We start from the raw sequence: 118737 nt of genomic DNA, 5'->3' as shown, positions 1-118737 counted from the left end.
TAAATATCTCTCTCTCTTTCTCTCTCTCTGTCTCTATCTCTTTCTCACTGCAATTCTTCCTTTCAAATGAATATAAGACAAAAAATTTAAATAAATTGCATTAAAACACCCATGTGACAGTTCTATTCTTTTGATGTTTCACCTTGTATGCTTATACTGTCAGCTATTATCACTAATTAATGTTTGCCACACTGTCATAGATGGAGAGTACATTTCTCAAAAGCATATCATCAGATGTAATTCTTTGCACCTTACAAAAAATAATATGTTGAAAGACTTCTACGTTTATCAGCTGTTTAATAAATTTGGATTATAGCCATCCTTTTCACCAAAAGGAATGGTGACAGCTTATGACTAAAGACCTTGGGGAGATTGAATCATCCATAAATGAATTTCACAAATTATTTTCTATTAAAATACCACTAGATTGTGTTGTGGTCCAACATGTTGAGAGAAAACAATATTTTTACTTAATTAACTCTTTTAAGCATATTCATAAGGATCTCCGATCTTCTAGATTTGGGTGGATATGAAGATGCAACACTTTGCCAGATAGCACCAGCAATTCACAGTTTAAAGGCATGAAAAAATAGTTAGCTGTTTCATTCCTTCACCCTGTGCGATGCTGGATGACTAAGCATAAATCAAATCGTGCTCAGAACACAGCTGTCTGTGACCTTTCCTGCAAAGTATTCTGGGTGCTAACTAGATTTCCTGGGCTCTGAAAATCAGCTTGGCAAACATGCAAGTGCCAGGAGTACATTACAAATTTAAAAACAGGGGGTGACCTCTGAATAAATGATCTGTTTTCTTACTACATCTCAACCACTGAGGATGGGAAATGGGACCTTGGTTGGTTCATGTAAAGACTCAGTCCAGCTTGAGATGGCCAAGTCCCACATTGCAGTAGCTCGTTCAAGTCCCTGTTCCTTGCTTCTGTTACAGCATCTCAGGAAGCGCTAACTGTGAAGCAGTCAATGATGACGTAAGCAGTTGGGTCCCTTCCACCCAGGTGGCAGACCTGCCTGGGGCTCCAGGCTCCTGTCTTCAGATTGGCCTACCTCTGACTGTTACAGGTGTTTGTGGAGTGAATGGCAGATCTCTCGCATTCACTTTCAAGTAAAATTAAAATAAAGACATAATTAAAGACTTAAGTAGTCTTCCTTCAATGAACCATTTGTAGAATAACTAACAGAGCAATGACCTGCTTCCCTGTTGTGATGGTTGTTCATACTCGGCTGTTAGATGTCCTGCTGCTGAGTTAGACCTTGGCCTTGTCCTCTGATCACATTAACCTGTTCAATAGTAAGAAATTCAATTTAAGAGCAATAAAAAAAAAAAAAAAACTTTGCTCTCATCTTCTCTCTCCCTCTACTTTCTCCCTACCCTTATTTTTTTCTACCTTTTGTCTTTATTGACTCAAATTCAGCTACGGAACAGAACATCAAAGTATTAAAATTTAGGGAGTGAAGCCTAACTTCAGATCTGACTTTTCTCTGTGCATGTTCAGCCACCCCTCATCCTGCTCAACCTGTCTCCCCTGAATAGTCTTTTCTATTTTAGAAAAAATATTTAAAATTAAAATGTGCCCTTTTTTTGTTGACTTGCCTAAGCTGTTGAAATGATGAATGTTGGCTATTAAATATGTGTGTGTGCGCACAAACACACACACACACACACACAGTGCCCTTTCATGCACTAGAATATATTTTAATCTAAAAAAAGTTTGATGATTCTAGCTGTGATGCAGTTTCTGAGATCTTGAATGGAAGAAATCTGCAAGCTGTAATGGGTTTGGAGAGAGAGTTCTCAGAGTTCCAGGCTAAGAACCAGAGGCTGAACATACCCACTATAAGCATTAATAAGGTTGAGTGGGTTAGGAATTATATCTGCTGGACATAAGGAGATGGGCCAGCATGCCTCCACATTGCTACCATGTGGCTGGACACTATGGCTGATCTAGAATGGGCTGAAAACATCTTTAGGTCACTAAGAACCTGAGATGTGGCTAGACTTTTTTTTTCTGCTCTTCTCTCCAAATACCATATTCTGCAATGAGATTTGCACAGTTGGGCAATCTTAGTTTCCTGTTTACTACATATGTTGGGATTCCTTCCTTGATTTTTCTTCCTGGAAAATTCCTGCGTTATAGGCCTATGCTTGATGGTCATCTTCCCTGGAAGTATTTATGATCAACCCAATCAACTACTCATAACCATGCCACAATTTTCATTTAATTGTCATCACTCTTTTAGTTACTACCCTCAAAACATTCTGAGCTCTGTTTTTAGAGCCCATCAGTGAGCCTTGTATGCACTAGCTATCCAAAACTGGCTTATTTGATCCAATCACTTCAGAAATTGTTTGAATGCCTTATTGTGCATCAAGCACATAAATGCATGTACCAGTGAGCAAAATCACAAAACCCTAGCCTTCAGACAGTTATGACTCAAGAAGAGTAAGGCAGAAAAACATAGAGCGAAGTATCTGATCTATATAGTGCCACAGATGGGGGAAAAAATCACAACAGAACAAGGAGAGGGTGAGGACTAGTCACAAGTAGGGGCCTGCGATAAGCCAGTGAATGGAATTCTGAGCATATACGAAGCTCAGATCAGAACAAGGTAATACTTGCTGTTGTACTGACAAGACCTTTACAGTCAGTTGTGAAAACAAAATGGAAGCTTATTACTCTGCTGCACAATGCCCATTATGTGCTGTGGACATTCTTAGATCTCATAAACTTCTGGGGCTTGTGCAGGCCAGGCCTCAAGGTGGTACACATCTTCACTTGGCTAGGATTCAGTCTCAGCTCAGTTGCCTGCTAGACTAACAGGCGAATGAATATAAGCTTTGTGTCCAGGCAGGAAAAGCAGGTCTGATGGACAAATGACCAAGTTAGTGGCATCAGTCATTTTGCCCAGTGTTTTTTCCTTTTTCCCTCTTGCACTTACTCTCTGCACCTTCAAAAGGCCCCACAGCAACTTCTCACTGACCAACGACAACATCCGGCACAAGAGGAGTCCAGACAAAGTCGTGGGTTTACCTAAGGCTTCCCTTTCCTCCTGACCTGAGGGATAGCAGCTGGCTCTTCCCCGCCACCACTTAGAAGTCCAGCTACTTAGAAGCCATCTCCAGGATCTTTTTCCTTGGAGAAAAACACTCTCATGGAATTTAAAACCCAATTAGAGAAGACAGGCCTCAAACATTAGTTTTCCTAAGTAGTTGGAATGGGGGAAAGAAAGCAGAGCTTAGGAAAGGGGAAGAGAAAAAGGGAAGTAAATGTAGCAAAAATGATAATATTCCTACTAGCATTAATTCAAATATTTACTATATAAATTGCTATTTTAAAAAATGATTTATTTTTATTAGAAAGGCATATTTACAGAGAAGGAGAGAAACAAAAAGATCTCTCATTTGTTGATTCACTCCCCAAATGACCACAAATACCCAGAGTTGAGCCAATCTGAAGCCAGCATCTAGGAGCTTCTTCTGGGTCTCCCACAGAGGTATAGGGTCTCAGGACTTTGGGCTCTCCTCCACTGCTTTTCTAGGCCACAAGCAGGGAGCTGGATTGGAAGTGGAGCGGCTGGAACAGGAAATGACACCGATATTGGATGACACACTTGGAGGTGGAAGATAAGCCAGGAGAGCCTTTGTACTGGCACCTGTCAATTACTATTAGTATATGTATGAACCAGGCATTATTTGAAGTAGCTGAAGGTTTTAATTCAGGCAACAAAATGTTGGCTGGAAAGTTCAAAAGAAGCCTTAATGGATGAATCAATAATGAAAAGATGAAGACAAAGCAGAACTTTATTGGTTCTATATTTGATGTATCCTGTGCACTTCTTTTGTTCTCTAGCACCATTGTCAGACAGCCCCACCACAGGTGAGAGCATATAAGAGCAGGTTTAAGGTGGGTGAGAGTACACTTCAATTTGATGTCTTTCACAAGGTGTTTAAGGAAACGGGTGTCACTTGCCAAAATTAATGTTATGAATTAAACAAAATCTGGCTTCCCAAACCCCATGCAGATGTTTAAGCCTCAAAGTCTAATGTTAACAGATAATGTGTGGGCGTAGTAACAATGATTGGATTAGGGTAGAGATTAAATTTAAGGATGGCAGTTGGCAGGTGGGGCCACAGGGAGGTCTTCAGATCATTGGGGGTTTACCCTTGGAAAGTAGTTCCAGAGAGTTGGTGCTGTAAGCCACAGTCAGTCTAGCTGCTCTCTCAGCTTGCTGGCACACCATGTGCATGATACTCTGCACACGCTCTGTCTCCATCAGATGCCTGAGTAATTGAACTCCAGACATTCAAACTGTAAGCTGAGGTATATCTTTTCTTTTCCTAGAAGCTCCTCTCAGAGATTTTAGTTAAAGTAATGTAAAGCAAGGGCCGGTGGCATGGTATAAACCTCGGTGTACAGTGACAGCATTTCATTTGAGCACTTCTTTGTGTCCCAGCAGCTCCACTTCCAGTCCAGCTCCCTGCTTGTGGCCTGGGGAAATAGTGGAGGAGGAGGATCTAAGTCCTTGAGCTTCTGTACCCACACGGGAGACCTGGAGGAAGCTCCTGAGTCGTGGCTTCAGAGCGGCTCAGCTTCAGCCATTGAGACATTTGGGGAAGTGTATCAGAAGATGACAGAGACCTCACCTTCTCTGAAACTCTGCCTTTGCAATATGAAATTTTAAAATAAGCCTTTTTAAAAAAAAGTAATTGAAAGTTGCCTAATAGAATAACTGAAGAAGAAAGAAGAGAAAGAAAAACCCTATTGGTTCTACCTTTGGCAGATTTCACTTTTTAGCATCTTCGTCACCATCCTGACTCCGGATGTGAGCTGGTAGTTATATGGTGTGAGCCTACAGAATTGCATTTCCCACTAGCACTTCCCACTAGCACACTCCTTTAATTTAGTCTTTTTTAAAGGTGTTTAAGGAAACACATGGCACTTGCAACTGTTAGGAACGTGCTAGAAACAACATGAGTGTATGAAATGCACTATTGGAGATCATATTATGAGGTGGCAGAGTTGCTTATGGGAGATGAACCTCTTAGCAGCTAAATACAGGCGCTCTCCTTCCAGGCAGATCTCCCTGAAAACCCTGCTGAACATGACCTCGACAGCTTTCACAAGTGCATGTCATACTTGCAGCAAAAGCCTGTCCCTATAAAGTGAGGGTCTGGGTGCCTGATGTGTGTTGGGGAAAAGGTACTTTACTCACATGGCACCAGCAGGATCAAAAACTGGTACAACTCTGGGAAATCAGGGGCTTCACACTGTTTTTCTTCTCTCTCTCTAAGATTTATTTTTTATTGAAAGGGCATATTTACAGAGAAGGAAAGAGATTCCATTCATTGGTTCACTCCCCGAGTTGCTGCAATGGCTGGAGTAGAGCTGATCTGAAGCCAGGAGTCAGAAGCTGCTTCTAGGTCTCCCACATAGGTGCAGGGTCCCAAGGCCCTGGGTCATTTTCTGCTGCTTTCCTAGGCCACAAGCTGGTACCTGGATGGAAAGTAGAACAGTTGGGACAAACCAGCACCCTTTTGGGATCTTGGTGAGGACTGCAAGGTGAGGATTTAGCCACTCAGCCATAGCCATTGGGGCCCCCACACAGTTCAAGTATATGACTCCGTGTCTGCCAATCAGTATTGTCTGTCAAACATATTAAAGAAACTCAGGGCAGTTTAGTGGGGGGACAGTGTGGAGTTTTTGTTTGTTTGTTTGTTTGTTTGCTGTAGTTCAGGCAAGGATGTATTTTCTTTCTATCTCACCTGCTGCTGTCAAAATAAAGAGGTGATGTTACAGAGACTCCTCTCCTGAAGGTAGGAAAAGAACTGGCTAAGGGCAGAAAATGGTAGGAGCATTTCGGCAAGAGCTCTCCAGGGACAGGGAGTAAGAGCGGGCTTTCTGAGAAATGCCAGAAGTGATGCTATTTAGTCTTCACAGGTGTAGGTTTGTAACAATTACATAGGCAGTCCTACAGCTCTGAAATATCCAGTCAAAGTATATGTTTCCAAATATGTAAGGAAATGCACAGTTGCTTGCACCAGCATACATGCATGCAATTCCCAGCTTATTGGAGACTCAGACTTTGGGTTAAAATCCTCTTTGACAACTAGCATAATTTTGTTTCTAAAGATTTATTTACTTTGATTGGAAAGTGAGATATACGAAGAGAAGGAGACAGAGAGAGAGAGAGATCTTCCATCTGCTGGTTCACTTCCCAAGAGGCCGCAATAGCTGGAGCTGAGCTGATCCAAAGCCAGGAGCTGGCTTCTCCTCTGGATCTCCCAGGCAGATGCAGGGTCCCAAAGCTTTGGGCCATCCACCACTGCTTTCCCAGGTCACAGGCAGGGAGCTGGTGGGAAGTAGAGCATCCGAGACACAGACCAGTGCCCATATCGGATCCAGCATGTGCAAGATGAGAACTTTAGCCACTAGACTACTGCACTGGGCCCTGCCAGTGTAAAATTAAGTAATAATAATAATAATACAATAAAATAAAACTTTTTCCTATTAAGAGTCTTGGTGTCCTGCCTCTCAGTCTCAGTCTCCTACGACAGTATGAATCCACTAAAGACTCTGACTTTGTTCTTTAGCCAGACAGAATCCAAACCTATCCTTCCTGGAGCTGAACTCAGACAAAGCAAAGTGACAAGCATGGGTCTCAACTGCAAGTCTTCACATTAGTAACGTCGTGAACACCTGCCACTGAAGCTCTTTCATCCCTGCCAGGCCAGTTATTAAAGAAAATTTCCTTAACATGCACTTTCCTATAGCAAAGAGCAAGTAGAGGACCTGTACAGAATAAAGAGTGAGGCTCGTCTTTGTACGGTTGTCAAGAGATGGCAGAACATTCACTTTTCGACACCATAAATAAAGCAGGCAGCTGTGTGGGTGCCTTCCTAGTAGACGCATCTAACAAGATTTCACTTATTTGGAAGGAATATGCAAGTGGAGCATGTGGGAGAAAACTGTTCTGACCGTACTATGTGGAAGCAACAACAGGGCCTCAGCCTCCTGTCCTGTAAGACCGTCCACACCCCTCACCGCAGCAGCTCACAGCCAGGCTGGGGCACCCGTCTTGGGTAATTCCCATTTCCTGGCATGTGTCGTTAGGACTCCTTTATGAAAATCCTTAACTCTTTTTCCTCACCTGACAAATTGCTGCCCTTCCAGGCTTGGATGGAACTTCCAGGGTTTGAGTGAGATTTGTTATCCACACTGAAGCTTCATGTCTCAGGCCAGTATTAACATATGTTGGAACCTTCAAAAAGCATTAATGCTTCAAAAGCATCAGTTCTTACTCTGAAGACTGACTTGGTTACCCTGAGAGAGGGGTGTTTGCAAGCTGGCCTGGCACAACCCCTTGGTTTCTCACGTTCACAGGAAAGACTATGTACCCACGTCCTCTGCCTGCACACCTGGTGCCGCCGGACTAGGCTTCTGAGCCCTGGGAGAGGGGTAATCCAGTGAGGCTTTGGGTCGCCCTCTTGGCGCTTGAGGGTGTGGGCTCTCAGGGGGCTTGGAGGATGGCACAAGTGAGGGTGTGCAGGGACCTGAAGGCTCACTCCCAGGTGAGGAATGACCTCTGAGGACTTGCATAGACAATGTTCCTGTTCCTGCATATCTGAGCCTCCTTAGTGGCTTAGACGAAGCAGAGGATGCCATTCCCAGATGCAAAAGGAAGATACAGCAGTCTGTTGGGGCCTGCAGAGAACATCCACTGCCATAGCAGAGGAGGGTTGGCAGATGGCCCAGGGAAGTGGGTAGTTTGATATGTGGGAGAGAAGACTGGTGAGGGAGTGCGTTGCAGGTGAGGAATGAATATAGAGAAGGCATTGAGAAGACAACTGCACCTGCAGGTAAACAACGGGCCTGAGACCAAGCGGTTTGGAAGGGGGTACTGGAGGGCATTTAAGGGTCAGAGTGAAGCACCAGCCCTTGGGGGACCTGGGCTGGGGTAGTTAGCACTGACCACTACCAAATACCCCTCACTGGCACACACCAAAGTTAGGTCTGGGAGACTGCCTGACATGGCTAGAACATAATACCTGACAGTGAGAGTCAGAATAGGAGACTGACAATTTTGGGATGGGTCATGCTATTGACTGGCATGCAAGGTAATTAGGTCTTGGATCTGAACCTGTGGGGATGTATGTGGGTCTATCCCTACGGAACTGCAATTTCTATTGATTTACTTAAAAACTGGGGGTGGTGATGGGCTGAGCTCCGACACTCATGGGTACTGGGGTTGGATATAAGCCAGACTGGACCAAGCTGCAAAACCCAGAGGCACACCCAAGAATAGGGTGTGAGATAGGCCAGGTTGCAACATCCACCACCTCATATATTGGCCAGGACAGAGGGGGGTAAACTATGCTGAGTAACAGCCTAGCACCCACTGGCATGTATGAGATCTGAATCTGGGAGTGGACCTGGTGTGGGAACTTGGGAAACTACCCTGGTAGGCCATAGCTCCCATTGGCAAGCATGTGATTCAGGCCTGGGTATTGTTTGGGCTGGGCAAGGTAGCTCCACCTGTTCGCAAGTGTGTGGGTTAGTTCTGAAGCAAGGGGGACCTAGCAGAGTTAAGCAAACCTTAACCCACTGGCAAATGCAGGAGCCAGGCTGGAGTATAGGTAATTCCTGGCTAGGCTATCACACCTTCCGGTTTGCAAGAGTTAAGGATGTGAGCAGATTGTGCAGGGCTAGATTGCAGAACCTGCCAGTGAGAGTTGGGATTAGGGACAGGTTGGGTCAGGCAAGGCTACAGCATCTAACAGCAAAGGCTAAGATGGGGGATGGGCTAGACCAAGCATTCTCTGGCGTGTGCAAGAGTTGTGGCTGGGATCAGGCCCAGTCAGGTAGCTAAGGGGACACCCCAGCTGGGTTGTTGTTCCCACTGGTGAATGAGAGCAAGGGATGGAATGGGGGCGGCAATCTGGGTTGGACATGGCTGCAGTGTCACTTGGTGTGGTTGTAGACTGGGTTTGGGGCACACTGGACTGGACTAGACTTCAGCACATAATGGTGCTCATGAGAGTCAGGGTAGGTGTAGAACAGGCTGGACTATATCTCAGCTTCCGCTGAACCACATGAGATCTGTGTCTCAGTGTAGACCAAGTGTGACTATACTCCCAACAGCAAGAACTGGAATGGGTGTGAGCCAGTTGGGCAAGGCCACTGTTCCTGCCGTGACAGGACTAAGCCTGAGCCAAGGACCCACTGGTGTGAGCGAAATCTGCCACTGGCAAGAGACCTAATAGAGGAGCTTGGGCAACTCTTCTGTCAGGACGCAGACCCTGTAGGTGAACACAAAACCAAGGCAAAGAGCAGCTCAGAGCAGGTCAGTTACAGTACCCATTGGTATATCTATAGATAAGGTCTGGTGGCAGGCCAGGCTGGGCTAATTCATAACAACCACTGGGCAGATCTGAGAACCAGGACAGGATGTAGGGCAGGTTGGGTGGGTTGAGCCATAGCATCAGCCAGTTCACATTAGAACAAACGCCAAAGTGAGATGGGCCTTTCCAGACTGGGCCACAGCACCCTCTAGCACATACGAGACCTGGTAGTGGTGTGAGAGGGTGTAAACTCAGTAGGGGAGCTGTGGGGACGCTCATGCTGGGCCACTGCTCCTGCTGGTGAACATGAGAACTGGAACTGGGGGCAGATCAGGTTGGGCAGGGCTACCACACCTGTTGGTCTATATGTGAACTGGATTAGGGGAAGAACTAGGCTGGGCTAACTGACTATATCCACTGGTACAGGCATGAGTAAGAGTAAGGGCAGGCTGGTTGGGCTTTGCCACAGCATCAGGCAGCAAGGGCTGGGATTGGGGGCAAGTCCTGTCAAGCTAGACTGTTGAACCACCTGGAGAGGGCAATATCTGGGGTAGGGAATAAGCTCAGTAGGGAAACTATGAGCAGGTCTCTGATGGTCTGCAACTCCCACTGGTGAGCTTGAGAGCCAGGACTAGAGGCGGGGCTGGCTAGACAAGTGGTGGCACCTACTGGCGTGAGTGTGGGCTGGAGGGTGGAGTCAGTTGGGAAGAATTAGGCTTCTATGCCCAATTATGCATATGAAAGCTAAATAGGATGTGGGACACACTGGACTAGCCCACTCTATAGGTTAGCAGGCACAGGAACCAGAGCTGGGGACCATCCCAGTGGGGCTTATTGGGAGTCTCTCTGGCTGTAGTTCCTGATGGTGTGTGTGAGGGCCGACGGTGTGAAGGGCAGTGTTGGGCTGGTTCGTAGCACCCATTGGTTTGCATAAGAAATTGAGCTGGAGATAGATTTGACCTAGCAATTGCAATTATCCGTGTGGACATAGGATGATTTGGTGACAGAATGAATGGACCTCATAAAGGTGGGTGCACACGCAAGATATAGGCCTGAGATCACCTCAGATGAAATTTCTTTCAGGGTCCTCCCAACTAAACTGCTGGACTCATAACTTTAAGCGTGGGGAGGGTGGCGGGACCTGTGATCTGACAATGGAGTGCATGTGTCAAAACTGGTCCTCCTCAGTAGCTTTGATGTTTCAGTGGACGGCATACCCAGAGACACGTGGAGGATATATCGTCAGACCATGGGAGCCTGCAGAGGACACCTGATACTATAGCAGAGGAAGGAGGGCAGAACAAATTGGCCAACTACCCCAATGAAGCATGGTAGAAAATGTCTCAGTGAATAGACTCAGAGGTGGACTGTGTCAGCCAATGGACCTTGGGAAGAATATTCTCCTCCTTGAATCTACAAGACTGACAGCATTTCAGAACCATCAAAACCAGTTGAACAGAATCCTTGGAGCAAGCTCCACATTGTAAAACTGGAGGGGAACTCATTGGGAAGGGGAGAGATACCAGGAAGGGGAGAAGAGAGCCCATTTCCTATCAAATTGTGTTATAAAACAAAATAATGAAAAAAATTTAATGTAATTGTATGAATATGAGATATTAGGTGAAGAAAGGACTCAACTCAGGTGATGTCTGTAGATCCCTCACAATGAAATGGGAAAGGTAGCAGGATTTTGAAGTGAGACTTCCTGAACTTGAACTTTAGTTCTCTGGCTCCCTATTTCTAAGAACCTTGTCAAGTCATGTGATATCCTGTGCTTCAATTTCTTCATGCACAAAATTAATTTCTTTTGTAGAAGAGAGGAAAAACTTAGGACACTGAATAGTACAGGATAAGATATCTGATTTTACACATTTATAGATGTGTATATAATATATACGTGTATAATAAGAAAGTACAATGTAATAATTATGCTATGTTTATATGTGAATATCTTTTGTTTTTAAGTTACATCTTAGCTACCTGTCTATAGGAGGACAATGGGGAACCTCAGCAGTGTAAAACTGTAACCAACTTCAATCATGCCAGAAAGCTCGGAGAACTCAGAACAAAGGTCTTGAAGCAGCTGCACTGGAATAAGGGCACAGGAACTCTCTAATCCGAAGCCTTGAGAACAGATCAAAGAGAGGTGCTTTTTTCTAGTGTAAGCTGTTTATAATTAGTAGCCTGCTGGGAAAACATACTCTTGCTCAACTGACTTCCTTTCCATGCAAACAGATAAACCACATTCCTGTTTCAGACCCTCCTTCCTTATCCTACTTACATGACCTTCAGTCTTGAAAAGTTTTTGCTAGTAATAAACGTTGGATATTGACCATCAGTCAATAGTCTGTGTGTGATTACCAGCTCCATGCACCAAGTCCCTCACTGTAGGACAGTGACACCCGTCCAAAATATATGCATCACCATTAATTTCCTGGGTCTCAAAACCTACAGGATCTATGAATTTCTTTAATTTTCCAATTCTGTTACCTTGAATGAAATGGCACAATATGGTCTGTCAACCTTTATTCCTAACCTGACTCCAAAGCTACTAAATTTAATGAAAATTTAAATGAAAAATGATAATTTAACGATCTCCTGAGGAATCACCAAAGGCGAGAGAAATGAAAGAGTGAAAACATGAAGGACGGCCATTTGACATAGTCAAGAAATCCTGTGCTGGTGTGTGCACGAGGCAGAGAACTTTTCTCCTTTTTTTCTTTAAAAAAAAAAAACAAAAACAAAAACAAAAAACCACTTCTCTACAGTCCTTTAAAGTCTCATTCTCTTTTGTTTTACAAATATTTCAAATGTTTTCCGCATTAATCCCTAGGGTTAGTGTTTGTCATTCTTGTCATTCTGAGACTCCCATCTTCTGACACTGGCCTTTTCTTAGTAACAACTGTTTATTTAATAAAACCAGAGAACACAAATGCAACAACATCACCACAACATACTCTTTCCTCGAGAATCTCCGGGGGCCCTCTGTTCTGAAAAACTGGTAAAATTTTCACCAAATCATTTTTTAAAAAAGATTTATTTATTTTTCTTGGAAAAGCACGTATAGAGAAAGAAGGAAACATAGAAAGATCTTCCGTCTGCTGATTCACTCTCCAAGTAGCTGCAATGCCCAGAGCTGAATTAATCCACAGCCAGGAGTCAGGCGCCTCCTCCAGTTCTCTCATTCTGGTAAAGGGTTCCAAGGCTTTTGGGTCGTCCTTGACTGCTTTCCCAGAACAAAAGCAGGGAGCTGGATGGGAAGTGGAGCAATCAGGATATGATCCCAGCGCATGCAAGGATTTAGCCACTAGGATATCACACCAGCCCAGATTTTCACAAAATCATTTAGGGGTATAGCTGCCAAATGGTCCTTGGGTTTTCCTCTCCTGAGAGTCTGAGCTCCAGCCACACTATATGTTTTTCCATCAGCATCTTCCAGAAAGCCCTGGCCTTCAGGATCAAGGGCCTGTCTCCAGTCCTCCCACATCGGCCAGTTCCAACAGAAGTCCAGGGAAGCATACTGGCCACTTTCCCAACAACCCCTTTCCCACATTTGCCAGACCAGGCTTGTTAGAGATACAGGTTTGTGACTTTTACCTGCCAGGATTCCCACTTCACGTTTAAGGCACTGTGTCTGTTTATCTGTGGAGAGGAGGTGTACAGAACTACCAAAACTAGAAGCAGAACTCAGTTTAGGTCACAGTCATTAGGGTAGCTCCATGGTAGCCCAGTAGGTAACATCTAAGTCACCCTCCTCGTTACTCCATCCTTGATTGTCTTCAGTAACTAGTGATCCAATCCAGGTTTGCGGCTCCGTGGGATTTTCATATGGTGCATGATGTTCTAGCTTCAAGCTTTTCTAGATAAAATCATATTCCACAGCCCTCCAACAATTTTGCAAGCATCTTCCAACTCTACACAAGGCAACAGGAGATCTGTGTTATTTCCTTCACATATATAAATAATTTGCATAAAAATAAGGATGTAGATCACTTGCTTTTTTCACCAGTTAGAAGCCATCTGCTTGGAAGAGCACTCTGAAGAGATGAGATTAGTCTCCTGCCAAAAATTATTTTTTTATTTACGAGAAAAGAAGGAAGTTTTGATCTTCTCTCTCGAGTTTGGCTAAAAATCGAGGCCTTTCTTTAATAGTTTTGAGAATTAGAGTCATTTTCCATGAAAAGGCAAAAACTAATATGAAATCTGACTCTCCACGAATCATTCGGTAGCAGAACCAAGGTTATTCCGCAGAGAAGAGTTTTAGGGGATTCAACTTTTGGGGTGACAACAAACACAAATGCTCCTCCCCCGAGGGGAGGGGCGATGCTCGGTGATGCACCAATCACAGCGCAGCCTGCCCTATAAAAGGGCCCCCGGCGCAGGGCCGGCCGCTCCCTGCTGGCATTGCCCGGAGTGTCCTGCTGCTGCTATGTCCGAGACGGCTCCCGCAGCGCCAGTCGAACCTGTGGTCGTCCCTATGGGGAAACCGTCAACCAAGCGGCGAGGGAAGAAGCCGGTTGGCTTAACGGGTGCGAGTCGCAAGCCTCCCATCCCCTCCTTGTCGCAGCTCATCACCGAGGCGGTGTCCATGTGCCAGGACAGGGCAGGCATGTCCCTGGCCGCGCTCAAGAAGGCGCTGGCGGCCGCCGGCTACGATGTGGAGAAGAACAACAGCCGCATCAAGCTGGGGCTCAAGAGCCTGGTGAGCAAGGGCACCCTGGTCCAGACCAAGGGCACCGGCGCCTCCGGCTCCTTCAGGCTCAGTAAAAAAGCCACTCCTGAACCCACCAAGAGCAAGGTCAAGAAGTCTCGGTCTCGCAAAACCAAGAAGGGGATCTTAACCCGGGACTCCAGGTCCCCGAAAAGTATCAAGACCAACAAGAAAGTGAAGAAGCAGAGGAATACAGCTAAGAAAGCTGTCCGTGGTGGCAGGCCCGTTAAGGGAGTCCAGGGCAAGAAGCAGAGTAAGAGTCCGGCCAAGGGCAGACCAGCCAAGCCCAAGCCTTCCAAAGCCAGACTGCCCCAGCAGAAGGCTGGTCAGCGGAAGCTGTCCACGAAGAAGTGAGGAACCGCTAGCGGTTAAATTCAGGAAACCCAAAGGCTCTTTTAAGAGCCACTCCCGTGGTCTGCAAAGGGTGTAACTCCGTTTCTGTAACAAGGCCAGCCAGCCTAACAGCTTTGACGGACGGGTTAGAACCAGGGTGGGTGAAAGCACGGGTCTCTGACAGTTACTGTTGCCAAATCACAGCAGGCACGTTACCAGGAACTAGTTACCTGCTGGAAGTGCTCAACCTGTACTGTGATTTCAGCGTGGGGATAAGAGTTGTGTGGTATGGTTTGATTACACCGCATAGCTGAAGTTGTGCTAGTCCCACAAGCTCAAACATTGTCTAGTAGTTATTTTGCAGTAAAATTATGCTTTCTGAGCACATTTCATAAGCCGAACAATTTTCGAATACATGGGTTGGTGCACCTTAGACTGAAAATTACAAGCCCAGCGCGGTAGCCTCGCTGCTGTCCTTGCCTTGCACATGCCAGGATCCCATGTAGGCGCTGGTTCTAATCCCGGCGGCCCCACTTCCCATCCAGCTCCCTGCCTGTGGCCCGGGAAAGCAGCAGAGGACGGCCCAAAGCTTTGGGACCTTGTACCTGCGTGGGAGACCCGGAAGAGCTCCTGGCTCCTGGCTTTGGATCAGCGCAGATGTGGCTGTTGTGGCCACCTGGGGAGTGAATTGAGTGGAAGATCTCTGTGTATCTGGCCTCTTTTCTGTGTATCTGGCTAACCTTTTAAGATTTACAATGTCACGTAGAGTACCTTTTTTGTATGCAAAGTAACTTCGACATCTGTTAGCTCAATACTACTAACTTTGCTCAATTCAGCGACTTTGTAAACAAAGCCAAGGGCAAAATAAACGCTGCTATGCAATGCATTATTAAGTATGCAAGTTACTTTCTCTGGCTTACTAGGCAAGCACATTTGATCAGGTAAATGTCATAGCCTTGAGGGTACTATGCTGCAAGACCATACTGCACCTAATAAAGTAGATCTGTTCTTTCACAAAGAATAAACTTGCATTCCTACACGAGTTAAATTAGTTTGGAGTTGGCCAGTTTCCTTCTACAAGGTTCTGCGTTAAAACAAAAAAAAAAAAAAAAAACATGGTTTACAGAGGAAACTGCAAATTGCGGAAACACATCTGATTTGCTCGGGAGTAACTGATTTTCAAATGGGATAACAGGGACCTGTCTGGCTTCTAGCATCACTTGCCACACAGCACAGCTCTCTCCAGGACCTGGTGGGCGGCCCTGAAAAGGGCCTTTGGTTGATAGTTCGGGGTTGCAGGAGCAGCTTTAGCCGCCGAAGCCGTAGAGGGTGCGTCCCTGGCGCTTGAGCGCGTAGACCACGTCCATGGCGGTGACGGTCTTGCGCTTGGCGTGCTCGGTGTAGGTGACGGCGTCGCGGATGACGTTCTCCAGGAAGACCTTGAGCACGCCGCGGGTCTCCTCGTAGATGAGGCCCGAGATGCGCTTGACGCCGCCGCGGCGCGCCAGGCGGCGGATGGCGGGCTTGGTGATGCCCTGGATGTTGTCGCGCAGCACCTTGCGGTGGCGCTTGGCGCCGCCTTTGCCAAGGCCCTTGCCTCCCTTGCCGCGACCAGACATGTCTGCCAGCACGGTGACGCCGCCGTTGGCTCAGGCCATTAAATACTGCGTCTGCGGACCTGATTGGAAACGACGGCTCCGTGGGCGGAATTGTTTTTCCGGGTTAAGTCACCAAGGGGGCGGGGCCAGGGAGTGTTTTGATTGGCTACTGAAACCCAGCTCTTCATTGGCTGCAGCGGAAGGGGCGGTACAGATTTGGGCTGAGAAGGAAGGCTTGTCTCCCGTAATGTCCTTGTTTGGGCCTGGAGCCTCTGCCAATGGTGGGTGTTACCTGCTCACTGACGCAGATCCTGCAGCCTCATTCTCCATTCCCCTCCGCCCCGCAAAGCCTTACCAGACAGCCAACTGGGTAAAGTACAAAAACTGTCAAAAAGTAGAAATATCAGTCAAGAGATTTTTTTTTTCCTCCCGTTTTAATATTTCTATTTAAACTAGCGCAGTTTGATGGGTGCTTCCGTGCTCGGTAAAATACATGCCTGACCACGGTGAGGTGCTACACCCCCTGGTTCCAAGGTTCGGACGGAAAAGAAGATAAACATACTGTAAATCACAAAATCTCTTAAATATTGGCTTCTTTCTCTTGACTCTCAATAAGTGACCCCATTTTGTACAGGTTTGTGAAAAGCAAGGAACACCCAGCTTTGTTTAAGCAACCCAAGAACCGGGCCTCTCTTGGCTTGCTGCTCCTGCCTGACCTGCTTGGAACTGCAAATATATTTTCCCTGACTCCTTTTCAAATGCCTTTTCAACCTGCGCTGGTTTTAAGGGTGAACATGGGTTTTGCAGAGTTGGGGATTAATTGTCCTGTAGGGCTAATACTTGATTAAGGTCATAACAAAGCCCAGAGTCCTCCCCTTGGACTCCTTTGTTGAGATGATTGGCTTTGCAGCAAGGGTAATCTGATTTTTTACAGAATGGCAGAATAGCATAACTGGGTCTGAATGTGGCTTGAACAGATCTCTCAAGATGTTCTTGGCTTCCTGTTGAAGCTCTCCAAGAAATCTCCAGAAAGATAGACTTTGGCTAAACACCACCTCTTGCCCATCATCCCAGTAAATAAACAGCTGCTGTGCATACTTAGACCATGACCTGAGGGAGACAAGTCAGAAACTCCCCTTTGCTCCCACCCTGGGATCCTATCTGCTCCCACCACCTTATAACAGAAGATTAAACGGAGAAAGAATGTGAAACATTACAGCGAAAGTGTCAGCTGAGTTTGTACATGGAACTCTTAGAATCTCAGAGTCTCAAGAATGATGGATTTGTGGCTGTTGATGAAGGACTATACTTATTGTTATAATACAGGGCAAATGGTAGGCTGGGTAGAGAGGAGGAGGGGAAGGTAGACAGGGACATCTCTGAGCCTAGGAAACTGTATCATGAAAAAAAATTCTTGATTTCAATGAATAAATAAAATATGCTAATTTCATGTGAAACACATGGTATGAATCCTAAATCTACAGAAACTCCTCAGATAAAGTCAATCTTTATTACCTGCTTTATTACTAGGAAACCTCACTTTTATTTTGACATTCAGTTTATTCTTGCTTTGTTTTTATTTGTTTGAAATGAAGGAAGAAAGAATCAGAGAGGGAGGGACAGATTTCCAATTTGTTCTTTGATTTTTTTTCCCAAATATCTGCTTCCACCAGGGTTGGCCCACAGGGAAGCTGAGAGCCACAGTCTCACTCTGGGTCTCCCAAGTGGGTGGCAGCGAATCAATTATTTGAATCATCATCTGTGGCCTCCCATATGAGCTGCAGCAGGAGGCAAAGATTTGAACCCAGGAAGTCTGAGACAGGTTATGGGTATCCCAAACAGAATCCTTACTGTTTTGTTAATATACACACATAAGATGTATTCATTTCTTTGAAAACTGCTTCAAAGAGAGACATAGAAAATTCCACCATACTCTGGTTCTCTCCCTAATGACTGTAACCGCCAGCACTGAGCAAGCTGAGGCCAAAAGCCAGGAAAGTGGAGTCCTTGGGTCCCTGCTGCACACACAGGAGACACAGATGTAGTTCATGGCTCCTGGATTCAGTCTGGTCCAGCCCTGGGAGTCTGCAGGCCTAGCGGAGTGAAGCATTGCTTCCACTGAAGCAACAGCTCTGCCTCTGTCACTCTGCTTCTTGAATAAAGAAATCTTTGTGTGTGTGTGTGTGGTTTTCAATGTTTTATTAAAACACAAATAAAATGTTCACCCAAGCTGGCTATTCATTTTCTTGACTGCACAGCCTGGCGTTGGAGTTAGTAATTCGGATGGCCAGCTGGGCTGCCCTTTCATTGATGGCTTTGTGGTTCTTGGGGGAGAGATTGTGAGCAATTTCTGCATTGTAAGACTTGTTGCACACCTGCAGCACCTCCAGCTTTGTGTTATGTCCAAGAACATGCAGATGCCATTGGGCAACAGGTGCCTTGTATTCTTGTTGTTCCTGTACCGATGTTGGGCACCAGGATCTGGGCCTTGAGTCTCTGCCAAGCCTTATTGTCACTGCCAATTTTGGTAGCATTTGCCAACAGGCCTGAACCTCCTGCTGTCCTTGACTTACAGAACACAGGTGATTGCCTTCTCTTCTGTTCCCAGTTCAGGCAGTTTAGCTCTCTGATTCCGACGAGTGTGGTGTCAAATATGCAGTTTCTATCTTATGTTCTCAGAATTTCAGGGCCTTTTCTGTACATAAGATGCTCTGGCCACCAGTCCATCCAGCCCTTCACCGAACTCCCACGCCCGGGGCTCAGCAGTTACATGACAAGTTTGAGTCACTGGCCTCGGCCACCAGGTGGCAGCATTCTCCTTGCTACCACGCAAGGAGATGTGTTGGAACAGAACTCACAGCCCAGGTTTTTGATTTTTCAAATGTAGTTAGCTTTAAGATTCGATGGCCAAAGTCAGAAACATTAAGTTACAAAAGTGATAGAAAATTGAGATTAATCATTCCTGTTGGCTGCCAATGTTGTTATATTTGTTTGAAATGTGACTAATGCAAACCTGTAGTACTAAACTGTAATTTATCCTTCTGCTTTAAGCATTGGATTAGAGAAAACCTGCCAAGTGCTTTCAGAATTGTCCACAGAGAGAATAATCACCATTTTACAAAGTAGACAATCATGCTCCCAGAGTGAAAAATACAACTACCTTTGAATGAGAGTATTCCATAAGACAAAAATGTAAAAGGAATTGAAAGCCATGGAAATGTCAAACATTACAAAAGGCTTAAGTGTATGTACAAGAAAGACAAGAACAGAAGTAAAATTGCATTAGTATACAATGCCATTGTACATTTATTAAAACAGATTTGTTAATTTCATATATTTCAACGTACCAATAACACTGAGAGATAACACAGTTGTTAAAAAGAATTTACACTAAGCAACTAATTAGCTTTGTTCATTTTTAACTTTTCTACAATGAAAATAATGACCTTTCCTTCACATAAGTTTCATAACATGATCCAATGACCAAACTTTTTAAGAAGTTGTGATCTCTGTGGTCAGATTCAATGCCTAGCACACGAATTTCCAAGCTGAACTGGGCTTCCTAAGACACCTGCTTCCTGAGGCAGATGGCTGTGTCACAACCAGGCAGGAAATGAACACAGTGGCATAAAACAAACGCGTGCCAAACAGGGACAGACACTAAAACTCGTCATTACAAGATCAGAGGAGCCACTTTCCCAGACCCAGTCATTCCGGAGCATCCTGGTTTGATGCATCTGTTTGGAATGTCACAACTGGAGATGAAAACCAGAATCCCAACAACCAACAACCACAGGAGGGCGCCAGGGCATCCTCTTAGCTCTTGGTAGCTTCTGACTTAGCATCTTAAAGAGACAGAGGACGCTCCAGAAGGTGGGAGGGGCAAGTGCCACCAGGTTCTGATGTGAAGAAACTGGCTTGGGATCCACTGTGCAGCCCAGAGAAGCCCCAAATGGGCCCCAAACTCCAAGCCCTTGTTGAAGAGACAGATGCCAGAGAGGGCAACCAGGCAGTATGTACAAGTACATTCCAGCTCCTTCCCTCAGCGACTTGGGAAGGAAACACTGTGTTTGAGGGATTCGTTTTCTGTTTGCCTGAGGCTCACTGAGAATCAGAGACAGAGCCGAGTGGCCCTGCAGACTCCTGCCTCCTCCACCTGCTGTACGCACCAGCAACTGCTCCCTGTCCCAGGCAGGCTGGAAGATCATCTATACTGTATAAAGAGAGACATGCAGAGATTGCACCTACTTTTCTCAGCTGTTAACTGATGCATCCCCAGGCTTAACAAGGCTTTTTGTAGAGGTGGGAACTAAGATGGCACAAGTGCAGTGGGCCTGAGGCGAGGGAGAAAACGAAATCAACCCCTGGAAGCAGCTTGAGATCCCTGAGAACAAATTCTGGGGGAGACAGCTCTCAGCTTGAGGGGTGCGGTTTGGGGTGGAGGTGCGGTGCTGAGGGTCCCTGGTGCAGAGGGTCCAAAAGGAAGTGAACAGGAAAGGTCAAGAGCGGAGTTTCTGTTTGTCAGGTCCACATCTGTGCTGAAACATGGAGAACTCTACAAGTGAGTGGGGCCCCTGCAGGAGTCTCAGCTGCTTGTCCTTGCCCCTGGTCTGCTGGCTGTGCCTCACTGGCATTCGGCTAAGACGTAGTCACCCATGACTCCTCCTGTGAAGATGAGAAGCGGTGAGATTGTCATGGAACAGACATTATCTAGCCTCTTCCTTGTCCCTTCCCATCCCCATTCACCCTTCAGTCTTAACGCCTGGCGTCCCTGGGATTTGGGACACCATTATCGCTGAGAACTGCTCCTGAGCCTTCTAAACAGTCCTTCCCCAGCGACCCATCACTGCATGGAGACTGTCGCCGACTTCTGTCACCTCAGTGACTCCTTAATGTTCCAGGGGACCCAGGACCACCAAGGCAGGCTTTCCCCTGTGTGTTTACAATCCATCACAGATGCTCAGGGTGTGGAAATGCAGAACTGGTGTTATATAGGGATAAAATGCAGCCACCCTATACTTTCCATTGTCTCTTGCTGGCATGGCTACCTGTCACTGCTGCTGCTTCTTAGCTTCAGTCTACCCTAAAGGACCACCATCCCTCCTCCCCAGCAAGCCCTCAGAAGCCCTTCTTGACCCCTGGTGAATGTAGACTGTGAATTCCCTTTCTTTGACCTACTCCCTACCCCAAAGTACTAGGTTCACACCCCTTAGCACATCAAGGCATCTCCATCTGTGTTTATGGGCATCAATTTTGTTCCAAGTGAATCTGACCTTCAGGGAGCCAGAACACCTTCCTTTCTCAGTCTCAAAGCTTTGATCCCTTTAACACTTGTCAAACAGCAGGCAGTCAAACGATATTTCTAGAATTCTAAGAAAAGTCATGAATGCCTCTCCAGTCCCCAGCAGGTGCTGGTGCTCCTCTTCAAGGAAATAAAGGGAGGTCAGGTTTCCCATGGCTTCAAAATTCCCACTGTCTCATTGCCTACAGGAGGACTATGACACGTCCCCCATGCTCCTACTCACTTGAAGCCCGCCTCTTCTTGAATTTTCGGAACAGAATTCCAAAAAAGATGCCAAGGACACAAACAAGGATCCCACTCGCAATTCCAATGACAAGGCTGCTGGAGATGGAGGGCTCTGGGACAGCAAAAGCAAGTTACAACCTTTTAATACAACCCAGAGCAGACCTCCCCACCACTGTGCAGATCTCCCTGGCTCCCTGCACCAGAGATGTGCTCTGTCCTGGGTTTCATCCTTACCCCAGGAGGCAGTGAGGGGCTGGTCCAGACTGAGGTGCTCCACCTGGCAGGTGAATCTCTGCTCTTCCCCACGGGGCACAGTCAAGGACACCAGGGCCCAGTAGGTCTCATCCCCGTTGGGAAGCACCACCTTCAACACCATATCCTTGGCTTCTAGTGGCTGCCCGTCCTTCAGCCACTGTATGGAGATGTTCTGGGGGTAGAAGTGCAGAGCCCGACACTGCAGAGTGGTTGCAGCAGAGGATATGTGGCGTGTCACCATCACTGAAGGAGGCACTTGGGGGAAAGATAAAGAAAAGGACCTTTTTATCCCATGCCAGGAAGTCTGGAACTTTCAGTTCCTCTATAGATTGGAGGAAGGACACATCCTTTCCAGGTTAAGATGGGAAGCAGAAGAGGCACCATTCTGTGGCCTAAAATTCAGTCCAAGATTGGGCTCTCCTGCCATGTCCCATTGAGGACAGTCACAGACAGGTTGGCCTTTTCTGTCCAGCATGCAGATTTGCACATCTGCTACCCACCTCCTTCATCCTGGTGACAACATGGTCCTTTTTGTGAATCGAGGATGACTATGGATATACACACTATGGATTTCATGTGGCTCACCCCCAGTAAATTTTCTTGGAAGAAGAGCCTTGTAAGATTGGGAACTTTGGGATTCTGAGAGTGGCCTTTAACTTTCAAAGGCTCCACCACATTCAGGGGTTGTCTCACTTTGGCATTCATATGCCTGGGGAGTTACGAGCCTCTCTGAATTCCTCCATGGGACTAGGCACAGGGATCTTGGCTGAATGAAAACGGGTTTCAGACACTTCTCCTTAACAACTGGCATAAAGAAGATAACCAAGACCAGGGCTGCGACTGTGACAAACAGCTCACCTGGAAGGTACAGATTGTAGGACTGGGAAAGTCAGACACACTCAGCTGCCTCTGAAGCCCCAGCCAGGGACCCTGTGCCAGCAGCCCCCTCCCGACTCCTCACTGGTGAGCTGGGCTTGGGGCGGGGAGTGGTGTAGAGGACTGGCACCTACCTGCCTGGTCCAAAGTCCCTCCCCCCACTTCCAGCCACTGTCGCAGCTGCTCAGGGCAATCCCTTTCCAGAAAGGCCTTGTTTTGCTTGGCTCGAATCTTGTGCACCTCCCACTCCAGCTTGGTGGCCTGGGCACCAGGTTCTGCTGCTGCTTTCCAATCCAGCAACTCAGGGCAGAATTCGAGGTGGTCCTGCCCATCATATCCATACTTCCAGAAGCCCCTGGTGCTGTTGTCCTCTTGTACTTCGCAGCCTAGGATCACCTGCAGGGTGTGAGACTCTGGAAACATACCCAAGCTGGTTACTGAGGTTGAAGGATCAAGTCCCCGTGCCCACCCTCATGCATAGAGCAGGAACCCCGGAAACTATCACCGTCCTCTTCCCTACTCTCCCTCCCAGCTCTGTCCCCTCAAGATGCATCCCTAAGGAGGAGCTACCCTGCCACCACCTCTCCACACACCCTGGCTGTGGTTGTTGTTGTCCATGATGGTCCACAAGTCGACGGTGAACATGTGATCCCATCCCTTCAGGCTCTGGCTCAGCTGCAGCCACAGCTGGCTTGGCGGCCCGCCTTGCAGCCATGGGGCCCGGGGTTCAGCTCGACGGCTCTCATGATTGTAGGACACGAACAGCTGGTCATCCAGGTAGCCTAATGCCTCAAACAAAGGTAGTCCAAGGTCAGGCTGTGAGGCACCCATGAAGTAGAAGAACAGAGAGTGGGAACCTGGAAAGACAGCAGCAGGCAGTTGGATGGAGCCCCACTGTTCCCCTGCCCATTGAAGTGCCAGGCAATCTTCATCCCTCCAGACTAGAATCCTGGTTAATCCCCATGCCCTCACCGCCCCAGCTGCAGCCCCAGCCCAGTTAGTAATGACTTCCTAACCCACTTTAGGAAAGTCCTGGCATCTTAGCGCAGGATGCTCAGAAGGAATAGGAACCCAAGTCCTCAGGACTTTGCCTTTGTGTCTTCACTGCTTCAGTCTCTAAGTACTCTCATATGCAAATATGTGCTGAGCAACTCTACCAGCTAATTAGCCCAGAGCCATTTTTCAGTGCTATCTAAAGCAGAAAGAGGGGAGCCCCAAGCAGCTGCCACGGCCGAGCAAGCTTGTTTCCCTCCACCTGCCCCAGCATTCTAGAAAGATGCTACTCCAGAAAGGTCCTTCCAGGGCAGGGCTGGTACAGCATCCGGCTGCTGTCATGGCAGCAGCCAGAAATACTTGTTGGATGAGCAAGTGACTTTAGGATTTTTCATCTCTGGCTCTGGACTCTACATTCTTATGCCTGCCTGCTTACCTGCCACACCAGTGGGTGACAGGATTGGCAATCTCACACTTGATCTTAGCCAAAAGGCTGAGAAATTTGAAATTTACTTTCCACAACCAAGCTTTTGGCTTTCCTCCAAACTGTTCTTCCCTCTGGCTTTATGATCTCAGAAATGGCATCACCGATTACTTCATCGCTCAAGTCAGTGAAGTAAAATGCCAGAGGAACAAAGCCACATTTGAGTCTTGCTTTCTCCCACAAAGTGCACAGACCTGGTGGTGATGTGTTTTATGATTTATCCAGACTACAACCATTTCTTGCCCCCATCCCTGCTGGGTCTGCTACAAAAGTGTCCTACCTGCTCTTCCACTTTACTCCTGCCATGCTCTGTGTCTTACACAGCAGCTGCAGTAGTATTTGAAAACGTTGGATCAGGTCACCCCATGAAGGAACACACAACTCAGCCCATCTGAGCCCAGCAGTGGCTCCTCCAAGCCACTGTCTCCCCAGACAGTGTCACCTAGGAAACATCTGGAGGTTTCTGGAGATACCTTTTGTTGTCACAACTGGAGGAATGTTACACAAAATACAATACAGGGAAGGCAGTTGTACTTTCTGTAAGGCTGCCCACAGTCCCAACACCCCGTGTTAACAAAGCAGGTCATTTGTGCTGTGCAAACATGAGTCAGCACGATTTCCCAGCCCCTCATAGGTCACCTGGGAAGTTCTGCCCCCAGTCCACATCTCCACATTAGCGTCCTTTCTTTCACATCTCCCTGGGCAGCCCAGAACGCCACTTCCCCGCCCCCTGACCTCCTGTTCCACATGCAGTCACAGCACCTGTCTCTCCCTGGCACTGCTCCTTCACTCACTGTCATCTCTTCCACAATACAGGATCTTATACAACAAGGAATTGTTTCCCAGCTTCTTTTCCCCCTCTGGGTTTGAAACACCACAACTCACAGATAGGATTTCCCATCCTATCGGACTGGCTATCAAGGTTGACTTCAGGAGAGCCATGGAAAAGTACAACTAGCTGTTTATTTTGGTGCCCCGCCCCCAAAATGAATGAAACCCTGCACAGGTTTTTCATAATATGTATTTTCTATGAATTTTGGAGAACCAGAAGGCACAGTGGAGATACCAGGTTGGGGAGTTGGCCCGTGGTCCCTCAGAATCAATAAGAACTTTGGGGAGCAGTTTGCTGTCAGCATCGACAGGTTGCAGGAGCCCCAGAGAGGGGCCCTGTTTCATCCCTCAGCCCTGGTCTGATGCTCAGGACCCTCCTGTGAGGGCAGGTGTCCATCATGGAGAAGCAGGTGGTCCACCAGATCTACAGAGGCACGACGGCCTCTGGAGTGGACAAGCTCCTTCTGCTAACGCCACCTTTTACGTTTCCAACACCATTCCGGCATGAGGTTCATTGGTCACAGCCACTCTGCAAACGCTCACTGGAAGATAAAGAAACCAACCAGTAGGCAGGACGTTGCCTCCTTGAGCTGGGTACCAGCACCTGCCCTAAAGTCCTCTTCTGAGCATCAAGTGCTAACAATGTGTATAACGTACTGAGCACAGGGCTGGACAACAAAAATCACTGCCAGGAAAGATTACAGGATCTGGCAGGACTCGGTTTAACCACACAAACCAGACTGTTTACAGTTTTTTGTAACCACAGGTTATCCTGGCCACCAGATTGGCTCACTTATTAATGGCTTCCACCATCCAATGCATCAAATAGAATGGAATATGAATGTAATGTCAAACTGACTGAACCCTTAAATGTTAATTATTGGTACTCTAATTATTGGTTAATTATTGGTCCTTTTAGAGGAAACCTGTGAGTTATATACAATTCATTACAAATTAGCAACAAGGTGAGCTGGAAAAAAAAAGCTATCAAAAAGTATCACGTTCAGTTCAGACGTTCAAAAATCACAGAAACTTATGATTTTTTTTTTTTTTTCCTCTAAGAGTTGGGAAAAGACCAAGGGTGGGCGGGCGGGACTGTCTCGGAAGCCTCTATGCCAAGTGTTCAAAAAGCCAAAAAGCGAAAAAGTGCTGGGAAAGTGGGGGTGAGTGCGGAATCCTCATTCCCTTGTGGGCGACCTCTGCTCAGCAGACCGAGTGGGAGTGAGAGTTCGGCGCTGGCCGGCTGGCACGCAGTCTGAGGGCACACCCAGGCCAAAGTTGCCCTTGGTAAAACTTCCCGTTTGGAGATGACTAGGGCAAAATGGCTCAGGCAACGCCGTAAAAAAGAGTGAAATTGAGATTCAAAACCAAGGACCCAGGCTTAGCTCAGTCGGTGTGGAGAACCCAGGAGGTTCATTTAAAAGCGTTTGCGTCGGGGGAGGCCTGGCGGGGATGGGGGTGTTCCAGGGGCCGCCCCAGGGGTCCCCCCGGGGCGCAGAGCCACGGGGGTCGGAGAAGGGCGAAGGGCGGCTCTGAGGCCAGTGACGGTAGAAAGCTCCACGGGCAGAATCCCATTTTTGTCCGCTGGAACCAGGACAAACAGGTCGCCAAACAGGGGCCCCAGCAGTTGTTTCCTGGAAGTGAGCAGATTCCGGGGCCCAGAAGCTACTTTGGCTTTTCCTCCCCGCAGAGCCCCCAGCTCGCCACAACCCAAGACTTACGCGGGGATCGCGCCTGCGGGAGCACGGCACGCACGAGCAGCAGCAGGAGGAGCGCGGGTCGCGCGCGCCGGCGCATTTCCCGACCTCCACGCGAAACCCGGAGGTGCGGACGGCCCGAGAGGTCAAGGCGGGCCGGGGCCGAGGCTCTGGGGGTGCCCGATAAAACTTCCTGGCGACTGGGATCCCTTTCCGGGCCATGGGCGAGAAGAGACGGCTCTCCTGATCTTGCAGTTTTCTGCAGCAGCCACTGGCACCAGCTGGTGAAATACGCACGGACCCCGTTCTTCTCCCGCGCTCCCTGTGCGCAGCGGGGTCGTGCTGACTGCGGGAAGCTGACGAAGCAAGTGTTGTGATCCAGATATCAAGCTTACGACATTAAGCAAACATTAAATTATGCATCTTCAAAACTTCTAGCGCCAGTTTTCTCCAATTTGTTCCTCCTACTGAATTTGTGACCATCCCTCGCAGGAAACATTTCATTTTGTTCTATTAAAATTAAATCGTAAGGTTGACAAATTAGATAACCGCGGAAACAGCTTTCACAACTTAGGTAGTGAAATAGTGTTTGCCAAGTTCAAGGCACAGCGGAACACCTGGGGAATCATTAAACACACTCAGGCCCTCCCCTGCCTGCTACGGATTTGAGTTAGTTTTGGGTGATGCTTAGGTTATGCGATTTTCAAAACTTTGCTCTCTGATCTCTTCCCCCTTCAGTGTCCCTCCCCACCAATACCACTGTATATGAGAATTCAGCTTTAAAATGTTTCAGATCATCTCAGCAAATTTCATGCATCTGTTTACCTTGATCCTTTAAATATCTAGCAAATTCAACAAGCAATGTCTTCTTAAGCAAACAGGCAAATTTTTTTGTCACTTAAAAAAAACTTGGTTATCAGGGTCTCTTAGCTGTAAGCATATAGATGAAGGAAGATTGGAAAAGTGTTGAATATTGATGAGGTTGGTTGTCTTTTTTTAAAGTAACAGCTTTATTGACATAATCTATACGCCATACGTTGTAAAATGTAAGTGTAAATGGGTTCTGGCTTACTTACAAAAGTCTGCTGCTCTTACCTCATCCATTCTGGAACTCCTCCCATCTCCCCCAAATAAATCCTCTAGTTACCACTCTCCCAATCTTTCCTTCCTGCCTGCCAATCCTAGCCATACATTTTTCTACCTAGAACTCCTACAGTATGTTGTTTTTCATGAATGACTTCTTTCATGTAACATAAGGTCTTCATACATACATCTCATGAGCCATGAGCCCCATTATATCACATCAAATTTTATATATGTTTGTCAATTGATGCACATTCGGTTGTTTCTACTTTTTCACTATTGGTAAATTATACCACTTGGAGCATTCATGCCCAAGTTTTTGAATGGACTTGGGTTATTTGAGAGGACTCGCTGGGTCACACAGTAACTCTACCCTTGGAGGTTAATGCTGCAGCTTTCTCTTCCCTTTGTCAGTTTTCCAAAGCAATGCTGCAGCTTTCTCTTCCCTTTGTCAGTTGAGAGTGTTGTCATTCTATACATTTGCCAACACTTTTTACTGTTCATTTTCAACTACAGGTATTCTTGTATGAAGTATACTATGCATCATGTGCTTTGATTTGGTTTTCCCTAAGGATCACTAATGTTGAGATTAAAAAAAAAAACTTGCTTATTGGAAATTTGTAAGTTTCTTAAGAGAAATGTCCATTCCAATTCTTCACTCATTTTTTTTTTAATTTTTATAAAATTTTATTTTGACATTCTTTACATAGTTAATTAGGGTAAGAGGGTTCAAGGGCTACATGAAAGTGGATAATACTAGTATGTTTTCCATATTGTTACCTTCATGTTTAAAGGGGGTTATTTAAGGGAGAAGGCCCACCCATTTTCCCACCCTCCCCAGATCCCGGATGTAGGGCATGCGCTGAGGTTCTTGCTCAAGTGGTTTTGATATTGCAACAGTTATGAATCGTTGTCAATCTTGCCACTCCAAGCACTATGAGGGCTTTGAAAAATCCACTGATTGACATAGTCCATCATAGCTGAGATGGTTGGTTGACCCGTTCTGTCTTCTCTCTTTTCTTCGTTAGGGTTTTGAGTCCAGCATTTAGATTAGGAAGATCTCCAAAGAAACTTCTTGTATGTGCTAACAAGTACAGGGCCCGGCACCGTCCATCGCTCCAATCAGCTGGTGGTTGCAGTTGCTGGGTTGGTTCTGTTTTCACTCCCGACTTCCACTGGAACCAATGGGTGTTACAGTCCAGCCTAGTTCTGCCCAGCACATACTTGGCCCTCACATAAACCAGCGGGAGCTGCAGCCTAGGTTGGAGCGACCCACAATAACCCCCACCAGGCCCACCCCCTACCCTGGTTTGCCAGTAAGTGTAGCAGTAATCCAGTCTGTCCCACACCCCATTCCACCCCAGCCGCTATCTTAGTTAACTTAGCTTTATGTCCTGTGGAAGTGGTAACCCAAGAGGGATGAGCCCACTATTTCCCTCCCAGGCCTCTCCCACTCCCAGATTCCAGTTGATGCTGCATCTAAGCCCAAACAACCCTCGCCCACTTTAATTTTGTTTGCACCAGTAGGAATAATCCACCCAGCCCGGCTTTTCCCTGATCTGGTCCGCACGAAGCCCACAGGTGTGGTAGCTCTGCCTAGTCTGGTCTGCCCCCATCCCAGCCCATGCTCTCCTGCGAAAGTAGCTGTCCTGCAAAGGAACCCTCCCTTATTCCCCTGCCGGCTCTGCCCACTTCCTTTCTTGTTCTCAGGCTGGTAGGGCGCTGCGGTCCCTTCCGGTACAGGCCACCTCACCTCAGCATTCCATAATGTGCACTAGTCTTTGTTGCGACCAACCCTAGGTCGACCCACACTGGTGCCTGGATTTGCCAGTGGATGATGTGGACAGATTCAGCCTGGTCTTGCCCCCACGTCAGCCAATTGTATGCCAGTGGGTAGCTTTCCATGGCCTTTTCTGGGCTGTTTCCTATCATGTTTCTTGCGTTTACCTGCCGGGTCTGTGTCCTGCCAGAGGAGTTCTTCACTCATTTTTTTTTAATTTTAGAAAGAGATGTACTAATTCATTTCTATTTGAAAAGCAGATTTACTGAGAGAAGGAGAGAGAGAGGGAGAGGTCTTCCATCTGCTAGTTCACTCGCCAAGTGGCCACAATGACCACAGCTAAGCTGGTTCACACCTGGGAGGCAGGTGCTTCTTTCAGTCTCCCACATGGATACAGGGACACAAGAACTTGAGTCATTCACCAGTGCTTTCCAGGCCATCAGCCACAGAGCTGGATCAGAAATGGAGCAATCAGGATTTACAGGATGGTAATGTTGCAATCAGAGGATTAGTGTACTAACCCCTCATTTTAAATTTTGGTTTTAAGTATCTATTTAGAGGACACCGTGACAGTGTGATCGAGATATCTTCCATCTACTAGTCAAGCTCCCAATCGCTGTAATAGTCAGTGATGGGTTAGGACAAAGCCAGGAGCCAGGCATTCCATTACAATCTCCCACACGGGTGTCACAAATGTTTGGGCACACATCTGCTGCCTACCAGGTGCATTGACAGGGAGCTGGATCGAAAATGGAGTAATTAGAATTGTAGCAGCCAGGCACTGAAATAGATATAGGATGCCAGCATCCCAAATAGCACCTTACCCAATCATGTCACAAGCACTTTACTCGTTTTTAAAACTTGGGCCATTTGTCTTTTATTATTGTTTTCTTATTACTATTTTATTTAGCATTGAAATATTTATTATGTACATAATCTAGACATATGTCATACACAATATATTATTTTCAAATATTTTCTCCAATTCAGAATGTCTTTTTGCTTTCTGGGTGCTGTGATTTAAAACACAGAAATTTTTAACTTTGATAAAATCTGATTCTTTTTTTCTTAAGCTTTTAATGTCAAATCTAAAAGTTCATTGTCAAGTCCAAGATCACAACAGTTTTTACCTGGCCTCTTTTAAGAGTTTCAGTGTTTCAATATTTACAATTAGATCTTTGATAAATTTGGGGTTAATTTCTGTGTATATATTATAGTTAATTATATGGATTTATTTAATTTTATATGCCAACTTGTCTAGGCTAAGATACCCAAATAGCAGATGAACTGTTACTTCTAGATGGATCCCTGAGAGTGTCCAAGTGAAGTTCTTAAAAACAACAACAACAACATCCCACCCCCAGATGGAAGAATTCCTATAGAACCAGCCCCCGTCAAACTGTGTGTACTCGTCCGACAGGGGGGGAGCCAGCCATTGATATCAGGTAGTGGGGTAAAGTAGGTATTGATTTATTGCAAATCACAGAATAAAGAGCCAGGAAATCATTGCAGAATTCCTCGGCTCTCTGAGCGATTACAGGTTAAAGTTCTTACAGACTAAAGTTAGGGTTAAAAGGTTCAGAGCGTGTCCAGACCCGTGGCTGATCTGAACTGCTCACAGCCTGGCTTTGGTTGGTTGGCAAAATCATGTTCTTTTTGGAATTTTGGTAACGATGAAGTGAACTCTAGTCATCCATCGACCTACAAGAATGGTGCCCACATGATCCACTTGTCACCCAAAGGCTGATCCTCCTGACACTGCTGCACTGAAGAACTCAGCCTCGGTGTGCACTCTGACAAGGTCAGGCCACAGCAAAGACTGACTGACTAGCTTCTGCACTTGCGTCTCAAGCCTTTGGACTTGACTTTCTTCCTTCCACAGCCGCTGACAGCACTCACACATGTGTGCATCAGGGATCCAATTTCACCCTTTTTTGTGGACATTCAGATGTGTCAACACCATTTGATGAGAAGACTATTATTAAATTTTTGGCACCCCTGCTAAAAAACAGTGGATTGTAATGTGAGAGTTTATTTATTTATTTTTACTCTCAATTCTAGTCATGGAGTTGTTTTCCTATCTATGTCAAGATGATGCTGTACTGATTATTGTAGGTTTTTTTTTTTAAGTGAAATTGAAGCCAAGAAGTGCAAATTCTTCAAATTTCTTTTTTTTTTTTCCACATTGCTTTGTTTTCTCTGGGTCTGTTGAATTTCATGTGAATTTTAGGCTCAATAGTCTCTGTATTTTTATATATGTTTTAAGATTTTCATTCAAAACACAGCTTTTCAAAAAATGCGATTAAAAATATAGCCAAAGTTAGACAATAATGCCAACATTTAATAGGTAGGAGGAGGATGAGAAAGTTGATATGTAAATTTAAACAGTGATCAACCACATTCTGGAAGCCATGGACTGGACTGGTTACTGATGCCAAATCCTACAGAGAAACAAAGCCAGATACAATCTGAAAATTGCCCATGATACATGCACGTTAAAAAATTTCTCATAGGAGGTAAAAAAAAAAAAATGAACTGACATTTTTCAAAAGAACAGATTCAAATGGCTAATGGAAAAGGTGCTCTGGCTCCCTAGCCATCAGGGAGGTACAAACGAAAACCACGCTAAGGTTCCACCTAACTCCAGGGAAGTTAGCCTTCATTCAAAACTCTACTAACAACACCTGCTGGCATGGATGTGGGGAGAAAGGTACCCTCCTTCACTGCTGGTAGAAGTTCAGGATAGCAAAACCACTGTAGAAATCAGTATGGAGAGTACCCAGAGAATTACAAAGAAACCTGCCATATGACCCAGCTATTCCACTCCTAGGAATACATCCAAAGGAAATGAAAACTGCATATGAGAAGGGGATCTGTAATTCTGTATTTACAGAAGCACAATTTACAATAGCAAAGACATGGAAGCAATCCAGATGCCCATTCAAACAGGAGTGGCTAAAGAAACTGTCTTACATCTACTCCATGGAATAATACTCAGCCATTAAAAAGAATGAAATTATACCATTTGCAACTAGATGTCGCAACTAGAGACCATTATGCTCAGTGAAGTAAGTCAATCCCAAAAGGATAAATACCATATGTTCTTTCTGATATAAGGCAGCCATCATGCAAATTGTAAGATCAATAACCCTTTCCATACTATCTTCACTGCATCCCATATATTTTGATGTTTTTGTTTTCATTTTCATTTATTTCAAATAGTTTCTTTTCTCTTGTTGAATTCATCGCTGGCTCATAGATCACACACTGGCATCATTTTACCCAACAGGTTTTTGTATTTTCTTCACCCTTGTGTTAGTTATTCAGTGGTGCATTTTTTGGACTCCATGATGCTGTAAATCTTTGTTTTAACTTCATACCTGTTGTTGACTTTGTTTCATGGCTTCTCATTTATGGGAATGAATAGTGATGGTGTATATGTGAAGATACAATGCAATATGTATCCCTACTTCCAAATCAAAGATGGACTCATGAAGAAACTGTTGGACATATCTAGACAATGGGATACTGGACTGTCTGACATTGTCTATGCCAGCAATGTTGAGGCACACTTAAATAACAAACTGATATGACAGTCTCCATTACACAACTACTATACCTTCCCTTAAATGAAGAGCCACAAAACAAAACCAACTTCCAGGAGAAAAAAGAAATTAACAACACCAAGAAGTTAAACAACATGCTATTAAATGTCTAACGTGTAGCTGAAGAAGTGAAAATCAAGAACCTTCTTGAAGAAAATGATGCCACTGTATGATCTACGAGTCATTGAATGATTTAGTCAGAAGAAAGTGTTTTGAAGAGATGAAACCAACAGAAAACAACAAAACCCATGTGATATAGTTTCCGCTGATCTTTGTTGGAGTGTGTCTCCTCCAGACAATAAACACTTCATGGCATTGTAAATTTCTATTTTTCTTTTTATTGTTGATTTTGTATCATGACTTTTCATTTAAGGGAATGTACAGTAGTTATGTAATGGAGACTAACAACCAGATGTGAGGATGCAGTGTGGTCGGCACCTCTGTTTCCAGACAAAGATAGACTTATAGTGAAACTGTTTATATTATATTTTGACAATAGGATTCTGGACTCTGCCATTGTCCATGCCCGCAATGATGAACATATGACTGAGTATGAAGAAGTATATGTTAGTAATGATATAAAGGAACTGGGGGGGGGAGGGAATTGGGGAGGGATAAGGGAATATGAAACTGTATCGTAAAATGATACCAATAATAATTAAATGTGAAAAAAATAACAAACTGATAGACTTATGACTGCTTATGAAGGATTATGCTATTGTGATAATATGGGGAAAATCAGTGGGGGGTAGGAATTTGGGGGAAGGTGCAGAAACCCCAAAGCCTATGGAATTGTACCATAAAATTAAAAATTTTTTTTTTTTCTCATAGGAGTCTGAAGGCAGATGGACCGAAGGTAAGGAACAAAGCATGTAGGAAGCTGTAATTCCAGCCCTGAGGAATGGGCTGAGTTTAAGAGGAAAAAACCCTTTCTGCCATCTGGAACCATCCCATTATGTTTTCATTTACTGCTGCCAGAACATAGAAACGCAGGAAGCATTCACAATGCACAGTGTGCTGGAAATGATACCCAGTGAATTCTGGGTTGTCAGAATTCAAATCAGCCCACATTGTTTAGATTTCCATGTCGGGGTAGCATGCATCCTATATGGCCTCCATACACAAAGGAAAGTGGTGGGCCCAGGTCGAACAAGAGCTGAGAGATTTTAAACTTGTGAAAAAGAATAAGGAAATATTATCCACACCTCAGATATGTGGCTGAAGAGCTATTTTTTCTTCAGATATTTAACACAGGATAGAGTGACAAATGTCATTTGGGGAAGATATGGTATAGGACTGAGTTTGCAGCCCCTGACCTAATCCACATCCCACTTGGCTGCTCTCCTTCCAAAACGTGAGTTTGACCCAGGGACCACTCTGGTGCTCAGCCAGTTCTCAGTTGTTGCCTGGTGTCTCCTGACCTGTCTTATCTGTTAGTATGGATCTATGAGAAACCTACTTACAGTCCTGGCCTCATCTGTAAGTGAAGAAAGGCTTCCAGCTCCAAGATGGTATCCTAGACCTTCACTCCAATGCAACCTCAGATTATGCAAGTCTTGCTCTTAAACAAGATTTGAAACAAAATGAAACAGACATGAAGCAAAATGTGCAGAACAACAGCTTGTGTAATGTTCATGTTGGGCAGTTTCTACCTAACAATGTGCTATCTTCTTCTTCTTTTTTTTTTTTTTTAAGATTTATGTATTTGGAAAGGCAGATATACAGAGAAAAGGAGAAACAGAGGGAAAGATGTCCTGTTCTCTTTCACTCCCCAGTTGGCCACAACGGCCAGAGCTGAGCTGATCTGAAATCAGGAACCACGAGCTTCTTTCAGGTCTACCACTCAGGTGCAGGGTCCCAAGGCTTTGGGCTGTCCTCCACTGCTTTCCCAGGCAGTAGGGAGGTAGATGGGAAGTAGAGTAGCCAGGATACAAACTGGTGCCTGTATGAGATCCCAGTGGATGCAGGGTGAGGATTTAATCACTAGGCTATGACATCGGGCCCAGGATGTGTTATTTTGAAGAACATATTATTGCTATTTAAAAATGGGGAGGTCTTATCCAAGTTCCAGAAACGAATGACTGAGAACTCACCAAGATGACTGTCTTTTGGCCAGAAGGGTTTCACTAGCATCCTCTGAAGAGAGGAAAGCTGATTTAGCAGAAGTCACCTTGGGCAGCTGCACCTTATCCCTGACTTCTTTCTGTCTTCCTTTGCAGAAAGTGGTGTAAACCTATGACATATTTCTAAGAAATTGGTTGGTCAAATGGCATTTTTTTCTTGTCTTTTCATCTACTCATGCACAGCAAAAAACATTATGCACATACAAGCATCTCTGTGATCCCTTATTCCCTCAGCTACCACTATGCCAGCCCTAGGTCCGGGCCCTGCCCTCAGGCTGGAGCCCCCTATCCCTTCACTCACCCCATGCCAGCCTTAGGTCCGGGCCCTGCCCTCAGGCTAACTCAAGACCCCAGCATTATTTTCCTCTTTCTCCAACCCTGCACTTTTGACTTTCTACTCTGGTGGGGTCCCCTCCCCTTACTCATTTCCTCCTTTTTTCAGAGATCTGACCTTGGCTCAGGTCAGCTACCTCCCAGAGAGCCTGTGTCAGGTCTCCTGAATCAGTTTCAGAGCTCCCATACTGTACTGTATTTATTGTATATGTTAAAGGGGGCACGAGAGGACCATGACAGCTGAGGCTGCACAGGGCCATGGGAGCTGGGAAGGGAGAGAACCAGGAATGTTCCCAATCACGTGCTCTTGCAGGCTTGTTGTGGAACCATCCTGTGGGGTCTGGAGAAGAAGTCAAGACTCAGCCCGCACTCGGCCCCAGAACAAAGTATGTTGACCCAGAGAATTGGATGCCTTGCACCTCAGAGGAGCAGCCTGGCAGGTGCAGCCAATTCAGCCACGAGGACAGCCTACGGATTGTGCTTTCTGGAGGTCCAGAGCTTGCACAGATCTGGGAGTTCTGGAGACTTGCAAGAGCCTAGGAATTTAATCAGCTAAAGCAACAATCCTCACATGAAACTCACACCTCACACCTGTGGAATTCACTTTCCTCCCACAGGAACTGATGATGTGCTACAGTGTCAGTTCAGATAGTACAGTCTGAGCTCAGTGCACCACTATTTTTGTTATTGCAATCCTTCAACTGTTTCATGGGTCTTGGGCACTCTATGGTAGGAGTGGCCATTTGGCTCAGTGAGTAAGAAACTGCCTGGAGGGTTCAGAATGATGGCTCCATGGATATATCCTCAATTTGCAAGCTTAGGTATTCTGGACTCGTGTTCTGCTTACTCCACTTCCCTTCCAGTTCCCAGCTTGTGGCCTGGGAAAGCAGTAGAGGATGACCAAAAGCCTTAGGACCCTGCACCTAAGTGAGAGACCCAGACCTGGCTCCTGGCTTCAGATCAGCTCAGCTCTAGTCATTGTAACCACTTGGGGAGTGAACCAGCTGATGGAAGATCTTTCTCTCTGTTTCTCCTTCTCTCCATAAATTTGATCTGCCTTTCCAATTTATAAAAAGAATAATAATAATAATAATAAAAAACTAGCTGAAACAGCTGCATCTCAGTGGCGTGCCTGAATTCAAGTCAGCTCTGCCTCCAATTCCAACTTGCTGCTAATGCCAAACCCGGGATGTAGGCAGCAGGTAACTGATTCATTAAGCAGTTCGTTCCTGCAACCTATGTGAGGCCCAGACAGAGGTTCAGGTTTCTGGCTTTAGCTCTGTCATGAGCAATCGAGGAGTGAACCAGCAGATGGGGGACATCTTTATGTCCTGTTGCTATTCATATGAAATTAATAAAAATAAACTAAATAAAAAGGAAATAATTCCCTCTTTGTCCATATATGAGTATATTATTCATTGTTATTATTTTTAAAAGATGTATTAATTTATTTGAAAATCAAGTCACAAAGAGAGACAGAGATCTTCCACCCACCAGTTTACTCAAGCACCACAACTGCCATGCCTGGAGCCAGGGGTTTTTTGAGGTCTTCGTAGGAGAGATGCGAACACTTGGGCCATCCTCTGCTGCTTTTCCGTGGCCATTAGCAGGAGCTGTATCAGAAGTGGAACAGCTGGAAAATGAACCAGAACTCATATGGGATGTCAGTGTTTCAGACACAGGATTTACCTGCTAAGCACATGATGCCAGTCCCCTATTCATTGGTATTTTATTCAAAAATTTTTTCAAAGATCTTTTTAATTTTTATTGGAAAGGCAGATACACACAGAGGAAGAGATACAGACAAAAAGATCTCCATCTGCTGGTTCACTCCCAAAGTGGCCATAATGGTTGGATTAAGCTGATCTGAAGCCAAAAGCCAGGAGCTTCTTCCGGGTCTCCCACGTGGGTGCAGAGTCTGTCCCAAGGCTTTGGGCCGTCCTCCACTGCTTTTCCAGGATACAAGCAGGATGTTGGATGGGAGGTGGAGCAAGCAGTACACGAACCGGCACCCATGTGGATCCTAGTAAGAGAAGGAGGGAGGATTAGCCAGTTGAGCCATTGCACTGGTCCCTCCTCATTGGTATTTTTAAGAGTTATTTATTTATTTGAAAGGTAGAGTTGCAGGGAGAGAGGAAGGTACAAACAGGCAGAGAAATAGATTTTCCATTTTCTGGTTCACTCTGCAGATGGCTGTAACAGGCAAGACTGAGCGCCAAACAGAAGCCAGGAGCCTAGGCCTCCATCTGCATCTCCCACCTGAGTTTAGGGGTCCAACTGCTTCTGCTGCTCTCCCAGGAACATCAGTGGAGTACATGGGACTCACACTGGCACTTACCTGCAGACAGTGGCTCAACTGGCTTCTCCGCAGCATGGGCACCATTATCCATTGTGGAGGAGAAAAAATATCAGTCTCTCCTCTTGTTGTCTTACACATAGCACATGATTAGCGTATATGTCAGTCAAAGTCATGTTGCAAAGACCACATCTTTACCAACGCCTTTTTCTGGACATAGTCTCTCTAAAATATATTTTTTTAAAGATTTATATATTTTATTACAAAGTCAGATATACAGAGAGGAGGAGAGACAGAGAGGAAGATTTTCCATCCGATGATTCATTCCCCAAGTGACCACAACGGCTGGTGCTGCGCCAATCCGAAGCCAGGATCCAGGAACTTCTTCTGGGTCTCCCACGCGGGTGCAGGGTCCAAAAGCTTTGGGTTGTCCTTGACTGCTTTCCCGGGCCACAGGCAGGGAGCTGGATGGGAAATGGAGCTGTCGGGATTAGAACCAGCACCCATATGGGATCCCGGGCGTGCAAGGCGAGGACTTTAGCCACTAGACCACGCCGCCGGGCCCTAAAATAATTTTTAAAACATAAAATAATATTTGGTCTCTGCGGGTCTCAGACCCTTATGGCTAATTTGTCACTTCCATTCAAGACCCAGTTGGCATAGCTGGTGAGGGTTACTAAGCCTTCCCTCCTCTGATCTCCATTTCACTGTCGACAAAATCAGTGACCATTCTTTCCCCATGCTTCCCTTTCAGAGCAAACGTAGGCACCCAGACGGTAGTTTCCCTTTCCCCCGGTTAATCATTAGTAGGGGAAAGTGAGTGGATTGACCCACGCAAGTTTTCTGTCTCTTCAGTAAAAAAACAAAAAACGAAAATACATAAGCAAAACTGTTTCTCTTTCAGACCAGCAAGACTTCCAAAGTTTCTTGGAGCCGGGATCTGCACCTGACTGCTTGGAGCCTTTCTCAGGCTCACGGCTTCCCGGTACTGCTGTCATTGACCATGAAGAACAGTCATTTCTGTGCAGCAAAGGACTCGTTGTGTGCTGAAGTCAGTTGGGTTCAGTGTCTACCTGAAGTTAAATATTAGGCCAATTCGCCCCGCTGCTTTCATGGCTCGCGTCCCACCGAGCCAGTTTTAATTTGGAGCGCCATCTAGTGTTTTCAACGGCAAACAGCATGCTACAAGGTAACTGCTTTGGGTAGGAAAGGATAGAAGCCAAAGAAAATCTGTATTTAATGTTATTCTTCAGCAATACTAGTAATCTTGGGAGAGCCAAACGTTAAGAACATACGTTCACTTTTCAACTTGCACGCTTTAAAATTATCGGTTGGCAAGCAGATGTTTTCAATTTAATTTGTTTTTCAGTTGAAAAAAAGTGAGGGTATCTTTCTTGCTTCACTTTTATTCAACCCGCAATCTAGCGCAATTTGCTTTTTCGGGTTTAGGATGTGTACATTTCAGGGCATGTATATTGCAATCAAGTTGCGCTGCTCTTACGCACAGTGTAAAGTCATAACCTCCTTTAAATCTTTATCCTCACGGACACACAGGATGGCAAGCATTGGTAGTAACCTCACCGTCACTGCTGGTTCTCCTCACTGTTGGATGTCCTCACTGCTTCCTAGCACACGAGAGTCGATTTGAGGCGAGTACCTGTGCTCAGCCACTGTCCACACTCCCCGCCGTGGCACTTTACCTCCGGGATGAAAACAGCTGATGTAATACCATAGACATTTTCCTCTAAAGCACCCTTCACCTCCTAGGAAAAACAGACTCTTCCTTTTCTCCCCTCCTCTGCATAAACACCATTCCTTTCCTTCTAGGTTCCTTCTCAAGGCACTATGCAAAGGACAGAGCCTAACTTACCTAAGTTCTGGTCTCCTAAGCCAGTACACTGCTCGAGTTACTGAATCTGCTTATTAATATTTTGACAAGAGAATGAATTAGCAGCGTGATTCTGCTAGACAAGACGACGGTATCTATCATTTGCCTCTATTATATTTTTTCCTGCCTATGGAATTCTTTTGGTGGTCTCATGGATACTCAGAGCCTCAGAATAATCATCTGTGAAATGGTGATAATTATTTCCATCTACTTAAAATGATGAGACTGAGTGTTTGGCAAGAGGTCGAATACCTAGAGCAGGAAAGCTTCCAAAATAAGCTTTCCTGAAGCACAGTGCCATCTAGTGTCCACAAAAACAAAAGCAAGGCACAGTGTATTCGGAGGGGTAGGGTGAGGTGGTGGCAGGTGTCTGCTGAGCCTACATCTAAAGCCACTAGAGTTGTTATTGAAGATGCAGTTCATAGGTGACAACGTATTTTAAGTGTATATACTATACGCAAAAAAACCCTTTTAATGTTTGCATTGCTATTTTGTGAGTTTGCACTTGTGTTTAGGTTACCCGAGTCAGTACACTGCCCCCTGGTGTTGTTCCAGCACCATCTTTTTTTGGTTGTTGTTGTCAATATGAGGAAAATTTAAGTGCTAAAATCAGTAAGAAATTTACTGAACCACCATTGTAAATCCTTAAGAGGGCCCTCATGATAAAGAATTTGGTCCCTGTTGTTTCTGTTTGAGGCAAGCAGAGTGAGATGAGTTCAGCAGTCAACAGCAAAGTGGTGGAGTGACAGGGGCAGGAGGCAGGTTAACCAGAGGTCAAGCCAGTCAGCTTAAAGCGTGAGTGCGGAGCGAGGAGTGTGTGCCAACACACAGCGAGGTGGGCAAAGTGGGAGGGTGATGATCCTGGATTGCCTGTTCACTTGTCACTCCCCAGGACTCACACTCCCCGCACGTCTGCCCGCCCTCCCCACACACTCACACACAAGTACACGATCACACACCTCTCTCTGATGGTCCACTTTTATCAGGCTTCTTGGGAAGAATGCTTAGGTCCTGGAAACTTTCAGACTCAGCTAACAGAACCACCCATAACTGGAAAGGATGAGCTGGCCTTGGGATGTGGTATATTCTCATCTACACTTACAAGCTAAAGACCACCCATAACTCTCTTAAGACCACTCCCAAAACATGACTGTCCTATAGGACAAGCACCTAGTATCAATAAACCTCAGATGAGGGACTATGCTCAACTCGATCCAGTAACTGCGCATATCACCTAATTTAACCGTTACTACACTCCTTTGGGAAGGTGTAATTCTTATTTTACAAATTAGGAAGTGAAATTTGGGAAAGACCCCTTAATTTGTGACTAAAGGGTTTGGTATAAAAACAACCTGCTGTGTCACAGCTGGCTTTCCACTCACCTATGCTGAGCCTGCAGGGGAACTTGTGTGTTCCAAATGAGTCTAGACCTTCTTACCTTTTCTTCATGTTTAAGTTTTTTAAAAATGTATTCAAAAGGCAGAACAATTGAGAGAGAGAGATGCAGAGACACACCCATGTACACACAGAGATAGAAAGGGAGGGAGGAAGAAGGAGAGAGAGCGAGAGAATAGATAACAAATATCTTAGAACATCCTAAAATGCCTACTATAGGATCCCAAGGCTTTGGGCCACCCCATGCTGCTTTCCCAGGGCACAAACAGGGAGCTGGATTAGAAGTGGAGCAGCCAGGACATAAACCAGTGCCAATATGGGATGTTGGCATTTGCAAGTAGAGTCAGTTGAGCTATTGTACCAGCCATCATTTATTTTTTTCAAATTTTATCTGCTATTTTGTACTTAACAAGGTTTTACAAAGTGTATAGAATGTTAATGCATAATATAGTGCTAAGCTGTTAATTTAAAAAAAAAAGTCTTAAAAGCTGTAGCAAAAGGACTGGTATGGTGGTGCAGCAAGTTAATCCTCTGCCTTGTGGCACCAGCATCCCATGTGGGTGAGGGTTTGTGTCCCAGCTGCTCCACTTCCGATCCAGCTCCTTGTTTATGCCTGGGAAAGCAGTGGAGGACTGTTCAAGTGCTTGGATACCTGCACCCACTTGGAAGACATGGAGGAAGCTCCTGGCCCCAGGCTTGAAACCAGCTCAGCTCCAGCCACTGTGGCCATTTAGAGACTGAACTAGCAGATGCAATGCTTTCTACTCCTCTCTCTGTGACAGCTGACTTTCAAACAAAAAAATCTAATAAAAATCTGTAGAAAAGCAGTATGCTCATGTTTCCCCCCGAATAGTTGTGGTGTAAGAATGCATGCACTCAGACTAGGGTTATTTTCTGATGTGCTTGCATCTCGTACTTTATAATTGCCTTCACTGTAGACCCAGACAAGAAAGGTGTGAACATGCATATGTTCTCCTGATGCAGAAATTCTCATTTTTTGAGGGAAGGTTTGACTTTTTGATGCAATGTAAAGTCACTCGAAAGCAAGCTTAAAGAATAGGACATTATTAATGAACTAATTTTCTCTTTCAGGGGACCCAATTCTAATGGCAAGTACAAAATGTTACTTAAGCATTTTCATTATTTTATTTTCCTTTTTTTTTTTTTTGCAATGCTTTGTTCCTTTGATGATGCTATGTATGTATTAAACTTTTGCTATATGTCTTACTGTTATGAATCAGCTTCTTCAATGCATTCTGTGTGGGTGTATCAAAGCGAAAAGATGCAACAACTTTGGTCTCAATCTTCATGTTGCTCAAAATGTGGTGCAAGAAATAAGGTTTACATTCCCTAATGTTGGTCATTTTCCTCCAAAGATTTAAAAAATAATGGAAGTGTTGAGTGTTATTTGATAGTGTCATGTTTTTATGAGTTAGGACGAATCAGGTGTCAATAATTCCAGATTCATCACTCCAAGTTGGGGTCATATCAAGGTGTATTAACATTCAGTTAGCTACCTTTTAAAAACTAACAGAAGTCTTTTTGCCTTGGCATGTTAACCTGCACCAACAATCTCTGAGTCTGTCTTGCTATTCCTGTCTTGCTCTCCAGGTCCATTAAGAACTTCAGGCCAGCTTGATAGCTCAACTGGCTAGTACTCTGCATTGCAGGGTCAGCATCCCATATGGTCACTAGTTTGTGTCCCAGCTGCTCCATTTCCAATCCAGCTCCCTGTTTATGACCTGGGAAAGCAGTGGAGGATGGCCCAAAGTCTTTGCCTGGTTTTGGCTGTGGCCATTGTGCCCATTTGGCGAGCGAGCCAGCCAACGGAAGCTCTTTCTCTGTCTCTCCTTCTCTGTAAATTTGCCTTTCCAATGAAAACAAATAAATCTTGAAAAAAAAAAAAAACCCTTAAGAACTTGATACTGTTCTGTTTAATTTGTCCTCCAGAGCTTGAAGAGAATGTCATGAAATAAAATTAGCCAATATCTAACATTCACGATGTGTGCAAATACAGGAATAAATGCAATGCTGCATTGCAATAATTTAAATCTGTCCTCCCTATTCATTGGTGGCTATATTGATGACCTAAATTTTGGGCATCCTTAATCTGAATTTTACCTTGGATCTCATCGTAACAGGCTTTTTGTTGCTCCCAAGCTTGTTCAAACTTAAATCAGTATGTGATTAAAACTATGATTGAAACTCAGGTTGCTTTAAAGTTAACTGCATTTTGAAAGATCCGAAGTTTTGGATCTTCTGATTTCCAGAATAGCCTCTAGCGTTTCTAACAGCCTGCATGCGAATCTAAGCAGCAAAGTCTCAAGGAGCACTATTTAAAAGGTTTAAAATGGACTTTATACAAGCAAGATGCAGTATGTTCATGTATCTGCAAATAATAATTTACCTCACAAAGAAATTTAGATCAAAAGAGTTTACCAGAAAAGAGACTATGTGTTTACTCAGGAAAACATGTTGAAAGATAGCTGAAAAATTAAACACAAAATGCTTAACGTCCTGTTTAGACAACATCAACCTAAGTTTTAGAGTTGCTTTTTTTTTTTCCTAGAAAGAATTCCTTTGTGTTTAGTGGAGAAAATTTTCTTAATTAATTTAGTAATCTTTCACAAGTGGACATCTAAGTCACACCATCTGGGCCTACTCAAAAGAGACAGTAAGTCCCTTAAGCCACCCTGGGCACGATGACTGCTACAGGTGGACCTGGAATGTACTAGTCTGAATGGAGATGTTCAGAAGCATGAAATGAACTTCAGCTTTTGAAGATTTTTAATGTTTAAAAGAATTTAAAGTATTAAAGTAAAATATGGAGCATATTCTGAAGCAATAATATTTTGGTTTTATTGAATTAAATGAGATTTTTAGAAGTAACATGTTTTTTAAAAATATTTTTTAGTTATATGTGAGTTGCATGGCATTTTATTGTCCATTGCTATTTATTGTCTATTGCTTAGAGATAACCCTTAAGTCATCATTTATGATAACTCACTAATGCATCCTGCACAGACATGCAGAAATATATTTTTTGGCCTGTTTTAAAATTTGTTTCATTTATCTCAGTACAAGTTATAATGAATTAGATGGGTTATTTGTTCCTGTCTTCTGGCTTGAACTCTGGACTTCAGATTTTTATGTAGATATAAGATTTGATCGAATTGATTGGATCTCAAGCATCCTATCAGAGAGCTGAATCTCAGTAATCAAAGTTGTGCACGAATGAACCTGGGCAACACCAATGCAGTGACGAGAGGACCAGAAGCCTGGTGTTTGGGGCTGCACACGTCTCACTGCATATGCTGTCCGAGCACAGGTCTTATTGCCCTTACTAAAGCACAGTAGTAAGATGAAAGCACTTCATCTTAGAGTTCCAGGAGCCACACAGGAGGATGGCCAGTGTGAAGTGGTTTCTATGGCTGCTAGTTCATCCATCACTAATCTCTTAGGCTGTTAATTCCCAAGAGGACATGAGGAGTAGTAGACCTTGTTGTGAATGTCAAACAAGTGTTATCTTAGGAAATCAAGGGGTCCTTCAGAGTTTCAAAGGCGCTTCATTGTTCAATCTCTACTGGACCCAACTTCTATCACTACTTCACATTCTACCACAGCCTAAGTCTGACATCTTCAACACACTCGTGTAGATATATATTTGAATAGCAGTTTTTAGTGACTAGTAGTGCCGCTCTGCCTCTAAACATAAATATACAATTATAGTAAAAATGGGAGCAGAAACTTTACCTCATGGTTACTCTCAAAGGGAAAAAGTGCAATTACTTAGAGATAAAACACGAAGCAGCAAGCCTTAAATTAGTAAGGCAAATTTTAGAAGAGAATGACCAGCTTTTTAAAAAGATGAAAAGTGGTAACCTTAAGCTGATGTACAATGGGAAGTATAAAATGTATGTATTCTAGCGCTTTTCCTAGGGCTCGATGTATAGTGTCAATTTTTACTTGTGTTTCAAATATATGGCTCATGCATCGAGGTGATTTTTATTAACGTCAATCCATCTCAATTTCCATCTCTGAATTTTCAGTTAGAATGCGTTCTTCTATACCATGGTGTATGTAAGGTATTGCTACCAGAAATTACCTCGAAATCTTCCGGCAAGAACTTCATTTTGTATTGGAGAACACCCAAACAAATAAGCACATGCTTGTTTTCTTTGAAAACATGTCACCTCAGTGTTCCTAACTACCTAGTTAACTGTGGGTTCTTTGCGGGCTTAAGGCGTCTCCCTTCATCCCTCATTATTCCTATTCTTGAGTGCCAGACCCCCTGCCTTGCACAACTCAGAGGGGGGACCTGAAAGCTTTCTAAAAACAGCCCAATTTCTCGCCTCTGGAGCAGTGAAAAGGACGCCCCGCCCCCACCTCTGACAAGAGATTTGATAGTTTCAAAGTCTTTAAGTCAAAGATTTAAGTCTCTAACCGCTCACCACCCAGGAGCCCCCCAAGGCTTAGAAGCCCCCTCCTATCCTGCCCTAACTACTTTGGACCGGTCCCGGAATCCTCGTCCCAGCCTTCAGTTCCTGTGGGTCCATACGCAGAAGTCACTCAGGACCTGTGTTACTTCCCTTGCGAAGAAACAGAATTATCGCCAAAATCTGGGTCGAAATGATTTCATTTTTGTTCCAAAAATAAGGGAAGCATGTACTTAACCATCCCTGAGAAAAAGAACTTTCAGGGATAATGGAGCGAATAGGTAATTTAGAAGAAAAACAGAAAGTGGTCTACAAGTGCCCTGGACTTCCTTGGGAGTTGGGGGAATTGGGGGCTTCTGGACAAGTTGTCTTTAGGGATACAGGAAAACTAACCGCAGAGTATGAAGCCTGAGGCTTCTCGGATCATTTTCGGACCAAACCCGAGTGATTTGGTGCAGTATATTTTAATATTTTCTTCTTTTTGTGAGGTGGAACAAACACAACTTGGGCGCAGCGCGCCGACTCCGAGCCTGCCAGGCGGCGGGCGCGCGGAGCACCAATCAGCGCGCGCCTGCGCTCTATATATACCAGGGCCCTGCCCCGCACTGCTCCATCGGTGCTGCGCCACTTGTACCCGAGTCGCAGATCTGCACCTCAGCATGTCGGAGACCGCTCCTGCTGCTCCTGCCGCCGCGCCCCCGGCGGAGAAGACCCCCGTGAAGAAGAAGGCGGCTGCCAAGAAGCCTTCCGGGGCGCGCAGAAAGGCGTCCGGGCCCCCGGTGTCCGAGCTCATCACCAAGGCTGTGGCCGCCTCCAAAGAGCGCAGCGGGGTCTCCCTGGCCGCGCTCAAGAAGGCGCTGGCGGCCGCCGGCTACGATGTGGAGAAGAACAACAGCCGCATCAAGCTGGGGCTCAAGAGCCTGGTGAGCAAGGGCACCCTGGTCCAGACCAAGGGCACCGGCGCCTCCGGCTCCTTCAAGCTCAACAAGAAGGCGGCTTCCGGGGAAGCCAAGCCCAAGCCTAAGAAGGCGGGTGCGGCCAAGGCTAAGAAACCCGCCGGGGCAGCCAAGAAGCCCAAGAAACCCGCAGGCGCGACCACTGCCAAGAAGACGGCCAAGAAGACCCCGAAGAAGGCCAAGAAGCCCGCGGCTGCTGCTGTCACCAAGAAAGTGGCCAAGAGCCCTAAGAAGGCCAAGGCTGCCAAGCCCAAGAAGGCGCCCAAGAGCGCTGCGAAGGCTGTGAAGCCCAAGGCGGCCAAGCCCAAGGCGGTCAAGCCCAAGAAGGCACCCCTCAAGAAGAAGTAGACTGTCTGCTTCGATTAAAAACCAAAAGGCTCTTTTCAGAGCCACCCCACTGATCTCAAAAGAGCTGAACACTTGGCCACCTTGGCTGCCCGGCCCTGCCCTCGCGCGCCGGGGCATCTCAGGGCGGAGACTGCGGGTGCGGAGCGGGGAGGGGTGCGCAGGGAGGCGGACTGGGAGCCCCGCGCTCCTCCCTGCCCACTAACTTCTCTCCCATGGCTGGTGCGCTTGAGGAATCCTGCCAGCCCCTCCCTGTTCCCGTGAACTGTAAAAACAACCGCAAATAATAAATTCAGCTGCTTGTTTAGCCCTGGTGTCTGGATTGGACTGAGTGGATTCAAAAGTCCCGCCCTGCTTGGGGGTTGGCGCTCTCCCTCAGCCCGTGCTGTGTGCCCGCTATGGTATTGGGTGGTGGCTGCTGTGGTGTCTATTGTTACCTCAGCTGAAGGCTTGTCCTTTGGCCAGCTGTAGAGAAAGGTGTTCAGGATGCTAGACGTTTTAAATGTCTCCGAAGATCCCGTGTCGCCGGGAGCCACGTAAGAGGCTACGCCCTTGCCCGGCCTGCCGCCGGCGAATTCCGGGCGTGGCAACAGAAAACACCCCCAAAGCGGTGGGCCGGCGGCGTCCGAGCTTTTTTTCCTCCTAGCAAACTCTGGATCGTCACACCGTAAAGGTGGGATGAGTTTCAGCCATTAAAAACATCTAGTCGGCCATTTTGTCCGATCTCGATCGTTACCGATCTGAATGCAATTTTAATAAAATTCAACTTCTAAAAATCGAAGGTGTTCGTGCGCATTGTTGGGGGATCCAGGTGTTTCCTCGAGGGAGATAAATACTGGTTATTGAAAAGGTACGTATGATTGAGGGTGGGGAGGTGGCAGGAGGCGTCTGATTCGCGTTATTAGCAACGTAGTCCGGAGTGGAGTTGTTTCACAAGTTCGGCTTTCTTTAGGATACACAAGTCCAACGTTCTGTTAAATTCTTGTGGACAGATTCTGGCCAACCAAGGTGTAGCAAGTGTTTTTGTAGATCTTAGGGCCCCTACTTGAAGAAGGGATCCATTAGTGACAGTTTTGTCCACCAGGAGAGAAAACAAGAGCGAAAAACAGGAAGGCAGAAAACACCACGTTGCTTTGTTTTCCCCAATAGTTTTTTGTTGTTGTTGCTAATTTTACATTAGCATGAACTAATTCAGCCCTCTTGAGTGAAGATTTAATATTTGCACCTATTTTATTCGAGATAATTTGTGAACTCTTGTTTATACTTTTCCTTCCTTCCTAGTTTGGATTGCATTTTTGTCACTGACTAAACTATTAGACCAAGGGTATTAAAGTGCGGGTTTGTTTTTGCGACTTTGGTGTTTTTGGTCATTGTTAGTGTAAGATAAGGATCATATTGTTCTAAGTTTGTTCACAATGTCATTTCCAGTACTTAGCAAACCTAACTCAGCAGATACCCAATGAACTCTCTAATAGAAGTTTTAATAGCTGATAGATTCCTCTGATTAGTTGCCATTTTCAGAATTTTTCTGCTTACTCTAATTTGGGGGAGGGTTGCTTTTCCCACATGAACTTTTACATGCATCCCCTTTCACTTAATCCTTGTCCTTGTAGCTGCATCAGGATTTTATGAAACTTCTTAAGTTAATTTGGGGAAGGTATTGAGTTTCCCTACTCAAAAGTTATGTTTTTTTCCACTTGTTTAAGTATTTTTGTTCTCCAGAGGAGTTTTACTTTTTTTTTTTTTTGCTAAATGAATCTTGGTGTTTTTATTACCTGTATTTCCAGGTATTTTAGCTTTGTTGCTGTCATTAATGGCAATCTACGTGGACCATCATCTCATGCACAGCATGGTGAAGTTACTTAGTTTTTGGATCAATGCACAAGTGAATTAACCTGGGAACTACAACGCATAGCCAAGTGAGCTGAATTCAAATGAAATTTTAAGCATTCTACAAGCCATGAAATCTGTTTTAATTATATGCTTTATTTTTCAGGATATGCAAAATATTACTCACCCTGTAAGTCAAGATAAAGCACTTATGAAGTATTATTACCTTTTTCTTTCTTAAACCAGTTCTTTCCAGTCTCCTTTGTACTTGTAGGGTGCAGCCTGACATGATCGTAGTCATTTTGATTGAAACCACGGTCATGTCCTTTGGATAACCCTGATAGTTATCAAGACAAAATCTCTGGCTTGCCTTACTGGCCAGACCCTGGAATGTTCTTTCATGCCTGAGGTATTAATTTTCTTTTAAAGATTTATTTGTTTTTATTGGAAAGTCAGATATGCAGAGAGGAAGAGAGAGAGGAAGATCTTCCATCTGATGGTTCACTCCCCAAGCAACTACAATGGCTGGAGCTGAGCCAACCTGAAGCCAGGAGTCAGGAGCTTCCTCTGAGTCTCCCACATGGGTGCAGGGTCCCAAAGTTTTGGGCCATCCTTGACTGCCTTTCCTGCAAGCAGGGAGCTAGATGGAAAGTGGGGTCACTGGGATTAGAACTGGCGCCCATAAGGGATCCTGGAGCATTCAAGGCAATGACTTTAACTGCTACGCTATTGCGCCAGGCCCATTAATTTTTTTGAAGTTTTTTTTTTTTTAATCTGAAATTTAGAGACACAGAAAAAAAAAGGTATTCCATCCACTTTCACCTCCCTATTGGCCACAGAGGTCTGAGCTGGACCAGGTCTAAACCTGAAGCCAGAATCTTCAGAGTCTCCCACATGGATACAGAAGCCCAAGCACAGATTCTGTTCTGCTGCTTTCCCAGGCACAGTTTAGGGAGCTGGATCACAAGCAGGTCATCCAGATTTCATACCTCTGCCCATTTGGAATGCAGCTCGTAATTTAACCCAATATGCTACAGCACCAGCACCAAAATGTATTAATTATTCAAGAGTAAGTCCAAATGCACTTAAGTTAGCTGTGGGACACTTCTGTCTATCCTAACATATAAGCCTGACTACTGAGCAAAGATGTATATGTTTCCCAGCCAGGAAAGTGAGATATACAGAGAGGAAGAGAGACAGAGAAGAAGATCTTCCAACTGATGATTCTGTCTCCAAGCAATTACAACTACTGACGCTCAGGCTATCCGAAGTCAGGAGCCAGGAACTTCTTCAGGTCTCCCACACAGGTGCGGGGTCTCAAGGTTTTGGGCAGTCCTCAACTGCTTTCCCAGGCCACAAACAGGGAACTGGATAGGGATTAGAACTGGCACCCATATGGGATCCTGGCGGATGCAAGGTGAGGACTTTAGCTACTAGGCTACCATGCCAGACCCAGTTCATCTCATTTCAAAGTATTTGCAGTGGGATTGTGGCTTTTGGGCATAATTATAACAAAGGCTTCACCCTTTCACACACACACACACACACACACACACACATGAAATTGTGAGTTAACTGTGATTAGTCTTGTGAATAATAACATTTAGGGAAGAATCTTAGGAGCCCACTGATGACAGATGATTTGGAATGGTGGGCTATTGATCCAGCTAACAAGGGAGTGTCTGTCTACCCAACCGACTCAGAGACATGCTGTTAGGAGGGACCCCTTTCCAGTTTACCGTCAGTGTCCCTTAGAGTGTGAGTATGCTGGATTTACCTGCTCACAATGGGTCCTAACAGGGAACGTCTGCTGCAATCACATTTGCATAGATGAAGGATGCTCATTTGTCAATTAAACCTGTTTCTTATATTTTCAGAGTTGAAATTGAATGTCTCCAATTTTATCTAGCATTTAGATAGCTTTCATGCCTTACTTCCTCAATATTATCCATTTTAAAAGTTTGTTTCCTCACAATTGTTCAGATAAGTGACCAATGTGGGCACAGTGAGCTGTTCCTTTGAATGTAAAAAAGGACTGTTTTAAGACAAATTTGGTTTCCTTAATGTTTATGAAACTGTTAGTGGGGGAGATCTTTTCCTTTACTAAGTTTGTTGCCTGGGATTGGTGAATTTAACTGAAGAGGAACAGGTTTGCAGCAGAAAAAAGACTGACAATTAATCCATGTTTTTATATGCAAAATGTTTGCAGTTCTTAACAAAAACTGGTTTGGGCTTCAAGGGAGATAAATGTGGAAGTTTCCAGGAAATATATGGACAGACCTAATGAAAGATAATGACTGTTTTAGTAAGGTTTGTTTTTGCAGACTCATCTTGGTGTCAACTCCTCATTTCTAGTCCTTTTCCTGGTATAATTGTCCTTTTCTTTCACAAAAGAGATTCATGCAACTTTCATAAGGGAAAGTTAATGTCCTATTTTTAGTTATTAAGAGACAAGAAATTTTTCCTGCGTCTATTCATTCTCAATTGCCTTGCACTCAAAATAATCCTTCTGTCAAAGTGGGCACAGTTAGGAGAGAAGCATAACAACAACAACAAAACAACAAAATAACAGTGATTACTTGTCACATTATTCCGTGATTTCATACAGTTCTCTCATGTTCAAAAATAATAATAAAAAAATTATTCTCATAGATGTAAGTTTTTTATTCTGACGGAAATACAGTATGAGACTTCATGGATGAAATCCATGCCCAAAGGTGAATGGGTCTAAATCAAAGATTATTACATTACTACAGGATTCCAAAAGAACAGGGATGTGAAGATTATCTCAACAGATGGTTGAGAAGAATGAAATAGAGGTAGGTGTTTGTCTTGCTGTTTGCGCTCCCCACAAGGTGCTTCTCTGGATGTCATATTCCCTGTGGTGCGCCTGGGTTCAAGTCCAACTTCTGCTTCTACTTCTACCGTCAGCTTCCTTCCTGACAACTCAGTTTGGGAGACCCACATTGATTCCAGCTGATTGATGCCTTTGGCTTGTTCAATCTTGTTTGCTGCCAGCATGTAGAGAATGAATAGCAGAGAGATGGCCAAGCGGCTAAAGTCTTCCTCTTGATCGTGCCTGGATCCCATATGGTCACCGGTTCTAATCCCAGCAGCCCTGCTTCCCATCCAACTCCCTGCTTGTGGCCTGGGAAAGCAGTCCAGGACAGCCTAAAGCCTTGGGACCCTGCACCCCGTGGGAGACTTGTAGGAAGTTCCTGACTCCTGTCTTTGGATTGGTGCAGCACTGGCTGTTGCAGCCACTTGGGGAGTGAATCATTGGACGGACTTTGTGATAAAAAAAATAAATCTTAAAAGAAAAAAAAAATTGCAGGTGCCAGATCTATCTGTAAAAACAAAGCAATAAAAACATGATAAAGGAAAACAAGGGGTACATACTATTCTATATTTCTGTAAAATGTAAAAAGATGGTGACAGCCAAAACTTCGGTTTCTCTTGCACTAGATTTCGGCTTGTGCACCCAAAGTTAACAATATTGTCTAGACCTCAGAACACTACCTCATTTAACACTAAGGCACTTAGCAATAGGAAGAGAAACAGAAACTGCTTGTACATTTGCTAAGATTTTACCTGAAAGACGCTGAACAAAAGATCTTTTGTGAGAAAATGAGATTTGCTTACAACAGTCTTAATTGCTATAGGTACATAATCTCAAAAACCTAAACAAACATTAACCCTTGTCCAACTTTTTATGTGCAAGGCAGTATTCAGAAAATAAGCCACATTTAGGGACACAACCCACCCTAGTGAGGTGATTAGCAGACGGATAAGAAAAAGCGCATTAATACTTTAATTTTGGGGGTCCATAATTACCTAGCGGCCAAATTCCTCCCTTGGGTTCAGCCGGGATCCCACTTCCCTTCCAGCCCCCGCTTGCGCTGGAAAAGCCCTAGATGACAGCCCCCACAAGACCTGTGGCCCCGGAGAAATGCTTCTACAAACCAAGATCCTGGCTCCATATCAACTGAGCCCTACGACTTTCCAACACACTTTAAAAATTTTGGGCTTTGTACACTGTTACAACTACTTTTAAGTGTCATTGTGGGTGGCTCTGAAAAGAGCCTTTTTATTTTCGAGGCAATTTGCCAAATTTAAGCCCGCTCCCCGCGGATGCGGCGCGCCAGCTGGATGTCCTTGGGCATGATGGTGACGCGCTTGGCGTGGATGGCGCACAGGTTGGTGTCCTCGAAGAGCCCCACCAGGTAGGCCTCGCACGCCTCCTGCAGCGCCATGACGGCCGAGCTCTGGAAGCGCAGGTCCGTCTTGAAGTCCTGCGCGATCTCGCGCACCAGCCGCTGGAACGGCAGCTTGCGGATCAGCAGCTCCGTCGACTTCTGGTAGCGCCGGATCTCGCGCAGCGCCACCGTGCCGGGCCGGTAGCGGTGCGGCTTCTTGACGCCGCCCGTGGCCGGCGCGCTCTTGCGGGCCGCCTTGGTGGCCAGCTGCTTGCGCGGGGCCTTGCCGCCGGTCGACTTGCGGGCCGTCTGCTTCGTGCGAGCCATCTCGACAGGTCGTCAGAGACTAGAACTGGAAAACTGGCGTTAAAGCTGCCTTTAAATATTGTTTGAAGTATTCCGATTGGCTTCTAGCTAGTCAAAAGATTCGCGCGCTTAGTACTGATTGGCTGAGAAAACGACTCAAATGATTGGTCGAGCAAGAGAACTTAATTGGAAGAATTGTTGCGTCATCCTGCTTGGGGTTGCAGTTCGCTAAATTCTGGTGTAGCCTAGCAAAAGGGCGGTTCCTCTTTTACTTGTCTGTAATGGGTGGAACCAGGACTGCAGTCTGTCAAAACCATCACACGTCACAGACCACAACGTCATGTTCCTCATTAACCAACAGTGAGATGCTTCAGTTTTGCATATGCTGCACTTCAGTGAATCAACGCTCTGTTCGTGGATTGACACACACCAGTCCCACCTTCTACCCATTAAAACAAAGTACAGGCTTTCGTTAAATGTTTTCCCATACGACTTAGTACTCATGGTGGTTATGAGACCAAAAGAAAATCCCCACGACATTATGTTAACAGCTTCTCTTGTGAAAGAGTGGACGGCCCTGAAAAGAGCCTTTTAGGTGTTTAAATGTGAGACTTAAGTCCTTATTGGACTTCACTTTCCCTTGGCCTTGTGGTGGCTCTCGGTCTTCTTGGGCAGCAGCACGGCCTGGATGTTGGGCAGAACACCACCCTGGGCAATAGTGACCTTGCCCAGCAGCTTGTTGAGCTCCTCGTCGTTGCGGATGGCCAGCTGCAGGTGGCGCGGGATGATGCGCGTCTTCTTGTTGTCGCGCGCCGCGTTGCCCGCCAGCTCCAGGATCTCAGCCGTCAGGTACTCGAGCACGGCCGCCAGGTACACGGGAGCGCCCGCTCCGACGCGCTCGGAGTAGTTGCCCTTGCGCAGCAGCCGGTGCACGCGGCCCACGGGGAACTGCAGCCCGGCCCGGGAGGACCGAGTCTTGGCCTTGGCGCGAGCCTTGCCTCCCTGTTTCCCGCGACCAGACATGGCAATTATAAATTATGTTACCAGGAAACAATTTCCTTTGTGGATTGGACTTTCATAGTCAGTAGCGGGATACAATAATACGTTTTCCTATTGGTCAACATGTACTCAGTGATTCTACCCAATAAGAAAAGGCAGCCTGCATACTCTATTTGCATATCCTAATCTCTTCAGTGGTTTGTTCCTATCCAATCAGAAGCAAGACTTCTCAAATCCACATTTGAATCTTGAAACTTAAGACAGGGATTCAAATCTAAATACAGTGTCAACTGTAAATGTATTATTAACTGCGCTAGGTTCTGATAGTTACCAATCCGTTTGCCTTCAAAGTCAGCTCCCTCTTCCAGAAAAGGTTCCAAAAAGGCCATTACAAAAGCGCAATAGAAACAGGGCAGGGGGTGCTGGGGTCCGTGCAGTGGATGTGGATGACAGGAAGGTGTGAAGAGAACAGCTGCCCTGCTTGGCAGGGCCCAGGGGAGCTTCTGGCAGTTTGGCAGGTGGATTTCTCTCCAACCACCTTGATGCAGTCTCATCCCCCATCTGCATGGACACTCAACCACTCCATTAAGAATTCTGTAATCTAGCGAGGCATTGTTGCTTGCCTCTGTGAGATGGTTTTTGCAATGGATGTGAGCTTGAGAGTTAATGCTATTGATAGTGTCCGGGTGAGTGGGCCTTTAACTGTGCACAGGAGTACAATTAACCCCATGCTATTTCTGGACACCTTATTGTGTGCCTACCCATTGCCCTGGAATTTGGCCCAGACATGTAGCATGCCTTCTTGGAAATGGCTTGATAAAAACCTTACAAACTAATGTAGGGATGGGATATAAAGGGTAAACTGCTATGGAAAAAAAAAATAGTTACTGCGGCCTTAAAGGTTAGCCTGTTGTTGCAACTCTTTAGAGCATAGAAAATGTACTTGTTTTAGTTGCTTTCATAATTTTTTAACTGGAGGAAATACAGGGTGATTTTATTAATGTCATAGAGATATGCTTTTGATTATTGTTTGTTTATGAGGTTTTAGAGCCTGCAGTTGTAGGGGGATTTAATGTCTGAAACTTTTTATTTGGATCTTTTGTATTTTCTGTTTTGATGTATTTCTCCCATTAAGTGATAGGTAAGTTATGAAAATAAAATTGTAGTGGGAATGTATTACTGATAGGTAGGTGACTCCATGTGCCTTGGCCTTGGAGTCCTGGCTGTTACTTAATGGCTTCTAATGACGAATGAATAACAGCTTACTTTGAATAAATGGATTTTAGTAACTTACAGAATTATCTTTAAGAGTATCCAGTTGACCAAGAAGTAAAAATTAATTGAACATCTGTTCATGCTGGCTTAGTTCTGAAGTTAAAAATAGTAAAATCAAATGTTTGTGCAGAGGTTTGCGATGTGTCTGAGTAAATAAAAAGAACAGCTTCTTGAGCTGTTACAAGAGGGCACCAAGAGTCACTGTCCCTGTCTTTAGTTATCACTGACCCCACACACCTTTCTTGAGCTCAGAACTCAGCTGGAGCTGGACTCCAGCAAGGAAGCGCAGGCGCAGCCGCAAGGAGAGCTACTCGGTGTACGTGTACAAGGTGCTGAAGCAGGTGCACCCGGACACGGGCATCTCGTCCAAGGCCATGGGCATCATGAACTCGTTCGTCAACGACATCTTCGCGGGCGAGGCATCGCGCCTGGCGCACTACAACAAGCGCTCGACCATCACGTCCCGGGAGATCCAGACGGCCGTGCGCCTGCTGCTGCCCGGCGAGCTGGCCAAGCACGCCGTGTCCGAGGGCACCAAGGCCGTCACCAAGTACACCAGCTCCAAGTAGACTGGGCATGTCAGCGTTTGTACTTGCATTTAACTTCAAAGGCTCTTTTCAGAGCCACCTATTTTTTGTTAAAACCGCTGTAAGTAGGATAATATTACTTCACTGGTATAATTCCTCTTGCTGTTACTTAAATTATAAGCAAAATGCCTAGCTAGGTAAGACAGACGACACAGGTATTCGAGCGTGTCCTTAGTTTGCCTGGCTTACATTCTTATTTTGTGTGCACCCTCAATTCTGACTAATTGGCAGACTCGCTCCTGGTTTCTGAGAGGTTACATTTCTGATGAAGACGAATTTCTGTACTGCCTCCTGAATCATTTGGGATGAAGCATACAGGTAGGACCCTAAAGTGATTTTGGAATGCCCAGAGATTTGGCTGTCAGCCTTGCGTAAGAGTAGACTGGGTTGATCTAGGTCCTTAGGCCTGGTCCATAGTTAAGTGGGCATTTGCTTTTATTATTTTTATTTATTTTGAGATTGCCTGAAACCTCCAACTTCAAAAATGAAACAAAGTGAAATAAGTTGTGCTTGTAATTACTTGCCTGTTGTCACTAACCAAGGTTGCTAAATATTTCTTGCCTTTTAGGAATCCCTGAGTCACAGATATGGTTGAATTCATGAAGACATGGACATGGATTTTGACAAGAGTCTGGGAAGGGAAGAAGATTTGAATTTCACACCTTTTTCTATCCCCTGCCATCCCCTGTCATTGGGGGGACCCTAGATGAAGGAATGAAGCTGACAGTGGGCATGGTTTCCTTTGTAATCAATTTTTCCTTTTTTGTTAAAAAAAAAAAAGATTGAGAAATAACAGTCAGTAAGAGCCTAAGACAGTTTGCGGCAGAGGCCAGGAGAGAGGCAGGATAGTTGTTCATGGGGAGAAAAATGCAACTGTTGGTCACTAAAAAAGCATGGGGGACTATTTTTCTTTCATTGATAAGCACTTTCTGTAGGTGGCATCTAAAGCAATCGCTTCAAAAACAGAAAGGTTCTCAAACAAAATGGTTCCCTTCCCATGTCAGCACTCGCTAACACCTCCTACGTACATGCAAAATATTGTGAGAAACATTTGTCCAGAAAGACTCCCCGTTCACACACACACACACACACACACACACACACACACACACACACACACGGAGAAGAAATGTACAAACCCAGGCTGCAGTTTGAGTTGTTGACCTTGCAGACCTGGAGGGTCTTGCTCTGGGAGGGGTGAGACTCATTACCATATTATTTTAATTTTCAAATTGACCTCTGGGTTCATAACTTTGCCAGCCTCCTTCCTTTCTCCCTCTCCGTGGGCAACGCCAGCGTCGCCGAGTACCCCGAGCCGAGCGGAGGGACTAGGGTTATGAGACAGACAAAACACACAACACACAGTGGGTCATTCTTGTGAGGAGAATGCCGATTTATTTGAAGTCAAGCTGCATCTTTTATAGTCTGCTTGGCCCCTCCAGGCATTTCCCAAAGCTGAAGCAACACCTAAGCTCCCCCAAGGGTATGTAAAAAGGGGGGAATCAGGGAGGAGGGAACTTGCCAGCCAAGCCGGGGGCTGAGTGCATCAGGCCAACATTGCCTGTTACACCTTAAGAAGTTAAGCTGTGGTGTTAACCCTTGGGAGACCGGGGCCTACACCTCTCCCTTTTCCTTTTTCATTTTAAATAACTAAGTCAAGAATACATGATATCACAAACCAAAACCAAAGCCACAAGCTCTCCATGTTGAATCGAGACCTTTTTACTTATACATGATGATACTTAGCCGGTCCTTAATGAATAAAAGGAATTTTTGAAGGGAAAAAAAAAATCATCTTTATACACTCCCACATTTTCTGCAGAGTTACAATCTCTGGGTTACAACAGAAATGAGCGAAAACAACCCTACTACATGCCTAGTTCTTTCTTTATAGTTTGTGGACTCCAGAAGACTCTGAAGCCCTGAATTTCTAGAGGGAGGAGGGACAGGGTGCCCTGGTTGTAGCTCTGGCTGTTGAGAAATGAATAAGTGAGTGGGTCTTGAAGGAACATTTACTTTGTAGAGGTGGAACAGAATGTTAATTTAAGAGAGGCTGGCTAAGAATTAGGAAAAGAAGATGTCTACAAAGACCCCGATGAGAAAATGTTCAGAGGGATCTCAGGATTTCGGAAAGAAAGGCTTGAGGAGATGAGGAACTCAGAGTGTGCCCTGGGTCTACAGCAGGCAACAGGATCGTTGCCTCCCAGCACAGCTTTCAGCACCCCCCGCAGGCTGGCAGCACTCCTGTGCTTTGCTTGGCTTCTCACTTCCATGAGGGAATATAAATGTTAATGAATTTTTAACTTGTTGTGATAGTAATACTTGCCTACTGTTAAAAAACATTTTAAAGTAATGTAGTTATGCGGTTCTGGATATACTATCCCCTAATACAAGGCTTTGACATTTGAGAAAACAACAGAAGCTGCGAGGAGTTTGTACTCATCTAAACCCTTCTCTTCTGAAAAAGGACATGAGATTGGAACAGAGTCCTCTGACCTGAAACGAGCCTGGCGCCATCCCCTGAATTCTCCCTTGTAGTCGCATCACAGGGATGTTGCTGCGGCTCTACGGCACACTCCTCTTACCAGTCATGTGCTCACGACAGTTCAGCTACCGTAGCAATCACGCAGATGTCCTGTTTCCTTGGCTCTTTATTCTATGGACTCCTTTCCATAGGATAAAAAAAAAATTATGCTGAATATATTTGGCTGCATTTGTCTTATGAGTCTGTTGTAGGGCTGTCACTCAATGGCCTAGTGATAGGGAAAGAAAAGAGAAAATTGTTCTTTCCTACATGCATAGAACCAGTTGTAATTCCATTATGCAGAACATTTGGTGATTTTTGTTTTCAGAAATTTTAGCTTGTCAAATCTATACTTACATGTGTCCTATCACAAAATCATTTTGCCTTTTTTTATTATCTTTTAAGATTAATAGTTTGTATTGATCATACTGATGAATGCATTTCATTGTAAAGAATTAGGTAACTTGCCTTTCTTTAATCACCATACCTTTAGCAAACATTGTAAAACCATGGTGTTTTTTGACACTTTTTAACACAATTCAAGAGATTATTTTAGGTAAATATACAGATGGAATGCATGCATTCAATGGACTTTAATGTGATTTTGTTTCTTAATACAGGTACCCAGTTGCCTTCTTGAAAAGCTGTTTACAATCTCAAAAACATGCTACATTGCCAACTTCCAAAAGTATGTTTGAATGGTGGGCGTTGTTCATCTTTAAATATTTTTGAATTGCAGAGTTGAGCAATTAAATCCAAATGTTTTATTTTTTATCTTTACAAGCCTAGGTTCCATTTTTCAAAATCAGTCTAGCCAATATGCCTTTTTAAATAGTGAGACCTTCTAGTCCTGGTGAGGTCCTGGCCACACCTTCAGGTGGACGGCACCAGCATTGCCCACCCATTTCCTAAGTGATTAAGAGACCACCGATGGTGAATATCTTACCTGTAGGTTCTCTGCTCAACTTGGAGGGGTCAGGGAATGCTTAAAACCCCAAGACCCTTCCTCAAATCTTTGGTGTCTTTCTCTCCCTCCCCTTTCCAGAGGCACCCCACCTCCCGGCGTTTTAATGAGAGGTGTTTTCACTGTCCCTCTCCCTTCCCTGCTCACCTGGTTCCTTCGCAAATAAACTTTTCTGTCTGCAACAGATTCCCAGCTTTTTATTTCTAACTAAGCTAAGGAAAGAACCCACTGGGCATTTCTGATAACAAGTAACGTGTTCAGGTCATAGAAAATTAATGTAATATTTGCTATCTTCAGCTTAATAGTGTGAAGAGTAAAACCCTTGCCAGATTGGAATCAGAAATATTTTAAGTTGTCTGTATAGGAAGAGTTCTCTGCCTTCCCCCATTTGCTGAAATGCCCCACATACTCTACCAGGACACTATATTTGTCACCAGGTAGACTTGTAAACCCTTAGGCTGGAGAAGGCCCCAGAGGGATCTATGTTACAAACTAGAGTGATTAGCCTTTTTCGTGACTTTTCCATACATTTGCCTTCCCACAAATTGTTGACCCTTTGCTCTATTTCTGGCTGCCCTGGGAATTACTTGAGTGGCATTTTTTAACAAGTTTCATTTATTTTATCTTTAGGAATTATCAATAGTCTTTGGAAACTGTCTAATTTCTTTAGTGTTTGTCATATATATTGCATGCACAAACACATATACAGATAGGCCTACTGATTGTCAACCTATCTCAGGGATGCAGGGAGCTTCAGATTCTCTTGCTTTTGTGGCTACTGGAGCTGGTGTTGTTTTGGGGAAGCAAGTACTTCTTTTCAAATTTGTTTGGGATGAGTAACTTCAAATATCTCCATTTTTGGAATTTAGCTTCCACATCTTTTTCAAAAACAGTTGCCTAGAATGTCCTTTTGTGAGACACCTACAGATGGTATTCCTGAAGCTGTTAGGTGCTTGTTGATTTCTTTCACTCCAGCTACCCTGGATAAGTGGAAAACTTTGTTCTTACTCATGCCACAGTATAGATCATTGATGTGACTATCTGCACTGCTGCGCCTGGCTTTCAGTACAGCCGTTCATCTTAGTTTCTATTGTATCTAAACCTGTGTGGACTCACTGCCCTATCCAGAAGTGACTGTAATTTTATTTTCGGAAAATAATATAGCTATGTCTTTTGATTTTAGTTCCTTGATGTTGCCCTGGCTTCAAATAGAAATGTACATTGCTGAAGTAGTTAGTGTATGGAGCTGGCTCTTTTACCTTCCTCAAGCCTAAATTCAAGGATTTTTTGTTCCCTTCTCTCATTTTGTGAGGCTTAGAATTAAAGCAAGACATAGCCCAGAAAAACTTCTTTTAGTGGTACTTTCCCTCTCTGCCCACATTTCTCTCAACTATCACTTTTCATTTAAATTTTTTTCATACCACTCATCATATATGTTTGTACATACATGCATTTATATCATTGCTTATCTCATTGTGTAGCTTCTCCCAGTGTTTGCTCACAGATACCTAGTAAGTATATAGTGAATAAATGCAGGGTGCAATTCTCCCACATCAAGTCTCTTGATCGCTGCAATTTATATTGCATTGATTAATAATCCTCTTCATGCTCCCTTATGGAATTTGTTCAGAAATTGTCCTGAGTTTGTTGTTTTCTAAATCTGTTAATTACAACACACCACCCCCCACCAAAGCATTAATAGTTGTTACCACAAGTTCAGTGTTTTAATCTTGAGGCAGGAATGAGCAGCTGCAAAAAGCCATTTGGCTGGAATATCTAAGAGCTAAATCACACTGTAGACTTTTCCTTTTCTTTTTAAAGATTTTTTTTTTTTTTTTAACCAAAAGCAGAGCACAAGATCCTGCTTCCACTGGGTTAGCATCCAGAGGGACACAGCGGCCATAGCTGGGCTAGACCAAAGGTACTAGCCAGGAGCTTCATGTAGAAATCTCACACAGGGGCAGGAGCCCAAATTCCTGGGCAAACTTTTGATGCTTTTCTCATGCCATTAACAGCGGGCTAATAAGAAGTTCAGCAGCAGAAACAGGAACCAGTACCCACAGGCAATGCCAATCTCGTGGGAGGCCACAAAACCGGAATTCAAATTTATCAGTTACACTTAAGCATCTACCTCCCTTAATTCTACGCTTAGTTTGAATTGCTTGAAGGTATTATTCTATATCAGGCTACATTATGACAAGTCAAAAAGAGGACAAATATCCCTACATCCTGTTTAACAATCCTATTTTGAGAAAAAGAAGTAGATTCAATTAGTTTGTAACACACCAACACAACACGAGACGCGATTACTGATTGGATCTAACATAATCCCCACGCACAGTAAGGATATACGCAAATGAAGGATCCAAATTCTCACATATGATTGGGTGAGGTAGACTAGCCAATGGGAGAATCGCACACAGGCTCCCTTCCGTCACTATAAATATATCTCTTGCCACTGACGTTTCTGTATTTCTCCAAGCTTTTTGTTAGCTTCTTCGTTCGGCTAAGAAATGTCGGGTCGCGGGAAGCAGGGAGGCAAGGCTCGCGCCAAGGCCAAGACTCGGTCATCCCGGGCCGGGCTGCAGTTCCCCGTGGGCCGCGTGCACCGGCTGCTGCGCAAAGGCAACTACTCCGAGCGCGTCGGAGCGGGCGCTCCCGTGTACCTGGCGGCCGTGCTCGAGTACCTGACGGCTGAGATCCTGGAGCTGGCGGGCAACGCGGCGCGCGACAACAAGAAGACGCGCATCATCCCGCGCCACCTGCAGCTGGCCATCCGCAACGACGAGGAGCTCAACAAGCTGCTGGGCAAGGTCACTATTGCCCAGGGTGGTGTTCTGCCCAACATCCAGGCCGTGCTGCTGCCCAAGAAGACCGAGAGCCACCACAAGGCCAAGGCAAAGTGAGATATCAGCATCCCTTACTTAGTCATCCTAAACACAAAGGCTCTTTTCAGAGCCACTCACAACATAAGAGAGGGGCTGCATGCTTTTAAATGTCATCAATACAAAACGTTCTTTCTCAGAAATTCTGTGCTAGTGAGCCGACATACCCAAGCGTTCTTCCTTTCCCCAATATTTAAGCTTAAGAGTTAGCCGAGTATTTTTGAAAGGCGATTGTGACAGTGAAAGCGAAGCTTGGGGTTTTTTTTTTTTTCTCAGTAAGCTTTCATTTTTGGATAGTCAGATAAATGCAGACAAGAGAGGGAGATACTCCGTTCGTTGATTTAGTCCCCAGCCGTCGGAGCTGTGCAGATCCGTAGTCAGGACCCTCTACCAGTTCTCCCATGCAGATGCAAGGTGCAAAGGCTTTGGGCTGTCCTCTACCGCGTTCCAAGACAACAAGCAGGAAACTGGATGGGAAGTAGGTCCTCCCGGATTAGAACCGGCGCCCAAATGGGATCCTGGCGTGTTCAATGCGAGGACTTAAGCCGCTGGGTTACGGCGCTGGGCCCCGAGCATTGTTTAAGCAATAATTTGTAGTGTTCAGTTTATGTAAGAATATTTTCCGTAGTTGCCTATACTTTTCAAATGAAATTCACAATGATAGCCTTTAAAAAACTGAACTGGTTATTTTTGTGTGTGTGGAGAGTATCGTCTTCCCTGAAGCTTGCACTGTAAGCATTTTTGCACAAAACAGATAAGGGATGCAAAAGGGTAAATAATGTCATGTCCGTTCACCAGATAGATAGTACCGTATAGTGAACCAACATGAAAGTGATTGGCCAGAGATAAACCAATCCAGGCAAGGCGCGCGAGATTTTGAATGATCTCGGGCCCAATAGTAGCTGGCCAGATTCTATAAAAAAGAGATGGGGTTTCCTTTTCCTCATAGGCTTATCTAGGCACACAGCAAACTTCCTCTCGCCATGGCTCGCACGAAGCAGACGGCCCGCAAGTCGACCGGCGGCAAGGCCCCGCGCAAGCAGCTGGCCACCAAGGCGGCCCGCAAGAGCGCGCCGGCCACGGGCGGCGTCAAGAAGCCGCACCGCTACCGGCCCGGCACGGTGGCGCTGCGCGAGATCCGGCGCTACCAGAAGTCGACGGAGCTGCTGATCCGCAAGCTGCCGTTCCAGCGGCTGGTGCGCGAGATCGCGCAGGACTTCAAGACGGACCTGCGCTTCCAGAGCTCGGCCGTCATGGCGCTGCAGGAGGCGTGCGAGGCCTACCTCGTGGGGCTCTTCGAGGACACCAACCTGTGCGCCATCCACGCCAAGCGCGTCACCATCATGCCCAAGGACATCCAGCTGGCGCGCCGCATCCGCGGGGAGCGGGCTTAAACGCGACCATCCTTGCTTAAGTTATAAACACAAAGGCTCTTTTCAGGGCCACCTAATTGTTTCAATGGAAGTTGCTGTAATCATTTGTAATAAGATTCTACCCTCCGACACCGGCAAGTTTAGGATTTAGTGCTAACTCCAACAGGTTTTTGGTAGGAGCCTTTTTGAGATAAAAGAACTGGATTAAGTTGAAGGACTCGCCACACCATTCAGTTTCCCGTCTATAACGTAAACGCTCTTAACTTTTTATAAAAAGTTGCTTCGCATTTTTAAAACCAATCTTGCAGGGGTAGTCTATTTCTCCCCGGAATGAAGAAAACCCGTGGTTTTAACTAAATTTGACACCAGTTTCAAATTTACGTAGCGTGTAAGCAGCACTGAAAAAAGTTGTTAATGGACGCTTTACAAATTTTTTTTTTTTTTTAAACGCGTTTCTAGAATTTGGGTGTCTGCCAGTGGAGGGGCGGGGCTGAGGCTCCCGCGCTTCATTACACAGTCCGCGCGTTCTGTTCTCAACGAGGTCCGAGAGCTGCCTATAATGCCCCTGGTCCGACTTGCAGTGCCATTCTCAAACTTGCAGGAGAAGATTCAGCATGTCTGGTCGCGGCAAGGGAGGCAAAGGCCTTGGCAAAGGCGGCGCCAAGCGCCACCGCAAGGTGCTGCGCGACAACATCCAGGGCATCACCAAGCCCGCCATCCGCCGCCTGGCGCGCCGCGGCGGCGTCAAGCGCATCTCGGGCCTCATCTACGAGGAGACCCGCGGCGTGCTCAAGGTCTTCCTGGAGAACGTCATCCGCGACGCCGTCACCTACACCGAGCACGCCAAGCGCAAGACCGTCACCGCCATGGACGTGGTCTACGCGCTCAAGCGCCAGGGACGCACCCTCTACGGCTTCGGCGGCTAAACTTTCGACTTCGTTATCCTAGCCTTTCCCACCCAAAGGCCCTTATCAGGGCCACCCAAACATTCAGAAAGAACTGTACTGTTTCTAGGCTTAAAAGTTATTTCAATGTCATGAGTTTGGGCTTAAGTCGTTGGACTGCCAAGGGCAACTAATTTTCCCCAGTCGTGTAGAATACATCATCTCTGGTGCTTCTCAGGTTGCTTCTAATTTCCTGGGACCCAGCGAGAGGTGCACCAAGTATCTTCCTATACCCATCTTACCTTTATGTAAATTTATTTGGGGATGGATGCTATGGCATATTTTCCCCAGCTTTGTAACGCACCCCTTTCTGTTTTTATTAGGCTGGTGGGATATACAGCTAAGGAGAATTTGTTTCATAAACACAGAAATTTATAAAAATGGGTTCAAACTCGGGCATGGTGGAACCGCCATAAAGGAGCTCAACAGTCTACTCAATATACACCAAGAGGCAGACATTTGTTGTAAAGCACACGCAATCCAAACTGCTCAATATTGCGAATCTCCATTTAAGCTAGACAACCGTAATGAGCTCCTTCTCCTCGCTGTTACTCATTCCAAAAACTGTGCCAAAAAGAATAACTGGGGAGGCAAGCAAACAGTGCCCTTTCGCAGACAAAGTGGTTGGCCCTGATAAGGGCCTTTGATTCAAGAGTTATGCCAAAATGAAGTCAGAAAGTTTAGCCGCCGAAGCCATAGAGGGTGCGTCCCTGGCGCTTGAGCGCGTAGACCACGTCCATGGCGGTGACGGTCTTGCGCTTGGCGTGCTCGGTGTAGGTGACGGCGTCGCGGATGACGTTCTCCAGGAAGACCTTGAGCACGCCGCGGGTCTCCTCGTAGATGAGGCCCGAGATGCGCTTGACGCCGCCGCGGCGCGCCAGGCGGCGGATGGCGGGCTTGGTGATGCCCTGGATGTTGTCGCGCAGCACCTTGCGGTGGCGCTTGGCGCCGCCTTTGCCAAGGCCTTTGCCTCCCTTGCCGCGACCAGACATGCTGAATCTTCTCCTGCAAGTTTGAGAATGGCACTGCAAGTCGGACCAGGGGCATTATAGGCAGCTCTCGGACCTCGTTGAGAACAGAACGCGCGGACTGTGTAATGAAGCGCGGGAGCCTCAGCCCCGCCCCTCCACTGGCAGACACCCAAATTCTAGAAACGCGTTTTTTTTTAAAAAAAAAAATCTTTGTAAAGCGTTCATTATTAGTAACTTTTTTCAGCGCTGCTTACACGCTATGTAAATTTGAAACTGGTGTCAAATTTACAGTTAAAACCACGAGTGTTTTTCATTCCGGGCAGAAAATAGACCACCTCTGCAAGATTGGTTTTTAAAATGTGAAGCAATTATAAAAAGTTAAGAGCGTTTACGTTATAGACGGGAAACTGAATGGTGTGGCGAGTCCTTCAACTTAATCCAGTCCTTTTATCTCAAAAAGGCTCCTACCAAAAGCCTGTTGGAGTTAGCACTAAATCCTAAACTTGCCGGTGTCGGAGGGTAGAATCTTATTACAAATGATTACAGCAACTTCCATTGAAACAATTAGGTGGCTCTGAAAAGAGCCTTTGTGTTTATAACTTAAGCAAGGATGGTCGCGTTTAAGCCCGTTCACCGCGGATGCGGCGCGCCAGCTGGATGTCCTTGGGCATGATGGTGACGCGCTTGGCGTGGATGGCGCACAGGTTGGTGTCCTCGAAGAGCCCCACCAGGTAGGCCTCGCACGCCTCCTGCAGCGCCATGACGGCCGAGCTCTGGAAGCGCAGGTCCGTCTTGAAGTCCTGCGCGATCTCGCGCACCAGCCGCTGGAACGGCAGCTTGCGGATCAGCAGCTCCGTCGACTTCTGGTAGCGCCGGATCTCGCGCAGCGCCACCGTGCCGGGCCGGTAGCGGTGCGGCTTCTTGACGCCGCCCGTGGCCGGCGCGCTCTTGCGGGCCGCCTTGGTGGCCAGCTGCTTGCGCGGGGCCTTGCCGCCGGTCGACTTGCGGGCCGTCTGCTTCGTGCGAGCCATTACTCGACTTGGAAATCTAGAAATCTGCACTGCAGAAAGCGCAGTACTACTTATAGTACGTAGCGTGTCCTGATTGGCAAAGCAAACTTTCTGTGACGTGACACGCTTTTATTGGACTACTTTCGCAGAATCCGACAAGCGAGTCAGTTCATTGGCTACTGTTTGTCTACCGTTCAGTTCTTTTCACTTTTCCCCTCAATCCGCAATTGAAAGGTTTATTTTTGGTCATCTTTTCATTACACAACATACAACATGACATTCTCATCACTGAAATGTGCTTTGAAATCTATTTTACCGAATAGTGTTCCGATTTCGAATAGGTTTCCCCAAATTACTTAGTCTAGTTAAGGTTTGAGCTCTCTGGGGGAAGTTATCCCAGGTACGCGGCCGACACGGGCGCCCGCCAGCCCGGCTGCGCCTTGTTCTCGAGTGGGATAAGCATGTGACCTATTCCAAGGAAGCCGCAGGATACACTGCAAGAATCTTATCCGCGCTCTGAACTCATTGAAAAGAAACAGCACAGTGGTTAAGTTTCACTAGTGTTGCTAAAAGATTGCAGCTTTGGATTGGCTCGCTCTGGGGTTCCTACGTAGCCATTAGGAAGGCAGCTCTAGCATCCTTCATTTGCATAGACCCTGTTCACTGTAATGGCAGCTAATTCCATTAAGATGGAAATATTGAAGAAAAAAAAAGCTAAAAACAAAGATTGCTGGCGAAACCAGCGTGGAACTGAAATCCCAATCCTCCGAAATGTTGAATTCAGTTAAATGCCACGAGTGCACTAAAGAGTTTGCTAAAGTGTTCAGCTACAACATGCTTTTTCACTTTTGTGTTACAGTTGTACTTAAAGCAATCGCGACTGTTTTCCACCTCCTTGATGGGATTTGCTTTGCAGGTTTGGCCAGAGTTCCTCCAACGTGGCGACAAAGGTCTCTGCGGACCTGTTTGAGAACCTCGGCTGCGCGCGCGGGATGATGTGGCTCCCTCCTGCGCGCCTGGGCGCCTTTAAGATGTAAACTCATCCGCGGCTTTTCGCTCTCAGGCAATCTCCATTTACCATGTGAAACCGTTTTAACTTAATGAATGCCTACACAAGTTAAAGATTTTCCTCAAATTTACCCTGGAATATTCCCTTTTCTTTGTAAAATGACTTAAAGTGGCGCAATGCTTGTCTCAGTGTTTGGCAATGTTGGGTAGGGTCATAGATGTAAGAATGAGTTGGTGACGTTAATTAATAGTGGTAAAACGCGCAACCCTGGGAACACACATTGTAAGCAGCTCATCAGAGAAACGGAGAATAAAAGGAGTTTGCAAACAGGTTTAATAAATTTCAATCAGAGATTGCACAGTTTTAATCTGAAGTTTGAGTGTTCATTGTAGTATCACTGAGTTCTGGCGCTTTGTACCACTGTTTTCACCAAAACATGAGGTTTACACAGGGAATGAAGCTCCTCGGCGAGTCCAGGAAATGCCACGGCATTGTGGAAGTTATGTCTGAAACCCCCAGTCAATGGAAAACTGGTTTCACGCTGCCATCACTACAAACACGAGCTTTCACACATCCCGAGGGCCAATCGTTGTTGCTATTATTATTTCAGGTGATTGCCTCATTCACCAGCCACGGCTACTTGCTTCCCAAGAGAAGTTGCCCCTGGCGGGATGGGGGTGAGTGGGTTAGGGTGCATTGGCGGTGTGGACCGCCCCCGGAGGCCCAGGCCGAGCGGAGCGCGGCGCGTAGGGGGCGCCAGGGCACGGCGGCTAACGCACCAATCACGGCGCAGCGGGGCCCTATAAATACGCGGTGCGCCTGCTTGGAGCGTCAATCCTGCTTTAGCAGTCATTCTGGTTGACTTCTTGCTGTAGTTGTCACAATGGCCGAGACCGCTCCGGTCACTCAGCCTGCCTCCGCTGCGCCCGAGAAACCCGCTCCTGCTAAGAAGGCGGCCAGGAAGCCCGCGAAGACGGGATCGGCCTCCAAGAAGCCGGCTGGTCCCTCCGTGTCGGAGCTGATAATCCAGGCTGTTTCCAGCTCCAACGAGCGCAGCGGGGTCTCCCTGGCCGCGCTCAAGAAGGCGCTGGCGGCCGCCGGCTACGATGTGGAGAAGAACAACAGCCGCATCAAGCTGGGGCTCAAGAGCCTGGTGAGCAAGGGCACCCTGGTCCAGACCAAGGGCACCGGCGCCTCCGGCTCCTTCAAGCTCAACAAGAAGGCGGTTTCCGGGGAAGTCAAATCTAGCTCTGGAAAGGCTACTGGAAAAGCAAAGGCCACCAGCGTGCCTAAGAAGCCGAAGAAAGCCGCGGCAGCTGTTGCGAAAAAGGTCACGAAGTCTCCAAAGAAAGCGAAGAAGCCTGCGGCAGCAAAGAAGACTTCCAAGAGTCCCAAGAAACCCAAAGTTGTGAAGCCCAAGAAAGTAGTCGCAAAAAGCCCTGCCAAGGCTAAGGCTGTGAAGCCCAAAGCCACTAAGGCAAAGGTTACTAAACCCAAGGCTGCCAAACCCAAGAAGACGGCACCCAAGAAAAAGTAAAGTTCTGGTTGGAAGCTGCTTCCAGTAACCCAACGGCTCTTTTAAGAGCCACCTATATGGTTGCAGTTGAGAGCTGTACACACTGACACCGAGATGGAGGTTGCTTAGGGGTTAGAACCTCATTCAGGTGCACCAAAGAGCTTGGGCAGATTCCATACTTCCGTGTTCTGGGGAGCTGTGGCGGTCTGGGCACTTGTTCCTCTGGTCCCCAGGGTTGGGATATTGCAGGCGTGGCTGCACGGGCAGAATCTCACCCAGGCCTTCCCCTTGGGCAGCAGAAGCCACTTTGCACCATCTGTTAGGGACTTCAGATAAGCAGGGCAGTGCTCTTAGTGGGGTGCTGAGTTAGCTCCACCCTGTATACCTTTTTTCATAACAATAGGGTGGCCCAAAACAGGTGGGGAAGAGCTTAGGAAATGAGGCAGTGGGTGGGTAGAGACAGGGCCTGCTGCTCTGCCATTCCATACTGAGGGCTTGAGGCCCTATTGCACCTGGAAAAGCGAAAGAAGGCCCACGTGTTCCGGATCAGATGCGGATTGGCAACCCTAAAAGAAGCTCCTGGTTTCAGACTGGACCAGTTCTGGCTCTGTATGTTACATGCTGGCTTTTACTAGCCGCTTTCTCGCAAGTATGTATTTATTTATTTATTTTAAAGATTTAAGTATTAATTGAAAAGGCAAAAGCAATTGAGTTCAACTGGGAGACAAGAAAAATCTTAGATCTGTTGGTTCACTCCCTAAATGGCCACAAAGGTTTGAAGCTGAGCTGATCCAAAGCCGGGTTCCTCCTCCGGGTCTCCCATGGTGGTGCAGGGTCCTAAAGACCCAGGCCAACCTCTACACTTCCCAGGCTGAATGGGAAGTGGAGCAACCAGGATATGAAGTCACACCCATGTGGGATATCCAGCACTTGCAGATAATGAATTACCCTGGGAGTTGCTGCACCAGCTCCAAATAAATCTTTAAAAATGGCCAAATGTTGCTGATGTGCTGGAAATAGCACACCTTTCCAGAAATGTCTGAGATAGTTCCTGCATTACTCATCAAAATGTGGTCTCAGTGGTTGCTACCACCCTAAAGGGTGTGGGTAAATTAACTTCACATGATTACTGCTCTGCATAGCCATGGCTGCTCCTGGCTCCTTTCTGTAGGGTTACTGGCTACTTAGAGAATAGTATGCCTCTCTCTTGGTCATTTTCTTATTAGTTTGTCCCAGTATTTTTTAAATGCATTATTAATTAGCCTTATTTATCACCTGTGTTGTAGAAATCTCCTGCTGTAGTGTCATTTTGCATTTCAACTGCTTATACTTCTGATCCAGCTCCCTCGCTGGTGCCCTCTCATGGCTTTGGGTGATGCCCAGTGCCCGTGGGAGACCCAGATGGAGTTCTGGGCTTCTGGGTTTGGCTTGGACCAGCTGCAAGGATGGGCCAACAGATGGAAAAACTCTCTCCCTGTCATTCTGGCTTTCAAATAATAAAATTTGTGTGAAAATAAACACACCAAGACATCTAATTCCCCACCACTGTGTTAATCACAGTTCTCCTTCCAGTATTTTAATATGCAAATGTAAACAAAAAACACATGCAGTTTTCCTCCTCACTGCTTTTTAGGGCAGAAGATCCGTCTCCATACCACTGTCCACTTAATTTTTCCTGGAGCAGTGTCCACAACAGAACGGAGATCTGCTTCCTCCTCCCCGTCCACAGGAACACGATTTACATATCATGAAGCAATAATGTCTTAGTAAGCATCGCAATTCCCATAAGTAAGTCCAAAAATGGAATATTAGCCAACCCTTCAGAGCCGCCTTACGCTCATTTCCAGTCACAAGCTCATTTGTCTTCGCTAGATATAGCCCCCTGTAAGTAAGCATGCCAGTTTTTGGAACTTATACAAAATGGATATCAAGCAAATGTAGACTTCTGTATGTGGAGTCTTTGACTTAAAACATCAAGTTTGAGCAGATTTGTGTTGCTGTAAATGTGATTAATTTATTTCTAAGGTTGTATGGCAGCCCAGCTTTTGAGTGAGCCATGATGTAGCCATTTCACTGTTGAAGGGCATTTGAGTTGTTTCTCTTTTTGAGCTGCAATAAGCAATGCTATGCCTATTCCTGTGTTGTGTCCTGGTTTATTATTATTATTCTGTATGTGCACGTATCCATATACCTGTGAGTGGAATCATTGGGTTAAATTGCAGCCTCTTTTTGGACATGTATCAGCTTGGGTACAATAGAATGAAAAGTGAATGACAAGTTAAACCAAAATTTTAAATAGATATGAATAACTTCACAAACGCAGCATTGACTGAAATCTATATGAGAGTTCCTGTTCTTGCACATCATACGTAATAGATTTTTAAGTTGAGATTGTTAGTCTTTCAAAATGAGCACTGGTTTCTCACTGTATTTTTATATTTTCTACCAGATTATTTATGTAATAAATAAATACAACATAATTAATGTATTATGCATTTTGAGTGCTGCATTCACTCAGCATTATTTTGTAAACATTTTTCAGTGATTTTTACATAATCATTTCTGGCAGCTGAATTATACTTCATCAGTACATAGCCATGATTACAGTCCTATGCATATTTTATTCATAATACACATTTGCCATGAGCTTTTGAAAACCTTTAGTACATATGGATTTCAAAAGTGTTACTCTAAAACAAACATTTTTTTTAAAGATTCATTTTTATTATTTTTTTTTTATTGGAAAGGCGGATATACAGAGAGGAGAGACAGAGAGGAAGATCTTCCGTCCGATGATTCACTCCCCCAGTGAGCGCAACAATCGATGCTATGCCGATCCGAAGCCAGGATCCTGCCGGGCCTGTTTTTGCTCATTGTTAAAGACTGAGCTGTGTGTTAAATGCCACAGACTGAATGGCTTTATAAAAGAAATATAGGGCCCGGCGTAGTGGCCTAGTGGCTAAAGTCTTTGCCTTGCACATGCTGGGATCCCATATGGGCGCCAGTTCTAATCCTGGCAGCTCCACTTCCCATCCAGCTCCCTGCTTGTGGCCTGGGAAAGCGGTCAAGGATGGCCTAAAGCCTTGGGACCTTGCATCCATTTGGGAGACCCAGAATAAGCTCCTGGCTCCGGATCAGCGCAGCACCAACCATTGTGGTCACTTAGTGACTGAATCATCAGATGGAAGATTTTCCCCTCTGTCTCTTCTCCTTTCTGTATATCTGCTTTTCCAAAAATAAATCAATCTTAAAAAAAAAAAAAACAACATAGCTGTGCATTCAGTAGTCTTTGATAACTTCATGGAAATGATCATTACGGATAAAAGTATGCACAGATCATGAATTATCATTGCATCAAAAAATCCTTATATATTTTAAATGATTTGTTCATTTTTATTGCAAAGTCTGATATACAGAGAGGAGAAGAGAGAGAGGAAGATCTTCCATCTGATCATTCACTCCTCAAGTGGTCGCAGTGGCCAGAGCTGAGCTGAGCCAAAGCCAGGTGCCAGGAGCCTCTTCTGTGTCTCCCACAAGGGTGCAGGGTCCCAAGGCTTTGGGCCATCCTTGACTGCTTTCCCAGGCCACAAGCAGGGAGCTGGATGGGAAGCAGGGCTGCCCGGATTAGAACCGGTGACCATATGGGATTCCGGTGCATTCAACGCAAGGACTTTAGCCACTAGGCTATCATGCTGGGCCCCTATATTTTATTTTTAAAATTTATTTAGAAGCCAGATAACAAGGAAGGGGTTGGGGAGGGAAAGAGGAAGAGAGAATGAGACAGTGATTCTCTGCCTTCTGGTTTCCTCCTCAAAATGGCACAACAACCAAAGGATGGGTGAGGCCAAAGCCTGAGCCAGGAACTCCAGCCAGGTTTACCAAATGGCTGGCTGGGACCCAAGTCCTTAGGCTATCCTCCAGTATCTTCCCAGTTCTATTAACACGAAGCTGGGGCTCAAACCAGTGCTTCTTTTTGGAAGGCCAGTGTTGCAAGTAGCAGTTTAACCTGCTGCATCAAAATATCACCCTTAAAATTTATCTTAAACATCTTATTTATTTATTCTCTAGGTAGACCTCCCATCCTCTGGTGTACTCTCCAAAGGCCAGTGTGAAGGTGGGAGCTGGAAAATCTAGAGCCGATGGCAGGGCTCCAACTGCTCCTGCCTACAGAGTGCATGAATAGCAGAAAGCTGGAGTGAGGAGTGGCTCCTGGGAACAGAACCCAGGCATTTCAGTGTGGGACATTGGTGTCTTCTCCCTTTGGCCAAACAGTGATTTTCCTCATGTAAAGAAACTAGGCAGATGCATTAGATACCACCCTGCAACCCTTTACTGTGTATTCAATCTTCTTTCTCTTAAAAAAAAAAAAAAGAAAAGATTTATTTTCTTGGAAAAGCAGATTTACAGAGAGAAGGAGCAACAGAGAGAAAGATCTTTCACCCATAGAATCACTCGACCACAATGGCCAGAGCTGAGTTGATCCTGAGCTGAGCTAAACTAAAGCCAGGAGCCTCTTCCGGATCTCCCACATGGGTGCAGGGTCCCAAGGACTTGGATCATCCTCTACTGCTTCTCAGACCAAACAGGGAGCTGGATGGGAAGTGGAGCAGCCAGGACACAAACCGATACCCATGTGGGATGCTGACACTTGTAGATGGAGGAGTAGCCAGTTGAACCATCATACTGAACTCTTTATTTAGTCTTAATTCCCTCCATACTAACCCTATGTTTAAATATAGTCGCCTAGCAAGTAGGACTTCAGCATAGAAATTTTGCTGGGAAGACAAAAATTCAGTCCCTAACAGACTGCTTTCTTGTTAATTTGCAAAAACTTTTTTTTCCCTTTGTAGTCGGGGTACAAGCTCTTTATCCAACACCTTAATGTGTTAAAAACACTAACTCTATGCCTTGCTTCTTAAATCTTTTAAATGTAACTTTGAATGAATCTAACTTAATGTAATAAACCTTTTACTATAGATCTTTTCCCTGTTTTTTTTTTTTCTTTAATTTAAAAAAATCTTTTTATTCATTACAAAGGCAGATCTACAGAGAGGAGAGAGATCTTCCATTCACTGGTTCACTCCCCAGATGGCTACAACAGCCAGGGATGGGGCAGGTTGAGGTCAGTAGCCAAGCATTTCTTCTAGGGTGATGTCAGGGGCCCATGGACTTGATCTATCTTCCACTGCTTTTGCAGGCAAATTAGCAGGGAGATGGATTAGAAGAGGGGCATATGGGATGCCAGCACAGCAGACAGTAATTTGGCCCACTGCATTACATCACTAGATCTGCCTTTTCAAATCTTAAGAAATAATTATATATGACAAGGTCATGAAAATCCTTTATTGTGTTATGAAATTAGAAGAACAATGCATGGTTCTCAAGATTCCCTTTACCATTAAGGACAATAATTTTCTAGGATCAGAACTCTCTGAAAACTGCTACACTAATGGTTATAATTCATCATAGTCAAAGGATGCAAATTTAAGTCCATGAATGAGAGGTACATCAGACATTGTCATGAATTAAATTGTTCCTGTATTCCACTCACCTCTGGAGAATATATTTATGTCCTTACTCCCAGGATGTCAGAGGGTGGTTGAATTTGGAAATAGGGAGGTTGTAGGTGCAGTTCCTTAAGATGAGACCATACTGTGGAAAGATGGCCTGTATTTGTGTCCTTATAAAAAGCTGATTATCTAGGGACCGGCACGGTGCCTTCATAGGCTAAGCCTCCATCTGTAGCATATGCATCCCATATGACCGCTGGTTCGAGTTCTGGCTCCTCCATTTATGATTTAGCTCCTTCCTCATGGTCTGGGAAAGCAGCAGAGGTTGGGCAAAATCTTTGAGCCCCTACATTCACATGAGAGAGTTGGAAGAGGGTCCTAACTTCAGATGGACTCAGCTCCAGGACATTGAGGCAGTTTGGGGAGTGAGCTACTAGATGGAGGATCTCTCTGTTTCTCCTCTGTGTGTAACTCTGCCTCGCCAATAATGACCATATATGTGTGTGTGCATATATGTGTATGTATATACATATATATGTATGTGTGTGTGTGCATGTATATATGTAAGAAATCTGGCCATGTGGAGATGTGAGGACAGAAACACAGGGAGAATGCAATGTGACAACCACAGTAGAGATGAGTAACACAGCTGCAAGTGAAGGAACACAAAGTTTGCCAGCAGTCCCAAAAATTAAGACGAGGCAGGAGGCTGGTGCTCTCTGTATCTACGGAGCTGAGGTGTGGCTGGGTCGCTGGGGCTGGATGATGGAAACACCATGGGGCAAAGTTCAGATACACAAATAGAACTGGAAATACAAAGTACGCTGGAAACTTGTTGTCAGGAAGGAAAAGCAGTGGAGATAGGCGAGCACTGAGCCCTTGTCTTTGGCAGTGTTGGCTATCTCCCCTGAGCCCATTCCTAGCCCAAAGTTATTTTGGTTTTCACCCATCATTAAATTCATGTTCATCATTTTATGGCCAGTTTTTCCACACCCACATGAAACTTCTTCCAAGTGATTGATAATGCAAGAAAGAAGACTCCATAATAGCAATTTCGAGCTACAAATGTGGAAGAAGCTTAGACAGCCTCTAAGGAACTCCCTACCAAAGGCCAGTAACTCCATAGGAAATTTAACTCTGGAGCTTGACAACGGAGTGAGCCACCATGGCTTTGAGGATGAAGACTAAAGGAGGAAGCTACGTGTCAAGAGTCTTGAAGCTGCAAACCCTGCCTCTGGGGCGGAGGTGCCAGGTTCCTCAGGACCAAGGGGCTCCCATATCCCTTCCTGATAAAACCAGAGATGTCAACCAAATGTTCCTAACATTTAAAAAATAAATTGTATTTATTTATTTGAAAGTGGGGAGAGGGGAGAGGATGGCAGAGTAGGGAGGGATGGAAACATCTTCCATCTGCTGGGCTGGGCCAGGCTGTAGCTGGGAGCCAGAAATGCAATCTAGGCCTCTCACAAGAAAGGCCTAAATTCTCGAGCCATTCCCTGCTGCCTCCCATGGTTCACATTAATAGGAAGCTGGAATCAGGAGGGGAAGCTGCAACTCGCAACCAGGTGTTCCAGTGCTGAATGCAGGCATCCCGAGCAGCTTCGTAGCCTCTTTACCCCCATGACATTTTAAAGTTACACATGTAATCTCTAAGTGAGCTTGTCTGGTGGAGATGTGAGTGTTGCTCCATCCTCTGGGCTGTAGTGTCCAGCATTTCCCTTGGGATTGTTTTTTTTTTAAAAACAGAGAATCTAATTTGGTGAAAGTGACCATAACTGTTGGAGGAACCTGTATTTCCATAGTACAAGGTCCATTAAAACCCTGTTGTGCTGATTATTTTAATCCTCATTCGCTGACAGCTTCCCTCCATGCACACACCCCTTTCCTTAACGCCCACTGATCTCCTCTCTTACCTCCACCAACCTCTCAGAAGCTTCTCAGCTGCACCACACAGTGCACCCAGTCTGCTCAAGACACAGAATGTTTCTAAAAGGTACAGATTGGCAACTACAGGGACATAAAATAAGCTGGTACTTCTGGGAGGTCAATGAAACAGGTGCTACTGCGATGCTAGGCTCTAGGGCTTGAGCAGGGAGGAGTTGGCAAATTTTCTCAGGAACAAGAAGAAATGAAAAAGAAAAAGAAGGAGGAGGAGGGATGGGGAGGATTATTTACCCAACATAGAGAGCCCTGTGGCCGACGGCAGCAAGTCGCAGGAGAAGGCTGAAGCCGGAGGCCTCTGACACTCGCGTCTGCAATGCCTATGCATGCATGTAGAAAAATGGTCATCCACTTAATTTTTTTTCAGAACAAAAGTATCATTTATCTTTCTACATTCTAATTCATTTCTGTAGCTCATACTCATTTGTATTTTGCCTTTTGCATTTTGCACTTTTCACTAGATTGCTGTTTGTAATAATCCTTCTTTTTACATCAGATTTTGCTTTTTTTTTTTTAAAGATTTATTTTTATTATTTTTTCATTGGAAAGGCGGATATACAGAGAGGAGAGACAGAGAGTAAGATCTTCCGTCCGATGATTCACTCCCCAAGTGAGCACAACGGGCCGATGCTATGCCGATCCGAAGCCAGGAGACTCTTCCGGGTCTCCCACGCGGGTGCAGGGTCCCAAAGCTTTGGGCCGTCCTCGACTGCTTTCCCGGGCCACAGGCAGGGAGCTGGAAGGGAAGTGGGGCTGCCGGGATTAGAACCGGCACCCATATGGGATCCCGGGCGTGCAAGGCGAAGACCTTTAACCACTAGCGCCACCGCGCCGGGCCCATCAGATTTTATTTTTAATTAGAGTTAGCTATCAAAGACATTGCACCTTCCAAGATGTAACTGCGCTTAACAATGTCTGACAGTGGCTTTAATTGAATGCTTTAAAGATTTCTACATTAAGGTCAATTCACATTAATGTTTGCAAATACAAATATTAACATCCTTAACACTCCCAAACAACCAACTGGCGATATGTAAGACTTGCTCTCTTTTGAAATGATGCGAAGACTGAAACAAGCTCAGTCCAAGTCTCTATCTGACGACGACTAAGTCATCACTAGTGAACTCGTAGGCGGGAGCTTCAAGGTTGAGGGGTGCGGAACCTTCCCTGATCCTGCCAGCAGCATCATAGTGTGACCCACGGCAAGGGCAGTAATAACCACCATAATCTCCTGCATTTGCCATGGGTCACGCAACCAAGATGAGTGCAGACACCTATCAGGATAACGCACTCGGGTTTCTTTACTCAGTCTAAATCATGCTGTGGGTCCGTCAACTGGGACACTTTGATTTCTGCTTCCTGGTCAGTTTCCCTCTGGGTTCTGGGCTGCACAAACAGGGGCTTGCCTCTCCACTGGAAAGCCATGTTTTTGCCTTCTGAAATATCAGATAACTTGATTTCAATTTTCGACGTGGCCAACACATCCGCTGGAGCACTCATGCTGGAAACAAACCGGGAGGCAGCATTCTTGGCAGCATACGCGGCACCCACAGTAGCTGTTGCTGTTACCAAGTATGAGAAACCTTTTCTAGCTTCGCTGCTGTCTTCTGAAGACTTGGTGCTATCTAAAATTTCATTGCTTCGATAGAGAAGTCAGGCATTCTGACACCTGTACCGGAGTAACGAACAGAGAGTCAGGGACATTAAGACCCACGGGGACGATCACTCAGCGACTCCCGGCACAGGAAGGGTCACTTCACGTCCAGCACGGGCGGTTCCAGGGTGGCGAGCACCGCGGCCTGCACCAAGGGCCACAGCACGCCCGCCACCCCGCGGGACCTGTCCGACAGTTCTGGCACAAACAGATCGGAGCGGGCAGCAACAGACAACATGGCAACAGCTGCTTCAACCGCCAAGCCAGTCACAGAGACGACCCTCTGCTGCCTAATAATCCTTTTTAAATGCAGCACAGTTCATTACATGTGTTGATATGACCATATTTATAAAAGCCTCTCCTCTATTTGTAATTCTAGAATATTTTGGCTGCCCCAATACAGTTCATAATTAATATAGTTCTGAAATTGGATATTGGCTCTGTTTGAATTGATTTCCTAAACTATGTTCTAAAGTTATGACCATTTATAAGGTATTCATGATATTAATGTGTTTTTTAAAATTTATTTTATTTTATTATTGGAAAGTCAGATACACAGAGAGAAGGAGAGGCAGAGAGGAAGATAGTACCTCCGATTATTCACTCCCCAAGTGGCCATGATGATGGCCATGATAGCCGAAGCAGTGCTGATCCGAAGCCAGGAGCTAGGAGCTTCTTCCAAGTCTCTGGTGTAGGTGCAGGGTTCCAAGGCTTTGGGCTGTCCTCGACTGCTTTATCAGGCCACAAGCAGGGAGCTAGATGAGAAGCAGGGTTGCCAGAATACAAACCGGCACCCATATGGGATCCCAATGTGTGCCAAGGCAAGGATTTCAGCTGCTAGGCCACAGCACTGGGCCCTAATGTGTTTATTTTTATCAGGATGTTCAATTTTATTTTTAAAGTTTTTTTTTTCAAATTAATCTATATTTCTTGGAAAGGCAGAGCAGATATATAGAGAGAAGGAGATTCAGAGAGAAAGATCTTCCATCCATTGGTTAAATCCCCAAAATGTTGCTAAAGCTACAGCTGAACTGATCCAAGCCAGGAGCTTCTTCCGGGTCTCCCACATGGGGGCAAGGTCCCAAGGCTTTGTTCCATTCTCTACTGCTTTCCCAATCCATAAACAAGAAGCTGGATGGGAAGTGAAGCAGCCGGGATTAGAACTGGCACTCATAGGGGAGCCTAGTACTTCCAAAGTGAGGATTTAGCCATTCAGTCATTGTGCCATGATGTCCAACTTTAAAAAGCCACAAACTGAGCCCAGTGTGGTGGCCTAGCGGCTAGTCCTCACCTTGAACATACCAGGATCCCATATGAACACCAGTTCTAATCTCGGCATCACCACTTCCCATCCAGCTCCCTGCCTGTAGCCTGGGAAAGCAGTCAAAGATGGCCCACGGCCTTGGGATCATGCACCCATATGGGAGACCTGGAAGAAGCTCTTGGCTCCTGGCTCCAGATTGACCCAGCTCCAACCATTGTGATCACTTGGTGAATGAATCATCAGACAGAATATCTTCCTGTCTCTCCTCTTCTTTGTATATCTGACTTTGCAATAAAAATAAATAATTAACAATAACAATTATAATAATAATAAAAACGAAGCCCAATCTCCGGGTGAGAGCTGGGCACACTGTATGCTAAAGGGTGAGAAGTCTGCGTTGAGCCACCAGGGCCAGGGTCCCATAGGTGGGCAAGCCTGGCTTGTGCTGGCCCTATCCAGCATGTTGGCTCTACAGTCCAAGGGTTTCCCCTGCTCCTGCATCTCAGGTTCTAGCTGGAACCCTGTGGCAGCGCATCTCCTGAATGACCGGAATTGGTTTGAGAATGGCCCATGAACTGCCTCTTTTATGACATCTTTTCAAAACTTCAGCTTGTTTCTGAATTATGTCAGTGATGATGGCAAGAGTGTGGGGCTGCGGCTGTCTTACACTCCTGTGCAGCCTCAGAGGGTCCAGCTCTAATGGCAGCGTGACTTGGGTGGCTGGGCATGGAGGAGCCTGCTATCAGAGTAGCAACAGGAGAACAAGCACAGTGGTCTGTCTGGAGTTGCCTGACTCACTAGACAAAAAGCCCTTGAGATGGCCAGGTACTCTGGATCCACTGGACTGTCCCAGGGGCCCAACCTGTAGTGAGTACATTGCTGTGTCAGCTCTGACATGGAGGCCATACTTTTCTGGGATCATGAAGGCTCAAACAGAAGATAGACCTGGTCCTGATGCCACAGGGTGTCAGTGGCCAAGAGCTCCTCTGTTGCAGGACTTGTATGTGCGTGAGTGTTTGTACATTGGGGTAGGAGCTGGGCAATGTCTGAACACATCTTACATGCTGGGATCATTGCCTCAATTACATCTGAGAAAAGGCCCGGGGAGCTGGTGTCTCTTGTCCACTTTCATTTAGCTGAGAAGTATAATAGAAAGTGGGTACAAATCTGACTGATGTCATAGAAGGGGGAATGGTAAATAGATTTTTATAAACTTCACCTAACTCAGAGTATCCAAGGTTCTAAAGTATGAACCTGAGCGAGCCAGCACAGAGGAACACCATGCACTGGTAAGATTCAAGAATCCTTTAAGTTGCCTCATGCCCTGAAGACCTCTCAACTCCGAGTTACAGAACAGCAGGAATTGGAAAGGCAAAAACCACAATTCAGGAGGGATTCGGGGGACTGAACTAATGATAAATACTGTCAGAATGAAAAATTATGAAGTTTAGAAGCTTTTGTTGCTTAGCCAGGTGATATTCATTTTTCTCCCACTCACACTTTAACAGCCTCACCTGCTTGACCTTCTTGCCAAGCAGGATGCAATTTTCTTGACTGGGTTACAGCCTCATGGGTTGGGTGATGTGCCTTTCCTAAGACACAGCCCAGCTCAACATGGAGTCCCTTATGTCAGGCCTGTTACTTCAAAGGCAGGTGCTCAGGAGTTGCAGCAGGATATAAAGCAGTCCCGTCCACAGGGGAGGTAGATGCTAGGATAAGGACATAGGGAAACAGGTGGCTGAGATAGCATCCAAGGGCAACGGATGGAGCTCTGAAGACAGGACACAACCAGAAGCCTGTGGTGAGCACCTGGAGACTGGGAACGGGGCAGACCGGGGCGTGGGAGTCTGGGGACCTGGGCTTTCTTTCTCACAGAAGCAGAGTTACCCATCGGCTTTCAGTGGCAGCATTTTCCTGGTGGTAGTGTGATATGTAAGAAAAACATATTAAAAAATGTTCTGCGCAGCCATTGAGAGTTACAGTAATAAGTGTAAATTATGAGTGGTTAAACTGAAATACCCATTACTGTTATTATGGGTATTGAATTACTTAACAAGTTCTATTTGGAATTTAATATATATTTAATAATTAATGAAGATAATGTGCTATTAAATATTTTGTAATTAAAAAACCAACATGGAAAATATTTAAAGTATTAAATGAAAACATACTGCCGACACAGAATTAACTGGAGATGCAAAGCTGGTACTATAGCCAGAACAATAAGGAAAAAAACAAAACAACTAGAAAGCATGTGCCACATCTCCTGACCAGTGGCAATTGCAAAATGCTACAGTAGAACAAATGTGTTTGTTGTGGAGAACGTTTTTAAGACCATAAAGTTGATTGTATTTAGAATTATTTTCAGCAAATACCGGGAGAGTTTGATAAGATCTTTTCTTCTAACAGTACAAAAACAAGTATTAATTGCCTAAAATAAAAATCAAATATACAACATAAAACTTCTAAATGGTTTTGAATAGGATCCAAGATAGTACAATGACTTGGATTCTTGCAGAAAAAAAATGCTGGCTTAGCTTGCTACTCAGTTTCCTGCTAATGTTCACGCTGGCAGGAAGCAAGTAATGGCACAAGTCCTTGGGTTCTTGCCACCCACTCTGGCAGGAAGTAGTGCCCACTTCCTGAGCTTGGTCTAGCCCAGTTCCAGCTGTTGTAGGCTTTTGAGGAGTGAACCAGGAGATGTAAGTTTTTTTTTTCCTCTCTACTTGTGTAACAAATAATAATAATAATAATAAAAACATTTATGATATAACAAAATGGGCAAATAAGACCACATATTAAAATACTCTACAATGCTATAGGAAAAACTCACACAGAAAAAAAAAATGCAAGATCAAACTTGTATATGTGAGAAAGGGGTTACCATCACTGTATGCATTTTCCCTAATATTCAATGTATATTGCTGTATTTTGCAGTATTTTATAATAAATAATTAAATGTTAAGTGAATGATTAAGTATTTACTTCTGTAAAGGGACAAGAAAGGCGGTGATGGCATTGTGTGCCATCTGTGAAAAGTGGCTTGGGACGTGGATGGGGCTGGTTGTTAGGATGGGATCTAGGAACCAGTGGTGCCAGGAGAGGGAGAGGGAGAGAGAAGGTGGTCAGGCCAAAGCAGACACATTCCTGACATGGTTATCAGCACGAGCACCATGCATGCCGGCTGAGCTGTGTAGACACATCTCACCCTCACTCCTCTAAAGGTGAATTGTCAGTTATCGGGAGCCTCTCTAATCCCCATCTGGTTGAAGGGAACACCAGGAAAGGTATTCTTTTTATTTTCAGGCTATTTATGTGACAGATATGTGTCTGCTGCTGCTGAGGTTTCCCAGATTGGACTCATGAGAAGCTTGACTAGGTGGGAGTGGGACCTCTGTTTCACGCAGCCTCTTTAGTTCTTTGATGCATTTTACTCAGGATCTTAAATATATGTAATTCTCAAGTTCAGACACTGCCTCACTGAGGTGGACAAGGAGGTGCATTAACAGGAAGCTAGATCAGAAGCAGAGCAAGCAGGACTCAAGCCAGCATTCCAGTATAAGATGATGTGTCACAAGTGGTGGTTCAACCCTTGATCACAACAAGGGCCTCTCAATGTGACCTGCTGCCTTCATTCATTCTGTCTTCCAGATAATTGCCTTCCAACAGAGCTATAGGCAGCTGTTTACATTTTAACAAAATTGAGTAACATTACATATCCACATTTTAAGCGCTTGGTGGTCTCCTTGTCCCTGAGACAATGCAGCTCAATGTAACACGGACAATGGAAATTCCCTAGTCACTACAACGACCCTCCCTGATCTAGCCTGATATGATCCACCAATTACAGATATTCAAATTTACAACAAGTGTTTTTGTATATTTACATGCCGTATTTAGGACAGAATACATATAAAAACATGCTATTTACTGGCCCCCCAAATTTTGTTGCATTTAAAAACATTTTTTCATGTTTCTTACAAGATAATAAGAATGTATTTTAATTATGAATTCAATATAAGTGTCTTGGGGTTGGGAGCAAGGGAGAGTAGGACTCAGGGTCTCTGGATGATAACTTTTGGAGTTTGCTGCTGATGGGAGTGAAATGAGGAGGTGTCTCATGAATCAACAGCTGGTTATAAAACAGAGTCCTATGTCCTTGTTGGTCATGTGAACAAAGAAACAAACACTTAGAAATAAAAAACCAAAAGAACCAAAACTGAGGAAGAAAACACAACACACCACTAACCAAAGCCTTAACCAATTCCAAATGCCAACAGAGAACCTCATCAGAAAAAAAAGATTGAAAATAATTTGATGGATGCAAACGCTCCATTACAATGGAAACACATCTGCATAAATGTCACTCCTCAGTCTAAGGCTTTAGGAATTCTAATGCAAGTCTGATGAAAATACTGAGTCTGGTGCTTATAAAATTTGAGGAGATGATTACAAAGGAAAATATTTTTTGTGAAAGAATTAATGTATAAGAGTATCTTGGAAAAATCAGTCTATCTGAATATCCTAAAGTATTTGGGACTAAAAGTGAAGAAAGAAAGGCTTGTCTTACCGGACTCCAATGCCTACATTTTGTTTACCTTGCCCTCAGTCTTTGCTTAGACTGGTTATCCTGGCCAGGCAAACGGGGCCTAGATAGCTGCTGCCTCACTGTACTGGCATTCACCTGTAACATCCACGCGTGATAGCAGTACCGTGTGCGGCAGTAATGCCAGATAGTTGCTAGGAGGGGAGTTATGGAGCCTTGCAGAGTCCCGTTGAAGCCCTGAGAATGGGATGCAGGGCACAGCATCCCATTCTTGGGACAAGACCGCTCTCTCAGAGGCCTAGTAAAACAGAGCAGTTCCTCTGATAGTATTTGCTCTTTCAATCCCAACTTCACACCTGTTGCATCTCCCCAAGACCACCCTCTTTTCAACCGGGTCATTGAAAGTCCTGAAGAGGCAGGAAGGGACCCTCCTCTTGAAGCAACTGCCCGAGTGCTTGTTGTAAGATTACCTTCTGTCAGTGTGAGTTTTTATAGAAATAGTGGGAGCTGGAGGCACTCTTCCTCATCAGGAACCAAATAAAGGTGCATTTCAACCAAGCTGTGGGCCTTCACACTTCATCCTCAAGGAAACCAGTGAAAGGGCCAACCCCAAGGGAAAACACCAGGGTTCTGAAGCAGGTTTCTCTCCTGTGTCAGGCCGTGTGGTTGCTGGAATCTTCCATTCCTTCTTGGCTTCCCTCACCCCCTGCCCCAATTGGGGCCTCTTGAGTTTCACCTGGGGAACACCATCTCCCCTCCCCTGAACAGGGCCCTCCTGACTGACCCTCTCCATGATCAATTCCCCCACCCCGATTCCCATTCCCTGGCCTCTTCCTGCATGCCCAGGCCACCAAGGAATCGGGCTTTCTTCAGAGTGATACTTTGTGAAATCTCTTATGGATGATGGTCAGAGCCTGCTGGCTGAGAGGCGATAGAGCTACTAGCGCTCAGCTCCTCAATGTGCCTTCCACACTTCAACCAGCCCACACTTCAATCATCCCTGCTACTCACTCCCTCTCTTGCTCCCATGGAACTTGCACAGCCAGTTCTTGGTGGTGCACCCGTGCTTAGCCTCCGGCTGGATGAACTCTGGATTTACAGATGTCTCCCTGTCACTCTGCATCTTGTCCCTCTGAACCCCTAAGCCATTTGCAGGAAAGTTGCTTGCAATGGCTGTGGGACATGTGGGTATTTAGATCTCACTCCCAAGCTCTTCACCTCAGGGGGAAGCCTGCACTGTCTGGCTTTTGACCTGCAACTCCTACAATTATTTTGCACAATGAGGTTGAAAATTGCTTAGCTTGGGTGATTCAGTCCAAAATAGCACCTGTAATACAGTATGAAATCGGGTCCTGCCAGCAGTGCACTTTCCGTCTCATCTTCATGCACCTCTCCAATCCCTGATTCAGCTCACCCAGTAGTTTGACTTCCCCCAGCCCCCTGACCCATTGGCTCCATTCCTCTTTCTAAATCATTCTTTCCCCTCTCTTCCTGGCCTGTAGCAGGTGGTCTGGTGACTACCACTAGTTTATCCAGTCATGGTCACCACCGACTCTTCATCTTGCTTGCCTTCCTGGCTCCGATATTTCACCAATTCAACAAAATTTTAAAACTGGTTCAGTCCTACTCCACCATTTCTGCTCCCGGGTTAAATGGGTTTTGACAACGAAAAGTCTTGTAATGCCACGTTTGTAATGCAAAGGTTCTTAAAAATCTTTATGGAAAAAAAATGGAATTAAAAGGTAAATTTGCTTTGCTAAAAAAAAAAATTGAAGCCCATGCATGTGAGAAGCCTTTACAAAGCTTATGAACAATGTGTATTATAAAAAAAAAAATTATTAATGGGGCCTGGCACAGTGGCCTAGTGGCTAAAGTCCTCGCCTTGAATGCACTGGGATCCCATAAGGGTGCCAGTTCTAATCCAGGCAGCTCTACTTCCCATCCAGCTCCCTGCTTGTGGCCTGGGAAAGCAGTCGAGGACGGCCCAAACCCTTGGGACCCTGTGTGGGAGACCTGGAGGAAGTTCCTGGCTCTTGGCTCCAGATCAGCACAGCACTGGCCATTGTGCTCACTTGGGGAGTGAATCATTGGACAGAAGATCTTCCTCTCTGTCTCTCCTCCTGTGTATCTGACTTTGCAATAAATAAATAAATTAATCTTTAAAAAATTATGTATGGATTTCACCATTTTTACACCAAAATAAATATCGTTTAGTTCCATTTTTTTTCCACAAGATTTCTGAAGCACAGGTGTACATGAAATTGATTTGTTTAGGGAAATCTTGCATGTGAATTATTGATATGAGTGGTAACCTCATGAAGGATACAGGCAGTGGGGGAAAACTGAAGGATTCAGGTATATCACAGGCTGGCAGTTTGAAATGAGAGAGTATCACTTTAGTCCCTGGATTTTCTTTTTAACTGTTGTCTTACAGAGTGACTGTATAACAGAAAAACAGTATTTTTCCATCTGCTGGCTCAATTCTGCAAACGGCTGCAAAGGCTGGAGTTGATACCACAGTGCCCTCTCAGTGACTTTCACTTCAATCCAAAGGACAACCCTTGAAGATGGTAGGAGTTTATGCTAGAGATCTCAGTTTGGACAAGGAAGTATGGAACTAGCGTTTTAAGCAAGTAACATCTAAGCTGGGAGCTGACAATTAGAAGGGGAAAAGGAAGGAGACAACTGATAGAAGCAGCAGTGTGTGCAAAGATCGTAAGGCGACAAACTGGCAGATTCGCAACAGACTTTCCATGAGGTGCCCAGTAAGCAGCTGCTTAGAGAGGTCCTGCAGGGCTTTGTGGGCCCTGTCAGCATGGATAACTCATGAGAGTGGTTTTTGCCATCTGCAACTAAAGCCTGCTAAATCCACTTAGGTCCTGGGAAAATGCAACAAGGATGGTTTGTTACCCTTTTCTTGAACTCTGAGCCATCTATAAACCAGGAACAAACCATCTTTCCCTGCCTTTGGCCAGGGAAAGCAGTGGAGGATGGCCCAAAGCCTTGAGGCCCTGTACCCGCACGGGAGACCCAGGAGAAACAATCTTAAAGAATCAAACTGGCATCTTACCTTGGTCTGCGCAGACTCCCAGATGTAAGAAACCAGTATCTTTTGGCGAAGAAGTCACTTCTACCATGACCTGTGCAGCAGTTAGAAGGGTGGAAGGAGGAGCAGTGTGCAATTAAGAATGGGAAAAAAAAGACTTGGGAGGCAAGATTAGCTTTAAAGCAGGTGTCTGGACAGAACACTCCCAGCAAGCTGAAGGACAGAACACTACTGGGCTTTGCTTGGCAACTTTTATATTCAGGGAAAACACTGTCAGCACTGATGCTGATATGTCTTTAGACTACCAGGAGATTTCTGTGGAACAGGAAAGAGAGACACAGGATGTACCTCCAGGTGTGCAAACTCTTTGAGCTTGCTATCAAGAACACCCACCTCCCTATGGCCTGACTTAGCCATGAACTTTGTCAAACAGCATGGTCTTATGGGGTTGGCTTTGCTAACCAGACTTTGTCATGCAGCATCAAAACAGGAAGCTTCTGTTTCAAGACTGCCAGTTCACATCCCTCTCATTCCATCTCAAACAGCAGAATAAAATTTCCTGATGGCCTTTGTCAGCTCCCTCTAAGGTGTTTTGTTGCAGCAAACTGAGATAGTTATCAGACTTAATTCCCTTCTGGGGGAAGGATTTCTTTTGTCAGGTGTTTTATATGAGTTTGGAGGACTTTTTTTTTTTTAATGTGTGGCCCAGGACAGCTAAAGTATCTTAATTATGAAGGAGCCTGATGGCTGTCTAGTCTAATGTCCATTTTTCCTTTCTTAGTACAAAACTTCTGACTTTGGCTGGCCACCTTGAAAAAAAAATACATTTCTCAGATTCCTGAGGTGGGGCCATGGAAAATCCTGGTTAATGCCATGTAACAGCAGCTTGTTTGGTAGGCTTTGCAATTTACAATCAAATAATTCTGGTGCAAGCATTGTGATACAGTGGGTTAAATCACTGCTTTGGAAGCTTGCATTCCACACTGGAAGCATGCCTCAGTTATGGCGGCACTTCAAAGCAAACCCATGGATGAAAGGTATCTGTTTTCTATCTTTCCCACTGCCTTTTAAACTGTTTTTGAAAAGATCCGTGTTGCATACATACCCTTTGCGCTATAATTCTTCACCCTACAGCTTGAGAAATGGATGTGAAAGTTAGAGCTTTAATAGCTCCTTTGCATCCTCAGCATGGTAAAGATGTTGCTGGAAGGAAATGTGGTTTTGTAGATTTTCCACACAGACCATTGACTTTCTGGGTTGCCTGGACTTCCCTATCTAGACATGGTTAACATGAAAAAGCAACTTGTCTCTGTGCTGAGCTTTCTACTCAAGAGACCTTAGCCTAACCTTCAAAGGTACAATAAATTGCTATTCCTTTAAAAAAAAAAATCATCCATAAAGCCATCTTGTCCTTATTTCTTTCTCTACTTATTTCATTGGAGCTCTGTAACTTTTGAATCTCATTTATACATATAGTCAGCTTAAGGCATTTGTTTCTTTTTAAAAAGTTTTATAATCAAAATTTTCAAATGCATTTGCATGTAATTCTATTATTTTTAGTTTCTCTTTCATGATTTTATCTTCTTCTTAAAGTCCCTTCATTTTTAGACTTCAGTAAAGTAGCCAATAGTTCCTCTAATTAGTAGTATTTTCCCCTAAGAACCTGCAGAACTTATTTCTCTTCCTACAATTTGTTTGCATTCCAATCAATCTCCATGTTAATATTTACAACATCTTCTCTTTAGTCTTAGAAGTTTACTCACGTTTAAAAGATTTTTCTGGCTTTATGTTGTTTTTTGTTTGTTTGTTTTTCTTTTTCTTTTTTTTTTTTTTTTAAGATTTTTATTGGAAAGGCAGACTTATAGAAAAGAATCTTCCATCTGCTGGTTCACTCAAGTGACTGCAATGGCTGGAGCCAGGTGCAGAGTCCCAAGGCTTTGGGCCATCTCTACTGCTTTCCCAGGCCACAAGCAGGGAACTGAATGGGAAGTGGAAAGCTGGGACACAAACCAACACTCATGGGATTCTGGCACATGCAAGGTGAGAATTTTGTCAGAGTCATCATGCCAGGTCCCTTTGCTCTCTTCCTTGCTCAACCATTTGAGTATTCAGGATGAAGAATTTCATATGAACAAATTACTCCTAGCAGTGGCAGTGTTAGGGCAACCTTCCTTTTCTGAGGAAGACCACACTTGGAACAGACAGGAACTCAGCACACCTGAGGTTAGTTTAGTGACACCCAGACTGAGCTCAACGGGGGGTTTCTCAATGACCTAATCGATTATAGGTCCCAGAAGTGAGCCAGCACTCTCAGATTGTAAGGACAAATCAAGTAAGACTAGGTGCCTTGTGCAGGGCCACAAGAAAAATCTTGGTATCTACTCATTTTAAGTTGTTCACTTGGAACCCTGTAAACTAGAGTAACAAAAGGCAGAAAAACAGAAAAACAAACTGAAGTTTATTAATATGAGCATCACAAATGTAATGGGAGCACTCAGAGAATGACAAAACGGAGTGGTCAGAACTCCTGGCTTTGCTCACATCTTAACAAAGTACAAAAGCAGCAGCAAAGTTAAGAAGGACCAGGTTTCTGGGGAGGCCAACACATAGGAAAACTAGATATAGAAAGGACTGTTTTAACAATGTTGGCTAAGTGGATTTCCCGGATACTGTCTCCAGGTTCAAGTCTCAAGTGTTTTCTCCTGCCCTTCCTGGTATGTGTGTGGTAGGGCAGAGGGTCAGTGGTGGGTGGGGTAGAAGGTGGCAGCTTGACTAATTAAATGCTATTACGTTGTCACAGATGGGGTATTTGGGTGGTCCTTTGGCTTCTCCTGTGTTGTCCGTTTGGATAGAGGTAGAGACTGAAGCATGCCTGACAACTAGAAACAAGTTCATTTCTTTTAACTTAAAGAGATGACAGAGGATACTAAAACCAGTAACTATCAGCTTTGGTATCAATTCTGAATTAGAACTATGTGCTGTAGTTTTTGTCATCATTAACACTGCTTATGCTTTGGCTCACTTGACTATGGGCTTGTCCTTAGGATACCCGGATACAATAATTTGATTTTATTGAAATGTACTGTCAGAAGGGACTTTTAAATAGTTAAGGTCTATTTACATTATATCCAAACCATAACAAATACTGCCCACAATCATTCCTGCAACAACTACTTACTGAGAAAGAAGTATTTCAAGATAGCTGGCTCTAGCACAGTGTGGTAAATATCAACCTCCTTCTCTCTTTGGCAATTTTAACTTCTTACATACTGAATCTTTCCCAGGGAAACTCCTGGGATCTGGCAGCCTTCAGGATTGCAGCTCAGAGGATTACTGCACCTGTGCATGCTTGGGACAACTGCTGCTTTTTTTTTTTTTTTTTTTTTTTTAAATTTCCCTGCTCTTTTATGCACTGGGGGAGACAACCACAGCTTCCTTTAATTTCCCTTTCCCCATCCTTATAAGCTACAATAGTACCAAATAACCTGGAAGGTTTCCTAACTTTGGGGGCACCCTGCTCAAGGACCCTTGCGAAGCCAAAGCCCTGGGCCCATGGAAGAGGGCTGGATGGGGCAGGCAGCCTATGATTGTCACTGTTACCTTGCTTTCCCTCAGTGTGGGCTGATCTTTTGTGGCATTTTACTAGTCTAAATATCCGTGAATCCAGAGCAGGCTTATTAAGCACCCACTAAAAGCCCATCACTGTTCAAGGTAAGAAGTCAGATTTCTGCCCTTACAGGATCTAAATTATACTCCCTGCTCATTTTCCTATTCACCTGGGGGAGGCAGGAACAAAGGAGAACAGTGATACACCTGGAAATAGGGTCGGACAGTATCAGAGAAGGAGGTCTTGGGGAAGGTGAAGATGTGCACGCCCGTAGTCATATTGTAAAAAGATACGAGGCCGGCCTCACAATCCAGAAAAACTCCCACCACCAGAGGCTGAGGATTCAGAAAAAGAGGCGTTGGGGGATAGGTAAGTGCAATATAGCCTCTTTTTCTGCACAACCTGATGGCCCAGAATCCACACTGAGGCTTCTGCTTTATGCCAGAACCCCTCGGCACACTTTCCACACAGACTCCCAAATCCCAGCCAGTTCCTTCTCCGACATCCACTTCAAAGAAGTGCTTTCCTGAGCTGAAGCCCTCATAGCCCAGGACACAGGGTAAGGTACTAAATCTCCTGGGAGAGGCTTCGATATTCTCCTGGGGCCATCCACGGGTCACTTGTCTCCGGTCTTCAGATAGAGTCAGTTCACGATGAGCTGTAGCTGGATCCAGAGTCACACTGACTGCAAAAAACAAACAAAACAAAACAAAACCAAAAAATAGAACCAATGAAACCCCAAACCTTCTTTGAACTGTTCTGTAGTTCTTCGAAGTTGATGCCCAGTTGTAGGAGGGCACTGTGATCCTAGAAGGCCAGCGAGCACAGGATTACAGTTGATTGGCTAATATTTGCACGAGAACAACCGAATGGCCACCTTTTGTATACCTGATTGGATATCATTTGTATAAGTACAGTTGAATGGGCAGTATGTGTGTGAGAACACTTGGTGGAATATACAAGACAAAAGGAGTTCCAAACAAAAACACAGAAACTGTTACTGGGTTTTGTTGTTGAGCTCAATACTTCCTCCCTTATCCCATATGACCCTCAGTGTATAAAGTCTGATGTCACTAATAAACTTTGGCTTTTGGCCATCAGTCAGGGTCCACGAGTGTTATCGAGTGTTATCATCGGCTCCATGCACTAAGTCCATCGCTGCGGGACAGTGACACCCAGTTAATCATTTTTAGCAGAGCTCGTATGCCAACACTCACATGAAGCATCGAGCACACAGACAAGGGAAAGCAGCACAGTTGCGCTGAGCCTGCGTCTGCGATGCCTGTGCAGCACAGAGGATCAAGGCCTCTATAGGCCTGTCAGGTCTCTTCCACCCCAGCACTGAGGAAAGCTGTGTACACATACCTTGATTGCTCTTTAACATTTTCTTCACATCAAAGTAAAGCTCAGAAACATTGCACGTAGTCAGGACCTCCAAGACGTAGGTCTCTGGTGCTTCCAGCTTCACAGCCCAGCTCCTAGATGAAGCAGGGGCCAGAGACATCTGGAGTGATGCATGCGCTTTAGCTCCACCCATTCTTAACGCACCTCTCCCTCCAACATAAGGGACTTACTTGTCCAGAGTATCTTTCACATCCTATAAAGAAACAAGAAAAGAATGGGAGTACGTTACCATCGATGGGGCTTAGGGCTTGGCATGTGGCACTGATTTCCATTTCATGCTCTTTCCAAAGATGCAGAGCACTGCAGCTTGGGATGCAGTCCGACATTCCAGCAGAACGATTCCTGACCTAGCCTCTGGGACATTCAGCATGGCAGAATGCTTCCTGCTCCCCTCCCATCTGCTATCCTGACTCGAACCTGTTGCAGGCAGTGTCTACAGTGGCATCAGCGAGTGGGCTGCTTGTGGGAAAGGGCTCGGAGCTTTACCCCGGCTCCCTCTGGCAAGTCTCTCAGTCCCCTAATTTCCTTCACAGTGAGCCCCTTGAACCTCACTCATTATGGTGTCTTCCATGGTGAAGTCATGAGAGTGGAGCAGTCATGCTGTGCTCTCAAACTTAGAGTGGAACCATCCGTTAGTGGGAACAGAACTAAGGGCTCTGCTTTTTTTCCTTAACTGGGTGGCCCCTGCGTGCTGTCAGAAAGCCCCAGCACAGCTCTGGAGCAGGAGCTCCACGAGTGAATCCCAAAAAGATGACTGCTCATTTGGTTGTTACTTGGTCTCCTATAGTATTCTGTGAGAGAATCTGGACAACCAGAATTCTGTGCACATGGATCCAGGAACTAATGGTGGCAAAAGTTACCCTGTGATCTGCCTGGCCACTCTACACTCAGAGGAGGGACAGTTTTCTAACAAACTTGAAGGGGCCCTGTAAATGAACGAGGTCTGGGAACTAGTGCAGTGGCACAGCAAGCTACTCCTCCACCTGTGATACCAGAATCCCACAGGGATGCCAGTGTATCCAGGCTGCTCCATTTTTTAATCCAGTTCCCTGTTAGTGGCCTGGGAAAGCAGTAGAGAATGACTCAGGTCCTCAGGGCTCTGCACCCATGTGGGAGAAACAGAAGTAGCTCCTGGTTCCCAGCTCTAACTGTTCCAGCTCTGGCCATAGTGACCATCTGGGGAGTGAACCAGCAGATGGGAAATATCTCTCTCTCTCTCTCTCTGTAATTCTGACTTTGAAGTAAAACAAAATCTTTAAAAATAAAAAACAAATGAGACCAGCCTGACAAAACTGACATACACCCTCACGTGAGTGTGCCACCGCCAACTGTTGGCAGGTCCCCTGTCAGGGCCCCAGTTTCTCCACTGCACCAGGTCACAGCCTCACCTTCAACAGTTTCTGGGGTGGACCCTGACATCTTTCCTCCAGCCCCTGGATGTGGTTCCTGAGTTCCTGGCTCTGCTTCTCTAGGCTGGCTTCCCCGTCCCGCAGCTTTCTCAAAAGCTGCTTTTCCTCTTTCTCCAGCCTCCAGAGGTAAGATGCCTGCTCTTTTTGAAGAAACATCTGGAGAGCCTCGAAATCACACCGGATCTTCTGTCTTCGAGTCTCTATCTTCTCCTGGAATTAAGAAAGTATCACAGATTAAGTCGCTGCTTGTGATGCTGACATTCCAAATGTGCCAGGGTGCTGGGATCCAGCTAGGAGGCCCCTGTCACCTACACAAGGAGACCTGGCCCTAGGTTTTAGTTTGACCCAACCCTAACTGGTGTAGGCATCTGGGGAGTGAACCAGTGAAAGGAAGATCTTTCTCTCATCTTTTCTATCACTCTGTTTTAGAAGGGGAGGAAGGAATGAAAGAAGGGGAGAGAGGAAGGAAGGCAAGAAGAAAGCATACAGCCAAAAGCTGGAAAAAGCTAAATATCTATCCTTAAACAACGCAACAAACAAAATGTGGTTTGCAGACACAGTGGAATACTATTCAGCTGTTAAAATAAAAGGAATGAATATCTCACGCATATTACAATATGGATGAGCGTTGGAGGTGTTCTGCTATATGAAATGTATTAGAAAAAAAAAAGACAAATATTCTAAGATTTCATTTACAGACAGGGACTTCAAAAACTTCATGGAAAATAGAATTACTTTGATACAAAACATTTTTGAAATCCAGGTGTAACTTTGTAATAATGCACACTTCTCATAAACTTTTTGAGGGCCACTCATGAGGTGTCTCAAGCAATTCAATTCACCACCCAATTGTGGTTACTAAATGCTGGGAGAAAGAGAGACTGAGTTAGCGATTAACGAATACAAAGGTACAGTTTGGAAAATGAAAACATGGTAGAAATGGATGCTGATTCACCACATAAAGGTATTTAACACTTCTAAACAGTAATATGGTATGTCCATCTTCCCATAAAAACAACTGAAAACAAGGGGCTGGTGTTTCAGTTCAGTAGGTTATGCTGCTGCCTAGAGTATGCGTTGAAGTTCCTGCTGCTCTACTTCCAATCCAGCTAGCATCCTATGTGGGCACCTGGTTCAAGTTCTGACTTCTCCACTTTCAATCCAACTCCCTGCTAATGCATCTGGAAGTCAACAAAAGATGACTCAAGCACTTGAGACCCAGGATGCACGTGGTAAACCTAGATGGAGTTCCAGGTTCTTAGTTTCAGCCTGGCCCAGCCCCAGCTATTGGCATCATTTGGAGTGAACTAGACAATGGAACATACCTCTGCCTTTCACTCTCTGTAAGTCTATTTTTAAAATCAGTAAATCCATGTTAAAAACAAACAAAAACTCCTCATCTTAGCAACAACAACAAAGTACTGAAAAAGTATGATCAATAATTATAGTATTATTCTCCCTGTCATTCATACTGCAAGAATGTTCCTAGCTTCCTGGTCCAGAGATGTGGCTAGCAGTAGGCCCAGATGCTGTGAGGTTACCTGGATTCACTAGAATCTCCTTCTTCCACTAAGGCGCAGAAGAGGGTTGGGACAGGAGATTGTGGATAATGTAACTATGGAACCAGGACCAAGTTCAAATACATTATCAGTTACATGGATAAAGGTCTTGAGACATAAAAAAGTATCTTGGAGCCTATGGGAATGCAGCAACAAGAGTCTGCAAGCCAACTCCATTAAGATTGGATCTGATGACAAGCAGCCTGACAGAGTCCAGGAGACCTAGCAGGGGGTGGGCTGGGTGTGGCAGTTTTTATTATGGTTAAAAGGTTTTATTTATATGACTAAAGGTTTTACCATGGTTAAAATAATTTAGGGTTGTGGTTATAACCCACAGAAACCAAATGATACATCTTAAAAGTTTTTGTTTTCACTTGAGAATACACAGAATTGCAATTTCCATTAGAACTTTCTAGGTTCCTATATGATAGTTTCAATGACTTGACAGTGCATTAGAAGAATCACTGATTCAAGATCAAGGGAAACTTTTATATAGGAGACAGGTGCAGTGTTTACCCTTGTGTTAATGCGGCTTCCGTGTAGGTTAATTATAATCGTGGTCTTACCACTACCAGAGATCCCAGAAAGGAAGGAAGGAGCAGAGTGTCCTCTGGGACTCAAGTTCAACAGCCATGCATAAAAGATTAGGGTAGAGCTTGGGGAAACCTTGAAACTGACAAAATGTCTCACTGGCCTATAGAATATAACTTCTAGCTAGTGTTTTCTACAAATTTCCATAAAGGAATATGCCTCCAAGAATGTAGGGGCTGGACAGCCCTGAAAATAGTCTGAGAGACCCTTTAGTTTGCAGTTAAAAGTGTATAGGTTCTAGAAACATTTATGATATTTTTTATAAATCAAGCATTGCCTTTCTCAGCCTCCTGAGCCTGATATGAACTTAATCAGAGTGAGCCTGTTTTCTGGGGCTTCTGAACCTGCAGAGCTGAGACCCTGAACCATGGTAAACATGCCAAACAGTAAGGCTAAGGTCTACAGACCAGGAAGGCAGTTTCAAGAATTTAAAATCCAAACTAAGTTAAGGCCGGCTCTGGGGAAACAGACACACTAATTCTGCTTCTCCTGATTGAAGAATCAGGAATTCCAATTACTACTGAAAGACTGAAAGGACTGGTGAGAAATTCCCAGGGACGTGGGTATTTAGGCTATGCCGAGTATGATTTCATGGCATTTCATCTATTTGGTCAGGTTTAATGGATACAGACCATTATTGCCCTTTGCCCCAATAACCTCTTATATCTCAACTCTAGAGTAGAAAATAGCTTGATTATCAAAGAACTCATATTTACCTTCCATTTAGTTATTTGCATGGTCATGAATTTCTTCTGATCCGTACACTCCTCTTCGAGTTTCTTTAATTGTGTCACAGCTTTCTGGATCTTTTCCTGAATGAAAACAATGAGTAGAAGTTGTTCTATTCAGCCCTGCTTTAGGCTTCTAATGGAGACCCTCCCTCCAAGATGTGTAAAACAGCAAGGTATTTATCAAGTTCTTATGCTCTGCCACACCATGAGTTGAAGGGTGTATATGCAGTACAATTTTAACATCATTTGTACGTTGCAGAACAAGATGCCAGGCAAAGTTATTAAAAACAGTTCATGGAGGAGGGGGAGCTATGATAACTTCTTACACTGTCTTCCCAGTGTCACTCACTCTACCACAGCTAAAGTCCCTTCCGTGCACACTCTTGAGGCAGCAGGATGTTACCGCAGACCTCTCCCTCCACATCTGCCTCCCCGGCCTGCCATTTCCAAGCCTGACTCTTCTGGAATCTCATCTGAATTGTCCTCTCCATTACCCTCTTCTATGGTAATATGAGTTTTAATTTCACTTCTTCGGTCGAGCACGGTGGCCTATCGGTTAATGTCTTCACATGGAATGCGCCAGGATCCCATATGGGAGCTGGTTTTAATCCTGGCAGCCCCACTTCCCATCCAGCTCCCTGCTTGCGGCCTGGGAAAGTAGTTGAGGACAGCCCAAAGCCTTGGGACCCTGCACCTATGTGGGAGACCTGGAGGAAGTTCCTGGTTCCTGGCTTCGGATTGGCTCAGCACAGGCCATTGTGATCATTTGGGGAATGAATTATCAGATGGAAGATTTTCCTCTCTATATATCTGACTTTCCAATAAAAATAAATAAATCTTAAAAATTTTTTCACTTACTCACTTGTAGCACCTTCTACTTTAATGGTGCTAACACAATCTTTTCCACGTTCCTGACTTTCATTCCCCAACAAAAATCCCCAAGTGGAAGATACCACCCTGGGTGAGGATTTAGGTTGGAAGCTGACACTAAGGTCTTGGGCTCAACCTTATTTTTCATGTGATCACCTATAAGTTCCCCTACACACCCCTGGCAAGTGAAGAAGCCTCCTCAGGTTATGCTTCTGCTAGCACAGGTGGCCTGTAGGCTAGTTTCACATGTCCTTCAAGAGCTACTTTTTGGGATGAATCACTCCCTAACACCTGTTCCAATCACAAAAACCGTGGAGAGCTCTGGACAGTAAGGCAGGCACTTTGGCTGGTTGGTCTTCACTACTAGACTGCCTGACATGAGGAGGTGGGCTCTTTCTCTCTTTTTTATTTGAGTCCCTACCAAAAGTATCTTGCATGCTGGGCATTCTCAAATTGCATGCACATTATGAGGCAAGCACATTATGCAGAGTCTGAGGACCGACAGTATCAAGGTCACTATAACAAGTGTGCCTCAGGACAGGGCCCAGCATAACGGCTTAGTGGCTGAATCCACACCTTGGAAGCACCAGGATCCCATATGGGCGCCAGTTCGTGTCCAGCTGCTCCACTTCCCATCCAGCTCCCTGCTTGTGGTCTGGGAAAGCAGCAGAGGATGGACCAAAGCCTTGGGACCCTGAACCCACATGGGAGGACTGGAGGAAGCTCCTGGCTTCAAAACAGCTCAGCTCAGCCCTGGTCATTGTGGCCACTTTAAGGAGTGAACCAGCAGACCAAAGATCTTTGTGTTTCCTTCTCTTTGCAAATTTACTTTTCCAATAAAAATAAATAAATCTTAAAAAAAAAAAAAAAAAACGGGAGGCAGGGGTCTGACCATGATACTCAAAGGCAGGTTTGGACTCTGCAAGCCCCTACCGTAAACTAATTTCCAAAAGATGGCCTTTTAGAAGCTGGTTTTCAAGGCTATTGACCAGGAAGGAAGCTGAACATTCTCAGGAGCTGTGGAATAATAGCATGGGCACCCAGCCCACAGACTCACCCTGTAGCCATGGCACACGTCCTCCACCAAGGCTGTGGTGTGCCCTTGGTGATGTGATGTCCGCTCACAGCGCCAGCAGATAAGCTGGCCATCGTCCTCACAGAACAGCTGCAGCTGCTCCCCGTGCTCACCACATGATATCCCCTGCTCCATCTCCTTGATAGCTTCAATGAGGTTTCCCAGCTGCTTGTTGGGCCGGAGACTTTCCATGGAACACAGGGCTCGACACTGGGGGCAAGGGAATACCTTCTGCAGATGTTGGAGCTGCCTTAGGTTATTAAGGAAATCTGTGATGCACCTGCAGCAGTAGCTGTGTCCACAGGTGACACTCATCGGATCCATCATTAGGTTCAGGCAGATGGAGCAGGTGGCTTCCTCCCTCATCCTCTTGGTGCTGGGGGCTGAGGCCATGGCTCCTCCTGAAAAGCTTCAATACTGGAGCTGGAGGTGGAAAAAATGCAGACTGAATTTTCCATCGTGATGGGAATACACCTCACCTAAGCCTCTCTCTGTAACAAGCTAGCTGCTCAGTCTCCTTGACTCTCAAAAACTTCTTTCTAGAAAGAGGCAATGCTATGGAATGAAATGATGTTGGGTCTGTTGGATACACTGGAGGCAAAAGCCAATGCACTGAGATGGTACAACATGTTATTAGAAAATAAGATGAACTCTGTGGCCTCATCAATGGTCCTTTCCCCTTTTGCAAGTCAACTAGAGGGCTTTGTAAAGGGAAAAAAAGGGCGGGGGGAGGAAGGAAGGTACAGTGAAAGGTGATTAAGCAGGTTTCTTGGGTACTGACTCGACCTTTTTTTTTTTTTTTTACATGAAGTCAGGCAGAAACAAATTCTCTTTTCTGGGATCTCATCCGATCATCCACCTGTAGCTTAGCTTTTCTTCATTAAAAGCTAAAAACAGGAGGAGGATGCAGTGGATTCTAAGGCTAGAAAGGAGGGTCAGGAAATAAAATGCTGCTAAACAAATGTATTGAAATTTAGAGTGCTTAATAGCTATATTTATTATGCCATTATTGATATTTAACTGGATAGGACCCATGTCATGGCATAGTAGGCTAAGCCTCCATCTGTGGTGCCAGCATCCCTTATGGATGCTAGTTCTAATCCTGACTGCTCCATTTGCCATACAGCTCCCTGCTTGGAGCCTGGGAAAGCAGTTGAGGAGGGCCCAAAGCCTTAAGACACCCTGCACCTTTGTGGGAGAACCTGAAGAAGCTCCTGCCTCCTGGGTTCAGCTCAGTTCTGGCCATTGTGGCCACTTGGGGAGTGAACCAGTGGATGGAATATCTTTTTCTGTCTCTCCTTCTCTCTCTGTAAGTCTTTCAATGAAAATAAATGAATTATTTCAATACAAATAAATTATTTGAATATTTCAATAAAATAAATGAATATTATTTCAATAAAAATAAGTAAATTATTTGGCAGGTATATTTTATAGAGAAAGAAGGAGAGACAAAGAGCTTCCACCCAATGGTTCACTTCCCAAGTGGCCACAACGGCCAGAGTGAGCTGATCCCAAGCCAGGAGCCAGGAGCCTCTTCAGGTCTCCTACACAGGTACAGGGTGTCTTTAGGCTTTGGGCCTTCCTCGACTGCTTTCCCAGGTCACAAGCAGGGAGCTGTATGGCAAGTACAGCAGCTGGGACACAAACTGGGATCCGTATGGGATTTTGGTGCATTCAAGGAAGGACTTTAGGTGACTGCGCCGGACCCGTAAATAAATCAAAATAATAATAATAATGACTGAATGAAAATTAAACAAGGTTTCAAATTCAGTGTCTCAGCCAGCAGCTACAAGACAGCCTAAGTCCAGTACAGAAGATTATCAAGCAAGTTCTCTGGGGTTAAGTGCTGAGAAAGACAGGCCTCTGCCTAGAAACCACTGTAACACAGACCTCAGAGGGAAAGGGAGACCATGACCAAAATAAGGAACATCTGCAATAGTTAGCTCCGGGATGACTTCCTCATAACAGGGAGCAACACTAAGTATCTCGGATGTCTAAAACGAATTCTACTAGAACAATCACTGTGACTCCATCCCAGCCTTGGCCCCATAAGAAATAGTCACAGCTGAGAGCCACTCAAGCAAGAGGAAAACAAGCAAGGCAAGCCCAGGAACCAAAAAGAACCTGAAGGCAGGAGGGCTGGAGAGGGTTTGGGGTCAGGGTCCGCCAGGCTGTCTCCCAGAAGTTCAGGGAAATAGGAACAAGCGAAGTTGAAGAGCCCGGGATGCCAGGGAGGAGGCAGGGAGGCCGGTCAGGCGGCAGGACGCCAGGGGTCCAGGGGCTGCCTCACACCCAGGAGCCCAGGAGGCACGCCCCGTGGGTGGCCCACACAGCTGCTTTCCCCTGGGGCCCCGAGGGAGTGTGTCCGCGGCCAGAAGCCTTAGGGGAACACAGGCAGCACGGGGTGAGGACCAAGAGGTGACAGGGCCTGGAACGGCACCCAAGAATTCAACTATCATCGCCCACCCGAGAGGCTGCTTTCCTCAAAAAAACAAACAAAACAAAAACAAGAGGGCGGGCACCGGACTTCCTTGTGAGGACTGGGTGCCTTCCTGGAGAACCTGACCCCCGAGAACCACGAAGGGCCCTTCCTGGCAGAGCAGCGGGAGGAGATGCTCCCTGTTGGTAACGCCTAGACGTGGGCTGGGGGTAGCCAGTCCCGCCGCCTCACTCACCGAAAATCCCAGCCCGTCCCAAGTCCGGCGAGGGTTTCCGAAGAAACCGAAAGCTGAGGAGGGCGAGAAAGGGCGCGGCATGAGGAACGCCCGCCGCCGCCGCCCCGCCGCCCCGCGCCCCCACAGGTGCAGGCCGCGGCCCCCTCACCCGCCGGCCCTCGGCCGCCCCGCGCCCACCGCGCCACGTGCCGGGCCGCCGCCGGCCGGCCGCCGCTCCCCGGGGCCCCGGATGGGAAGTGGTGAAGAGGGGAAACGCCGAAGCGAAACTACCTTGGCAGGCGGCGGAGGCGGGGCCTGCAAGAGCGGAGCAGCAGCGCGGCGCCGAGCTCCTGCCCTCGGTTGCTTCTGGGAGGAGGGGAGAACGCTGGAAGGACGGCCGTCGCGTACGGGCCCGCCAGAAGAAGGGGACCGGCCGACAACGCACGGAACGGTCGTAGGACCCAGCACAGAGCACCACCGACGGTGGACAGTCGGCCAGGATCACACACTCAACAGCGGAGGACTGACTGCTCTTGCCACCCTCCTCCCCTTGGAATCCACGAGCCCTTCCTGCTGTTTCTAACTGCTGTCAGGGTCGGGCGGAAGAACTGGTGGGAACAGCAGAGCTTGCAACACCCATCTGGGCACCTCGGCCCTGGCCCTGTGCTGTCCTTCATTTGCTCGCTCACTGCAGGGCTCACATTTTCTTCATAATAAAAGGCAGGGACAGGGCCCAATACAGTAGCCTGGTGGCTGAGATCCTCTCCTTGCATGCGCCGGGATCCCATGTGCATGTCGGTTCATGTCCTAGCTTCTCCACTTCCCATCCAGCTCGCTGCGTGTGCCTGGGAGGACAGTGGAGGACAGCCCAGGGCCTTGGGGCTCTGCACGTCCGTGGGAGAGGAGGAGGCTCCTGGCTTCAACTCAGCTCCAGTAGTTGCAGCCGCTTGGAGAGTGAACCAGCGGATGAGGATCTATCTCTCCTTCTCTCTGTAAATCTGACTTTCCAAAAAAAAAAAAAAAACAGGGACAGACGCACAGAGAAATCTGCTTTGGGATGAGGACCTAGTCACGGTGCCAAACCTCTGCTGCACAGATGGGTCTCAGTAGCCAGAGTCACACCCAGGACTGAGTGAGAGTCTCTTCCCGCTTCCAACCGGAAGTGCATCCCGTGGGAAGCCCCATGCCTGGGACTATTACAGAAAATCCCGTCCCTGCGCCTGGTGCCGATTGAAACAATGAGGACACACTTTTAGGGTGAAAAGAACATTATGAAGAACCTAGGCGTTTTCTGCCTTTCGTGATTCTGCCTTAATGGCTTGGCCGGGGGCTGTGTGAACCTCAGGCCTGATAGTCTACGTGACACCCGGCAGGACACCTGGCAGGTCACGTAGGCAGACCACTCCTCAGAAAGGAGGTACCTGGTGTTTGATAAGATTCACTGCCCAATAGCTCATCGATTTGTACTTTTTGAAAGTTGCTTGTTTCAAACCCACCAATAGAAGCCTGCTAAATCATGACTGTATAATTAATAGCCCGAAATGTATAAGAACTGGGGGCTTGGGCTCTCTCTTCTGGCTCGCACTTCTTTTGTCCTCCTGGTGGATCCTAGCAGCCTTGGCTGTGGCTGGGAGACCTAGGCTAACCTGAATAAACCACCTTTTTGCCTCAGCACCGACTTCAGACTTGATGATTATCTGGGGATTTCAAAAACCGGCACAACAATTACCCTTTCAGCAGGTGGTAGTGTGGCAGACTTCAAAGCCTCAAAGGTACCTCCAGGATTATACTGGGGTTAAAGATTTATTTATTTTTATTGGAAAGACAGATTTACAGAGAGAAGAAGAAACACAGGGAAAGATCTTCCATCCTCTGGTTCACTCCCCCAAGTTGTCACAGCAGCCAGAGCAGAGCTGATCCAAAGCCAGGATCCAAAACTTCCTCCAGGTCTCCCATGCGGGTAAAGGGTCCCAAGGCTTTTGGGCTCTCCTCTTCTACGTTCCCAGGCCACAAGTAGGAAGCTGGATAGGAAATGGAGCAGCAGGGATATACACTGGTGTCCATATGGGATCCTGGCATGGCAAGGCGAGAACTTTTGCCTCTAGGCTACTGCATTGGGCCCTATCAAAGGGGTTATAAGAAAGAGGAAACTAGTATGGTGAAATTGTGACAGGCTAATAGGTAGAATCAGGGAGAGAAATGAGAAAAGGCATGGAATCCAGTCACAAAATGGAGTCACTTTGTTTTAGGCCTACATAAGTTGGCTAACCTGCTCATTATACTTCTGTATAAAACGCTTTGCTAGCTTCCTGCTTCGTGGCTCAAAGCACAAGGCCCACCATGCCCTGCCAGTAACCCTTGCTCTCCTGGCTGCCTCGTGTGGCTGCATAACTTACTTTCTCTAATAAAAACCCACATAACCCTCACCTCGGGGTCGCTCTGAAGGAAAGAAATGCCACCCCCAGCCAGTCTGCTTACCTACCTCCTCAGGAAAATTTACTGCTTTGCAGAGTTGTCGGGGCTGTACTTTTTGGGGAGGGATTCGGGTTGGATGCAGCAAGTTGGACTCCATAAGTGTAAGAGAAGCTTATTTCTAACGCAATGTGCTTTTAGGAAGACCGATGTGCTGCAGCATCCTTCTGAGTTTCAAGCTTTATCATGAGAGTAGAAAAAAACGTTACCCAAAGGTTAAGCTAGCCTTCTAATGGGTTTTACACTGCCTTGTTCATGGCTAGCTATTATTCTGTTAATTGCAATTGTGGTTGAAACAACTGTACTTGAGGGCCCGGCACAGTAACTTAGCAGCTAAAGTCTCCACCTTGCATACGCTGGGATCCCATATGGGTGCTGGTTCTAATCCCAGCAGCCTCGCTTCCTATCCACCTCCCTGCTTGTAGCCTGGGAAGGCAAGTCAAGGGTGCCCCAAATCTTTGGGATCCTACACCTACATAGGAATCCTGAAAGAGGTTCCAGGGTCCTGGCTTCAGACGCTTGCAGCTCCAGCTGTTGTGGTCCCTTGGGAGTGGATCATTGAATGGAAGATCTTCTTGTCTGTCTCTCCTCCTCTTTGTACATTTGACTTTGCAATAAAAACAAAAATCAATCTTTAAAAAAAGAGAAAGACTCCACTTGAACCATTTTCTTGGGTTTTCCTCTCTCGGACCCCCTCCCCGCTCCCAGGTCATCCTAACTGCTGAGACAGGAGCATTCTAACTTTAACAAATCCCACTCTGCTCACTGATTTGTCTGCATGGAAATTTGTCTTTCATGTGAGAGCTCTTGTGTCCTGGGCCACAGCTTGCAGAAACTGACAGAGATCTTGTTTGGGTCTTGGGTAAAAGAAGGATTCCTAGTAGCATGGAGCACAAAGCTCAAAGTCACACTCCAAAACAGTGCCCAGTCTCACTGACAAATTGGTTTCCAAGTAAGAACAGAATGCCATTTTCAGCCCAACACCTTAACATGCTGTTGGAGTCTGATGTTTAGTCAAAGAACCTTTTGAAAAACATCAGAGTGTGGTCCTGGCCAGAAATCCAAAATTATTCCATGGCCTCTCCCCCATCTTGTACAATGGGCTGACCGTGTGAAAGGACAGGGCCAACATTCCCAGAGCTGAGACTGGAAGTGTGGATTTCAACTCCTGCCTCTTTAGCAAGCCTGGTGCCTGAGGCTTGAGGCAAGCAGCCACACTAATTGCATTTACCTGGCTGACAGGGACCCCGTGTTTCTGAGAAAGAGTCACTAATGGAGGAGACTGAGGGCCACCAAGAAATAAAAGTAAGAGCAGTTTACTTGCTCACCTCTCTAGCAAGATGATCCGCCGCTGGCTCGAGTCAAGTTCAAACTAGAGCTGAGCTGCATTGGATTGAATTCAAAAACAATACTGAGAAAGAAATACAGAAAGAAATAAGAAAAGATCAACAGCAGTAGTTGGAGACTTCAGCATCTCACTTCCTTTTTATATTTCTTATTATTTTGTTAAGTTTTATTTATTTTTATTGGAAAGGCAGATTTATAGAGAGAAGAAGAAAGAGAGAGAAAGAGAAAGCAAACAGCTGGTTTACTCCCCAAATAGCCACAATGGTCAGAGCTGAGCCAATATGAAGCCGGAAGGCTAGAGCGTCTTTTGGATCTCCAACATGGGTGCAGGGTCTCAAAGCCTTTGGGTCATCCTCTACTGCTCTCCCAAGCCACAAGCAGGGAGCTTGATGGGAAGTGGAGCAGCCTGAACACGAACCAGCACCCATGTGCAATGCTGGTGTGTGCAAGGCTAGTAGCCACTGAGCCATCGTGTCAGGCCCCCACTTCCTTTTTGAAATATTTATTTAACTAATTATTTTTTTAATTTGCAAGGCAGAGTTAGGGAGAGAGAGAGAGCGCGCCTGTGCTTTTCCGTTTGCTGGTTCATTCCCCAAATGGTCAGAGCTGAGTCAATTCAAAGCTGGGAGCCAGTTGCTTCTTCTGGCTCTCCCACATGAGAGTAGGGTGCCAAGGCTTTGGGCCATCTTCTGTTGCTCTCCCAGCTGAGAAACAGTAAGATAGATGGGAACAGGAGCAGCCAGGACACAGACTGGCACTCATGGGGGATGCCAGTTCTTGGAGGTAGAGGATTAGCCAGCTCAGCCATAGCACCAACTCTTAGCTTTGTTTTCTTTAAAACAACAAATGAACAAGTGGAGGCTGTGACACACCATCGGTCCCCACTTTCAGTAAGGGATAGAAAAGCTAGAGAAGAGTTGAAGGAGTTTGTTTCTGGCTGATCACACAGAACTGATCCGGCAGGGAGCACCAACTTTGCTTGCTGCAGGGTCTGTGTGGTCCCTGGAGCTGAAAGCCAGCACGGCATTTCTCCAGCAGCACCGTGCCGAGCTCCATCTTGTACAGTGGGATAGCAAGTGTGGATTCCAAGTGAAGGCCCAGAGTGGGCTTGTTTTTAGCTAATTGCATTGAGCTGAGCCCACAGAGAAAGCAGGGCCAGCCCTGCATTGTGCCGGGTCTGTGTGGTCCCTGGAGCTGACGGCTGACAGCCCCAGATCTCTGTTAGTGCCCCTACGGGTGCCATCCCGCACAGACAGGCAAGGGCTCAGAGCATTGATAAACTGCAGGAGGAGCAGTGGTAAACTGCGCATGTGCTAAGTCAATAGCGTTCAGATATCAGCGTCACGGGACCAGGCACTGTCAGACTGAAGGGAGGACAGCTAAGCTGCCAAAGCCCTAAGCTGCGAAGAAAATCACCTCTATCTGAGAACACTGCACAAGCTCCGCAGAGAAAAACAGCTCCGTCAAGACGCGCTACCAACTCCACCTAAAATAACTCCAGGAGGCGTTCGTTCAGACGTATTGGCCAGCAGGTGTCGACAAGATCAGTGCTGTCAATAATACAGTGCCGCTGAAAAAGCCATCATTCAGGGGAACTGGTATTTTCCTAATCCGGGACACTGAACATATAAATCAACTCAGAGACCTGCAGGTAATACATCTTAGAAATCTGCACTAAGGAGAAGAACCTGCCAGCCAGAATGGCAACGACAAAAGGTAAAAGGAAAGACAGAGGCACTATGAATGTTGCTGAAGACTCTCCAGCAAGGAGCCAAAGCCTTGACCACCCTCAGAGTTAACTTAGAAAGATATCAAGAAAATGGGGGACACAGAATTCTGAAAACACATTATAAAGCTTCTCATCGACAATACACATGCAAGAATTCAAAGAAATTAAGGAATGCATTACACAATAGCAGCAATAAATCAAATGAAGGTTGATATATCAGAAATTAAAAACACAGTGGAGCAAATTAAAAGTACAGTGGCTGAAAGCAAAAGCAATCAAAGCCAAAATGAGCAAAAGGGACTATATCAAACTAAAAAGCCTCTGCACAGCAAAAAACAATAAACAAAGTGAGGAAGCAACCAACAGAATGGGAAATTTTTCGCACACTATGCAAGTGATACGGGACTCATATCCAGGATTTGCAAAGAGCTTCAGAAACCCAGGGACAGTAAAAACAAACAAACAAACAAAAACAAAACAAAACAAAAACTGTGAAAAAATGGGCAAAAGAAACGAACAGACATTTTTCAAAAGAACAGATTCAGATGGCTAACAGACATATGAAAAGCTGCTCACGCTCCCTAGCCGTCAGAGAGATACAAATGAAAACCACATTACGGTGCCATCTAACTCCAGTGAGACTGGTCTACATTCAGTAGGCCTCAAGTAACAACACCTGCTGGCATAGATGGGAGAAAGGTACTGTCCTTCATTGCTGGTGGCAGTGTAGGCTACTATAACCGCTGTGGAAATCAGTATGGAGAGTGCTCAGAGAATTGCAAATAAATCTGGAATGGTGTGAAATCCTGTTTTTTGCCACCCCTTTTCACTCTTTGACATATCCGCTTCATCAGAGAAGAGTTTCATTAAACCTACAGAATCCTGGTTTTGATTTCAGATTTCTCTCTTCCCTTCCCTTTTGTTCTTTTCACTCTCCCTCTTTTCCCCTTTTTTTTTTTTCTTTTTTAAAGATTTTTAAAAATTTGTATTGGAAAGTCAGATGTACAGAAAGGAGATACAAAGGGAAAGATCTTCCATCCACTGGGTCACTCCCCAAGTGACCACAATGGCCAGAGCTGAACCTCTGAAGGCAGAAACCAGGAATGTCTTCCAGGTCTCCCACGTGGGTGCTGGGTCCCAAGGCTTTGGCCCATGATCTTTCATTGCTTTCCCAGGCCACAAGCAGGGAACTGAGAAGGAAATGGAGCAGCCGGAATATGAATCAGTGTCCATATGGGATCCCAGCTAATGCAAAGCTAAGACTTCAGCCATTACGCTATTGCACTGGGCCCACTCTTTCCTTTTTTGTCTTTAACTTTTGCTTATTTTAAGAAGGAAATGGCAAAATGTTTGCACCATGGAGATATGCTTTGTGCAGGCTGCAAAGCTCCAGAATGTAGTTTCTGGCATGAGCAAGTGGCATCTCTAGGGACTTGCATGGAGGTGGGAGTCCTTCCCTCGGCGTCATGTAAGAATAGCAGCACTTTTTTTCTCCAGGATCACCAAGGAACCTCTACCATGGCAGCAGATGCATTTCAGGAATGAGCCTGGCTCTGAGGTGGACTCTGCTGTGTATAAATTGAACATGAATTTCTCACAGCCACATCTTGTACTCTTAAACATCTGTGAGCTTATTTGTGCCCTATTTTGGTTACTGAACTTTAATTGAGCCAAACTCTGGTCAATGGACATTCCTTTTCCATTTTGCCAGATGCTACATTTTGTCTTTGCTATATTTTATTTGCCTTCAACAGTGATTGGATTCTGCCAGTCTGTTAGATTTATCCAGGCCATTATGGAGGATAGATTATTAAATGAAGGGCTAGCTTTGCCCCAGAGATCTCCACACCCCCTGAATTGTGCTGAAGATCATTTAGCCTAGCTGCAAGGGCAGCCTTACCTGTGTCATGCTAACAGTGGCAAAAATCAGGCTGGCTGTTGGAAATTCTTAGGAATTAAGTAGGCCAGGGCAAGCAGGCTGCAGGTGTGAGGCCTCTCTTGTCTTCTCAAGGTTAGGCACAGGATTATCCTTGACAACCTTATCGGACACGTGTGACCTCCCAAGCTCTAAGTGGCTGACTGCCCGAGAAAGTTAGTGATAAGCCAGTGGAAGGAAGACCTGTGTTTTGGTGGGGGTGTCAAGGGAACATTTGTAGTTGATTGAGTGCTAATCTTAGGGTAAGGAGAAGGTCGCCCACCTACAACCCAACTGCCTCTAACCATTAGGATACACATTAATTATGTTACCATGGTTCTGTGATCTTTCCTTTTCCTTTTTTTTCACAAGACCCTCAGATCTTTGTAATGATGCATTGGAAGAAATCTAATAAAACCAATATCTGGGAGCAACTTGCTTACTTGTTCACCTGAGAGTATGTCAAATTCCCTGGTCACCACTATTAATCTTAAATCTTGTGTTTCTAAGTCTTTCAACTATTGTCCTTCATCCTGTTGCTTACAGGATTGTTGCAGGCAGTGACGCGACAGTTGGCATGTGTGCTGAAGCAGCTAAGGAAGTGCTGTGGGCTCTAGGATGCTAATGGTCTACTTAACGGTTAGTTCACAATAGCACATCCCCTCAAGATTTCCCCACATTGTGGTAGTTGCCTTACTTACTAGTTTCTTCAGTCACACCCTTGTTCATAATATATTCTTGTAAATACAGAAACTCCTTATTGTTCTTTGTTTCATTGTGTTTAAACTTCCTCACCACAGGATCCTGTTAATCCATGAAACTGCACGATATTGATGACTGATCACTTGCATCGGATGATAAAATCTCGGCCTAACCAGAGTTCTGGGCCTCTTGCCTTGGAAAGGCAAAGTGCCGCCTCATTTTCCACACTTTGTTTGCTTCTCTATTTTACACGTCACCATTCCTCTTTTGGGTCAACCTGACATTTTGCTGGGCTGGATGCAGCAATTCTCCCATCTTTGAGATGTCAAGAAAGGCATTTGTATGGATAATTGATGGCTAAAACACTGGCACATGAAAGAAGCCTGCAACATGAGTGCAAGTTGCTAACACACATCTCAAATCCTTTCTTCTGTCCCTTAACCTTCAAGAAAAATCCTTATCTAACTCAGATTTTTAATTTCTAACTATAAAGACATAAAATTACAAATTTCTTTTTAAAAAAGATTTATTTATTATTATTGCAAAGTCAGATATAGAGAGAGGAGGAGAGACAGATAAAAAGATCCTCCATCTACTGGTTCATTCCCTAAGTGGCCACAATAGCCAGAGCTGAGCTGATCCCAAGAGCGGAGCTAGGAAGTTCTTCCAGGTCTCCCACACGGGTGCAGAATCCCAAGGCTTTGGGCCGTCCTCAACTGCTTTTCCAGGTCACAAGCAAGGAGCTGAATGGGAAGTGGAACAGCTGGGATGTAAACCTGCGCCCATATGGGATCCTGGAGCATGCAAGGTGAGGACTTTAACCACCAGGCTACCATGCCAGTTCTATTCCCTCTACTTTTTACTTCATGTGTTTGAAAATCTGTTCTTAGAGTAATCCATAATTTATGAATATTAGGTTTTCCCAATGAATTGGTCCTTTTGATAAGACAAAGTGTCACTTTTATCTGTAATAGTTTCTGTCTTAAATTCTATCATTAGTAAAGCCACTACAACATTTTTATGCCACTTGCGTCTACATTCAAAAATATCATGATATTTTCATTGATTATTAGGAGAAAATAGTTTCAAATTTATTGTAAAATCCCATGGGCAAATCTCTTGTGGAATCTAGTCACGACATCGAGTTACTTTGGCTCAAGGCTCATTTGTTCTTTGAGCTTCTGTATGAAATGCTTTCCATGCTTTCTGCTTATGGGGCTGGACCACAGGTGGTAAAACACTTGCCAGTAACCATACATTCCAGAAAGTGATTCAGGTAGCACCAGGACCAGCGTTTCAGAGATAATTTCTCATGGCTGTTTAACTTGTTCTCCCTGTAATCTACACTTTGGGGTCGCTCTCTGGAGGAAAGGAGAGCTGACCCCAGCAGATTGGTCCGTCCACCTGCTGCCTTAGTGTATTTGCTGTTCCGCACAGTTGTCTGAGTTGCACTCCTTTGGGTGGGGGTGTTGGCTGGCTACAACGCTCTATTTTGGAGCCCGGCGGCGTGGCCTAGCAGCCAAAGTCCTCTCCTCCAACATGCCAGGATCCCATATGGGCGCCGGTTCTAATCCCGGCAGCTCTACTTCCCATCCAGTTCCCTGCTTGTGGCCTGGGAAAGCAGTCGAGGACGGCGCAAAGCTTTGGGACCCTGCACCCGCGTGGGAGACCGGGAAGAAGTTCCTGGATCCTGGCTTCGCATCAGCATAGCATCGGCCATTGTGCTCACGTAGAGTGAATCATCGCATGGAAGATCTTCTTCTCTGTATATCTGACTTTCCAATAAATAAATAAAATTTTTTTTAAAAACCCACTCTATTTTGTTTTCACCTGTTTTCGATATTTTGCATAGTTTACAGAAGAGTCACTTCACTATTTTTTTACAATTCTGTGACATCTGTCTGTTCACACGACTGCCAGTAGATGGCACTCTTGTATTTTTGGTGGCTGTGTCCATACAGCTTAGTCCTAAGAAAGTGTAACTACTTTTCTTCTTCTTTTTAAGATTTATTATTATTATTTATTTTGAAAGCAGAATTAAAGAGAGAAAGAGAGATCTTCCATTCACTGGTTCATTTCCCAAAAGGCTACAATGGCCAGAACTGAGCCCATCCAAAGTCCCAAAGCCAGGAGTTAGGAACCAGTAGCTTCCTCCAGGTCTCCACAAGGTGCAGGGGCCTAAAGACTTGAACTATTGTCCATTGATTTCCCAGGCCCATGAGCACAAAGCTGGATGAGAAATAGAACAGTCAGGATTCAAAGCAGTGCCTAATGGAATGCTGGTTCTGCAGGTTGAAGCTTAGCTTACTATGCCATGATGCCAGCACAATAACTATTTTTTTTTTTTTTGCTTTAAAAGATTTATTTATTTGGAAGGCACACACACACACACACACACACACACACACACATGTTTTCTAACCACAACTCAGTTGTCAAAAGGCCATAACAACCAAGTCTATGTCAGGATAAAACCAGGAGCCAACTCTATCTGGTTTCCCATATGGAAGGTAGGAGTCCAAGGACTTGGACTTTCATCTGCTGTATTCCTAGGCACATGAACAGGGGCTGGGCTAGAACCAGGACAGCCAGGACTCAAATCAAGCTCTAACAGAGTGCCTGGATTACAAGCAGTCGCTTAACTTGCTGTCACAATGCTGGCTCCAAGCTTAACTGCTTTGACCAGTACTAATGAAATGTAAAATTTATATTCTGGTTCTTTTGACTGATTTTAATGTTTCAAGCTACTATAAAATGTACTCATTAATTCATGTGATGAATATTTATTAAGCAGCTTGGCAGACAGTCCATTAGATCTTAGAAGTGTAGCAATTAAGAAAAAAAAAAGTAGCACTATGGCATTGCAGGCTAAGTCTCCCTCTATCATGCCACAGTCCAATTTTGGTTCTAGTTCGAGTCCCTGCTGCTCCACCTCATATTTAGCTTCCTATTAATGTGCCTGGGAAAGCAGTGGAGGATGGCCCAAGTGCTTGGGATCCTGAACCCAAGAGGAAAACCAGGAAAAAACTCTGGGCTTCTTGCTTTGGTTTTGATCAGCTCTGTCCATTGTGGTCATTTGGGAGGTGAATTATTGGATATAAGAGAAAGAAAGAAAGAAAGAAAGAAAGAAAGAAAGAAAGAAAGAAAGAAAGAAAGAAAGAAAGAAAGAAAGAAAGAAAGAAAGAAAGAAAGAAAGAAAGAAAGAAAGAAAGAGGAGGGAGGGAAGGAAGGAAAAGCAAAAAAAAGGATTAATTCCTATAAAAGTTTCCAGAAAACCCCTGAAATATGGTTGTGGCAGAGATCACACAGGATGCTAGCAGAAGTCTTTATTGTCCAAGCTTGCTCACGGTAGCTTCTGCTGCACTCCAGGAACCCCTGCACCAAGTGGAAGAAGTCTGGGATTTTTAAGCTCTCTTCTTCCAATTAGTTTGAGAGGTACACAGTGCAAAGTTTCAGCATGCAGTACAAAACTTCTAATTAAGTGAAGTGGCAGATGGTTGGAAGGGAAAGGTTGGAGCCACCTGAGGTGGCTGCCACAAGGGCATCCCCCTGAGGTGGATTCATTTAAACTTGAATGTTAAGAAAGGAGGCAGGAGGAAAGGCAACATAAGGAGCCTCCAGAGCCTATTTCTGTGCACTTAATTAACCTTCTATTAACTTATCAAGCCTGCCCACTGCTGAGCGGTACTAGCTATCACTGGCTGCACCCCATAGCAAGGCTTAAACAAATAAAACAAAACCTCACCCTTCAAATGATATACCGAGGTAAGGAAACAAGTGCTAAACTAAGTGAAGAACAAACCCTTCAACTCTTGGTGGATCCTCATACCCTTCAGAGGGCATAACAAGAGTCTTGCGGGTAATAATGAACTGCTAAATATGAACTGCTAAATACTAAAATTAAAATAGATGTGAGACAGCTGAATAGTAATCTATAGCCATTTTAAGGTGTATAGAACCCAATTGTATATAAACTAATAATTGTAATGTCAATGTAGAAGTCATAGGATGTGGTTCAGAACGTGCACTCTTTTCTCTCTGTCTCTCTCTCCCCTTTAACATGCTGGTTACACAATACCATGTCAACTAATTCCATTACATTATGAATTGTTACTGATGTAATGTCGGGGTTTTTAATTGATTGGGATGATACTCTGTCAGCTCTACCTTCAGACCAGAGATGGTCTCCCCAAGAAACTGCTGAATTTATCTAGACAATAAGATGCTGGACTCTATGCTTTGTAGATGCTTGCAAGGAAAGAATCTCAACTGAATCTGAACTGTAGTAATGCAACAAGAATCCACCATGGGGGGGGGGCGGTTTGGGAAGGGAAAGGGGGAATTCCAGAGCCTATAGGACTGTGTCACATAATGCAATGTAATCAATAAAAAATAAATTAAAAAAAAGAATTAAAAAAAAGAATTCAGATACTGATCAAAGATCAAACTTCAATGACAGTTGCAGGTCCTGCAAATTAAGTTGCAAACAGAATTTATGTGGAACAATTATGTTGAAAAGATTTTGGATTATGCTGACCAAAACCTTTTCCAACAGGAATTTCTGTTTGGGCCTGGAGGAACTGGGTAGAGGTGGAACTCCCAACAGCAACAACTTAACATTAATGAAGGTATGGATGGTGATAAACTAGGGAAATAAGACGGAGAAGGACTAGAGGCTAGCATTGCTTGAAGTGCAAGGATACGGCCTTGTGGATGAGCTGCCTGTTGTAACTGTGAAATGGTGGCAAGCCAGAGGACAAACTAGTAATGAGGGCCATTCATTCCACTTCCAGATACCATCACAGCAAAATAATCAGACACATGTGCAAAAAATGTATGCTTTATTCTCACATAAGTTTATCTTACTATTTATTTATTTAGTTGAGCTGTATTTATTTTTATTGGAAATTCAGATATATAAAGAGGAGAGACAGAGAGGAAGATCTTCTGTCTGTTGATTCACTCCCCAAGTGGCCACACGGCCAGAGCTGAGCCAATCCGAAGCCATGAGCCAGGAGCCTCTCCCAGGTCTCTCAAGTGGGTGCAGGGTAACAAATCCTTGGGCCGTCCTTGATTGCTTTCCCTGACTATTAGCAGGGAGCTGGATGGGAAGCAGGGTCACCGGGATATGAACTGGAGCCCATACAGGATCCTGGCATGTGCAAAGCAAGGATTTTAGCCACTAGACTACCACACCAGGCCCAGCATTTATTTATGACAGAAAAAACATTGGAAATAATTTGCACGATAAAAGGTCATGGCTGCCTAGATAAATGGTGGTAGCTTGGCTATATAACTTGCTATAAGTTATTAAAAAGGACACTCAGGGACTTCGGTGGATTAACCTCCTGGAAGCGTGGTGGCTTCTTGGGGTACCTGAGACAGGTCGGACTCAATGCTTGGGGTCCTAGCCCCAGCTGCCAAGCAGTGGGTGAATCCTGGGCTTGCCAAGGCCCAACAGTTTTCACCCTTTACAGTAATTACACTGTGAAGGAATCTCAGCAGCAGGCATCCCTGGCTCCGCCCACAGTGACCATCTTGGTGGGAGGAGCCCAGCTGAGTTCAACCTCTGTGTGGATAGAGCTCCCAGCAGTGTGGTGGCTGCTGGGGAAACCTGAGCATGTTGAATCCCCTATAACACTGTGATTAGCAACCTAGACATAACACTATCTAACCCAGTTGTGTGCACCGTTTTTCATGCTCAGCACCAGTGTTCTGCTGCTGAATGCCTCAGGCTGTAGATCCCATAGCATTTTACACTTGAGGTTGTAAACCAGATCCATCATGAAGCTCTCATTATCTTTGGAGTAATTTCCCACAATCACATAGTAATTCATAATTGTGCAAATGGAATACGAATAACCTGAGTCCAAGGACAAGTCATGTAATGACTGAGCCTAGAAACTTTCCACAGTAACAAATTATTAAACATTGACGGCCGTGCGTTGTGGCATAATGAATCAAGCTACCACCTGCTCAGCAGTGTAAAGTCTCAGCTGCTCCACTTCCCATCCTGCTTCCTGCTAATGTGCCTAGGAAAGAAGCAGAAGCTGGCACTGACGTGGAGGAAGATCGCGTGAGATCTCTCTTATGCTGCCTTCCAAATAAATAAACCAAATCTTAGAGAGAGAAAAAACAAACAAACCAACAAAAATTGACCTCTCTCTATAAGAAATGTCACTTCTAGTAATTATCTTGAGAGGAAGAAATCCAACAAAGGTTTATTGTCAATGAAAGCATGCCCATAGCAAAAAACAAAATAAACAAAAACCTTCTTAATGAGAGAAAGAAAGAAAGAAAGAAAGGAAGGAAGGAAGGAAGGAAAGAAGGAAGGAAGGAAGGAAGAAAGAAAGAAAGAAAGAAAGAAAGAAAGAAAGAAAGAAAGAAAGAAAGAAAGAAAGAAAGAAAGAAAGAAAGAAAGAAAGAAAGAAAGAAAGAAAGAAAGAAAGAAAGAAAGAAAAAAGAAAGAAAGAAAATACCTGGGCAGTCACTGCAAACGCGTATTTCTTCACCATCCTAGCCCGTTGACTGGTTCTAGACTTGGCGTTTCTAAGGACCAAGTTCATTTGATTGGTCAGCGCACATACTAAAGGAAGCACTCCACGTGACACAATTAGGAAGTCAGCAGGGCCTGAATCGATTGGTTTGGCCAGGAACCAATCAGAAGTGTTCCAAGATAGAGCTCATATTACATAAGGAAGTTGCAGTGTGGTTAAACAGGTCCGTGATGTGCTGGCCCTGGCAAAAAGCAGGAACCAACCAACAACGGTGGGTGAGGTGCTAGCCACTGCTTGCAAATGCTCCACCCTCTGGCTCAGTGTGATCGCCCTCTCCAAACTCCAAGCAGAGGTGCCCTGTGTACCAGAGTGGTTCTGGGAGACTCCAGGTATGGATCCAAGGGGGCACTCCTGTTGGACACTGGCCTGAAGGCTGTGCTTGAACACGCTGTGCCACAGCGCCTGCCCCTCAGCCTCTTGCTTTACTTTCCTGATCTCCCATTCTGACCACAGACCTCAAATGCTTAGGTCCTAGGTGCAAGAAGACGAGCAGGAAGCCCAATCCAAACTGATGTTTGCAAAGCAAAGAACAGCATTATGACTTACATTTGAAGATAGGTACTTCTAGCATGGAGAGATAACAGTGAACTTTTCATAGACGAACAAAAAGATGGAGGAACTAGACGAATGGTGTGGCTGGTTAAGTTGCCATTGAGGATGGCAGCACCACATTCGGAGTACTGGTCTGAATTCTGTCTACTGTTTCTGATGCCGCTTCCTGCTAAGTGCCTGGGAAGGCGGTGTAGGATGGCCTCAAATGTCTGGATCCCTGCCCCCTTTGTGTGAGATCCAGATGGGGTTCCTGGCTCTGGGCTTAAGCTTGCCACAGATCTGGGTGCTACAGCCTGTTGCAGATGCAACTGCCATAGCTGCATCGATCCAAAGCCAGGAGCCTCTTGCGGGTCGCCCACGTGGGTGCAGCGTCTCAAGGTTTTGGGCTGTCCTCAACTGCTTTCCCAGGCCACAAGCAGGGAGCTAGATGAGAAACAGGGCTACCAGGATTAGAGCCGGCGCTCACATGGGATCCCAGTGTGTGCAAATCGAGAACTTTAGCCACTAGGCTACCGCGCTGGTCCCTCCATTTCCTTTTAACAGCATGATTTTTGCAGTTGACTGAATTTGTCTGAAAAGCAAGTTTAAGATGTTTGCCAAGTTGTTGAGTGAAAATTTTACACATGGAAAGTTTCCTATATAGGGAAATCCTATGCAAAGAAAAAATACACAGGAAAAGGTTTTGCTTTCTGTCTGTGACTTCTGCACACTGCTGGCCATTTCTGTGTATGGGTGCATGCACATTCATGCCACAGAGGCGCAGGCGTCACAAGGTAAAGTTCATGCTTTTGGCTGTTACATAAAATACCCCGTGCCCTGGTCTTGGTGACACCTTCCCCAGATTTCCCACTCTTACTTAAATTGGATTTTTTCTCATGTTTTGGTCTGGATGTTTGGTTTTACTAAAAACAAAATAGGTTTTTGCTTTTTCTGATTATGTAATAAATTCCCTTTATATGAAATTTAAATAACGCAGAAAAAAACAAAGAATGAAAGATTCACCTAAAAAGCCCAGTACCTGTGATCAGAGGGAAATATCTTGCGTTTATTCTTTCCATATACGTAAACACACATATGTACAAATACATGCATAAAATATATATGTACAAACAAAGGTACATACACACATGTACACACAAGTATGTTTTAGGTGCACTTAATTTTATAATCACACCATAGGTGCTGTTTTCTGTGATCACCTTTTTGTTTAGTTTTACACTTTTTTTTAACCATCTGCCTAGTTACCTAGACCTGATAACCCAAGTTAGCTGCTTGTCTGGCTCATACAATATAAACAGAGACATGTATTGACTTTTCTTGGGTAACTATTTAGAAAATAAATGGGGCCGCTTTATATGTACTTTGTATCTGCTTTACTCATTCCAAATTGTACTACATTATACAAAAGCATCCAGGCCAAATGCCCCACAGGCACAGGTGTCCCTCATTCCTTTTCTGGATGCATCATGAAGCATTCAGTCTTGGCAGACACATGGGTAGCTCCCAATTTAAATTTGGGTTTCTTCTTTTTCCAATCGGATTTTCACTGAATACAGTACTGAATTTAGGGAGGATCAATATTTTTATAAAAAGTTCTCCCAGTGGAAAATATAGTATGGAATTCCAGTTAACCAGATCTTGTTTTATGTCCTTTAATAATATTCTATTATTTTCTCTTTGAACCATTGTTTTCTTATTCAAATAATCCCACAAGTTAAAAAAAAATTGCTTGGGAACACTAAAAACTTGTTTGCATTTCTATTTATTGATCATTACTTCTACTAGTTGGCAAAACAATTGATTTTTAAAATTTTATCATATTTATTGTAAGTATACCAAATCCAGGTTTTTTTATTTAGTTTCCCATCATGTTGGGGATTTCTAATTTCTCACATTAACTCAAACTTTATCGGTTTATGCATTCTGAAAAGTCCTTCTCCTACCTTCCTGACCCATTCATCCCATCCATGAAGACTGACCACAGTCTTCATGGGCAGCTGGGCAGCTGGTTCTTGACCTCCCTGGGTTAGTTGGGGTTCTTCTTTGTTTTTTCCAGATCACCTGCCCAGGCTTGTGTTTTTGTGCCTACATCTCAGTGTTTTGCCCTCTGTATAGTCTCCCTCAATGGACTTTGTACTCCTGAGTCATGTGCCAAATATTAAACATATTATTTTCAGAAGCCTATGCTATTTTTGGCCTGGAACATAAAAAACTTACAAGAAATAAAATGCAGAACTGAACTTCTGTGATTGGAAATAGTTATTAATATCCAGTCAGAAAGTACTAAATTTCTAAGGACCACCTTTTTTTTTTT

At 45.3% G+C, this 118737-nt stretch overlaps 10 protein-coding genes and 1 pseudogene across 10 annotated transcripts; 6 read left to right on the top strand and 5 right to left on the bottom strand.

Moving 5' to 3' along the window:
• Positions 1-13777: 13777 nt before the first annotated feature.
• H1-6 (H1.6 linker histone, cluster member) lies at positions 13778-14419 on the top strand. Its single transcript, XM_040967560.1, has one exon. The coding sequence runs from the start codon at positions 13784-13786 to the stop codon at positions 14417-14419; it is 636 nt and encodes a 211-aa protein (XP_040823494.1). The 5' UTR covers positions 13778-13783.
• Positions 14420-15683: 1264 nt separating this feature from the next.
• Positions 15684-65794, bottom strand: LOC121147753. The gene is made up of 8 exons (XM_040967657.1): positions 65464-65794; positions 62044-62086; positions 56617-56723; positions 55826-56075; positions 53877-54233; positions 52924-53252; positions 21582-21595; positions 15684-16019 (listed from the first exon to the last, which is right to left on the bottom strand). The coding sequence occupies exons 1-8, from the start codon at positions 65772-65774 to the stop codon at positions 15706-15708; spliced, it is 1725 nt and encodes a 574-aa protein (XP_040823591.1). The 5' UTR covers positions 65775-65794; the 3' UTR covers positions 15684-15705.
• Positions 46214-47206, top strand: H1-2 (H1.2 linker histone, cluster member). The gene has a single exon (XM_040967559.1). It carries the CDS (start codon positions 46258-46260, stop codon positions 46900-46902), a length of 645 nt encoding a protein of 214 aa, XP_040823493.1. The 5' UTR covers positions 46214-46257; the 3' UTR covers positions 46903-47206.
• LOC121147682 (histone H2A type 1-D) lies at positions 53847-54259 on the bottom strand. The gene has a single exon (XM_040967571.1). The coding sequence runs from the start codon at positions 54252-54254 to the stop codon at positions 53862-53864; it is 393 nt and encodes a 130-aa protein (XP_040823505.1). The 5' UTR covers positions 54255-54259; the 3' UTR covers positions 53847-53861.
• On the top strand, positions 62051-62558 carry LOC121147676 (histone H2A type 1-H-like). Its single transcript, XM_040967566.1, has one exon. The coding sequence runs from the start codon at positions 62094-62096 to the stop codon at positions 62484-62486; it is 393 nt and encodes a 130-aa protein (XP_040823500.1). The 5' UTR covers positions 62051-62093; the 3' UTR covers positions 62487-62558.
• Positions 63422-63928, top strand: LOC121147674 (histone H3.1). Its single transcript, XM_040967564.1, has one exon. It carries the CDS (start codon positions 63449-63451, stop codon positions 63857-63859), a length of 411 nt encoding a protein of 136 aa, XP_040823498.1. The 5' UTR covers positions 63422-63448; the 3' UTR covers positions 63860-63928.
• LOC121147691 (histone H4) lies at positions 64433-64819 on the top strand. Its single transcript, XM_040967582.1, has one exon. The coding sequence runs from the start codon at positions 64453-64455 to the stop codon at positions 64762-64764; it is 312 nt and encodes a 103-aa protein (XP_040823516.1). The 5' UTR covers positions 64433-64452; the 3' UTR covers positions 64765-64819.
• A 564-nt stretch (positions 65795-66358) lies between the features above and the next one.
• On the bottom strand, positions 66359-66801 carry LOC121147673 (histone H3.1). The gene has a single exon (XM_040967563.1). It carries the CDS (start codon positions 66782-66784, stop codon positions 66374-66376), a length of 411 nt encoding a protein of 136 aa, XP_040823497.1. The 5' UTR covers positions 66785-66801; the 3' UTR covers positions 66359-66373.
• Positions 66802-68625: 1824 nt separating this feature from the next.
• Positions 68626-69393, top strand: H1-1 (H1.1 linker histone, cluster member). The gene has a single exon (XM_040967614.1). It carries the CDS (start codon positions 68656-68658, stop codon positions 69307-69309), a length of 654 nt encoding a protein of 217 aa, XP_040823548.1. The 5' UTR covers positions 68626-68655; the 3' UTR covers positions 69310-69393.
• Positions 69394-77789: 8396 nt separating this feature from the next.
• On the bottom strand, positions 77790-78631 carry LOC121147795 (annotated as a pseudogene).
• An 11055-nt stretch (positions 78632-89686) lies between these two features.
• On the bottom strand, positions 89687-101284 carry TRIM38 (tripartite motif containing 38). Its single transcript, XM_040967613.1, has 7 exons — positions 101171-101284; positions 98478-98918; positions 96536-96631; positions 93649-93879; positions 92431-92453; positions 92222-92334; positions 89687-91541 (listed from the first exon to the last, which is right to left on the bottom strand). The coding sequence occupies exons 2-7, from the start codon at positions 98886-98888 to the stop codon at positions 91018-91020; spliced, it is 1398 nt and encodes a 465-aa protein (XP_040823547.1). The 5' UTR covers positions 98889-98918; positions 101171-101284; the 3' UTR covers positions 89687-91017.
• Between the last annotated feature and the right edge of the window lie 17453 nt (positions 101285-118737).

Source organism: Ochotona curzoniae, unplaced genomic scaffold (genome assembly GCF_017591425.1).
Source record: "Ochotona curzoniae isolate NIBS_2020 unplaced genomic scaffold, NIBS_Ocur_1.0 scaffold_461, whole genome shotgun sequence".
In the NCBI taxonomy this organism is placed as follows: Eukaryota; Metazoa; Chordata; class Mammalia; order Lagomorpha; family Ochotonidae; genus Ochotona; species Ochotona curzoniae.
The sequence above is the reverse complement of the archived record's forward strand: the minus strand, read 5'-3'. Positions and strand labels throughout refer to the sequence as shown.

Coding starts and splice junctions, on each gene's coding strand:
- H1-6 (XM_040967560.1), top strand. CDS start 13,784: ATGTCCGAGACGGCTCCCGCAGCGCCAGTCGAACCTGTGGTCGTCCCT.
- H1-2 (XM_040967559.1), top strand. CDS start 46,258: ATGTCGGAGACCGCTCCTGCTGCTCCTGCCGCCGCGCCCCCGGCGGAG.
- LOC121147682 (XM_040967571.1), bottom strand. CDS start 54,254: ATGTCTGGTCGCGGGAAACAGGGAGGCAAGGCTCGCGCCAAGGCCAAG.
- LOC121147676 (XM_040967566.1), top strand. CDS start 62,094: ATGTCGGGTCGCGGGAAGCAGGGAGGCAAGGCTCGCGCCAAGGCCAAG.
- LOC121147674 (XM_040967564.1), top strand. CDS start 63,449: ATGGCTCGCACGAAGCAGACGGCCCGCAAGTCGACCGGCGGCAAGGCC.
- LOC121147691 (XM_040967582.1), top strand. CDS start 64,453: ATGTCTGGTCGCGGCAAGGGAGGCAAAGGCCTTGGCAAAGGCGGCGCC.
- LOC121147753 (XM_040967657.1), bottom strand. CDS start 65,774: ATGTCTGGTCGCGGCAAGGGAGGCAAAGGCCTTGGCAAAGGCGGCGCC. Junction 56,724..62,043: donor GCTTGGAGAAATACAGAAAC/GTCAGTGGCAAG, acceptor TTCCCTTCCCAG/ACTCTTGTCAAAATCCATGT. Junction 53,253..53,876: donor AGACCGAGAGCCACCACAAG/GCCAAGGGAAAG, acceptor CGACCTGTCGAG/ATGGCTCGCACGAAGCAGAC.
- LOC121147673 (XM_040967563.1), bottom strand. CDS start 66,784: ATGGCTCGCACGAAGCAGACGGCCCGCAAGTCGACCGGCGGCAAGGCC.
- H1-1 (XM_040967614.1), top strand. CDS start 68,656: ATGGCCGAGACCGCTCCGGTCACTCAGCCTGCCTCCGCTGCGCCCGAG.
- TRIM38 (XM_040967613.1), bottom strand. CDS start 98,888: ATGGCCTCAGCCCCCAGCACCAAGAGGATGAGGGAGGAAGCCACCTGC. Junction 96,632..98,477: donor ACGTGTGCCATGGCTACAGG/GTGAGTCTGTGG, acceptor GTTTTCATTCAG/GAAAAGATCCAGAAAGCTGT. Junction 92,454..93,648: donor CACCCCAGAAACTGTTGAAG/GTGAGGCTGTGA, acceptor GTTTCTTTATAG/GATGTGAAAGATACTCTGGA.